The sequence below is a fragment of the Numida meleagris genome, chromosome Z (assembly GCF_002078875.1).
Source record: "Numida meleagris isolate 19003 breed g44 Domestic line chromosome Z, NumMel1.0, whole genome shotgun sequence".
NCBI lineage: Eukaryota > Metazoa > Chordata > Aves > Galliformes > Numididae > Numida > Numida meleagris.
In genome coordinates, this window is record NC_034438.1 from 37,124,406 (window position 1) to 37,233,893 (window position 109,488).

The following is a 109,488-nucleotide window of genomic DNA, read 5'->3' on the forward strand; positions in this document are numbered from 1 at the left end:
ACCATTCTGTCAGAATGTCCCTCTGCTGCCATCTGTCACACAGCAACAAAATATAATAGAATATTGTTAGGAATCTTCAATCTCTACTGCCATATCACCAACATCCACCTCTGACTTCATGGGCCAACAGGAGGCATTTCTTTTGGAGCAGCCCTCAAATTGAGTTTAGCTGAAATGAGCCACCACTATCACTACCATGGCTGTGTAAGGCCCCCAGGATCCATGTTTGTTTTTAAAAGATCTTCTGTGGTCATTTGTGGCCAAACCTGTATATCTGGTGGTCACTACATGCACTCATTTACAGCTCAGAGATCAATAAAGATCAATTGCTGCCCAAATTCACTGTGGAAGCTCCTCTTGATGTTAACGCTACTCAAGAAATGCGTAGGGACTAAACAAGGACAACTGTTGCCTTATTTACACATGTAGACATGCTGTTAAACACACTTGCCCTAACTTGAGGTAGATATAATTTAACAGTTATTGCAGACTACTGGTCAAGAATAGTACATTTGTCTAGCTACTTCCTGTGTTGTTCAGGAACTACCAAGGTAATCTTCTAAACTACTGAGGCACAATTTGGCAGTGGAGGCAGAAGACAACAAAGTGAAAAGTTTAATAAATAAAGACATACTCAGGTCAAACACCACCTCAGCTTTCTTCTTGAGGAGATTGTCGGAGATCAAACACTCACATATTCCCTAAACTGAAGTAACAGTTCTCCACAAAACTACTACTAAAGGATATTACTGTGAGATGTGCCACATCAATTTTTGTCAGTCAGAGGATCTGTATGTTTAAGTGCTGCCATATTTTGCTGATCAGATGTCATCTAAAGTCAACTAGCGTCTTTAGTTTGATGCACTGTGCTCTTTTGCAGAAAACAACAACAACCAAACAAAAAACTCTCTCTCTGTTTGCCACTTCGGTTATTAAGTCAGATATAGGTCTAGTTTTCCTGGGGTCCAGAGATCCCAGGCTCAGCTATGTGGACTTCACTTGTAGTACTGAGGAAATACATAAGTTCTGATCAAGAGTTTTCCAGGAGTCATCCAATTAGTAGGCCCAATGGTCACACGATTCAAGTAGACATGAGATTCAAGTATCTACCTGGGATCATTTTAGAGTCAACTTGAGAGTGCACAAAACTGAGCAGGATCACTGGAGATCACCACAGTCATTACTTCCTACTCAGGGGTCATCTGAGGTCAGTTTGTGGGCTAAATAATCACCATTACATCATCTGAGGCCAACCTAAGGGCAAAGTAAATTGTCCAGAGGAGTAACCTGACGACATCGTGAAACAAGATGTATGTAATGCATTGTTTGAGGTCAACTACGTTATTTATTGAAATCCAGGATCATCTGAGGCCAACTTGACATTCGATTATACGTACAGTGGTCACTTAAGATCAACACTGTTCTCATGTGGAGGAGGGAACAACCATTTAATGTCAGCTGGAGATCCAATTAGGCTGCCATGGTTCATAGGGGGTCAACCAGAGAGTCTGAGATGTTAGGGTTTATCTGAGGCCAGTGCAACATATTTTCATATTGAGAGGTCACTTAAACTAAAACTGAGATTTAATTAATTGCTTGGGTTGTAATTTGAGGCACTCATTTGGTGTTCAGAGGTCATTTGAAGTCAATCACAGTGCTTGTTTCCCGATTAGATTCATCTGAGGTCAACTTCCTATTCAAATCTCATTGCAGAGTCATCTGAGCTTGAAGCAAGAGGTCAGTTCAGGTAAAATATGAGCCCTAATTAGTAGAAAAGGTCACGTGAGGTCAAACTGGCACTTGTTTTATCCTCTAGGCTCATCAGAGGTCAACATGCCAGCAAATTAGCTAAAAGAGGTCATATGAGGACAAGAGATCCATTCAAGGTCAGCTTTATACCCAATGGTCAACCTTGTCCTTGCTTTTATTTCACAAGTTGTTTGAAGTCAAACTCAGAGCCAACTAACCTGCATAAGAATCAGGACGATCTTAATTCCAGCTAGTCTTCTCAAGTGGTCATCTGAGTTTGGCTTTGCCTTGTGTAATGCTATAATGAGATGGAAAGCACCATGATGATAGCTGGGTGGCAAAGTCTTTTGGCTACAGCAAATGAGAAGGAGCCCAAATACAGCAGCCACACAAATGAAGGAAAAGAGCTGCTTACCTTCAGAAGGCCTCAGGTAGAATCATAGAATTGCTCAGGTTGGAAAGGACCTTCAAGATCATCAAGTCCAACCACAACCTAACCATACTGCTCTAACAACCCACCGCTAAATCATGTCCCTGTGCACCACATCCAAACGGTTTTTAAGCACATTCAGGGATGGTGACTCAACCACTTCCCTGGGGAGCCTGTTCCAGTACTTAACAACCCTTTCTGTAAAGTTTTTCCTGATATCTAACCTAAACCTCTCCTGGCACAACTTGAGGCCATTTCCCCTTGTCCCATCACCACTGAGAAGAGACCAGCTCTGCTCTCACTGCAATCACCTTTCAGTTATTTGAAGAGAGCAATGAAGTCTCCCCTCAGTCTCCTCTTCCCCAGACTAAACAGCCCCAGTTCCTTTAGTCGCTCCTTGTAGGGCATATTCTCCAAGCCCTTCACCAGCTTTGTTGCCCTTCTTTGGACCTGCTCCAGCACCTCAATGTCCTTTCTGTACTGGGGCGCCCAAAACTGAACACAGTAGTCAAGGTGAGGCCTCACCAATGCCAAGTACAGGGGCAGGATGACTTCCTACTCCTGCTCACCACACCATTCCTGATCCAAGCCAGGATGCCATTGGCCTTCTTGGCCACCTGGGCACACTGCTGGCTCATATTCAGCCGACTGTCCATCAGCACACCAAGGTCCTTTCCGTCAGGCAGCTTTCCAGCCACTCCTCCCCGAGCCTGTAGGGTTGTCGCAATGAAAGTGCAGGACCCAACACTTGGCCCTGTTGAAACTCATATAGTTTACCTCGGCCCATTGATGCAGTCTATCCAGGTCCCTCTGTAGTGCCTTTCTACTCTCTGGCAAATCAACACTCCCTCTCAACTTGGTGTCATCTGCAAACTTACTGAGGGTGTACTCAATCCGCTCATCAAGATCATCGATAAAGATGCTGAATAGAAGAGGCCCCAGCACTGAGCCCCGGGGAACACCGCTCATGACTGGCTGCCGACTAGATTTAACTCCATCGACCGCAACTCTCTGAGCCCAGTCATCCAACCAGCATTTCACCCAGCAGAGCATAAAGCAGAGGTAGGCAAGGATCTCCAGCAAAAGATACCCTCACCTTCACTGCCAACTCTTAAATGAGGTCTGGGAAGGGGTGGATTCTGGCTTCACTCCTTCTGGTCACTCAGGTGCATTGCTTGCACCTGAGCTCCCGTGGGTTGGCGCTGCCTTCCCACCAGGTGCTCAATCACTGTTTCAAGCCAATTCTTCTACACCTTGTTTGTGTCCCAGGAGTCATGTGAAGTTCATCCAGTTCTCCAGGTCATCTGAGACCAATTTTAAATTCCATTAACAGCACAGGTACAGATGTCAACGGTTTACGGGCGTTTGGCCCAGTTCCGTGATGAATGGGATGGGGGACCCACGGGCCTACGCCCAGGGAAAAGGGAAAAAGGGTAAGGAGATGGCCCTGAGAGCAAAGAAAAGCAGCAACAACCTGAGGAGAAACAAACTAATTTACTAAATAAGATATCAGAATGCAAAACAACTCACTATAATACAATATAATTACAATTTAAGCTGATAAATCCAATACAGAGAGAGAGAATGTCCCAAAATCAAGGTAGGCCTTACTCTACTACCAATGATAAGACAGCTGGAGAGCAAGGTGCTGCCAGGACGAGAGACGGGCGGAAAAAGGGACAAGGTCTCATGATCTGCAAGTTTTTATCTTTTTCCTCTGGCCAGAAATGGTAACAGAGGACCAAAGTACCTTGGGGAATGTAGTAGTCCTTCTCTTCTGAGAACCAGGTACGTTCACTACATGATGTTATGATGTGGAATACCAACAACCGAAGATCATAAAACCATGACAACAGATAAAGGTCTCTTTTGCTGTTATGGGATCTTTGAAGAATGTCCGGCATCTCCTTCACTCTCCTTGGTTAGTTGCTTTCAGTAGAGTCCTCGAAGTCTAGCTCCTTCTCTCACAAATTAATGCATAATAGATATTTGAGATCTGATTTAGGCCTCATTATTTTGTGGCCATGTTCTACCTCTTCACTCTAAGTGTTCTTCAAGGTTAACCCCAGCCCTTCCATGCTTCTTAGAGATTGAGAGTGGTGACAGTTTTTCTCCTGTGCATGATGGCTACTTAACCTCAGTCGCAGGCCTAATTTTTAGCTGTTGCCACAAGAAAAAATCATTCTCCAGGTGGGTGCAGCCTGAGATTCCCTGGGGTCAAATTTTATCTTCTCTTTGTCCAGCAGTCAGCAGAGTTCAGGCAGATCCAATGCTTTCACTTTCCTGAGTTCAGTTGAGGTCAGCTCCTCAAACATTTTGGGAACAACCTATACAATCTGAGTATAATTCCAGCCTTTCTATTCTGTGCACAAGTTATCTCAGCTGAAATTCATCTTCTGTATTGTGGAAGATGGTTATGCAACAATAGCTACAAATCAAGGCAGCTACTCACAATTTATCTGAGATTGAATATTCTTATCTTTTTCTATTCTGGTTATGATCTGAAATCTGCCACGAGTTTCATTCTCCAGTATGCTGTGGGGTTAAGTTCAAAATTGATTTCATGGAATAGTAGGACTCATTTGTGTGATGCAGCAGTTTGTTGCTCAGCTGTTTTCAGAAGTCTAGTAATACTTCACATTTCATAGTAGGATTCATCTGAGGAGAATTCTGTCTCTTTTTTTCATGATCAGGTGAGACACTTTCCTGTAGATTCTGAGCCACCTGGGATGCATGCTGCATGTAAGAAGTCTGTGTTTTAGTAGAGCCTGACTCACAACCACATCACAGAAACAGATCATAGAAAAAACTGTCATTGGCAGTATCTCTGTGGCATTAAGAGTTCAGTCAGGAAATACAGCAGTGGAAAAGTTCAGAAGTCAGACTCCTCTTCACATTTCAGCCTTTTCCCTTCCTCCTCCTTCTCCTCCTCCTTTACCTCTTCCATTCTGCCAGCTGTGGGAATGTCAGCCTGTGCAGTGTCAAGACCCAAATCATGTTCCTACAACAGTTTGAGAAATGGCAGGTTTTTGCCTTCTGCCTAGATCCCTGACACAATGAACATGGCTCATCTTTTTTTAGGCAACAAAGTCATTGATTTTTTTACATGACTTTGTTCTGATTTCTCTTTAATCTGCAGCATTTCATCACAACTGCACATCAAAATCTAAATGGGTCTTCATTATTTTAAAGCACTACTTTATTTACTCCACCTCTGCAAATACAACTAATGCCATACAGGAAAAGGAGGAGAGCACTGCAGTGGCTCACACATTCTTCAATATCAAATAGAAAAATATCTTTTGTTTGATTTTAGTTTGAGGGTGCTTTTTTTTCAGTAATAGCTACCTAAGGCAGGGGATCCAATTCTCTTCTGAGATCATTAAGATATAACAAAAACATCAAGAGAAGCTGAAAAACAATAGCTGGTCTCACAAAAGGTATAGCAACAAGGTAAGGGCTGACAACTCCAGTGAGCTCACAGCTGATGTCAAGGCCAGTGCGACTACAGACAGCCTTTTCTTTTTTTCTGGCATGATTATTTAAATCTATTTAAATGAAAAGGCAATTGACATCAGCATCTTAAGAAAGGAGATATAAAAAGTAGCTGATATGAAAGAACACATTTGACAACTAAGTCAATGGACCACCATTGATTTATATTTGGTCCTTGTTTATATCAGTGGCTGCAGTAGTTTTTCACATCACAGCTCCAACTCCATCTGCAGCAAAAAATAAGATTCCCCTGCCAATTATATGTTTTTCCTTAAACCTGCAAGTGATTTTGTTTACTAATTAACAAGTTTTCCAAGAATCAAACATGCATCTCAACTCAAAAAAAATCCAAAGGTTATTAAGCATCTAAGAAATTATGGTCTAATAAATAAGCAAAACATCTAATAAAGTATCTAATTCTTACTTTTGTAAAAAAAAAAAAAAATTACTTATGGGATGGGAATATAAATATTTTTGCTGCAAGCATATAGAAACTAATGCTACTCAACAATCAAAACAAAAGGAGAGGTGGAAACCACATGGTAGATAAAGAATTAATATATGTTTATTACACTGAAATTAAAAATAAAAATAACCAAGCCATTTTCTGCATGCAACTTCCACCTGTTTTCCCTGCTTCTCAGAAACTATTTCATCATTTCATTGTACACCCATCAAGAACAGAAATATTCTGAAAATTTGTTTTGTATTCTTTTGAAACAGTATGAAATAAATTGACAAAACTACAACAAGTACAACTAAATTAATAGGAAAGATAGATGTAATATCCCTTCTGACTTTATTCTTAGCAATAGTGAAAGAATCACAAATACACTATAACTGTGAATAAAATAAATTAAAAAAAAGCTTCCTGAGAATGAGCTTTGCAATTTCTGAATATTTTTCATAAGTTGAAGCTGTGTTGCCAATGCAGCAGCTGCCAAATACACATCTGGGTTTGATTCAATTGAATTCCTAAGTAAGTTTCCTTTAAGATCTTCCTACTGGAACACGTTCAGAGGAGGCCATAAAGAAGATCAGAGGGCTGGAGCACCTTTCCTGTGAAGACAGGCTGAGGGAGCTGGGCTTGTTCAGCCTGGAGAAGAGAAGGGTCCAGGGAGACCTCACTGTGGCCTTCCAGTACTTGAGGAGAGCTTATAGACAGGAGAGAGACCAACTTTTTACATGATCTGTTAGTGATAGGGCAGGTGGGAATGGCTTTAAAATAAAAGAGGTGAGATTTAGGCAGAAATTCTTAACTCAGAGGGTGGTGAGGCACTGGCACAGGCTGCCCAGAGAAGCTGTGGATGCCCCATCCCTGGAGGCGCTCAAGGCCAGGTTGGATGGGACCCTGGGCAACCCCACTAGGAGTGTTAAAAAAAATCCTAAATGTGCTTTTGGCAAAAATAAATATTGAAACTGATAATCAGAAAAGTTTAACATGCAAGATTTCCTCATCTATGCTAGCTATCAAGCAAGAAGAGAAAGAAGCCTATCCTGAAAATCTTTCATTCCACATACACATTTTTAGTATGTAGCTTACTGCTCTTCCCACTAAAGGTTTCTGGCTCTTTCTCATGTTTTCAGGAGGTCTGGCCTTCAACCTAAGCCCAGTGTTTAGACATCAAAGAAGACTTTAAAGAACGTACAGAAATAGTAGTATGAATAACACCAAGGACTCAAATAAATTATTATTATTTCATTATAATTACTGAACTATGACTAAGTTGGGGTGAAGAGAGGTCTTTACTTGGATTACCCAAATTTATACTTTAGTGAAATGGGAATCAGCCTTCCCCCAGAAAAGTGCAAAAAGAATAGTGAGGCAAAATTAATTAACCTCAGAATCAATGGAATTTTTAGGTTTAGTGTTTACATGCCTGGAATAATCAATGTTCTGATAGAAGTATGTAAAGGAATACTTTGAAATGCATCCTTTTCTTGTTTCATCACATTAGTACTTTACACAGAAAAAACTGGTATCAAATACATTTGTATCAATTGTATTTTAACAGATGAGTATCTTGCAAAGATCCTTGATTTGAGGGGAAGTTAGTACAGAGATGGATGGATAAATAATAAAAAGGAATAAAATGAATCTACACGAATATGTGCTGTGCCCAGTCTCACAAGTATTGCTCTGAATGCAGAAGTAACTCTCTTTAAAAGGCAACAGAGAAGTTGTCAAGAAAGGAAAATCTCAAGTACGAATTCAGGGAATATCTCCAAAACTTAAAAAGAAACTAAAAGTACTCAGGCCCAGCCAAGTGCATGGAGGTTATTTTTTATGTCTAATACAAAAGTGTTCATAATTTTTGCATCCCTGGATATAAGAATTTATGGCAACAATTGAGGAAAACAGCTCTTGAACTGCTCTTCAGGGCAGTATTTAACATAGTCTTTGGCTCTAAAGATGTATTAAGCGTCACTTAACTTGGCCAAATGTATGTAAAGGCATACTAACAGTTAGAGATGCCTTAGAAGAAGTTCAGTCTTTAAAGAATCTGTGTATGTATGTAAGCATATACATCCCTACAGCCCTACTTTAAGATAATAGCCACTTGAAGCAGAACTACTACCATACTAGTAATGGGATGAAAATCCATTATCATTCTGTAAAGACAAAATTATCAACCTCACTAGTAAGCTGAAAAATGTCACCCGTGAAAGAAAGGTAACCTCTTTTGTAGAACTGAAAATGTGTAAATTTTCTGATATATTGAATGGATTACAAAAACAAAACAAAACAAACAAAAAAAAGCATGGATAGTAAAATCTAATAGGAAGAAAGGTGGTAGTTTTTACACAAAAAGATAAAAAGCAAGAAGAAACACTTCAGGGTGGCCACAGGATCTGAAGACAGCTGTCTCACCTGAATTTACTCTTGGTGGTTATGTCAATGTCATTATCAATATCATAATCAATACAGAAATTGGGAACATATAACTGGGAACATATAACTTCTGCAGAAGGCCATCCACATCCTAGTTTGCATCAAAAGCAGTATGACCAGCAGGTTGAGGGAAGTGATTCTCCCCCTCTACTCTACTCTTGTAAGACACCACCTGGTGTACCGCATTCAGCTCTGGAAACCTCAGCATAAGAAAGACACAAACCTGTTAAAGTGGGTCCACAGGAGGGCCTCAAGGATGAGGAGAGGGTTGGAGCACCTCTATAGTATTAGAAAGGCTGAGTACACTGGAATTATTTAGCCTAGAGCCTCTGGAGAGTCTCTACAACAACCTCTCAGTACTTACAGGGGGCCTGAAAGAAAGGTAGGGAATCACTCTTTATGGGGGAGTGTAGCAATTAAGACATAGGCTTTGAACTAAAAGAGAGTAGATTTAGATTAAATATTAGGAAGAAATTCTTTACTCAAAGGGTGGTGAAGTGTTGGAACAGAGAAGCTGTGGATACCCCATCCCTGGAAGCGTTCAAGGCCAGGATGGATGAGGCTTTGAGCAACCTAATCTAGAAGGAGGTGTACCTGCACAACCTCTTCTACTGGTTGGCAATCCTGCCCATAGCAGGGAGCTGGATGATCTTTAAGGTCCCTTCCAACTCAAACCATTATGTGATTCCATGTTTTTAATTCCTATGCATACATAAACATTTTCTAAATATACCAAATTAATGGTAAGCATAACAAATAGATCCTTTAAACATTAAAATTTACTACTATACATTGTGGTAGACGTATGATTTTGTTTCTTATTTGAGTATTAAGTTTTCTGTTGATTTACATATCTGCTTTAAGTATTTATACTCAATACAAAATCACATAGATGTTTTAAGTGATCTTTAATACAACGTAGGTTGTACTAGATATTTGTGCTGAGCAGTTCATTTCAATTCTTATTCTACAAAAATCATATTGCACATAACTGATTTTCATTTTTTATGAACTTCTACTGAATCAACAGAAACACACATGAATACATCGTAAAAGCATACATATACCACACCACTGATAGAAAATAATCCTTTGTACAGCCTGGCACTGACAATAAAAAGCTAAATACCAAATGGAACACATTACTTTTTATGACTTTTAAATTCTGTTTTGCTATTAACCACCTAATGACTTAACAACACTGTGAAGATAACCTAAAGAAAAGTAGATCTTGTTAAAATTTAAATGACATTCAAGGTTATTCTTTATGTTTGTACTAAAGATCACGGATCTATCAAATTTATCAACACAGAATAAGAAAGGTAAATGATGCCTATGGGCCCAGTAAACTAACTCTTCATTGTTTCATTTGGTTTTGGTATATTAAAAGGATTGAAGCTCCCATAACGTTCCGTATTACACTTGTTATATCAGTGACTACTGTCTAAACCACTAATGTATTACTTGTGTCTTCTAGGTCTGTCTCTGCATCAAAGTCGACAAATGAGACAAAACAGTATTTCTGCAACACCTTGGAAAGTCTCCTATGCACAGGGCAAAAGTGGGGAGGTGTGTGAGTGGCTTCCACATCTGAAAATGAGTGATTTACATGTGTATACAGTTATTTACTGAAGAGCAGAGAGATAAATCACATCAAATCACTTCCCCCTGTAAATATTTTGCCACAGTCATTTTCCTATGCAAGCACATTTTGGAACCATTGTCCACATTTCCAGAAAAAGGCACTGATGAAACAGTTCATCTAGCTAAGGAATGACCTGCTCCTGTCAATTTAACAAGCAGTAAAAATGGACCATCAGAAGGCCATCAGAAGGGAGTAAATAAAGAGAGTTTTTCTCTTGTTCCTTGCCTATAGCATCTGTTAAGTAAGCAGACTGATGTTGCACTCAGACATCTGTGTTTTGTTCTTTTGGACTGGCCCATGGCAATGAAAAGGGATAGATTTTCAAGCTTCCAAGTGTGCACTCTGTTCACAGCCATTGCTTCACAGCCGTGTGTCATACTCCACAGTCTCGTTTGTGTCATCAGTTTCTCTGGCACTTGTCTCTATTTCTTTTTTGAAGGCTGGACAGAGTCTTTCCATTGTGCAGTCATTTCTTCTCAAATCTATGGCAAGAAAATGAACTCAGTGATTCAACCAAGTATATGTTTGAAAAACATATACACACTGGGTAGAGTGTCCAGCCCTGCAACTGATGGCCAGCAGTCTGCTACCAGCTTCCAAGATGAAGAAAATCTGGAGCAGGGCAAACCAGAGAAGGGGAAAGAGAGCCTTGGAGTAGCCAATAATTGTGTGAGCTGGTATGAATAATAAGCCTCCCTTATTGTGTCTATTCAGCTGACTTTCCCCTTTAATATCTCTGACTGCCACAGGCACAAATAATCCAAAACAGTAACACTGCAGTTCTCATTTCCAAATCAAACAACAATTATTACTCCATGTAGGCACTGAAAGTAAGAGGCTTTCTCTGGAAAAAAAATATACAGGTGGATATTCATCCAAACTAGCAATCTATTTTGGCTTTGAGATTCTTAAATCTGCATCACAATGAAGAGAAGACAATTCTATCACACCTAACATGAACAACTGGCAACCCAGCTAAGCAGGAATTAAGAGCTGCAATACCAATTGAAAGGTCTGGAAAGATCCAGTGATTTTCTTCTGGCTAATACTTCATTAATTTTTAGATTGTTTTTCTTTCTAAAATTTATTATTGATGTTATATGTAGAGATCACCCTGGAAAAATGATCAATTTGCATAGCAAAGGAAACAATTCAATGGGTAGAAGCTTTCATGCTGAATGTTAAAGTAGCTGCTGGGCAAAACAGCGAGGTAAAAGATCAATGTTCTCTTATTTGCCTTTGCCCAGAGAGACTACACCAGCTATAAACTCTCAGCTCTGTAGAATTTCTAAAACTTGATTTTGCAGCACACCTAGGCCTATACTACCATGCTAGACATAGATTAAAAATTAATCTTTATTTTGAATACCAGGAAGTTTCAGCCTCTTGCAGCAAGAGTTACAATGATGCTTTGCGATGAAGTTTCTTATTGCATCTTCTCCTAGGTTTGCTGGTCCAAATACCATCTTTCCAGATCTAAAAGTAATAACATTAAAAAAATCAACAAACTCAAAATAATGCAATTGAAGAGAAAGGTTGATAATTTCCATTTATTGAATCAGAGGAAAGTTAACCATTTAAAAAAAAAAAAAAAAAAAAAACAACCAAAACCTAGTGTATATCTCCAGTTTCTTATCTCTGAGACAATTCTGGGAAAGAAATAGCCTATATATAATCCACATCTACTTTTCTTTCCTGCAGCAATGCAGAGATGGAGTGTGGCTGTGACCCGCCCTGCAGGGAGACAGGACACACCTAGCAGCTCCTACTAAAATGCTCAAACAGAAAATTTGCGCACAATGACATTAAGACATTGTATGCCAGAACCTAACCTGAGTCACTCTGTTAACAGTCACTCTCATCAAGTTCATTCTCATCAAGCAAATGGTTTGGGTTTTGTTCCAATGCTAGGCACCTGGGAACAAACCAGAACTAGTAAAGACTTACTTCTACCTTATTTAAGAACGGAAAACTGAAAGTCCCAGTCATATCAATATGCAACACAGAATAGGGACTTAGTATACTGCTGGCAGGCAAGGCTTTAAAATCTACTGGCTTCTTTCTATGCTCATTTCCATGTGTCTGCACTCTGGCCAATTCAGCAACATTACTAAGGGATTCATTTGTGGAAGTGTATTGCATATTCTGAATGAAGCTGACACAATTACACAAATAGAAGCAAGCTATATGCACACACATATTAGAGGTACGTGTACACAATTACATCAGATCTTCAATGTAGTCTGAAAGATCAGCGTTCATTAATTTTAACATTGCTCCACTATTATTCTCAAGAATTTAACTGACATTCCAGACATCACAGAGCACAGCACACAAGAAACACTTCTAAAGAAATTTTATGAACGCAAGTGTCTTATTTTAATGATATGCAGAGTAGAAACAATAAATTTTAAAATTTGCAATCAATTACAGCTCTGAGAAGCTACAGAAAAAGATTTTAACTCCCTCAAATCTATCTGTAATTCACATTAATGTTGCATATTCTAAGGAAAGCAGTTTTCAAATATGACATTCCCCTTCCATAATGGAGAAGAGCAATGAATAGTCAAAACTAGCATCTGTCTAATTTCTGTCAGATAATGATGATTATCTGTCTTCTGGATCATTTGAAGGACTGGTCTATTCAGTTTTCACTGCAAATTAGTACAAGAAACCATGTAGGAAGTAGAAACTATGTAAGTGTCATATATACTCTTTAGATGATATGGTGCTACATTATCATTTCTATTTAGTGGATAAATAATTGGTTGGAAGGTTGCAAACAGAGAATTGTGGTAAATACCAGTATTTCCAGGTAGAGGCCACTAATGAGTGGTGTCCCTCAGTAGTCCATCTTGGGACCAGTACTCTTTAACATCTTTACCAGTGACATAGATGTTGGGATTGAGTGCACTCCCAGCAAGTCTGCAGATAACACCATGCTGAGTGGTGATGTCAATATGACAGAAGGAAGGGATGCCATCTAGGGAGACCTTGACAAACTCAAAAGGCAAGGCCATGTAAACCTAATGAGGTTCAACAATGCCAAGTGCAAGGGGCTGCCCTTGAATCGACGTAAAACTTCACATGAGCCAGCAGACTGCACTTGCAGTCCAGAAGGCCAACAGTATTCTGGACTGCATCAGAAGAGAGGTGGCCAGCAGGACAAGGGAAGTGATCATCCCCCTCTGCTCTGCCCTTGCGAGGCCTTATCTGGAGTACTGCATCCAGGTCTGGGGCCCCCAACTGAGGAAAGATGTGGACCTTTTAGTGGGAGTCCAGAGGAGGGCCATGAGGATGACCAGAGGGCCAATGCAACTCTCCTATGAAGACAGACCGAGGAAGCTGGGATTGTTCAATCTGAAGAAGAGAAAGCTTCTGGAAGACTTCACTGTGGCCTTCCAGTATTTAAAGGGAGATTATTAACATGATGGAAAAAAAAATTTTATATGGGTAGATAGTGATAGAACAAGGAGGAATGGTTTTAAACTAAAGGAGGGGAGATTTAGATTAGATGTCAGGAGAAAGTTTTTCACAGAATGCATGTTGAGGAACTGGCACAGGACGCCTTATAGGTTGTGGATGCCCTGTTACTGGAAGTGTTCAAGGCCAGGCTAAACAGGGCCCCAGGCAGCCTGATCTAGTGCTTGATCTAGCAGTTGGCAACCCTGCCCATGCCAGGCAGTTGGAAGTAGATGTTCTGTGAGGTGTCTTCCAACTCAAGCCATTCTATGATTCTTTGAATCTATAATAGTAAACTGCTGAAAACAGATGTTCTGGAAAGTTGGCTGTACAACACCTTATAGATCTGACACAGGAGTTATTTGGTGAAGAATGGCCAGTAGAACTCTTCTTTCATCTTTGCAGCTCTCCTCTGGACTGCTCCAAAAGCTCCACATCTTCAAGGTCCACATCTAGACCCACTCAAAAAGCTCTACATCTTCCTTGTGCTGGGGGCCCTCTCAAGGCCACTCTCCTTGTTATTCACAGTCTATTTGTGAGAAAAATACCAAACCCAGCTTTCCTCTATATCAAAAAAGTGTATAAATATGAGCCAATGGACTTTTAAAAAAAAGTTCCTCCTTTTGTGAAGAAACTTACTTCATAGATGTGCTCCATAAATATCTACCAGACCATACTAGAGTGGTTTTGCCTGCCAGACAGGTAACATAGTGCGTGTTGATACAAACAGTGCTTCTCATATTCATCTAGGAGCTACAGATGCACAAAGCAGACCATAACACATCTACTGACCTTATCTGATGGAATGTAATGAGAGGCTTCATGGCAAGCAGATCCCTTCCAGGGAAGCACACACTTCAGCTTACAAGCACGTTTGCAAAATAAGCTTTGCATTCACCTGTTTCACTTGTGCAGATGTCTACAGCAGAGGTTCACTCCAAGTAAATATTTTATCTATTGCCAGCAATTCAACTGTGAATTGTATGGCTGAAACTTCAAAGCTTGGTAAAGATTCATTAAGTCTGTTCTCCAAAATGCATGCTAATGAGTAACTTCAGATAACACAATCTACAATCATACTACAGCCTCCAGCCCATCACTATATGCTTCAGTTTTCAAAAGGGGGAACAAGAGATCTAGAACCTGTTACTCCTCCTTTTCATATGTTTGTAATGAGACTTTCAGCCACCAGAGCCTTTCTCCTCACCTCCTTCAACAGGCCAAATGCATCAGTTCTTTTCAATCTGAAACTCAGTCAACCATTTTCTTCATCTCTGAATCTGCTCTTCACTCTGCACCCAGTGTCTGTGAAAGCTTTACCAGGCCAAACCTTATTATAGACTCGGTAAGCAGTGCACTCTGAAAAGAGCATCCAGAGTACTACCTGTAATGCTATTCTTCCCAATGTTTGGGTGGTACAGGAGCCTATAGGGATAGCACTGTGTCACAACCCTGCTGTTGTACCTGGAATACTTCCGTTTTTAAAGGAAATCTTTTCATTAACATTATACCAGCATAATTTTAACACCTCATACATCCCAGGCAGCACACGTGGCCAGATCTTCAATTGATGTTAAATATCCATGAAGTTACAACTGTGTACATGAGTTCAGGATCTGCCAGAGATTTCATAGAATCAAACACACTTCCAAACTGATCTATTATTTTTTATCTTAGTATTGTATATAAATCAAAGATATAGCACACTATCACACTGCCAGAGATCACATTTTGCCATTAAAAAGTCCATTTCAAGTCAGCATGCAGGATGCATGAAAGACTTATTGCAAGATATTGGTATGAGCCACTAAACCAACAGAATTAAAGAAACAATAATAAATAATGTAATTACAAGTAGTGCTAAAATTTGTAACAGCCCTACCAGTCAGATGCCAACTATATTCTCTCAGACATCTATACGAATGTGAGCTCAAAGCGATGTAAAACACTACCTAAAAGGTAGTGCACAGATTTTGATTAAGTATCTTATTTACAAGTGAAAATTTAGATCTTGATAGAGACAGAAATGTTTTCCCTGTGAGCAAAGGTTAAACCAACAACAGTGCTTTTACATTACTGTTTTAGAAAGTGTTTCTTAGAATTGAGTATCTGCCAGCTGCTTACTGAATATATCTATGATTTCACAGCCTTATTTCTTTAGTTCCCCAATCAAAACAATACAGCTTCACAACATGCTGTACTGAAGATTTCCCAGAACATGAGAAAATTAAGATGGTTTTGATTAATTAATCAACACTTGCTCTTTAACTAGGACTTGACTGTTTTGTAAATGATTGAAAAAAAAAAAAGCTCTGAAAATAAAATCTGTGTGATCAAATTTTAGTAACCATGGCAAATAATTTAAAAACAAACAAAAAAAACCACAGAAGGATGCTAACAAACATACGCTCCAAGATAACGCAGGTAGATATTATTCCTATTTTAAAGAGGATAAGCTGAGATGCCACGTGAAGAATTGTGGTCTAATGACCAGTTGCAGCCTCCAGAAATAACTATCACAGTTTATTTAAGCTCTACATTTGCTTCCACTGATACAAAAAAATCCACTTGAGAAGTAGCAAACCATATCTTTATAAATCTGTAGCAATACTTTCAAAATGTTTGCTCAAATCTGTGTATTGAACAGCTATATAAACAACCTCTCTGCTAAGCTATCCTTGTATTACTGTCATGATCCCATGACCTACACACAGCAAAAATGTCTTTGTTGGTGACATGGACAGTGGGATTAAGAACATCCTCTGCAAGGTGGATGACACTAAGCTGAGTAGTTCAATCGACACACTGAAGGGAAGGGATGCCATCCAGAGGGATCGTGTCAGACTTGATGGGTGTATCTTATGGCAATTTTTCAGTGCTTAAAGGCGGTCTGCAGGACTCTTTACCAGGTATTGTAGTGATAAGACAGGGGGTAATGGTTTTAAACTAAATGAGGGTAGGCTTATATGCATCAGGGTGGTGAGGCATTGGAACAGAGAAACTGGGTGTCCTGTCCCTGGAGGCATTCAAGGCCAGGCTGCATGGGGCACTGGGAAGCCTGATCTAGTGGGTGGCAACCCTGCCAATGGCAGAGGGGCTGGAAATGGGTGATTGTTAAGATCCATTTCAACCCAGACCATTCTACAGTTCCATGAACATTTTGTCACTGCGGTGTTCAGCTCATTTTTGATGGTTCCTTCAAAATAAATATTATATAGACAGCACACCTGCATACAATATTTAGCATTCAAACATTAATACAATCATTTACAACTAATTCTATTAATTAAATCTAAATAATAGTTATAGAACTAGGAGCTTGCTTCCAAAATCACCCTATTCTCATTTCTAGGCTACTGAGCTTATATTTCTATAGTTATTCTCCCTTTACATTTAACCAGACTATTAAGATACCTTTCCAAAAATGAGATATCCTTTCAGTCAGATGATATGAGCTGAGTAAGAGAAGCCAAGCTAAGCACTAGGCAGGGGAGAGGCAAGAATGCCAGAGCACAGCTGGAGAGATGAGTGAGCTTAGGAAGACTCCCCAGAAAACATGACTTTGCAGGTTAGCAACCACTGGCACCACTGCTTCTCCTCTGCTTCACTACAGCACATACATTCAAGGAGCAAGGTCACAGGATGAGAGAATAGCCATTGCACAACACGACAGAAAAGGTGCAGGGGTGTGTACCCAGGAGTCAGTTGTGTTTGTTTGATACTACTCAGTGAAGATGGTTGAGATTATTTTACTTATTACATTGGAAATTATGATGTCTGCCTAGGTTTCTGCAACGTGATGCATAAAGGCAGACTACTGTACTAAATTTTTCGTAACCTCCAACACAAGATCTATGAACTCAGCATCACAACTATGGATTTGTAAAGTACAGGATGCTTAAATACACCACAAGGACCTGCTGGAAAGATCAGACATCCAGAGTCTCTCTGCTTGAGCCATGTGGCCCTATATAGCCGAAGAAACAGTGCCTCACTAGGCAGGGAAAGCCACATTACAACATTTAAGTTATTGATAAGCTTGCTAAAAAACTCACATGGTCTTCAGGCTCCAGTTCTCATTCTCCCTGCAAAAGCTCCTGTGCAGACTCCCCCCACTTTTCATACACTGCTCAGCATGTGTAGGAAACTGGAATACATACAGACTCCCAAATCCAGAGTCTACCAAGGCACAGCAGAAGGCACAGCCTTGCCATCACCATCACAGCTTCATTTACCCAATCACCATTCAGTAAATAATTAAATCACACAAATAACATAAGAATGTCCTAAATATACACAGACTGTCAGTAGAATGTTTGAATTGAATGATAATTTCATCATAGAGAAACCTACTTTTTGTCTTCAGGTTTAATCACAGATGGGTCTGTAAGGTTTTCTCCAACACCTGCAATAAAATCAACAGTGTGTTACAACAGAAGATGGTCATGATTTCATAACCTGACACTTAAGAAAAAGGTAATTACTAGTTTTCATTTTAGATCATAAAGTGTCACAATTATAAGGATCATGAGCTGAAAAGAGAATGCCATGATTATAAAAATCTGTTAAGTATTGGCAAACATACAGTTTTGCAGTTTATTTATAGGTAGACAGAAGGCTTATGCAAATACTTCTAACCTCTAAACACTGTGCTAAAGGTGAAATAACTAAGCAAAATGTGACCAGCAGTAACACTTTTATTTAAGTCAGAGTACTAAACTAACGTCTTACTGATATCAATAGATCTAATCCCACATACAGACTCTCTTCAAGGCAGCAAACACAACAAGCCACAACTCATTATTCAATTATATGATGTGCAAAAGTTTGGGTCTGTTATTCCTTTTCCTTCTGTGTAGCCACAGAAGTGCATTAAGTAATTTCACTATAATAACTAACTGCTGGTATCTATGTTGTAGTTTTCCCAAAATCATGTAATAATATCATTTTACCAAAAACCTCTTTCCTCACATCTCAGGAAATAGTTGTACTTTTACATTAAAGAAGAGATTCTATAAGAATATGCAAAATTTTTTATTTCAATAGGCCATTGATGAGTTTATATTCTGCAACTAGCACCAGTAAAGACTACAGAAAGACTGTTTTGTAACTGAAATACCATCAAATTGCAATACTATTCAATGAAAGTTATTTGAATTGACATAAATTAGACAAAAATGCAGTGTATATGTGTGCGGAGGTGGCCCCAGAATTATATAACCTGTGACAGAATTAAAACTTTTCAGAACACCAAGGGGAGCAACCCTTGTACTCTTCCTAAACACCAGATAAGAGAAGTACAAAATAAACATGAGACCAAAACTAGAGCAGATTTTAGTCCATTTCCTCACTTGAGATGCAAACTGAAGCTCCTCCAGTCTTGATGAGATTTACATAGTTGTTTAAATTCTCCACATTTGAGCCAACACAGTTGGACTGGAACTGTCAAGAGCTGTATAATAAACTCAAGCAAACCTAAGACAAATTCTTAGTAGGCTATGGTTGAAGACACGCTTTCTGTATTTTTTTCATGTGATGCTAAAACCAAATGAAGGCAAGGATGGAATTATAGGCTTACTTTGCATACTATGCATATCTTTTTGTAATTCACAGCTTCTAGATGCTGTAGAATGTAAATATGTTAAGTCTCTGTCTACCCATACACATTCCCCTTGACAGAAATGACAAACAATTGTGTTTATACCATTTGATGGGTGCTGTTCATCTTGTGAACATTGTCAACTGTTTTATCTCTTTAGAATATGCCATGTTCCTACTTATACATGTACAGTAAAGTGATCACATGCTCTTTGAAGGAGCCAACAGACTTTGTGAATACCACTCAGGTTTACAGCTTATGTAAACTGCTTACAGATTTATTAAAAAGAAAAATGAAAATATACAGACAGCAGTTCAAACTCTCCAGACAGATATACACACATTAAGTATGTATATATACATGGGTACACTTGAATGTCCCTATTATTTATATTTCTCAATAAAAATAAAAATATCTGAACTGTGGAGAGTTTTTCTAGAACTGGCTGAAATGTTCCGTACACTTTAACTACCTGCTGTTTGCCCACTCATCCTAGATGTACTTGAAGCCAAATTATTGTCCTGTAACACCTACATTAGTCCAGAGTATTTCTGTTGATGCTCAATCAACAGGACCTCACAATAGATATCCAGGGGTTACATGAGCTTTTCCAGTTTGCAGAAAAGAAGAGAATTCAGCCTGTTTTTCAGTATTAAATTCTCTTTTGAGAGAATTGCTTTTCACTTGGTTTAAAGCTAGTAATCCACCATGCTAGCAGTCACCTTGCAAATCCAGGACAAGGAGCTCCCCACGAGTATACACATAGGTCCAGTGAGAGAAGGCCAGCATCAGCTCTTCAAGCAAGCTGCTGGGTGTAATCTCATCTCCATTGTTGTTGTTGTATTTCCGAAATTCACCAGTCATGTACTTCTCAATGGTCAGCCACTGGTTTGCAGAATGGCAGTAGATGAGGAAAACTTCCAGGAACCTGTGGATATAACAGACTCTATAAGGGCAACAAACATCTTCACAGCATAATGCCAAGCAAATATACCAAAAAGAAGGACATGTCTTTACTAGCTGGATTATTTTCAACAGCAAGAGGTACCAAACATTAGACAGAACAATGGCTTTCTCAGTTTGGTAGATAACAAAACAATATATTTCATCAGAAGATATAGTTCGTGGACAAACAACATTATCTGGTGTCCTAGTTTTGGCTGAGACAGTTAAATTTTCTTCCTACTAGCAGGTATGGTGCTGTTTGTGTTCTGGATTCAGGATGAGAATGTTTTAGTTGTTGCAGAGTAATGCTGTGCAGAATCAAGGATTTTCCTGCTTATCATGCTGCCCTGCCAACAAGAAGCTGGGGATGCACAAGAAGCTGGGAGGAGAAAAAACCCGCACAGATTACCCAAACTAGCAAAGGGGATATCTTGTACCATACAGCATCATGCTGAACAATAAAAATAGGGGAGCTGACAATGGGGGCTGCCTGGGCATTGGTCAGCAGGTGGTGAACAACTGCACTGTGCAACACACAACCTTCTGTTTATCTTTTATCATTGTTATTTTCCCTTCCTTTTCTGTTCTATTAAACTGCCTTTATCTCAACCAATGAGTTTAACCTTTTTTCTGATTCTCTTCTCCATCTCATTAAGGGGTACTGCGCAAACAGCTATGTGGTGCTCAGCTGCCTGCCGAGTTGAACCACAACATCTGATTTAACTCCAGACAACTGTAATAAGCTTTATCAGTTTTTCTTACGTTAATTGCATTAAAGGTAATTCTTGTCTAAGGAGCTGCATCATGAAGAAGCTTATTTTGCTATCACATCTAACTATAAAGGTAAAGTGCAATAATACTATCTTACCTTTTAAACAGTTTCAGAGGTGGGGTGGGTTTTTTTTTGGCAAATGAGTTTACTTTTATAGAGAAATTATTCAATAGAGATGACAATTTACTCAAACCATTACATATAGTGGAGATTATGCTACACTCAGTGGAATAACCAGAATGGTAATGTCAAAGAGCAGCAGGGACTTTCTCATTTGTCTCCAGTTTCCCATCTTCTGTAGACAGAAATAATCAAACTTCAGCACATAGTGCTGTAATAGGAAACTCTACCTTGCTCCTGCTTTGGAAGTTTTAGATTCCACTCAAGAGTGAGGAGAGGAGGAATAAAAGGCTTCTTGGACACAAGTCACTCAAAATCACTCATTAAAACTCATCTCATTTTACCCACTGAAGTAACTTCTACGCCGAAGACAAAAAGGAAGAAAAAGACCACAGAAGTAGCATCTCCAAATGACAGATTAATGAGCAATAGAACTAAGGTTTGTTGTGCTACACTCACTATTTTCCCTCCCCATCTCACCTTCTGTGAGATTCTCACTAGGCATCATGTGCTGCACATTAAGCATAGACCATTTGACTATCCACTATTACTCAGATGTTCACTGCCCAAAGAACTGCTACCAAAGCAAATCCAAAACAACTCAGTTCTGCTTGCTTATTTTCCCTGTACTAGCTTTAAATAGGGCATCTCTTTCTCTGCTAATTTGCTGGCAAATCTGTACCCACCAAGATAAGGGAAAGTCGGTTTTAATATGGGGCTGTGTCATTTCAGAAGTGCAGATTTAAAAAGAAGCAACTCTAGAGACAATCAATGGAAGTGCGGAAAAAAAGGTAACTGGAAGGTAAAAACTTCAGTACAGGTTAGAAATAGTGTCTCTTAGCACTTTCTAGGTCAGACCTGCCCATCTATCCTAAAAATATGACAAAGCTCTTCTGGGGAAAGTTCCTTTGCTTTGCTGAACTTCTACGAGCTGAAGGCCTGATGTTTCTTGGTATGCTCATAAAGTTCCATGTAAAAGAAACAGTCAAATTTTATTCTAAGTACTCCCAAATTATGATCTGTTTTACCAAATGAATATAGATGTACACAGACTCTCTCAACACACTGTGGTATAAGGGATCCTTAAAAAACAGACTGTGCAGAGCAACGGCTTCTTTCTCAAAAACTATGCATTTCAACCCATTACTAATAAAAATTTTTAATACTATTCAAATAATATCAAATATATGGATGTATCTCTCACAATAATATGTGAATGCATATGACTGAAATGCACATAAAAGGCTTGCTGCATTGGTTAATAACACTATCCCTCTAAAACATTCAGTTCTCCCACCTACTACCTCATATAACATCCTTTTGGCCACATACTCAAATACTGTCCATGTGACAATTTGTGTTGTAAAAAATAATAATAATAATAAAAAGAACCAAAAACAGATTTCAAGAAACAGTCAACAAATCCAATTTTTTTCAAGACTCTTGTGGAAAATTCCTTTCAGCAACACCCCCTTCTTTAGCTGACTATTACCCTTATTATCTCCTAACCTCATTTATTTTTACATATCAAAGTACTTATGTCTTTTATTTAAGTATTTAAGACATAAATACTGTTTAAATCAGCACATATTTCAATCCACTATGGAAGAAGAGTCTACATTAGACCTAGGACATAGCTGAGAAAAGAAACCTTTGACACCTAATACTTAAAGACAGTGATTTTACCTTGGAGTATAGGGAATAGTATGAGGCTTTACTTGATTGAAGGTATAGATTAACTTTTGGGCAGCCCTTTGCTGTTGGATCTCCTGAAGAAAAGCACATTGTTAAGCATCGCTTTTAATTTGGGATCATGAAAAAAGGCTGCATTAATTGAAAAACAAACAAACAAACAAACAAAAACCAGCTGATTGTGTATTGTTTAAAAGTGGGAGATACATCTTCCTCAAAACCATTTTCCTTTCCAGAAGGTAACATCAAAGCACACATCAACCATACTGAAGACATTCACATATAAGCAGTATAACATTTAGGACATGTCAGACCATACCAGTCAGTGCCCCTTCAGGTCTGTACTCACCCTCAGGCAGAGATGTAACACTGTACCATCATGAAACATCTTTTGCCAAGTCTGAACCACCTCTGGTAAAAAAGACTTCACAATAAATACTTGTCCCAACTTTAACACATCATTCTCAGACCAAGTACAAATGACCTTCATGGCCCTCCGCAGACCCCCATCCATCTCCTCCCGTGACAAGACTTGGATCATTGCAGCCATACCATGCTGGGACCAAGAAGACATGCTTTTACCAAGGTTCATAGGTGAACTCTCTTCTAGTCGATAGACAGTCACTTCCTCTCCAGCTTCAATGAAAGAAAATTTTGTCAGTAGAAGTCTCATATTGCAGAAACAAGAGAGAACTGCATTTTCATTCAGTATCCTAAAATAACACACTACTTTACATACCTTTGCAAGCCATTTGTGTGAAAACTTGCCCTATCTAAGCTTATACTACCTATTACTATAGATCTATTGTGATTCATAAGTGGCCCAAATGTGTCAAACCTCCAGTCAGAGATGAATTTAAGATTTCATGCATTCTTTCACAGAAACAAAGCTCAGTGATAGCCTGGTCTATATAAAACAATCTCTTTTGCCACAATTTTTAAGCACTTAAACATAGTTGAACTTTAAAAATGCATATTTTTGAACAGTTATTGTCTTCAGCACAAACTTTAATCTAAGCATGGCTCCCTCTGTTTATGCACCATGTGGAAACAGGATTTTTAGTAAGACTTGTTTTAAGCTAATCAAGACCCAGGCTACACTCATAATATTTTCCTTTAAACTGTGCTTAACAAAACAAACATTAGACAAGACAAACAGACAAACACAGCTTGTCACAGTCATTGACTTCAAAAATAAAGGGCTAGAGATTGTTACGTTTTGAGGAAGAGAACTGACTTGCTTAGAAGTAATGAATAGTGAACTGGCTATGAAAAACCAGGAAAAGTAGATTGAAAAGGGAATGGTCCTTCCTCAGAGAAAGAAATCTGAGAACAACAACCAAAAGCAAGTAGAAAGGAAGTCTACAATTCTGGCATTTAAATTAAGATTTATCTTTCTCCTAGAAGTTCCCATGTTTTTTTGTACTGCATTAAATTTCAGAAGTTCTGCTCTTGCTAATAACATAATTTCTGAAAACAGAATAAATCTGGTGAGTTTTAATTCTGTCATGCAGTTTCCCTGTACGCATATGTTACACCAAAAGTAATGTCTCCTGTTTATTTTCAAGGAAACTACAGCAGATACAAAGAGCACAATAACACTATTTCATAGAGAAAATTCTCAGCTGCAAAACACTATTTTTCAACATAGTCACCACTACTAGCTATGCATTTTTGCTAGTAATGAACAAGAGCCTGCATGGCACCCTCGTAAAAATCTGCACCAGTGAAGGTGACCCACTGTTTCACAGGTACTATGGCAATGTTGTTGCTAGGAAAAATTGTCCATTAAACATGTTATCCATCTTTAATTGGCCAGGACAAAGGGAAGTCAGAATGCTCAGATCCAGACTATATAGGGGGTGTGGTAGGACAGTCCAGACAAGATTGGCCATGCGCTCCACAGTCTTCAAACTGGTACGGGGCTTAGTGTTAGAGCACTGTAGGAGAGAGGCTGACTTCTTCTCTGAACTGATTCTGTATGTTTGAGTCTTCAGCTTAAACAGCATCTCAGTGTAGTAGTCAGAGAGGACATTTGTCTGAGTTCTAGGAAAGTAGAAGTATTCCCTCTTTCCTATCCCAAAAGACAGTGCACATCACTTTACCTGCTGAAGACCGTATCTTGAAGTTTTATTTCCATGGGGAATTCACATGTCACCACTCCACGGACTCCGGTTTGTAGTGGTGACATCATGTCTGGTCACCAATAATTATGTGATCCAGGATACTGCCAACTTCAGCCTCATATCAGTTCTGGCAAACTTGCATACAGTGTTCTGTTCCTGTGTGAGCACCTGGTGAAAACTTTGCAGTATTCCAACATTGCCACCATCGCTTGCAATGCATTGAAGCCAATACTCAGCTCCGTTCACAGTTTCCAGGTCGTAATCGACCATATTGCATGGTTGAGCTGATGGAGATTCTCTTCATTTCATGGCGTGACAGCTGTGCATCACTGTCTGGAACATGGCTTGCCTTTCACATCACTGGTGGTACTGCTGAAATGCACTGCACACTGCCTCGCTGTGCTCACAACCACTGTTTGGCCTCCATAAATGTTCAGCAAGCACCAATGATCATCAGTTATTGCTATTTTTTCTGCATGGAGGAATTCAGTGACACATCTTTGTTTCACATTCACTTCCATGTCAGATGCTGTTTTGTCAGACTGCCCCTCTGCTGTTATCTGTCACATGGCAACAACATGTAATGGAATATTGGTGGGAAGGTTCTACCTCTTCTGCCATACCACCAACATCCACCTCTGACACTGTGGGCCAGTGTAATAAAATAGGAGACATTACTTTTGGAGCAGCTCTCTTAGTTGTTAGAGCATTCTTCTCTTATGGTGCAAGCAAGACACATTTCTGTTTCTATCATTTGTAAACTAACACAGAAGTGGACTCAACTCACAGTATTTGCGAAGTGAATTAATTAGGAACATATCTTAACTGGTAAGTGGGATGAAGTAACTGCATCTGCCAATGGCAAACCATGACATAACACAGGCCAAACTGAATTCAGAGAGAAATATTTCATTCCTGCCACTGAGCATATCTTCATCAGTTAGCATTGATGCAGATGCTACTGAATGTCACAGTGCAAATGTTTTTATTCAAAATAAAGCAATGGAAGAGTCAGTGTATTACACATTAGAAAGACACTTGAATAAGGGTACTATAACTATGCACATTTCTTTCTTAATCTTATATTAATTTTTCATTCTATTATCTTTTGACAATTTAATACCTAAAAAGATGTCTCCTGGGAGCCTTGGAGATTAGAATGTTCAATATGCTCATAGCTGTATTAATTATCTGCAGCAATCTGGTCCCAAGAAATCCTATGATGCTGCAAGTATCAACAATTAGTTGCTGCGAGACAAAATATTCTATTTCACTGAAGAAAATGCACCTAGATCTCACATGTCCAGAGGCAGAGCTTCTGCTGCCATAAACCAGTGTACGCTGGCAGCCCGGAGGACCAACTATGTTCTGGGCTGCATTAAAAGAGAAGTGGTCAGCAGGGAGAGGGAGGTGGTGGTCCCCCTCTACTCGGCTCTTGTGAGGCCCCATCTGGAGTACTGTGTCCAGGCCTAGGGCCCCCAGCACAAGAAGGACGTGGAGCTCTTGGAACGAGTGCAGAGGAGGGCGACCAAGATGATCAGAGGGCTGGAGCACCTCTCCTATGAGAAAAGGTTGAGGCAACTGGGCTTGTTTAGTTTGGAGAAGAGAAGGCTCTGGGGAGACCTCATTGTGGCCTTCCAATACTTGAAGGGAGTGTATAAACAGGAGGGGGATCGATTGTTTGTGAGGGTGGATAGTGATAGGACAAGGGGGAATGGTTTTAAGCTGAGACAGGGGAGATTTAGGTTAGATATTAGGAGGAAGTTTTTCACTCAGAGGGTGGTGGCGCACTGGAACAGGTTGACCAGGGAGGTTGTGGATGCCCCGTCCCTGGAGGCATTCAAGGCCAGACTGGATGTGGCTCTGGGCAGCCTGGTCTAGTGGTTGGCGACCCTGCACTTGGCAGGGGGGTTGAGACTCGATGATCTTCGAGGTCCTTTTCAACCCAAGCCATTCTATGATTCTATGATTCTATGAAACCGATACAGCACATTAACTTCAAAACTCTTTCAAATGATCTTACGTATCCATCTCTTCTACTCTTTAGTTACATGACAGTTCCTTTTTTTCCTTGGTACACTACAAGACTTCTGTACTAGGTACAGAAGTGGTGTCCTTTCAACAAATGCCTGTTTTTCTTGTCTTTTTGACAAGATATCCTGACATTTATAGAGTCAGGGTGATGTAGTGGTGAAAATGCATTTATAAACATTAGGGGAATCTCACTGCTATCTTCATCTACCTAATGAGAAGTTATAGAGAAAATGAAGTTAGACTGCTCTATGAGGTTCATAGTAAACACATGAATGCCAACAGACACAAGCTGCAGCAAGAGAAACTCCAAGAAATAATTTTAAAAAAGGTTTACAGTGAAGCAGTAAAATACTGAAACAAGTTGCCCAGAGAGGCTGGAAGCTCTGTTCATATTCGAACTGGATAGGCCCTCAGCAAGCTGATCTGAATTGGTCACGCAGGGGGTTGGACCAGATGACCATGAGAAGTCTGTAAATTACTGCATGAATGCAATTCTATCTTAGTTCATTTATTTTAGAAAAGAAGATATACTGAAATTAAATCAAGGTAATGTCTCAAATTCTGTCCTTTAAAAATAATGCATGTAACATTCATATAGTAAAAAAATACAACCAGAACACTGGTACTCACCAAAGAGCTGGACTGGTGTAAATGGTATGGTCTGAGCAAGTCTCATTAAGTTGTTTCTTTCAACAGCTGCAAAGAAGACAAATTTCACTGCCATACTGAATAAATAACAAGCCAACTTTCTTTGAAAAACATCTGGCAACTCTTTAGTGAACAAAGCCAAGCAGGCTGCAGTGTGGTCCCTAGTCAGATCTTCTGACTGCCATTTGTGAGGTTCTATCCAGCCACCAACTTCCCTTTGCATGCTGTCATATATCACAAGCATCAATCTCCATTCTTTTCACTGCTCATTGCTTCCCTTCTTACAACAAAACAGTCTGTGGGAGAAGTGTAGCACCCTGGCTAGTAGGACTGCTTCTGCTTTTCATCCTTCTTCTTCCAATAGCTGCTGCTACTTTCTCCTCCTGCCAGCTCCAGTGCAGTGCACTATGCCAATAAGATGTGTTGGCCTCAGCTGCCCTCACGTACGGTTTCTGTGAGGCTCACAGGTGCCTAGGGTTTTAGCAAGGCAATACAGAGAAATAAAAGCCTGCCCTGCACAGAGCATAGCATCATCATCTGGGCTCCACACCAAACAAAATAATTAACTTTATTATACCTCCTTAATTGGTTTTTTTTTTCCTCAGCCAAACACCTTCAAAATTCAGAGTGTCAACTAAATATATACGGACTTGTTCTCACAATGACTCAGTTATTGGGAAGTGGAAGAGAGGTGCAGAGTAAGCCTCAAAGAGGTTAAGACTAGAAGAAGGAGGCAAACCACATACCTTAGCTGTGTTTCTCTGAACAGTACCCAGAGAGTCCTTAAGGATGACTTCTGGAGCCTAGACACTCAGAGTCCTTGTTTTTATCCTCCTCTTAATTAATTAGAGATTAATTAGCCCCAATGGAGAGAGCAAAGGAGATCCACGACATGCCAATGCATTAATTTATGGTTCCTACATCAGAAGATCTGTGTTTCAGACTTTACTTCAAGGCTTGCCTACAAATTCCAAGTCCAGCAGGCACTGGATAATGTAGTTTTTGAAGAACAGTCTGAAAGTCAAGGTTCTGCCTTAATGTACCACTAGAAACATACTCTGGTCACTAAACTACTGCTTACCAGGAAAAAGGATGTTAACAAGGTAGATGCCACACCTGTGCTGTCTGTCAGACCCTGTCATTGCTCACTCCAGAGCCATGAGAAGCATTGTGAAGTCACTTTGCACCAGATGCTTAACCTGGAGCAAAACTCAAGCTCTTTTGACTGTGCAGAGGCAAAACTGTATTTGACTGTAAAACATGATAGAAAAATAAACTGTAAGCAGTATAGGGTGCAAGATTTTAGAATCACACAATCATAGAATCCTTAGAGTTGGAAGGGACCATCTCCCCTGCAATGAACAGGGACATGCACAGCTCAGTCTGGCTGCCTGCAGCGTGATCCAGCCTCACCCTTGAAGTCCCCAGGGACAGGGCATCCTCCATTTCTCAGTTTGGGCTTTTTTGACTAATTTCTAGCCCAATCTTCCTGATAAAAGAACATCTATACACCTTTTCTGGAAACATCTCAAGATCTTTGTCAGCTTGTAATATAAACAAGATTGTCATCTGTTGCTACAAAGTCTTATTCAATGTCAAATAGCATGCATGATGAGAACCAAATTAATCATTGTAACAATGCCACGATGACAGAGAAATTACTCCTGTACACTAATTACAAACCAGGAATTGTTACTCCCAGTGAAAACCACATCATTTTTTGAACTTCAGAAGGCTGCTAACGCTTTCGGTTTACCCTATGCCCCCCTCCAAAGAAGCTAAAGCCATGCAGGCAACAGAGACATCTACTGGCAACCTCTGCGCAGTTCTCCTCTGGGGAATAAAACAAAATCCAAGCCTTGTGGAAAAATCTCTGCATATTCAGTTCAGGAAAAGACAGGACCGTGGGCAATTAGCATCCAAATGATTTATTTCCTGCCAGCTTTCTATGAGTTCATAGGTATATAAACACGGACTAGGTAGTGCAAGACCAATTAACTGAAGAAACAAATTCCAGAAAGTACAAAGGAGGATGTGGGAGTTGTAAGGGGATATGATAGCTAGAAACAAATGAATGTCTCTTCTGGCCTCCCCGGGAATCAGAGGTCTATTCATTGTTTCCACTGATACTTTGAAAGCAATTATCTGCATTCTGCACTGGATTTGTCACAAATAGCTGGAATGGAGCAATTAGTGGCAGGAAAATAATTCATAACTTCCTTTCTGCTGTATTAGGCATGAATTAATGCAGAACCTTAGCAGTGGTCAATTGTGCAACCCTTCCAAATAAAAATCACAGAGAATGACAAGGGATGAACTAATGTTCTTTTTAATTTGATAAATTACTCAGGTATCATTCTGGTGCCTCCTGCTTACCTGAGTAATGACAGTGCAGATCCTGAGATGTTTTCAAGCAGCCAAACATTTCTGAAATAATGTTTAAAGGATCATTATGTTAGTTACTATAGCAGAGATAAATGTATGATTTTTGAATTTCTTCCATCCCAGAGTTTCTCATGAGACAGATTAATCAGAATTACTGTCTTAGCATTCTAAAGAGGAGAATTACGAATAGGTTTAAACTATGTTATAATGTACAGAATATTGGCAGATTTCAGTCGTCAGTGTAAGATAGCCAGACAACTTATTTATTCAGGGAAATGGTGGGAAACTAGTGATATTAACCTCAAGGACATGTAGCTTCTCTGCGCCAATTACACCTCTGGGATATTAAAAGCATTTTGCTGTCCATCATGCTTCACAGTCTCCCAAAGGAGACTCCAATCCAACTCCATCCTCAGTCATTAAACATTCCATTAACTATACTATTACAACAAAGTTATAACAATACTGGCTCATTAATCCATGATCTCAAATGCACTAAAGGTAAAAACATACAACAGTTTCTGCGGTAACATACATAATAGGCACAGCCACATTAGATTTAGTCCAAAAACCTTTGTTTTAGAAAGCATCTTTTTAATAAAAACAAGATTAATAAGCACATTTCCATTAATTAGATGAAATTACTTCATTCTATTGGAAAATAATCCTTTAAAATGCCAGGTTTAAAAAAAAAAACAACACAACATTTATGCTGTAATGCTTTCAATTCTGAAAAATAAGTTAATCAGAAGTGAACCTTCAACAAACTGTGCGAAGATTACCCTCTTCTTATTGGTATACTTTATTTAGTTAGCTTCCCATCCCTAGCAGAAGAGATTTTAAACGAAGGACATAAACAAATTCCAGGGTGAGAGTCAACGTTTCCAATGAGTCCCTTGGCCCCTTTTGATCTCATCCCTGATAGACCCAACTAGCTTTGTTGTAGTTCATACAGTGTCAAACAGCAAGCATGAAAAGGGGAGTGGAGGCCAATTAATCCCTTTCGAGGGCGGGAAAGCTGGATTTTAATCAAAGCAATGGTGTGTTCTGGAGAACCACCCTAAAACATACCACACTCGCAGCAGTATGCTTTACCACAGCCTCATTCTATGCACAGACTGACCCAGAAAGATCATATACAGAGAGTAAATAAGTCAAATTGTATCTAATTTCTGCATCACAGCTACCTTCAATGAGATACAAGTCCAGATGCACAACCTATCATGGCTAAGTGGCATGTCAGGAAAACTGGAAGACAGACTAAAAGGCAACAGATACAAGTGGGGTTAACTACCACGCTACTGCTGTGGAACAAAGTCAGTCCTCACTATGATCCTGAATTTCATCATTGGCCATTCCATACTAAGTTCAGTGTTTCAACATCTTCCTAACTTCAGTGAAGCCACACAAACAGGAATTACATCAAACAACAATTTGAAAAATCAAGCATACATTAGAAATTATACATCATAATCTATTCTCAGATGTAGACACAGTTTTAACTAAGGAATTCCCTCAGATTGCCAAGGATTAAATTTTTAAAGAGATTATTTCCCCTGGAAAGGACAGCATTATGGAATTTCCCCTGGAAAGGACATATTATATTTAAATAATATATTATTATTTAAATAAAAGTTAAGTTTTTTCTTTCAAGAATTTGCCACAACCTTATATAAAAACTTGCACTTTAGAATAAGAATTAGGAAATAGCATATGAAACAATAGTTGAACATTTCCTATCACTATCCAAATAGAGTAAATTTTCTTTTGGATTATGTACTTCACAACTGTCAAAGTGGGATTTGCAGAGAGGAATTGAAACAAATGGCAAGTAACCAAAAACTTACTGTCAGTTCCTTCTGAAGCTCTCAACCTGTTCAAAAGCAAACATTTAATATTTTACTTCAAAATTCCTGTCCTTAAGCTAATACTGCTACATACAAAGAGAGATGATCTATATGAAGACAAAACTCAAAAAGTTTTGATCAGCAAACATAAAACAAAATAACCCCCTGGATTTTTGTATATTTGAACAACTAGCAAATAATCTTCAGCTACTAAAGAATAGCCAAATTTTTCTGCATGTTACTTTCTCTGCTTTATGTCGAGCTGCTCTTAAGATTCTGCACTGCTGTTCATGTCATTTACAATGCAGCATCAGCTAAACACCTTCAATCACATATACAATCGTTCATTTTTCAAACCATTTGAATCAGTGCTGAGATGTACTCAAAGCTATGTATGTCATTGCCGTTGCTTGCATAAAAACAGACTTTTTAAACTGATGGTCCTTTGGATTAGCAAGGCTGCAAGAGACTACAGCATCAACATTAACATTAAAGCACTCTTTGTTACAGAACACAGTGAATATGATTAATGTAACACACCAATGAAGAAACAGACAAAGTGACAGAACCAGGTTATTCAAAAGTCTGTGAATCTTGCTGGTTAGTATATAGGTTGGCTACTGCCCATGAATGACTAGGTTAGAAAAAAAAATAATAATAACAAAAATCAAAGACATAGGATCTATCAAACTAAAAATAATTCCTAAAAACATTCAAAATACTTATGAAAACAGTATAATTTAAATAAACATAATTGAAGCTTATTAACTATTGAAAACTCATTATAAAATCAAGCTAAATATTTTGAAAATATGCAGACTCAGTAAAAAAGAGATTAATCATGAAATGAGAGTGGGTTTCAGGAGCTGCTAGGATTTAAATTGTTAATAAAGAAAACATGCAATTTTCACAGCAATATGACACAATTTTTCATGCTTACTAGATTGGCTAATTAAAGACACTACAGTAATCTTAGAGATTGAATGAGAAAATTTGTTATTGTTAGAATACAAAGGTGTGTCCAGTCCACGTAGAACTATAGACTTTCTTTGAATAGCTTTCCTTTACCATCATTAACAAGCCTTCACTTAAAGAAACTAAAACAGATTGAATTGCCTTAACTCTTCATTTCACATCAATTTCTCATCTAAAGTGTATTACAAGACTGAAGTGGAAACTGGCCATAAGTACAGAATTCTCCTTCTAAACACATGTGATAAATATCTTAATACTCTGGTAATACATACGAGGAGTTCCTGCTCACATTATTTCTCTGGATGCTTCCAGACATGCTATTACTCAAATCCTATAAAGAAGAAAGATACTTTTACTGGTAAAAATCTGTACATCACTGTCACATATTCACTGAGCAATTCTAAAAGGTAAACTCTTGAAAACATTTATTGATAAGCTCGCTATTAAAATGAATTAACCCTCTGGCAGGAGAATCACAGCATTGTCACACCTGCAGTAAAAAGGAATATTAGTTTGCTCAGACTGCAGTTCTCCATTGTTGTCTCTATATAATTGAACAAAATACTCAGGTTCAGAGCTATTATCTCAGTGCACTGGTGAAGGCAACACACTGAGCAGCTGTCCAGTGACTTAGATAAAATACTTTGCAAGTCTTATGGTCAAAGAAGTACGCAAATCATCATTTAGTCTTCTAGCTCTATGATGGAAAATTGAGTCAGCCCACCATTTTCAAGGTCCTTCTAAAGTGCTGGTCAGAGATGGGACTATTCTTCTGAAAAGAGAAGTTAAGTAGATTATAAAATCCTCAAAAAAAGCAGAGCCCAAATCAAAAGTTTGAAGACGACAAAGCCTAAAGATAAACTAATTAAAATTCTGCTTTGAACATTTTCTGAATCTTAACTCTCTTTTTTTTTAATTTCAGAGTTCACTCATGTTTTCACCTTGTAGATTGTTTGCAGATGAAAAAATCTTCAACGAAACAAAAAAAATCACACGCACACCCCTGCTTTGCTCCCTGCTACCCATCAGGAGGGATTTCTGAACCACTATTGTTCAATGAGTAAAGCTGAGAAAAGTCATTTTAGGGAAAATTTCATTAGTTTAAAATATATCTTAACCCAAAATGAAGAGATAGATGCAGCAATATCATGACATCTCAGCGACGTATGTATACACTCACATAACCCAGACAGTACTTAAGAGGAGGCATAGAGATGAAGTAGTATGGGAGACTATGTCTTAAATGAATAAATAATTTGAAATTAGTGTTCTTGAAGTGATTAGTTTCAGCTTATCCCACAGTAATCAATGGAATTTTTTCTGAGGGCTTTAAAAATCCCACCCTTGAGTTTTACCCAAGAAAGCTTAATACAAGTTTCGAAGCATTAGATTTCTAGGTCCCTTCACAGTTTCCCTGACTGTACCTTTATTTTGCTTGTCTGAACTTCTGTTTCACATTCTAAAGACTTATTGATTTAGTCTCCAAACTCAGGCTTTACAGAATACACAATCAGCAAATTTATTTCTACTTTTCTCCCTAACTCTCACACAAAAAACTGCTGTTTTTTTTTTTAAATTATGATTCAAGCTCTCTTCCCAAGTATTTGGGATTCAAATTTTATACCAATCAGAATATCAGACCTGAAACTATTCTCATTCCCTTTTTAAAAAAGTAACTCATACTACTTACCGTGAAAAATAAGCTAAACTGTTAGATATCATTGTTTTAATAACAGAATGCTGTAAGTAAAACAGGAAAGAATGGATGCTGTTCAAAAGGAATAGGAAAGGACTATTTCACAGATCCTTTTCTCAATTTATTCCTTGTTAACTTCTTTTCATACCTTTGAGATACCCCTGCGCAACACAGCGAAAGATAAATTTTGTTCCATTAGCCACACCATTTAAAAACAGATATAAATTTCTATAATCCAGCTTCCTGACAACAGTCTTCAGGACATGTAAATTGGTTTAGCTCGACTAAAGTCAGTGGAAATTTGTTGATTTACATAGGCAGAGCTTTGTTACATTACAGAGCTGCAAATTAATTCCGATAAAATATGAGATATGGTATTTATAAGCCACAGGTTGAGAAATACAACCTTTGCAATTATTATGATTATTTTACTCACAGTTTGTGAGAAATAACTATCTCTGTATGATAGATTAAGAGCTATGCAGCTAGTTTTCCAAAAAATGTTTCGCTGTGCTGACCAGTTCTGCTCACAGGTTCAAGACCAAGTTCTGTACTCGCTTACTGCCTAGTGAGACACCAACACACGCTTCATTTCTGACCACTTTCTTCATACTCAAACCACACTGTGATTCAATAATTTAATATCCTACTTCAATAATATTCACAGACTGTTAGCAGCTCTTAAATTATTTATTTACTTGCACATATGCACTGTGCCAATATACAAGAAATTTTCTCATGTCTCAAGAGGCATTTTGTGACAAAGAACCTACAGCAGCAAGCCCATGGAGGTGAGCAGAGTTACCCTAGGCACTTAACAGAAAAAAACTATGGACTAGGATGTATAATCTTAGGTCTTACCTCTCGAGAATGCCTCAGGTAATCACAGAATGGTATGGTATGCCTATGGATGTCTTGATTTTTCATTTTCTGGTGCATGAAACTGAGGTATTCCAAACCTAGCCAAAAGAGAAGGTATCAGCTATTTCCAAAGTGTGTATGAACAGCTCTAAAGCTACAAACCCATGCAGTGCTATGAAATAAACACCCAAATACCATTCTTCCCCAGCACATGTGTTATAGGCTATAAACTCAATAGTAGAATTTCATAGGGTTAAAAGTGCTTCCACTCTCTGTTAGCAGACTTTAGAGGAGCGCAGCCCTTCTCAGGCCATGCTGTGCTGAGTCACAGCGTTCCTTTGTGTCTCTCCCAGCAGCCTATGGAATAAAGCTAGTGAGCTGCATATTGCCAAGCTTAAAGATAAAATAGTCTATGCAAGGATTTTTTAGAATGAAAGAGCTGGAGAACTGTTAAAAGAAGAAGAATGTCATTCCCTTTTCATTTCAGCAGAAATGATGAAGAATTCATTTATTCACTTTAGAGGATGCATTTCAGAGCAATGAGTAATGCATAATGCATCCAGAGAATCTGCCAACACATACAGTATCACAGTACTGCCTGTGAGTGTATATGCCCCGAAAAATTCACTAGAGTTTATTTTCGCAATAAGCCAGAATGCCACTTTAGAAGACACTACAGGAGAGGTGACAAGGATATCACCTCCCTGCTTCCCACTTATTCCTGGGAATTACATTAGTACTCTACTATTCCCCACACAGGAAAGGTAACATTCCGAGAAAGACACAGCTGACCTTTCATGCTTTTTTTCTCTGACATAACATAATAAATAACAAGGCATGCATGCCTGCAATTTATTTCTAATTCTGTAAAAACTATGCCAGGAGATGAAGGCGGAGGATGACACTTGGAGTTTGTGAATTTTTATTTACTGCTTCTTTTTCAAAGCTGCACTGAATTTTACTGTCTGCAAATATCACATACTTAGCTGACTGAAATTAGACACAGTGAGCCAGTTCTTGCCATGTTTTTCTTCCCCATCCCAGATACCAATCTCTGTAGGCTCTGAGCTCACTTGGGTGTTCTGGGGACAACCATCCACTCTAATCACCTGGTAAGACACAGACAAAACAAAATTCAATTTATAGAATGACTAGCACCTCCGCATTTCTTCTGACAGCTGTGCTATGACATGGCCTTTCAGAGCATTACTGAAATGCCAGTGACTGAACCGGCTCCCAGCTGACAAGAATGTTCCCACATTTGTTAGAAGCTGCAGAAGTCACATTGCTTTTGTCTAGTAAATACTACTGAAAGATCTGGTATTGCAGGTTTTTAAAACAAACTTCGAAGTCCCTCAGAACACCTTCAGAGACAATTAGGTCTCAAAGTTCAAGTCCCAGGTCTGTTGCTGGTTTGAGCATCTTATGTAAACAAATCAGTCTACACCTTTTATTTCATTAAATAGGAATAACTCTTTCCAGATGACAAAGATGCTAGGAATCTCCTTATAAATATTTTATAATATATGTATGTACACATACAGTAATGAAAGTTGCCCCACAACTATGACACAGCCAATATGCAATCTACAATGTGCTATATGGTTGATGGATTCAGAGAAAACACTGTAGGACCCTTGTGTGCAAGTGAGAACAATAGGAGGCCAGTAGCATACCAACACTGTTTCTTCAGTCTATCCTAGATCATGGGAATCCTCCCCAAGTGATTCTGTCAGCTAGAGTGCAAAGGATAATTCCTCTCTGTGAAAAACTCTTGATCCACTTGCAAAATCTACAAGTTTAATCACTTTTAAAACTGAAATCCCACACATTCAAACAAAAGCGAGATTAAACCAACACCAGACAAAAGAAAAAAGAAAAAAAGGATTTCCCAATTTATGTGCAGCATTTTCACAATACATTACACCAAAACATTTTCAGTTAACCTATATTTAGTCCTACATTGCAGAATTGCTCTTACTGAATGAAAAAGACAGCTATGAGAAGCTATATGCTTCTCTTCCATCTACACATACCGGCACCTGAAGGGGTTTTTGATCCTTCTTTTCTCTCCCAGACTTCCTGTCTCTGTGTTGTTGTTTTGCTTTTGTTTCCTCACTGTCATGTAGCTCACATGATGGTAAAGACTCTGTGGGAAAGAATCAGAAAAACATAATTAAGCTACAGAGCTTTTGTTTACATAGAGACGATGTGATAATACTGAGAGCTGGCAGATCTCCAAAGCAAGCTGAGAAAGACTTGTGACACCTGAAGATAATATTCAAGAAATGTATGCAGTTCGGTGCAAAGATGGTCACCATCATAAGACAGAAAACAGCAAATGTTATCTATAATCTCATACCATTTATACTTAAAAGTGAAATCTACTACATTTAAGCTGTTGGTAAGAAAACTTGGTTGTGGACAGGGAGGATTTTAAGCCTGCTATAAAAGTGTAAATGTATTCATTCTCAGCAAAACCATCTGACTTACAATAATGTCAACATATCTCTTAGGGATTCTGTAATCTTTTTGTTTCTGTAATTCTTAGATTGCTTCACCAAGGCAGGAAACTACCCCAGAACCAGTACAGTTCGTCTGACACCACAGCTGTGTAGCCAAAGCTGTGAGATGTGGAGAATCAGGGTGGGACTGCTACTGTGGCTGACACCATGATGCCACCCAGCTCAGATACCAAGCACACTTTAGAACTCCCCTATAGCAATGATTCCCAGCACAAAGAAACTGAGTGAGTAGCTCTCTGCTTACTACCCTCAGCTACAGCTGAGGTGCCAAAGAGACACTTTTTAATAATGTCTTGAGTTTCTCAACAAAAGATACTGTAGAGGTACAGCGTTTTATTATTACCACCTATGGCCTTGCAGGTTTTCCCTCTTCTTTCTTTTTCAGGGGATGGTAAGCTGTTGCTCCTGCAGAAACTCCACTGCCTCCAGAGTGGGCTGATACAGAAAGAGGTGCTGTGTTTCAGTTTATTCTCAGAAACGATGATACTGTGCTGGGAGCTGTCAGAGCAATAGGAGAAGGACATGGATTCTTTTATCTGCATGTGCCTGCGAGGTCTACCTATACAACTACAGTCACAGTTAAAGGTGGAATGTATACACAGGTCCTTCTTCTGTTTCTTCATTGAGTTGAAAACCCCTTTTTCATCATCTTCAGAGAATCCCCAGTTCACATAACCACCTCCAGTTTCTTCCCTGTCATCATAGCAGGATGCTGCATTTTCTCTGACATCAAGTGATGGCTGGAGACTGAGAGAATGATCAGCATCTGCGGCATTAGTCTTTTTTGATGGCAGGTGAATAATAAGGTCTCTCTGGCTCCACTGATAATCTTCTGGCTCTTTTTCAACAAGGCTGATGCTCTGCAAGTTTTGCTGCACAGCAATCCTGCTTTGCAGTCTATCACTGAATATGTCTTCCCTGTACTTCGTAGGAGTGCTGGAAAAGGATAAGTTGAAGGTGATGTCATCAGAGAAAGGCACTCGCTGGTGATCAGGAGGAACTAGCAAAAATTGTCCATATCTGGGGGATGATTTAGCCTCAGAGGACACGCCTGAAGTAAGTGTGTCATCACTTTCTATTTCTATCTTCTGAGAACTGTCTTCTACCAACTTGTTACTCTCAGTCCTCAGCATCTGGTCTTTAAATTCTGATGGCCACTGACTCCTTACCAAGCTCCGTAAGAGTGAAGGTGGCATGCTGTAGTAGTGATACTTCTTGTCATACAAACATTCTAGACTGCTCAGGGTCTTGGAATAAAGTACATTGCTCCAACTGTGGGGCAGCTTTCGACAGGATTGATGTTTTTTGTCAGCCAGTAAGGCTTCTTCCACCTGCAAGGTGTCTACAGCTGAAAGTACTTTCAGGATATCCACTGTCAAAGCAGACAGGTCTTGCAAACGTCCTAGCTGGCTGTCCAAGGACAGTAAAGATTCCTTGATATAAAATACCTTCTCATACACTTCTTTTAACTGTAGAAACATCTCCTCCACTCTAGATGGAAAAAGAAAACATAATTAAAATATCTTAACTTCAGCTTACCAGATGATTAACGCATTAACACATTCTAAAAAGTCAGTATTTAAAATAGTCTTTTGTATTTTTTAGGGTGACTTACATTCCCATGAAAATGTATATTTGGCAACCCATGGAGGCTTGAAACATGTCATTCAGTTTACTGAGCCAAAAGTCAGTGACTTTTAAGGAAGCAGGTCTTCTGCTCAGGGAGTATCTATTAAAGACTACCGCACTTCTACTAATCCCCATTTCATGATATAGAGCTACTAAGGCATGGATAAGAGAACACAGCTTTAGAAATGCTCCATTGCAAGTGTAAATGCTGTAAAAATAAATATAAAATCATTTCTACACTTTCTGTGCAAACATGAGAAGGATGAAGACTCACGCTACAGATACTCTACAGATACTATTCAATTTCTCAAATACTGCAAACTGCTAGGAAAATGGTCTTCTCAACAACTTGTACAGCCTTTTGCAATGTGTTTTGTACATTTGATGATACCAGTTATCTTAAGGAAAAATTCAGCTACAAAAGAAGCAAAGCCTTTTAAATGGTTTTCAAATTTCCAGTGAACAGCACAACAACTTCTTGGCCTGGAACAGTATCTTTTTATCCAATTCATTATCTTTACATTTGTTAAAGGTACTCTCCCTGGTACTCTGTCATTAAGATAATGATGAACCAGTTCCAGGCAATGTGCAGAAGGAGTTTTTCATTGTCGCTGAATAACTAGGAGATGCAGTATTCAACCAACAGCTGGATAAAAGCTATTAGCAAAGTTCCAAACTGTTTTACTAGCTTAAATGAATTTCTTGTGTTAATGTTATGCAACGCTACGAAGTATACTTTAACCTGGCACTTAAAAAAAATCTCTTTCTAAATATATAATTATCCACTGAAAGAAATCTTGCTGTAATGGATTCTGCAGCTTTTGAATAAAACTGTTTTATTTCTTTTACAGGGGACATTCAGTTTTTGTACATGCTTTATCTTGGTATGCAAAAAATAAAATCTTGAACAGGTAAACATTAAGGAGCTATCTTTTTCTAGACAAAATAAATTTCCTACGTCAGATCTGTACTGGCATTCAGTAAGACTTTTGATAGAGTCAGTTTGTTTAATTCTTCCCATTAAACTTAATGGATGCTTTGCCATTGATTTCAATAGAAAGCTAAATTAAGCCAATACTGGGAGTTCTAAAATCCTATTGATAGCTGCATATTGATATCTTGCAAACCAAGACAGTAAATTGCTGATAATGCTACAGTGATTTTATCGTTAGTTCTGTAAACAGCAGTTATATTTAATTGAAAGCGATACTCTCACAGCATTCTTATACTGTTAATCCTTTAAATAAAAATATGTACTGCAAACCATATTCTGCTACAACCTCTTCACGCCACACAGCCTGCAAAAGTGGAAATGCACAACACCATACTGCACCCCTGCTTACACAGCCAGGTTTTGGTAGCAGAGGGGCTGCAGTGATGGCCTCTCTCACAGCCTGCTCTGGGACAGCAGATTGAAGAAAGGGAAAAACTGCTGGGTCACAGTGGCTGGGAGTGAGAAATGTGAGAGAAACAGCCCTGCAGGTGCCAAGGTCAGTGCAGGAGGGCAGGAGATGCTCCAGACCCTGGAGCAGAAGCTCCCTGCAGCCCAGAAGGGGACATGGAGGAGCAGGCTTTCCCTCTGCAACCCATGGGCACCATGTGGAGTAGATCTCCACATGCAGCCATGGAGGAGCCCACATGGAGAAGCAGATGAGGCTTGAAGGAGGTATAGCCCATGGACAGCAGTTCCAGGCAGAGCAGCAGCCCATGTGGAGCACCCCGCAGCGGGGCAGGAGGGCTGGGGAACCAGCTGCCTCCTGTTCTGGAGCAGTCTGCTCCTAAAGGATAGGCCTCATGATATAGAGCCATGTTGGAGCTGCAGCCTGTGGGAAGCCCATGCGGGATCAATTCAGGAAGGACAGCATCCAGAGGGAGAGACCCCACATGGAGCAGGGGAAGGGAGTGACTATGAGGGAGTGGTAGATGAAGAACTGCTATGGAATCACCACAGCCCCTATTCTCCTTCTCTGTCTGGAGAGGGAGGAGGTAGAAGATGGTGGATGTGGGAGAAGGTGTTTTTAGAATACTTTTAGTTTCTCACTGGTCTAGTCTGTTAGTAATAGGCAATACATTATATTAACCTCCCTATGCTGAGTTTGTTTCACCCATAATGGTAAGTGGTGGGCAATCTCCCTGTCCTTATTTCATCACTTGAGCCCTTTTTCATTGTGCTTTCTCCCCTCGCTCTTTTGAGGAGGGGAAGCGATGAGACAGGTGTAGAGGAGTTTTGCTGCCTATCAATATGAAACCACCCAAATCCATTAACCACCGGCACGGTCTACAGACATGCAGGGATACAATTCTGCCAGCAAGGCTTCCCAGCCAGGCCTACCATTCAGTACAAACAGAAGAGTTATACTTCCATCAAATTAGCAGGGCCTACATGTGCCTCTCATTTCCATAATGGCCATAACCTGCTAAAAAATCATTAGAAGTTTTTTTATAGAACAAATATATAAAGAACACAAATGTGTAGCAAAACATACCTTTCTGTCGTCACACGGATTCTTTCACTGTCACTGGAACTCAAGCTTTCATTCTTCTCATGAAAATATTTTTCCACACATTGTTCCTCAAAGTCATGGAGTTTCTTCAACTCGTCATCACTCAGGTACAACTCTGAATAAAGAAGCAGAAGTTGGTAAGAAATATGCTGACAAATGCAACTGTCTCTAAGTGTCCATGAAAAAAGAAAACTGTCAAAACTGGTTTCCTTCCCCTTCTTTGACAACAGTGAAACAGACCTAATTCCATGCAATATGGGATTATGTAAAAAAGTTCAAACATGCCAAATACATAGAAATGTGGTTTTTATCTTCTCTCAGGCAGGGAACAAAATCCCACTGACAAGAATTCCATTGTACTGACTATTCACAAACACTTATTTTTTCCCAGACTCACAAAACCTGTATAGAGGTATGTAAGACTTATAAAGATTTTACTGCAGTTTGGTCCAGGCTAGTCACCCTTAGCAAGGTACTTTTCACGTATTTAAAGCTATGAAGGCTTTTTTCACTTAATTGCTTTACATGTCCATAGGCCTAAAATATTAAGCAAGATCACTGGGAGAAAAAGACACATTCAAAAGTTTAAAACTCCACAGCTTAGTCTGCTCACAATGCTATTCTTCTAGCACACCACGTAAGACTTCTGAGAGAATGGATTGATTATAAGTCAGTATGAAGAAATACACATGGAGGAAAGCTATTTCTCTGATCCAAATTCCACATCTTCCAACCCTCTTTTTCCTTTTCTTTTTAAACACTAGAGTTCCCACTGTGCTTGCAAGAAGTTATCTACGCCAAGCAACACAGTTGTGCTTGTAACAGGTGTACACAGCTGTAACACACAGCATCCCAGGGGAGCACCACACATGTTCTGAGTGACACTGGATCACCTGCTAAGCTCCTTTTGCCTCAGATCTCTCTGTAACCTTGCTTCAAAGATTTCACTTTCACTACGTGGAATTTTCATTGATTTTCCACAGGGTGGCACTGGATCCTCATTGCTAAAAGGAACTGTTTAATCACACCAAAAATTTAAGTACAGGAAGCTTGTCAAGCAACATACAGACATATAGAAAAGGAATACAAGAGCATATAAATTTGAAAAAAAACTTGCTTTCTGAGAAAAGTGTAGGCAAGGTATGAGCTCTCTTCTATCCAAGGACTTCTGAATGTGCTAAGCAGTCTTAGAGTTTTCCTGATGCCTAATGTACCTTGCAAACAAGAAACTCACCATGCTCTGTCAGTAACTTACACTACGCATGCATATAAAAAGAGCAGTGATACTTCAAAGGCAGGCTGATTCATTCATCCATGAAGAAGGAGCTGAGCCTAGGAGCAGCAGTAAAGCTCCTTCAGCATTGATTAGTTAAGCTCACTTTTGAAACCTGTGAATCTGTAAATTTTGAAATCTGAGAGTATGGCAGATATCTTCAGTTTCACGTTAAGCAGAGAAAATCTTGGATGAATTGTAACCCAAGAAGGGTCTGACCAGATCAGTTATTAGGTATCAAGAATGCCCTCTGCTACATAAAGGATAAAGCTGTGTATATGCACAAACGTTTCCCATTTTTTTAGATAAGGTTACAGCTACCATCTTCCCACCTTCTCATTCCCTTGCTTGTCCCTCCATTCACCAAGCCCCACTGCTGAGCACTTGTCCCCCATCTTGACACTCAGTAATCCCCTCCCCTCAATGACTATGTCTGTTCCTGGCAGAGCTGCTACACACAGTAGGACAAGGAGCTGACTTTGCCATGAGGAGGCATTAGGAAGGACCTGGTTACAGAGAACTCCAGGTTGGGAAAGGTGAAGGAGACAGGATTAAGGTGCAGTGGTGAGCCAATGCACAAAGAGACTGGAGGGCAGTGAGGAGATCGAAGGACTCTGTGCTCTCTCCCAGCATCCCTCACTGAATCTCCTCTGTCCTCAGGCTCTGCAGCTTTATCAGATTCTGTACTGACGCTCCATTTCCTAGCATAGGAGGCAACAACAGTGAAGTACTGCATGGGTACTTGTTCTGGACATTATTCTTCATGTTGCTGTCCACTGCTATAAACTAATGTTGGCACCTGGACTAACAACCAGGCTGAAACATAACATAATTATAACATAACATAATTATAACATAGCATAATTATATTGTGCATGATCAAAGATCTAGCAAGCTGAAGTTTCCTTCTATTAACCCTGTTTACCCAAAGGCTCAGATGATCTAGAAGGATTTTTCCCTTATAGGTCCTTTACATCTACAAACTGGTTTTGTTACATGATGCAGAAATATGTCCTAAAATGCCAGGTATCACACCCCCAGCTGCTGCCATGGAAGTCAAGAAGGGGGTAAATGTATGCACTGCATGGCATAAGAAGTCAAGGACACGAGTCACTTGCTGAAGCATCTTTTATGAGCTGCTAGCAGCTCTCATTTCAAAATACCTTGAACTAACTTAAATACATGATTCTTATTACAAAAGGAACTGAAAGCAGGAGTCTCATCCCACTCAGCGGCTTTTCACTTAAACTTTACTTTATGAACCACAGACCCCAACTACCTAAGCGTAAAAAAATAAATTGTGAAAACTTAATGGTATGAGGATACATAGGGAAAAATTCATTGAGTGGTATCAGAAGAATAAATACAGGGTTATCAAAACCATTTGTAACTTTGGGCAGTTAAAAAGGATTTGATGGTCTTTTTAGGATAAATATGCAAAAATGCAGGCTTCCAGTACTGTTTCTTAAAAATGGGGTTATTCTATAATACAGCAAAAGTCAGCATCATGTTATTCCACCTCCGAGTTGTGATATACCTATGTCGTTCCAGCAGGATAGGCCTACGGCATCTTCTTGCCAGTTATAGGCCAGATACAATGAAAATAGCTACGACTGAGCACAATGTAAGTTAAAACTGAGAGTCAGAGCCTGACTAAATTCTTCACTGTTACTATCTATATTACATCTTAACTGATGTACAATAATTGAGCAAAGCAGAAGTCAAATAAAAAGCGACATATTCCCCTAGTCACTCACAGAAACTAAATTCTGGTTTGCAAATGAAAACAGCCGCCAGCCTGGAAAATCTCTTTCTTGAAAAATTGAGCTACAAAGTGATGTGAGGCTGGCAAAATATTCTTCATAAGGTATTTCTGCTGGTCCTTAGATTAGCTCTGCTTACTCAGTCCAACGTCACCTTCCTCTTGATCAGACTCATTTGAGGGTCGATGGCGGAAGATGCGGCTGATCAGAAGTCCAGTATGGCTCAGTAGAATGAAAGGTGGAGGCAACCATGGCTTCTCATGATAGGTCATAATGTAGCGGTACCGGTTGTACTTCCAGAGCTTGTTCGATATGGATTTCAAATCATAATAAACATTACTGAGAAGACATAAAGGGGTAAGGAAGGTAAAACACTCCTGTGAGGAATCTTCTGAATTCAGCAAAAGATGCCTGTCTAAAGATCTGATGTGACTCAAAAGAAAAGTCTCATTCCTCTACTGAAGTAAATCAGCTTAGCAACTTTCATTTAACAAAGCAGCAGCGTGTGCCTGCAGCTACGGCACAGAGAATGAAATCTTCAAAGCTGCCTAACAAATTGGGAGATCCAATTCCCATTCACATTAATGGGAACTGGGCAAAGAAATATCCCTGAAGTGTCTTTGAAATCTCAACCAGATTATTTAAACTGTAATACACAGCCTATATGGGAATTCAACATTGTCTGCCTCTTTGGACTGGATTAAGTACATGAGCGAAGCTAAGGGAAAAGTGTTAACAACATTTCTGCTGCCTTTTCAGTGCGCTCCCCCTACAACAAAATATGTGCTTTTTGAGGCAGCAACGTAAGCAATTCTTCTGTGGGGTACTCTTTGGAGTAGTGATATTACTAAATATGGCTCTGCTGTTGCACAGAGCACTCTCTGCACTATCATTGATCCAAGTACAGGAAAGCAACTTTGTGGCCTCTGGCACTTCAATTTCAGTCGTACTGTCAAACTAAACACTCAACATATCTTCGCAAAAACATCAGCTTTGCTTTTGGGAACGTAATTAAATATATCGCTCATACTCATTTTTGGTCCCACTTCTGGAACAATCAAATCACTAAGCAGAAGGTTTAACATATCATCACTGCTAAAGGTTTAAATCTAGAAATAATTCAAATTACAATTCCACATCTGTGTATTAAAGAAAAAAAATTAATGTCTTGCCACAATTTTCAGAAAGTGATTTCTAATTTGAAGTGGGAATTGAATGAGTTTTGATCATTCAGTTTTCTTGAATATTAATCACTACATTTCCAGTTTTGAAATTTTTTGAACATACAGCTGAATTTTTCTTCCCCAGAAATGCTACAACTGTAGAAAAGAAAAAATCAACTGCTTGGGTTACACTATTCTTTACTAACACTGACACAGAACTTGATACACTTCAATAGTTTCCTTGCTAAAACTCAGAAGGTTAGAATCACTATAAAGACACTGATAAAAGCCTCCTACTCTGACAGCAGATATTAATATTAGATATTATGCCAAGTAGAGTTGTCCACCATCAGATTCTGTACAAACCATAAAACAGTCAACACAGAAGCGTCGGCAGAACGTCTATTATTTGTCTTTCGGTGGTTTGTTTTTTTTTTGTTTTTTTTTTGTTGTTTGTTTTTTTGGGTTTTTTTTGGCAGTAATATAACATGGTACTTACTTAAAGAAAGCAATGAGTAAGTTGACCATGATGATGTACTGCACAAAGAGGTAGACAGCTTGGAGGAACGGTGTGAGGAAGGACCCAGGAGGACAGTCTTGATTGGTTTCGCAGACTGAAAGGGAAGGGCATGCACCATTAGCAAGGAAATCAAAGCAGAGAACAGCAAAGGCATATGCTGCTCATTTGCCACAGCAAAAAACTGCCTGTCCTTGGTAATTTCCACAAATACACATTGTTAAAAGTCTACCTCCACGTAAAAAAGATAGAAGACTTCTTTATGATCCTACTGCTTCATAGTTCCTGTTTTAATTTAGAAGCTCTAGACAACATTTCATACATATCAGTTATTATACCAGACACCGTGACTTTTTTAATAAGGGGAAAAGTAGTGTAACTGCAATATATTTGAGAGATGACATAAACTGAAACTGATCCTTAAAGCAACTGAACCTTAAAGCAAGTGGCAAAGCTTTCACTGACTCCACTGTAGAAAGAATACATCTGTAAGACTGTTTTATCATTACTGGAGCATTAATCCTTCATAGCTTCAGTAAGACCAAACTAATTCATGTGCAAATGTACATGTGGCTATGGACATTTTTAATATTTTACAGAAACTAAGAGATCCCTCTTTTTTTTTTTTTGAACTGTCAAAATAAAAGCTTTCCGATGTTTATAATTTTTTAATCAAATTAACCTTTGAAGAGTTTAAAAACACATTTATAACACAGCAGCCCTAAACTCAGGAGACAGCATACAGGTTCACTAGAGAAATCACCTCTGAAGGTTCAAGCTTCTGAAAGCTTAGCATTGCTAAGTGATTAAATAAATTAAACAGTGAAAATAAATGGTGCGCTTTTATTAAAAGTATTTTGATTTATATATCTGTCATGTAACTGTTTCAGCAATGATAACAGATGTTACATCCTTAATTATTTAAAAGAAGTAGGCCTCAGCTGGACTACATATCTTAAGTATCTGCATCTATCTGTATACTTTCTTTTCTATTTCAAAGACTATTTTACTTGCACCCATCACTTAGTAGTAACATCAGAGTGCTTTCTATCTATTATAATGAAAAATCTACTGGAGTGACTGGGTCTTCTGCCTTATTGAATCAAGGTCACAGTCATAACCAAGAAGGTAACATCTCTCCTATTCAGTTAATCTATTTATTTTTATGCTCAATTGGTTTATCTGTTTAAGAAGGATGCCAGGTAACTCTTACCATGGTGAAAAAACATTTTTTGTTATTCTCTTTCCTTTTTTCTTTCCCCTTTATTCTATCTTCCCTTAAGGCAACTTTGCAATCCCCTCTCCAAAAGATCAGCAGCTTTAGATTATCCTAATCACAAACTCATTTAACTGTCAAATACCCTCACCAAGAATTAGCTTATTATTAATCCTTAAGTGCTTTGCTCTGGGCCTTGTAACATGCTTCATTTCAAAAGATAAATTTGAAAGTTTTAACGTTTAATCTTCATTTTATACAAAAAAACCCCCACAAATATTCTCATCTTTAATCATGCAATAGAACAAATTAAGGCTATATGTATCTTGGAAACAAAACAGTTTGAAAAAGGATGGATCCAATAAGCAGTCAAAACTATCAGCCCAAAGTGAATCAGTTTAAGTACATATTAAATTCAAACTACCTACCATCTATTTCTCCAGCATAGACCTCACCAAACATCATCCAGTAGGGCTGAAATACAATATCTCGTGCCAGAGTCCAAGAAGGAGGTTCTTCTGGTGAAAGGATTGCTTTTCGTGAGACGCCAAAACTCAACAGAACTATGGCCATCATGACCACAATATAGAACATGTTTGCTGTCTAGGCATTGAAGAATTATCTGTGTTAATTATATGTAAATTTTTATACACATAAATGCAAATACATTTTAAGGAAGATAATCAGTTACTGCTTTTACAAATAGGAATACAAAAACAAGGTCAACGATCTAATACACTGGAGGAAATAAAAACATTTTCTAGAGGTTAAAATCATTCTGGATCAAAAAGGCCACAGGTCCTACTTGCTGCTCAAACGTTTCTTAAGACCTTAAGCAAGATTTGAAAAATGCAGAGGCCTTGCGATGTTGCTTTTCATCTGTGGTATCTTTTTCCAAATTGAGAGTAAGGAATACCAGCTAAAACGATTTTGCCTTCTAACACTGAATCAGAATTACTATGCAAGACAGAATGTAAAAGTATTAATAAGATAGTTCCCAATATCCGAGGGAAATTACAGTGGGAATCTGCATATGTCCCTCAAGACTAGTCAGCAGTTCAGCAGCAGTTCAGATACCAAAAGAGAAAAAAAATTAACTTTGATCTCAGACAAATTTTGTGAGCTAAAAATGGAATATAATTATTTGAATCAAAATGTAAAATAATAATGAGGCAGTTTCCAAGAGCTAGGGGAATTATCTATAGTAGTGAGCCCATCTGCAAGACTTGGTGATTTTTCTTCCTCCTATTATCAAGCTGGATCAGAAACTCAACTCAAGCACAACCCTTCTCTAAGGAACTAAGTGAAAAAGACTTTTGTGAATAAACTGAAATCTGATTATTGTCAAGTCACAAACAGAAAGAATCATGGTAGTTTCAGGTAATACTTTCATTGTGAGTTATTAGGTAACATCTCCTTTGACCACTGTTCTTTTCTGTCACTCCCGACCTTTACAGGTATCTCAGCAGATGTCATGTGTACAAGAAAATTGTTCCATAGTCTAATACTTACCATTTTCCCAATCATTGTCAGATATGGGCCAGAATGCTGGTTCACAGCAAAAAGATCAAGGAGCCGGGCATACCAAAATATTATATCCAAGCAGTAAAGTAGCCGCCCTGCTGTTTGAACAGGGGGCTCAGACCAGCGCAAGCCAAAACCAATCATAAACAGGATGATAGCTATAGAATCAGTAAAATTCCAGTATTCATAAATCCACACCTTCACTTTCTGGCGGAATTTTCCAGGTTCTGAGATAAACACCTGAATAGAATGTGGGGGAAAAAAAAATCCATTAAAATCACATTCTTTAACTTTCTCTGTCTGAACTGTTTTATGATGTCTGGAAATCTAGCTTTTTTTTTCCTTTTTTTTTCTATTTTTTGCAGGCACACATACTACATAATGCAACTCAATCTTTATTGAAGTTTAGATTTAATCTGTAATATCATATCACTCAAATATGACAAGACAAATAAGATAGCTATTACTAAGGAAAAGCAAATTTTAAGTCTGTACCCAGACACTGAAGAGCATGTTCCTCAGTAGAAAACAGCAAGCAGTAGAGAACCATTATGCATATTTATCATTATAAATTAATTAGTATTTTCTAGAGGAATGGCTACAACCTGCAACAGTCCTTCCAAAAGCCCACAGTCATGGAAAGTATCAACCTAACCTCGCTGATGGGAAAACAGTTAATTCCTCTTTTTTCAGACCAAAAATACAAAGTAAGATCCCTGCATTACACCAAGGACACACTAAAAAAAGAGTGCTGGCAACTAGCAAGTTAAAGCATGAAATGTTTGCTCCTTGAACTGTGAGGTGCCCCAAAGGGATTTTAAGCTTCACTGAGCAAATGTGTGAAGTGGAATCTTTGGGAGGCTGTAAATAAAATCTTTGCACATTGCATGAGTGAGACCAATAATGCAGTGCTATGTAAGATCATACTGATAAGTACCAAGGGAAGGAAAGATTTTTAAACATTATGCCCTGATCCTGCAATAATTTATGTATATAAACATATTCATGTAAGCAAGTAATCCTATTCAGTTCAACTGGAGTAACTCACATGAGGAACTAGTTGAAGGATCAGGGTTTAAGGATTTAACCGTTATTTGATACAATCTAGAGAAATGGAGGCTTGTAGTTATACGTAATCAGATCCTCAGCAGTTAATTAGATGGATATGCAAGACACATTGTCCTACAAAGTCTTTGAAAGCTGACCAGAGCTAGTACATGGACAAAGGAAATCAGGGAGATATGGATTTCAAAGTCTCCAATGAAAGTTAATTCAAGAAAGAAGAGCTGGTGTTTCCGCTGTCCCACTATCAGCGCAGTGCAACAACACAACAGTGATCTTCAAAGTTCTTGACATTTCGTATTCTCTTTTTTTCCCAGTTATACAATCCTAGTACGGACTTTTTCAATTTTATCTCATGCAGCCATAAAAATTCTATGCTCTCTCCACACTTCAATATATTCATAGCATTCCTGCTTAGCCTTAAAATTCTTCACATCTTTCACACTGATGTCACAATTTTCTGAGTTATCTGTTCTAACAGAATCTTTCATTCAGAACAGTGAACACTTTGTTTCAGTTTTTTCCTTCCAAACGTAAAGTGTTCCAAAAGCCATACAAAGGACACCTCATAGCACTGTTGATTATGCCCAAGTCAATTTCACACTGAAGGTATGTCTGAGCAGATACAAAAAACTGGAGAAATATATAGCTGCATTTGTCCATTGGTCTGAGGTACAAGGTACATTCAGAAACTCAGACACAGACCACTGAAATTAACGACTAATTTTGACTGCGCTATTATTTTTTTTATGTCCAATTAATCCAGCATTAAAATTTGCTGGTTCTTTCAGTTTTGTTTCTAGATGGTCATAAAATCACAGAAGCATAGGGGCTGGAGACCTCTGGAGATCATCTAATACAACCCACCTGCTAATGCAGGTTCCCTAGGACCTGCACAGGAAAGTGTACAGGGAGGTCTTGAACATCCCCAGAGAAGGAGACTCCACAACCACTCTTGGCAACTAGTTTCAGTGCTCTGTCATCCGCAAAGTAAAGAAGGTCTTTCTCATGTTCAGATGGAACTTCCTGTGTTCCAGTCTGTGCCCATTGACTCTTGTCCTGTTGTCCTAGGCACCATCAAAAAGGGCATGGCTCCATCCTCTTGTTAAGATTCCCTTTCAGTCTCTACTCCAGGCTAAATAGTCTCACGTCCCTTATCCTTTCCTCACACAGGAGGTGCTCCAGGCCCCTAAACATCTTTGCACTGCTCCACTGGACTCTCTCCGATAGTTTCCTGTCTTTCCTCAACTGGGGAGCCTGGACACAGCGCCCCAGATGTGGCCTCACAGGGCAGAGTATAAAGGGTGGATAACCTCCCTCAGCCTGCTTGCCACACTCTTCATAATGCACCCCAGAATACTATCGGTCTTCTGCCTCCTGGCCAATCTGTTGTCCACCAGGACACCCAGATCCTTCTCCACATTGCTCCTTTCCAGCAGATCAGCCCCTAAGCTATACTGATGCACGCAATTCAGTTGGACTTGATGGAAAGCCTTAGATTATTCTACATATTACATTTGATAACAAGGTCCACATTCAAAGTGATATCTTAATGCAAATTTCATATTCATTATGGGAAATCTAACAGTCTAGTTCTCTACACCAGGGCTCAAAATCCCAATTTAGCACAATTATTTTCAAACAAACTGTATAATACCAGTGGCTTACCCAGAAAAAAAGAGATGTAAGGACAAGCTTTAAGATCTATTTTGAAAGCCCAAGTACTGGTCTTCATATTAAAAAAAAAAAAAATCACAGAAAGAAAATGCCCTATGCAATTATTTCTCCCACTAAAATCTCTCCAATGGAGAATTCAAGGTTTGGCACTCTCTACTCAGTTTTATTTTGTTATTCATAATATATTCTTTATATAAGAGAAGTGTGAATGGAAAAGCTTACCTCTCTGACTTTTTCAATGGCAGTGCTGAAAATATAAATAATAACAAGCCACTCTTGCACGCTTGGTCTTGGTTCCATCTTCACCAACACAGTGTACGTAAAGAGCATGAGAAAGGCCATGTATGCCATCTACAAAACAGACAGTATATAATCCAGATGCATGAAAACCTCCGACAAATTTCTGCAAACACACTAACAAATGATTACCCTGAGTTTAACCGAAGGTACTTTGAATATAATATATTCAAACAATTGGGGCCCTTTAAGATTTTTGAACCCAGCTCTTCAGAGTATTTTTATGGGAAAACCCTTAAACATCAGCAAACTTGTGCTTTGGTGCTCAGAAGATGGAAGCAGAAGATGAACTACTGCAGTGCATGTTCACTTAGGCCCCAATCGCACAATATGAAATAGACTATTATCTATCTTTCTAACAATGTATCTATCTTTCTGTCAAGATACTATCTGCACACTGTTACTTGAATGTAAAGGCAGTGCTACATAATTATCCTGACCTTATGTAGGAGCAAGCAACCATTCTCAAAGCCAAGTGAATCACAATTGGTTTACAAGTGCCTTCCAAAACACAAAAAGAACAAAATAAATGGCAAACATATTTTAAAGTTATCGAAACATGCTATAAATATATCTGAGATTAAAAACATATAAAGTAGTTGACTGTTAAAGGAGTAACAGTTCACATAAACAGCAGTCTGACCCTAGAGGCAGCTTGATCTTAAATATCCTAAGTTCTCCTGATACGGGGTTAGTTACTCAAATTGATTTAATAAACATATGTAGCATGAAACAAAAATGTATTCAATAAATATTCTGTAGAAATTATTGTTTCTAGATAAATTTTCACTGCTTCAAGAAAGAATTCATAAATACAGAGATATAAATATATGAGATAGTCTATGCATTTAAATCCAATTTCAAATTTATCTCCATTTTGGCAATTAAACACTGTAGAAAAGCTCTGCTTAAGTTTTTCTTTAGCTCCTCACAACTGTTTTGTAGGGTTTTTGCTGTTTTTTTTTGTTTGTTTTGTTCTTCTTTTTTAATGAGTGAGCTGTTTCCTTGCTTTTTTATAGCAGCTATATGATTTTAGCTGAAAAGATTTTCATGCAATTGCTAAATAAATATTCACGTCTTTTCTCACTCCTCCCCCATCACTTAGTGATTGTAGATCCATGCTGGGCAAAGAACAAGAAGAACAAGTGGCATCAAGCAGTATTTGAGGAATCAGAGGAAAATTTTAACAATCTAAGTTCTTGTGTGATGACCAACCGTGTGAAACCAGAACTTGACAATCGGTGCATTGTAGAACTCATAGATTTTTCTAGTGCCAGACAGGTTTCCTTGTCCATCGTTTACTTGGCTTTCATCAGATGCCCGAGCTACCTTCTCCACATCACAATCTTTCTTTAAAAGGAAAGAGCATTTTAAAAGTAAGAAACCATAATCTGTGACCGCAAAGGTTGTGTTATGTTAGCAGAACACACAGATGTTTAGGCTTTGCTCAAAATCTGTAAAAAATTACTGTGTCTTGATTTTATCTTGTTACAACCATCTCATTAGCATCACCACTTTTCCATTACAGATATCTTTTAGTGTTTGCCCTTATGATTACAGGCAGTGGACAGGCAGAAATCAGCAGACCTAAACTTGCTCCTGTCTCTGACACACATTTATCTTTCAGCAAGACACTTATCCCCCTCTAACTGTAAAATACAGACAAATAGCAACTTCCAATTTGACTTAAGTGTGTTGGCTAGAAATCTGCTCACATCTGTGGGGCATTATGAAATAAAGGAATAAGTACCCCAGTTCAGCCCATTGTATGCAATCAGAATTTAGTTGCACAAAAAAATGTCAGGACAATGAAGTAATAAATACAAAATCCAGCTGCTATTTTTGATGTCTTATATGCCCATTAGATGACGAGGATGAAATAAATATTATCTCTCAAAATCTGCTTAGAAAAAAATATCGGTCATTTCTTCCTCAGCAAAATTTAAAAAAAAAGGAAAAAGTAAATGATTCTACATTCACAGTTTCACACTTGTATGAGAACTCCCCTCATGACACAAGTGTCTGAGTTGCTGCAGACCCACAGCAGTAGACAGCCGAAAAAAACTCCAAAAAAACCAAAATAGAAGATGTTGAAAGGAGTTTCAAGAGATGAAGTGGAGTACCCTTAGGAAACTATAGACAGATAATAGCTGGGCAGGCCTGAAGAAACCAAACTATGTCATTTGATTTTGTTTCATTGTTAGCGAACTGTCTTGGCTAATATTAATGCTAAGACTTAATGTTAGCAGACATTTGCAGTATGGCATTTTCAGGACATAGAGATTTGTGTCCATTACACAACTCCTCCTTGAATTATGGGCAGAAAGCTGAATTTTTTTCCAGCATCTTTGCTTCAGAAAAGTAATAAAACAGAGAAACTGATACGCTGAATCATCCTGACATACTAACACCAGAACCTCTGAGATAAGAGAATTTGTCCTACAAAAGACTTCAAAATCCAGCAGCAGCAAGGAAATGGAATTTACAACTACGTGTAAAAAAAGTTCCATGTGGGACACGTACACTGTTGAAATGTTCAATACTTTTTCCTCCTATATTTCGTATTAGAGTATTTAAGAAAACTAGGTCAGACTTTTGTTTTAAACAACTGTCTGTATTAGATTAGAAGTTAAGCCTATTGCTAGCTTAGAAGGGAAGCAGATTTTGTGGGGCATCAGAAGAGTCCTGCATTGCCTTTTACCAGACTGCAGGGGGTCCCTAGAGCAAGTAATTACAACTCACCTTTCCTCTGTATCATAGCTGCTACCTAACCCCATAGAAAGCACTTTTTGAACTGATAGGCACTGCAGGGGGTAAGAGCTTCAAGCATTTTTCTGCATCAGAGATAGAAAACACAGGCGTGGCACTGACAGGTCTGTCTTTCTGCGGCAAAAGCCCTAGACAATAATCCACTCTTTTATTTTGCACAAATTGAAAGTTAACTAAGAAGGCCCAAGGCAACCTAGACCACATCTGCTGTAGGCAAAGCAAGTAAGACTGCCTGACACATTTCACTTGACAATCATGCTTTCACTGGTCAATGCCTCATAAACATTTACCCTTCAGGACGAAGTTCTCTATGTCTGATGTCTGACTTATGCTGAAAACTTCAAGATAATTTTAGTTCAAGGAATGCCTTGAGAAGAATAAGGAAAAGGAAGGACACACAACACTACTTAGCAGAAGTCTGGTGGAATTCAGATCTTAACAGGAAAAGTCTTCACCTATGCTAGAGACTCTCTACACTCAAATCTAAGAACTCTTGTGTGAAGACAAGACCCCACAGAATGCTTCAGTACTCAGTTCACTTGAGTAAACCAAAAGCACAGTGCTTCTCTTGTGCTTTAAATGATATCTCTACTAGACTCAAGAGACTCAGAAGATACCCTTGAATAAGAAGAGTAGAGAGTTTATGCCCTAAAATCGACTGACACTTATAACCTCTGTATTCCTGTGAACTTGGGAATGATTTTCTCAATATGATCAGTGCAGGACAAGATTAAGTGACTTGCCAAAGGTCCATTCAGGTTCTGCCCAAACCAGGAATCAAAACCCTACTTCTTGAGAATCTGGTCCCAGTGTTTCCAGCTGATCACCCCCCCTCACTCAACAAACAGATACAAAAGACTGCTCATCACAGACTAACCAGAGACAAGACATCTTTAGGGCTGGCTGGGCTCTGATCACCATGGTACCATGTGAACTGGTGGAAGTCTTGAGACTGAGGCACATGAGACATTTCTGCCTTGCTTTTAAACTCCAGCATCAAGATAGTGGGAGGTAGGAGAATACTTATAATGACCTAAAAGAGGAAAACAAGATTCAGGAAGTTAATTCAGCAGTGGTAACATAGTCCTCAGGTCAAAGTCAGCCATGCACAGTGATAGCACAAATGCAGAGCTACTCCACAGCCTGTGAAGGAGCTACCGCGGCAGGAATCTTCACATCACACTCCTACTGTCAGTGAAGAACTATGTTGCTGGAGGTTCTCTGTCAGATAACCAGCAGTTCAGCAGAGCAGTGAGAGGAGGTGGGGAGCGATTAGAGGGTGCTGAGGAAATGGGAACAAAGAAAACTCAGAATATGCATTCACCTACTACCCCCAACTTGCTTTCGCAAAGAAGTAAAACCAAAGCAAATACTGTCCTCCCTACCTCTGTCTTTCTTTTCTTTCCCAGATGTGCACGTTTCAATCCATGCTCAAGCACATCTGTCTGAAGCTACATTAGACTAGTTCATAACCACACAGACATGTATAAAGCATCTGAACAGCATCTAAATGCTCAGGAAGCTGAAGTGAGTGATGTTACCTTAAACCAGGAGTTCTTCCGCATCTTCAGACGTCCCATCCACATATCGGTCAGCAGCATCTGTGTACAAGTATGAGACACAAAAGGCCGAAGGCCCACAGACACTGCTAGTTTTAAGCACGTTGAGTTGCTCCAGTTTTTCAGTTCATAGGTCAGCAACTTCATGGCCATTTGTTCGTCTTGTTTGAATGCTTTCTCCAATATATCTAAAGCAAGCTGCCCAAATTCCCTAGAACAGAAAAGAATTAACAGTCACTATAACAGGGACCTGTCAAAACTCAGAATCACTACTGCAAAGAGTTGGACTGTAAGCTCCATTAACTAAAGTTCAGTGAAAAACCACAGTATGTCTTCTCCCATTGTTCACATTGCTTTATCAATATATATAGTAAAAAATAATTTGGGGATTAAATGTAGTTATTCAGTCTTAATCATAGGGTCTTGTGTCATTTTGGTTTTTATTTTTTTATTATTTGTTTTGTTCCTAACTTCATTCAGTGATCAAAATAGATCCTACAAAATACTGTGTATTTCCTTCAGCAACTCATTACTGTGAGGAAGCACTGCAGGTAGTTGAAAAAACCTCTTCTATTACACTGGCTCCTACACATTTCTGTTGAAGAGACTCCTCCAGAAGATATGTCTTCCTTTCAATTAAACTTCAGACATACATGAGTAACAAGCCAGAACAATTTACTGTATTCTGAATTTGAGGAATTCTGGTTACAAAACCACAGTGACAATATATCATAACAACAACAACAACAAAAACCACCAGGAAACCCTAAAATGAAATAACAAACTTGAAGAAAATTCTTGGTCTACTTCACTTTTCATTTACTCAGATATTTCAGCAAAATACTTTTCTTTAGGTCTTACACAAAGCAGGACTTAAAGACTGCTTTTACTTTGCTCATTACCAACTATTATTGCTGGTGTGAAAAGTTTAATACAGTTGTATCGTAATGGCTTTTTGACAAGTAAAGCTGATAAGGGAAGATACAAAGGAAATTTCTAACTTTTCACTTAACCACTTAGCAGATGGTGAGATATGCATTACTCACCTATACTTTCATTTTCAGCTGTGCAACCAGATTATATGCTAGTAGATTTCCCTTAACACTTGAGTAGACTGAGCACTAATACAGAGCTCCATTGTATGTTACAAAAAATGCGCAGCTGAAGTTATTTTACACTCCACAGTCTGCAGCACCACTAATCTTACACACTCCTAGTGGATTAAGAAAAAGGGAGAACCCATACTTTGAGTACTTCTTAAGTTCTTCGGAAGTGTCATCCACCATGTTGCTCTGTTTAGCTTCATGTGCCATTGCCCTGTAGAGTTTACAAGCCACTACTGCTTTGACCATGGCTTCCTCTCCATGCTGCCAGAAGAACATTGCCATCTTCTGCCTTCTCATTAATACTGCCCAAACCAGGAGGTCATTATAGGGGTAGATAAAACCAGATGACTCATAGCTCTCTGCACATTTTATATTCTCTTTGGATTTCTTCTTAGACTTGTGGAAACCAGTTGATTTTTCCGATAAATTTGTTTTAAAAAAAAACACAACACAAAATCTCTATGAGTGGTTGAGGTTCATGTAAAGAAAACTGCAAGCAAACCCAAACTGTAAATATCATAGTGTTTAATTTTTACATATATCTAAGTCATAAACTACAGCTAATATTACAATCAGATTACCAATGCTAAGAAGGGATAACATCTGCGGAGGAAAAACACTTCTTGCTCTGTACCCTTGCCATTTATTGCCATCCCTTGTCTCTAGTCCCTGCAATACCAAGATACTACTTTCACTCCCTTCTTGTAATTGCACCGTGGCAAGAGAAAAAGCAAGAGAAGAATCAAATATTCACAAAAGCCTTAAATAGTTAAAGGTACTTTTTACTGTCTGCCACACATTTAGTGTAGATTTTCTACACGTTCCTACCTGGGTATTTCTCTGCTAAAGGCAAAGAAAAAGTCTTGCTAAAGCAGGTTCATTTTGGCTCAGACAAATGCTAATAAAGCCAACTAAACTCATTCAACTTTACATTTACAGATCAGATATATAATACATATGTGGTGATCTTTGCTCTTTTAACATTCTTTCCTTGAGAGAAAACACTGCTGCCATTTTTGAGATACCAGAAATGTATCTCTTCTTAGGATAACTACTTTTTTACAAGCAATCCTGAGAAAACATGAGGAAAATCAGAAAATTCCTACTGCTACTTCCAAGTATGAAGACTTTCAGCCACAATTGATGTTCACAGATTTTATTTACTTTAGTGAGTAGAAGTCCTTATCAACAAGTGGATTAAGGTCACAAAATATTATGGGAGGAGTCCACTACTTTGTGAACAATGGGCAATAAAACCTTATGTGAAAATAACAGCCTGCAAGTATATGTCTCAAACAAATCTTTCAGAAAGCTGATCAGCAGACTAGTAAGTTCTAAGAACAGTTTAGAACAAGAAATTACATTACCTTGCATTTGTAAGGCTGCGCTGTTCTGAAGAACTGAGAATGTAAGGTATTTTCAGGAGATCCCATTCTGCTACCCATGTGACTACTCTGACGAAGGGAATGAGATAGGTTCTGTGAAAAGCTGGAGAGCGCTCTCTAGATGCAAAGGCAGACCATAAAACACATAAAACACACAAAAAAAGAAATGCAAATTCGGGATGAAGTTTACCTGTATTTTGATGGTGCCTCTGAGTTAGTTATTCAGAGACTACTTGAGTCAGCCATCATTGTAACTACAGCTGGAGCTTATACCATCAAGGAAAAAATGGCCTGTTTGTGTGGGAAACTACCTATGTGACAATGGGCATGTTTACTTGGACGTGCTGGACTCTTGAGTTGTCCTTGATGCCTTGGAACAAGTAACTTGCAAGAACAGCAAGAAGCAAAGCGCTGGGAAAAGCAGAAACTTTGAAACAGCAAAAGCATACAGAGACTTGCCTAAGCCAACCAATCAAATAACGCCATGTTGCAGCACGCCTTTCACAAATGCATAAAAGTCTGATTGTTCTATCAATAAACAAATCACTTGCCTAACCATATTGGTATTGTCTCGTGATCTCCAGCGTGCGTGCTGCGACATGTTTGATGTTTAATTTAAAATTTGTAATTATACATATATCTCTAATTCTCTGAAAGACAAAGTACGTATTTCCTCAATAGCACACACTCATTTACACAGAGCTTTCACTACAATTGCATCTCCCAAACTGGATACTCTTCCAAGTGCCTGTCCTTACAAAAGGTACCACAAGCTCTTTAAAAGACAAAAAAAGTTCTCTGAACTTTTTGCTGACCATTTCATCCAAACAACAGCATATTTAGCATTTTATCTAGACATCAGGTGCTTTTGTCTGCTTTATCTGCAACCTCTCAACAGCTGACAAATTCATAAACCAGGCAAGCAGAGAATACACTTAATTTATGGTCTTCAAACAAACCACAATGACATCTTGAGCTATTTTCAGGTGTCATGCTTTGGCTTTTCTTGGCCCCCCATGGTAAGCATTTCACGGAAGTTACCTTGTGCTTTCTGTGGAGATTATTGTACAGAACTCGGAAATGTTTCCTTGTGTAGCTGCTCCGATAAGCTTCACCAAGGAGATACTCTATCACGAGCCCAATATCAATCAAGGATATCTTATAATCTGAGGGAAGTGTGCTCTGAAACACCAAATGTCACAAGAATTTCAGGATGTTATTATATGCAACATTCAACACCTGTTACTATGAGCGAATTCTGGCAGAAGGTGCAACTGACAGCTCTGGCATCTGTCAGGAAGAGTACACATTCTTTAGGCATATGGAATTTCTCTAGGAAGGAGAAAACAGGCACACTGATGTTCTTAGCCTAAGAAGTATGACACCTGCTGTACACTGCATACATGTCACACAGGGACATACACTGTAGTGTTCACAAGACCAGCTGCATTCAACGGTGAGAGTAATTGTACTTCAGAATAATCAATGACAGCCAGACAGGCTGATAAAAGTCTTTTTCTGATAACAAGAGACAATGGGCATGGTACAATTTTCTCATTAAATCAACTCGTTAATTAAAAATGAAGAAGTGGATGAAGAATATCTTTAATGTTGTGTAGTAATTCCAGGAGATTGGAGTGTCTTATAGAGGCTCAAGACTACCATGACAATTAAGAAAACTGCTGTACTTCTACATTATCTGTATCTTCCAAGTCCATCATCACTTGTGTTAAAAACACCATTGATTCCCTGCTTATGTTAAATGTACTTCTAAGACACAAAGTCTGTGACAAATTATCTGAAGAACAGATTATCTGCCATGTAGATTACAAAGATTATCAGCAAAATCTTAAAACGTAATGCTTGGATGTGAAAAATGGGCCTGCCTGTACAGGATCAGAGGTTCTATGTATTCTCAGCAGTCTACACCTTTCTGACTGTGATAAGCCATTTTCTTCATTAGGCTGAGCTTTTTTTCGATAGACTTTGGAGGCAAACCATGGGATAACCAGCTAATGCTATCCATTCCTGGCAAAAAAGAGCACCAATAAACATACTGAGCACTCTGGGGCATGTCTCACAGGATAGGGCTTAGTTTGCCAGCTCTGGCATTAAGGGACAGGCCAGTATTTCTGACTATTTGTATTTGTAGATACTTCTTTGCATGAAAAACATATATTTTATGCTTGTAGGGCAGGCTGCAATGTATTTATATTCAAACACCAACAACAAAGCTGGTCACACTAATGGAGAAAGTATCTCCATTCTCAGAGTGGAAAAGTAGAATACATTTTCAAGACTGTGACTCTTGCTCCACCACATAAATTAGACCTCAAATATTTCCATGAGCATAGGAAAGCACAGAAAATAGCTTGCCATAAAAATCAGAACATGCTGCACAATGGCATTAACATGAAGGTCATCAACAAAAATGAACTTGTCTCAGAAATCCTGATACATGAGACCAGAGAATTCTGCAAGTAGTCATCATTCTTTTTTTTTTTTCTTTCTTATCTTAGTATTCATAACCTAGAAAGAATTAGCCAATTAATCTAGTTTTGTTTCTAGGCATCTCCTGTAGTGCAGACTAGATGCAGAAAGAAAAGCTCATCCTTCCCTGACTAAGCAAAGCAGTCAGGTGCAATAGATAATGGTAATATGAAATAAATTATATGTAGCTAAATAATAACGCTCCCACTAAACTAATTCAGCCATAGCTCTGTGCAGTAGTCGTCCACTGCCACCTTCTGTTCTTCTTGACACTGCAGCACATTAAAAGATACATTGTCACAGCATCTTTCTGTTACTGCTTAACAAAGAAATCTTTTTTTTTTAGCTTTAGGGGGAAAAACTTTAAAGCAGTAAGTATAATTGTTGCACTAATTCACTAAATCTTTTGTGCAACCACTTCATAATGTCACTTTAGTAACTGGAGATACAGACGGTCTGATCTATATGAACTGCCTACCTTTGAAATTAAGGTACAGGACCCCTGGGAACATTCAGTAGTAGGTTAGTTAATTGCTTGGGGGTATTAGTGGGATGAGGATAAAACTATTTAGTAGATAAAGGAATTCAGTAATGAACCCATCACTTCTATTATTTTGTATTCCCCAGTATTGTCTAATAGCAGTGTACCACTGGACACCAAAACTTTTAAGTTACTATTTTAGCTCCTCAGCTTCTCCTATATCCATTACCTGTTTCACATCTCGAATAAGGTGCTGCAAAAGTAGATTGGATGGTCCTTGTTTCTGTTATGTAAAAAGAAAAAAAAAAGTAAACCAACATGTCTCTACATTTGAAAAGCAAAGAAGCTTGATGATCTTCAGATTACGCCACTGTGATTCATTTTCCCCACAAACATATTCAAAATAATTCATCGTCAATCTGCAGCACTTCTACAATCTTCAATCTTGACATATGCTAAAAGAAGTAAATATAACTGTGATTAAACAGCATACCATTTCCAGCAAGATAAGCATACATCAAATAGCAGATTAAAATCAGAGTATAGTTCTCATCAGCTTCAAGCAAATACTCAGTCTGGTTCAAGTCAATGAATGTGAAAAATAAAAAGATGGGACACATTCTTCATTAAAATAAAAAAATGATTGTAAAACATTAATTTCCAAATTTTTTCAAAAGCCTTTTGTAAAAAATGTGGGCTAATCTCTTAAGCAGAGCAGCAATTTTTCTACATAATTTTACCCAAAGTTATGTATGCCTTTTGTAAGGCACTACAGTACTCACCGTATTGTAGAGCTCTTCCAGACGAGATATGGTAAGAAAACGGTGCATGTTCACGCCGTGCTCTATTAACAGCTTTACAAAATCCACACGGTCCATTACTAAAGCATCCAGCATTGCTTGTTCCAGTGCACCAACCTTCAGAAGGACAGAGACAGAAGGAAAGTCTGGAAAGCCATCTTATTTTGAAGATTAAAAAAAATATTTCTGAACCGTTGAGGAACTCCTTATAACAATGATTTATCTTTACATGTACTTACAGCACACAGTATGAAAGAAAAATATCCTGGAGGAAGCATCTCCATAAAAAAAATCCAGTATTGAGGAGGAATAGAACAGAGTCTCCATAAACCTACTGTCTGTAAGACTTTTACATAAGATTATACAACCAAACTTGAATAATACTGTAGTCTACAGTAGGATAACACTCTCCTACTCTAATTCACTTTAGAAGCTAATGTATGATAATGCTCCATGCAGAAGGAAAGCCCTTCTTTTTTGACAAGACAAATGCCACTTCAAGATACTATATTTCAAGACCTCTCTGTAGAATTTGAAGTTCTTCAAAGCAGACTTCACATATGTGAGAGAATCTGCACTAGGATAAAGTCTCTGAAAGATGCTGCAAAGCAAAGCTCTACCTACAACACTGTTCAAATTGTGAAACACTATAGTCATAGTACTTGCAGAGTTTAACAGGATTTCTACATGCAAAATAGTAAAGGAGCTGGATATATGAGAAACTCATAAAAAGATTTCTGCAGAACTCAAGTGCAAAGAAAATGCAGTGGGGTGAGCAGAATGAGAACAATGGCACCCAAATAGGGCAGGTGCAAGTGCTCACCTGGAATGCAAAGCTACACTTTTCATAGAATCACAGAATCATAGAATGGCCTGGGTTGAAAAGAACCTCAAAGATCGAGTTTCAACACCTCTTGCTGTGTGCAGGGTTGGCAGCCACTAGACCAGGCTGTCCAGAGCCACATCCAGCCTGGCCTTGAATGCCTCCAGGGATGGGGCACCCACAATGTCCTTGGGCAACCTGTTCCAGTGCGTCACCACCCTCTGTGTGAAAAACTTCCTCCTAATACCTAACCTAAATCTCCCTGTCTCAGTTTAAAACCATTCCCCCTTGTCCTATCACTATCAACCCATGTAAACAGTCATTACCCCTCCTGTGTACACACTCCCTTCACGTACTGGAAGGCCACAACGAGATCTCCCTGGAGCCTTCTCTTTTCCGTGCGTGTACTCAGTTTCATGGATGTGATATTAAAAGATGACCAGCAAACGTTACAAAAGTGTCACATGAAAAGAAATAACTTGTGCAATGTTCCGGAATTATTGGTATTTCTTTCAGAAACATCTCAAAGACTTTTCTTGTATCAAACTTCCTGGAGCAGTTACTCCCTGCACTGGCAGCGTGACTGCAGAGATTTTCAGCAGTCCAGTAACTACCAGAACGACACTCTTTGTTGTCAAGTCCATTAGAGACTGAGATGACTTTTAATCAGAAACATAGTTACAGCTGGTATCCTTATTTCTCAACTTTTAAGACCAGAGTGCTAAAAAGAAATGTTCACTATTTGTGCAGTCACACGTGTTTCCATAAAGTACTTAAATACACAGAAAAAATTCTATGTCTACATGGATGATCACTTGCTTAAACAGATGATTAAAACTCTGCTTCAGAATTTCAACATCCAGCTGCAATAATTACGCACAAACTGTATACCCTTATAATTGCACCAGTTGAGTGGGCATCTAGGTCACAAAAAGAACTTAAAAATTGCACTTCTACCTTTTTTTCTTCTTTACAATTTATGAAGAAAATATTGTTATTTAAGATTGTTTGCTCATTAATTGGAAGAATCAAGAATATGTTTCTTTCCAATTTCTTGCTGGAGAAGCAGAGACGTAAGAGTTGTTTATTGCAAGTTCTTTACATCTTACTTGAAGCATTCATTATTTGACAATGAGTTTTCATCCAAAATGGTGCTGAACAATTGTGCTGAAACTGATAGGAACAGACAGACAGATCTTTTTTCAAACACATCTGAAGCAGAGGAGGGGAGCAGGGGAATTGCCAGCAAATCCATATGACCATAAGATGATCAAGGTGTAAAAGAAACATGAAAAGAGACATGGTTATTGCAGAAATGGTAAATTAATTCATTGCCTCACTCCACACTACAGAACATATTAGGAAAGTTCCTACAACAAAGTTTTCTTTAGGGCAGATAAATCTGAGGAACTGTGTCAAATTAAACTGACAGTAGAAAAGATTTTAGAAGTCATCAGTAAAATGGTAGTAAATTGTCAGTACCAGGTGGTATTCCCCTAAAAGTTCACAGGAAGCAGAGACATAGATGAAATCAGCCCTTCTAACAACATAACAGAAGATGGTAGAAAAATATGCTAATTTTTTTTAAAAAGTCAAAATTATTAATCTATGTATATTAATACAATCAGAACTTTCTAAGGACAAATGTAATTAAAATATATTACAGAAAAACAATAATACAACAGAGTTAAAAAAAAAAAAGCAAGAATTTTTTTGTAGAATGAAATTGTATCTCTACTAGAATTTTTACATGGATGATGAGGATACGGCTTTCTGATTATCACGGTATATTTGTATCCCCATAAACTATTTTAGCAATGGCTTTCTTTAAGGAGTTCTAAAGGAATTACACTGTCTCAAGACAAAAGGTCTTCTAATTGACTAACAGCTAACCAAGTGGTAGGAAAAAAAGGACATCAAGAAAATCCCACATATTGAACAATGCTTTGACAAAAATTCTCGTAGTAACTAAACGGATTGTGAAGAAGCACAGAAAAATCTCACAATATGGGCCAATGAAACAAACAAACAAAAAAAAGATGGAATTTAATACTGGCAAACACGAAATACTGTGCACTTGGGCAAAAAACAGAAATAACCTATTTGCATAGTATCAGCCTTCAAAGTACCTCAGAAAAACTGCCAGTGCACAAATACTAGTCAATTCATTTACACTTACATTAATGCAGAATCATATAAAAATATTTCTATTTCACCAAATACCTCAACAAAGAACTCTGTCTAGAATAGTGGGTGCGCTACTGGTCAGTTTACTGGTAAGTAGGGACTAGGAAACTGTTACTCATTATTCCCCACACCTCAAAGAACAGATGGCATCAAATGAAATTATCAAGCAGCAAACAGTCATTGACATTTTACATTCTCAGTTTAAAAACTCAGCTTTCCCTCTTTATTTTTTATATCAGTGTTATTAATTCACAGCTCAAAGCACGTTTAACCTGCCACATATATTGATATGAATGAATGATGCAGACTCACAGGCCTTGGAAGAATACGTCTTCAGTGATGAAAATGGTAAAAGCTTAATACATCTGCTACTACAATAGTATAGACTTTAAAACAGTAAGAACAGTTGTGGGCTGCTCTTCCTTAATATCTTACACAGATAGTGTAAATAAAGCTCACAGTAAGACTGAAGCATCGCCAGAGGCAATTAACTAAATAAATACAAACAAAGAAAAAAACATGTTATAAAACAGACAGTGAATGAAGATATTGGGAAAAATCAATTCCCTTTATATGGTCCAAATATAATAGCGTATTTGAAAAAAAAATCATTAAGGCAAAAATATGTGCACATACTTGTCTATACACACTTTTTCATCTCTTTCTTTTCATATCTCGTAAAAACAAAAGTCTATGTTACAGAAATACTATTAAGGTTATGCGGTCAATCATTCAAAAGTTATCAAATAATTAATCACCGTGATTAATGGTACAATTACTCATTGCACAATCATACACTATGTTTCCCCACAGGGCTCAGGCTCATTTAGTTCACACAGTGAATGATGCTCACTTAGCAGGCAGCTATTCAACATTTTGATTTAGCCTTATTGTTCCAGGCTTGGAACACCCTATATCATCTGCACACCATTCAAATCCCCAAAAAATAAGTGGGAAAACTCCTCCTTTATTTTTCAGCGAGCACTCAACACCAACTGTTTTTACCATTCTTTTTTTCAAGATTATGTTGTGATCACCAGCACTTCATGGACAGTGAACCAAGCCCAAAGAAGTAACAAATTTAATTCACAGATGCCCAAATATCTCAAGCCTAATATTCACATATTCAGTTCCATACACCACAGGAGTTGTATAAAGAGTGATATAAAGTGTATTGAAAGTGTATAAAGACTAGTGACCTATAAATTCAAGTCTTTTTTTGTGTTAAACAATCAAGTAGGTCAATTAGCACAATATATGTATTCACTGTCCATTACACAAAATTTAGTCTGTAAAGACAAAAAAGTTCTTGGGATGGCACAATTAACATTGTAATTCCTGGAGGGCAAAAGTTGCTTAAAATGTACTTTTGGGAGCTTCAGATGTCACTTCTCTCAGAAAATATTTACTCTTGCAATCAGTGGGAAGTCCCTGCATTCTCAGCATTTCCTAATAGGAGAGGTGTTCCTTAATCATCTTTGTGGCCCCGTGTTGTACTCCCTCCAGTATGTGCATATCTCCTTTGCACTTGGGGGCTCAGAAATGGACACAGCCTAAGTGCAGCCTCAACACTCCTGAGAAGAGTGGAGAGATCACCTTTCTGGATCTGCTAGCAACACTGCCTAACAGAGCTAAAAATACTGTTAGGCCTTAGCTTTCTAAAAGGCAAGGGCTGCTGACTCAAGTTCACCTTAGTGTCTGCTGGGTCTTTTTCTGCAAAGCTGAGCCATGATGCCATGTTAACAACAGTTTTTTCTACCTATCAATACCAGAAAGTATTCCATACTGGTCTTGGGAGACCTCATTTTCTAGATCTAGGAAAATAGAAACAACATTCCTTTGTACCTTATTCTTTCAGAAAAAAAATGTATTTTGGATTACAAAGAAATGTCCATGATCATCAGAGACTGTCAACACAGGCTTGAAAAATACAAATCCAGAAGGACCAGTGAAGCTGTTTGGAAAGGCTAGCAGTGAAAACTATAGGAATTTTAGACGGAATCTCTTTTCTAGGTAAACACTGCATTTGATTCTTCATATGATGCCCCCTGTGGCTGGACACTTTGAAGTTTTAAGGATAATGACTCTCCAAAATCAGAAATGATTACTCCAGAAGACTGACTCCAAGCACCATACTACTCCCCAGCTAAAGCCTGACAAATGCAAAGTATGGAAAATCAATCATCACAACAAAGTGTAAAGACACTGTGAAAAAATAAAACATAAAAGTACCTTCCAGTGTTGCCCATAAACCAATATATGTTTCTTAGCAATATCTAGCTGGTTCCAAGCCAATGCCAAACCCAGTTGATCTGATGCAGACATACTTGTACCTAGGAAACAAGTAAAAAAAACCATCAGTTTGCACAATCAATATTACTCCTTTGCTTTGAAAAGGTAAGCCGACAAGACTGCATGACAGACGAAAACTGTATTTTCAAATAGGTACCTTTCAGGAGTGCAGTTAGAATTGACAAATCAATGTCTTGCTGTTCTTCAGACTCCACATCAAGTATAGTTATCTGTTAGAATTGCAGAAGTACACTATTTGAGGTGTGATTATTTCTTCTTGGCTGCGGTAGATTAAATCAAACACACTTCAACATAAACACTGGCAAAGCCCAGACTAATTTTCCTTTGTTTCAGAAAGGAAATGTACCATTTTGCTTGTAATGCAATAGCATCCAAGACCAACTGCCATCAACCTGCTGCATAATAACACTAGTCTATCTCCTTTCAATTAGCTTTAAAGCTGTGAAATATAAAGATGCAATATGATAAATAAATACTCGGCTTTCAACTAGAGAACAGACACTTCAACAAAGTAAAACAAATAATAACAAAAACAGATTGGATAGTTTCCATTTTAGTAATCACTGTCATTATTCCCAAAACAAATATTTGGCAGCCCTAAATGAGCTCATGAGTCACAAAACATGCCAGCACATTTTGAAAATCCAGATACTCCATGACAAATTCTAGCACAATGCTGTTATGAGTAGAAGAATGGATAGAAACATTTGCAAATTATTAAGAAAACACTACTAAATAATTTTAAAAGTAAGAACTACTTGATCTTTCCTGTGAAAATAGACTCCTAGCCTCAACTAAAATCAGAAAGGCTGTCATTTCATAAACAGCCACTAAGACTTCCAAAGTTAACTAAGCAGCCTCTGTTGGGCTGCCTAAGATACAAATTAGCACAGACTCTTTTGTGTTACTTTTATTTTAGGGATAACATTATTACTTTACAACTGTGGTGTCAGTCCAACAGGGAAAGGGCAAAAAATATAACAGCAGGTGAATGTATTGTAAAGTCAGAGCATGAATTCCACTCACAGACTCTCTGTGCTCCATGCATTCCATCAAAATGTGAAATAGATGACTGGACTGTTTCTGTCCCAGACTAAACATGTTTTGAATCATTATTAAAACCTCCTCCTTCACTTGAGGGTGCAGCTCCCTGAAAGAGATAGACAAGCTGAAATATTTTCAGCTACTTCTCCCCAGCACAAACAACACCTAAGGAAGAGGAGGAAACTGTACTAAGCAGAGATACTTCTCTGCTGTCCTACTCCTTCCTTTGTCCAATAAAAGAAGGCAAAGGTATCCTATAACATCAGTTATTATTCACATAGACATTTGCTCTGATCATATATATTGGAAATAAAAAAGACAGCTAAATTTCAAAGGACTGTCTGTGAATATAGAGCAATCAATCACTGAAATTTTACCAATCATCTCCTTTCTTTCAATAACAATTTATAAATAAATTCAATTCCTTGTTATTTGTTCGTTAATATATCTCTTTTTTTTCCCACAACCATTTTCCCCTTATTTCTCTCTGCTAACTCTTCTGTACATATTCTTCTCTCCTGTTCAAATGACCAGAATTTTTTTTTTAAAGATCAAGAAATATGGAGGGAAAAGAAAGTGAAAAAGTTCTCATTACAACATGTTGGGGAAAAATAGCATACTCAGAAGAGGATATTGAGATAATAAATAAATTATTAGGGCATATATACAATGAACAACTGAAGTTTACTAAGCTGTCATTTTTAATTGGAACAAATCCAGTTCAGTTCTTCAAAAATTAACTTTTATGTAAAAGCCCTTTTGACTTTGAAAAACTTTCACAAAAAATTAATTTGCTACACAAGTTCATATATTTATTTATTTTCATTTTGGATACAAAATTGGCATCAAAGTAGGTTTAATGTAGAGTCTGCAGCCAAGGCTGCACTGGAGGTGACAAAACCATCACAGCAAGAATTACAAATATGGGTTAACACTGGGTTAATCAGGGCCAAACCCAAGGCACATAACTCCTCCTCCTACCTCAGTCTTAGCTGCCTACAGCCACTAACCCCACTCTAGTGGCATTAGAAGCATTAGAAATTATCTCTGTGGTTTGGATATTTTTAGGTCCCTCCCAACATAGCAGATCATGCACTACTCACCCTGTATCACCTGTGTGTTTGTGGGTAAAAGACAGGATATCTGCAGCTCTGCCAGTGCCCTCATAGACCACCACGGGGACAGGTGGGCTGGTCCTTACATACTCCCACACCATTAGAATCACACTGGCATCTCCTTCCACCACCAACCCGACTACAGGTACACCTTGGCCCATTCCTGTTTCAAAACACACCTACCCAGTTACAAATAGGTCTCAGTTGAACGCACAAAAAAAAAAAAAAAAACACATCATCAGGATATAAGATCAGTACTGGGTGGATTATGCGTGGTGGAGTCTCATAGCAAGTATGTAGCTCAACAGAGAGGAAATCATGTCTCCAACAACCCTAGTTTGACTTAATTTTTCTAAGATTGACTTTCACAGTACACAGTGACAGTGTTTTAAAGGTGATCCATACCCTTTTTGTTACCTGAACATACAGAAAAGTAGTTAGGTACTTTTTTTTAAGGATTTTCTCAAGCTGTAGACCAGTAGGGTATTCTTAATAATCTAAAACAAATTTCAAGTAAGATGCAATAGAAATAATTTTTTTTTAAAAATAGAAATTCTGACTTATAATTTCTCTTAATGTGAAAAAATGTCAGAAACTGACATAGAAGCTCTAAATACAAAAACATTAAAAACTGAGTTAGACTCTAAATACTATATTGCAAGCAGATAAAGAAAACAAGGATTCAATATCATAATTCAGCTAACGTTTTTAACATACTTCAAGATTTAAATCACTGCGTAAGAATGAATATCCACAAATGACTTATACAATATAGCACATAAAAAGAAATACTTATCTATGTAATAAATATTTCCTTGATTATTTCTATACTACAATTCAATTACTGCATAGGCAAACAATGGAATTTATACAATGTGAGAAACAGAAACACTGGATATAAGTATTCCTTTTGCAACCAGTCTTTGCCTCTGAACATGGAGAGGTCACAGTGATAGACAACTGATGAGGATAAAAGTAACAAATGAATGCGTTCTATCCATCTGGCAAAACTCCCTCGTGCGTATATAGAGACTATGCAAAACTGGGCATGGTGAGCAAATACTCAATACATACTGTGAACAAATGATGTGTTAATTTCAATGCATAATGATTCATGAGAACGCTGTTCTTTTCATTTTTTCTGATATTCAGAATTTGAGAAACTTGCACTGGGCAGCTGTCAACCTCAGTGAAATCCATCAGAAATGAATTATAGAATTGTTTACATTGGAGAAGACCTTTATGATCAGTTTAACACGAATGGTTGCACCATTAAACCATGTTCCTAAGCATCACACCCAAGAGAAGATGATAGGAAATGTCAAGTACCACCATGACTTTTTAGACAGGGTTTTCTGTGAGAAAGCTGACCACGACAATACTTACTTGTGTGTATTTTTTGAAGGGATAAATACTTCTCCAAATTCCTCCTCAGCATCATTTCATTCCCATACTTGCCCACTGTCCCATCATCTGCCATTAGAAAATGAGAATGCATGCTGTTGAGGGTACTTAGTTTGCTGAGAGGATTACCAATAGTCTGGTACAGGCAAACTACCTATAAAAACCAAAATAAAAAGTTATTCACAGAAACCAGCAAAATATCACAAGGCATGTTGCCTCATTTGTATGTATTTCTTCATCAAATCATAGTCTAAAGAAAGTCTCTATCACGCTTTTTGTTGCTCAAGTGTCAAGTCAAGACCATTTAATATGATCTTAACAGCAACATTATTTATAGTCAGAAATCACTTCTGATTAGGCAGGCTTGCAGTCCTTATGAAGAGCTACTGACAACCTTTCTTTGCAATAGTTGAAACACAATGGCACTTTCTTCCTGAGTGTATTTCCAATAAAAACATGTAAGCTACCATTTATAAGGAATGATTTTGCCTTACTTGTCAAATGTCTTTAAACAGTAATATAGACTGCGTCCTCACACTGGCAATTACTTAAAATTCTGATTTATGAATAAAAATCGCACACGTTAATAGCCTGTTTGTATATACAATTAACCCTACAGCTTATCCTAAATCACAGGAATATAGAAATACATAATTTGCATCCACAAGACAAATACCTAATTAATTGCAATTTTTTTGAAAGGAATGGCAATTTCCTATAAGAAATTCCTATAAGAACTTCCTATAAGAAATTTCCTATTCCTCAACATGCCACAGAATTCTGCTCCTGAGAAAAACCTAAATCTCTGCAGCTAAGAAAAAATATCAAACTAGTGAAATGAAGCAAACACAAAATGAAGTACGCAAGAAAGCTAAAGCATTGCTCAAACATGAAGGCTTTTATTATTAAAATGCATCAAACTCACATCTTTCCCAATGAGATCCCTCTGGTTCTCAATGATACCCCATGGGGGGATCCCAACAGCACAGATTTTTCTCAGGTATGGTGAGGCACGGCCTTTCAGTGCATCCCCCACATGTCTCGACACTCCTAAACAGATAATTAACCATAATTTTAATTCTGTATTTGCGACTTGCTACAGGACAATAACTGAAGGAGTTCCCACTCTGTAGGAGAGCTGCTCTGAAAGTAATGCCTCCTATTTTGTTATGTTGGCCCACAATGTCAGAGGTGGATGTTAGTGGTATAGCAGTAGAGATTGAACCTTCCCACCAATATTCTTTACAGTCTTGTTGCCATGAGACAGATGGCAGCAGAGGGTCAGTCTTACCAAATGGCATTCGACATCACTGAACTCCTCCATACAAAGCACTGAATTCCTCCATGCAAAAAAAAAATGGCACCCACTGACATTCAACAATGCTTACTGAAAGCTCTCCTTACTGGAGACCAACCAGTGAATGTCAGCACAGTGAGGTGGTGAGTGGTGCATTTTAACAGTGCCAACAGCAACATGAAAGACAAGTCATGTTATGGATGGCCATGCACAGCGGTCATACCACAAAATGAAGAGCATCCTGATCAGCTCATCCATACAAATCAGTGGATTACAACCAGGAAACTGTGTACAGAACTGAATATTGGCTTCAATGCATGGGAAACAATGGTGGCAATGTTGGAATATGGCAAGGTTTGCACCAGGTGCTCACAGAGGAATAGAAAGAACACCATACACAAGTTTGTCAGGACCTACCGAACCAATACTGTGCTGAAGGTAACCATTTGCTGGATCACATCATTACCAGTGATGAGACGTCATGTCACCACTATGAGCTTGAGTCCAAACAGCAGTCCATGAAGTGGCAACATGTGAATTCACCATCAAAGTAAAAGTTCAAGACACAGCCCTCAACAGATAAAGTGATGTGTACTGTCTTTTGGGATTAGAAAGGGTGATAAACCCTGGAACTCAGATAAACCATCCACTCTGACTGCTGTCATCACAATGTTGTGTAATCTGAAGGCTCAGCTTCATTCAGACCCAGGCCAGAAAAGAAGACAATCTTTCTCTTGCAACATGATAATACCAGGCTCCATACCAGTTTGTAGACTGTGGAGCATATTGCCAATCTTGGCTGGACTGTCCTACCACACCCTCCCTTATAGCCCGGATTTGGCACTTTCTGACTTCCATCTATTCAGGCCAATGAAAGACAGACTGCACAGGCAACACTTTCCTAGCAATGACATTGCCATAGCAGCTGTGAAACAGTAGCTGACATTAATTGATGCAGATTGTTATGAGTGCGGCATGCAGGCTCTTGTTCATCACTGGCAAAAATGCATAGCTGATGGTGATAACTATGTTGAAAAACAGTGTTCTGTAGCTGAGAATTTCCTCTATCAAACAGTGTTATTCTGCTCTTTGTATCCGCTGTAGTTTCCATGGAAATAAATAGGAAGAATTACTTTCAGAGCAAACTACATATTATATTCTGTGGTTATATTTTAACCAGAAATAAACCATCCTCCCTGTTTATATACTTGATGTGCACTGCAATAATTGCAAGGCTCAAATGTAATGACTCAATGCTTCAAACTCAAATTTTTAGTTAATAATACCCATCTACATGCTAACGGCACTTCCTACCTAATCATAAAAATTTCATTACTTACATACAGGGTGGTTCCCCTGTAAAGGTCACTGGACTGAATAAAAGATACAGAAGTAAAATTATTTCAGTTCTGTGGCTGACCAACCGTCTCAGTTTTTGAGAGGATAATAGGCTAATAAATTCTTTGTAAGGATTATCGTAAATCAAAACTTTCCCAGAGAAAAAAACAGAAGTTAAATATAGATTTGAAATGTTTCAAAAATACTGCTCACAGTTGTCAGAAACTAAATATTTTAATGAAGCAGGTAAAACTGACTGCAAGCAAGTTCTTGTTATCTACTGTCAGTTGGCACTGTGTTTCTGCTACTTGTAGAATACACTGCTGCTTAATAATAAATAAATAATTAAAAAATCAGAACACCTGTCAACAGCAAAGGCATACATTGTTAGTCTTTGAAATATGCAATGTTTCTAAAACAAAAATGTTTTACTCTGTAAAAAAAAATACCACAAATTATAAAACTAACAATTTCATTATATTTGCCCCAAACATACACATTTATACACTTATACACACAGAAAGAACACCAGAGGAAGACTGAAACAAATAAGAAGAATTACACTACCTCTGTTGATGCCTTCAGTAATTATCCATGCTCCTGTAGTCTCAGCAGCCTTCACCAGTCCTTTGTTGAAAACCTGCTTGACCTTTGAGGGAAGTCTGAAATTTTCAGTGCCTCCATGAACAGAGATGACTAGCTTTGGCAACTCCATCTGCCATTCATTAACCATCAGGTGCAACAGCTGATCCAAACTGCTATCGTAAGAGAGTCTAATATACTGGAAGAAATAATCATAGATAAAATAAACATGGATCCTCCCGCTCTCTTAAAACAAACTAGCCTATTGTCACCCACTTTTTGCCCTTCTTCCACAAGAATTATAAAAAGAAGGCAGACAAACAAACCCAGCAATCAATAGGAATCAAATTACACACAAACCTTGGCATGGTAAGTGTGATCTCCATCTTGAAAATTTATTGTACCAAATGCATCTGTTGGACTTGTCCTTGTGTGTTTTTGCACAGACCATTCTTCATCTCTCTGCAGGGCAGTCTGATAGACAGGCCAGCTACAGTCTGCTCCTGAGTGATCTCCAATCAGCCTTCCACAGCAACATCTCACATTAAAAATAAAATAATAAAACAATTATATATTATATACACTTGTGCACAGATCTACAGTCTTCACCAGAGTAGCCCAAACACTCTTCTGCAAAGAAGGATATTGTAGTATTCTGACACTGAGTAAAATAAAAGTGAACTCAGCTAAAATATCTCAGTGATGGTAAAATGACACAGAATTAAATAATAAAAATGTTTTGCTGGATACATTATTTGTTCTCCTCCGGAAGAACACTGACAACAGTTTACCCACAAGTTAATTCTGATCCAAGCAATGCAGCTCAGATTTACTGGTGTCTTATGTAAGATTTCAGAGGAATGTCTTAGAACATTGAAATTCGCTGTAGTTATTACAACAGGTTATTCTAGGTGCTAAAGAAAGATCTAGGAGCTACAGTCATGAATGCAAATGAGAGCAGCAACTCTCCATCTAAAGAGACCTCTAGACTAACTCCTGGACACCAGCAAAGTGAATATTGAAAATTCAATGTTAAGGGAACTATAACAGAAGCTCAGTTAGCATTTAAGATTTGCAACAGGATGAATAACTCAGACTCTAAATTCAATCAGTAATACTGTCATATAGACTTCAACAGGCTCCAACCTGTTCTAAAGGATTAAATTTGATATATTTATAGTGACATATGACACTCCAATTTTCTTTTAGACATTTCAGACGTTAACATACTGCTAGTAGCAGAGAAAAAGAGAAAAAAGCAAACAAACAGGGAATAGAACAGGAGGCACAGGAACTGCTGAAACAAACTAATCATCTATAAACCTTATTCTGATGAGCCTGAAAGCAAAATTCATGGTAATTTTGTTTCCTCATAGAAAGTCCAGGTCAAGGCTCATGACCTATACAAAAGTATCCAGCTGGAGCTTGACAAATAAGCCAAGTCTCCCACAGGTATGCAATCAAATAGCTATTATAGGAAACTGAGGGTTCAACACAAATGAAAGAGCATTACTGACATTTTAAGTGCTGTCAAATAGCACGTGGACTCAGACTTCACTCAGAGTTGCTATACAGGCACACATGTTTTAAAAGCATTTCAGAGCAACGTAGCTACAAAGGGAAGCAGCTTTGGACAACATTTGCCTATAAAGAACATGAAGCCAGTGAGCATTTGCTCACAGCCCTCTGCATGTAATTTAAAGGAAGGACAAGAAAAAGAGGTATTTTTGATTATATTATTGGTCTTTAGAGGATAAATTTCCTTACAGCTGAGGTATTAGCCTCCCTGCTCCAATTTTTTTTTTTTTTTTTTTCTGGGAACTCCAGGGTAACAGCAAAATATCCATAAGAAATATCCTTTAGAGAAAAGGTGAGTAAGTCTGTGGATACCCTATCATCTTTTGGTCCTGAAAATATCTTGCAGCCACCATACTGCTCCTACAGTGGTCTCACTAAAACAAATTCTTTTATCCAGGATTCTTTCTGGAAGACAGTAAAACAAAAGCAGACTCAACTAAATAGTGCATTAACTTCCATTATTTACTTATACACCATATTACACAATCTGACTCAGCAAATGCCAGTGCTTGGAAGAACAGCACTGAAAAGTATTCAGACTTATTAGCAGTGGATTACATTTTCTAAAGTCTGAATTAGTTTCAGACCACAGAGTAAATCACCATAAAATAAGAAAACAGGATGACTGTCCCACATGTTACTGTTCCATACAGGGAGCAATCATGTCAGTGGCCCTTAGAGCAGCAAAAGCAAGAGCAACCTTACTTTTTAAATCAGAAATCCTATGGAAAGCAACCAGCTGACATAACAAATAACTACATTAACCTTGAAATTGACAGTCCCAATGAACATTGAGCAATTTTCATCATTAGCAGTATTTTCATTGCATATTTAACATTTAAATGCAAATACGTCCACAGGTGAGCTGCACTCAGAACAGTTCAAATACACTGTGCAGACAGCGAAGGAACTGCACGTGGACCTAACACATGCACTAATGGGTATGTGCACCTGTTTTTATCTTGGAGATAGTCACAACAAGAGGTATGAACTAAAAAGAACTGGTATTTCCCAAACAGCTCATGCTCCACCCCAAGTTGGCATGCTCAGTCTCTGGAGCCAAATAGGAGGAATGGACAAAGTGCTAAGGCCTCCCTGATATGGGAGGTGAAAAGCCATGATCAAGAGACTATAAAGGGTGAGGAAACTAAAACACATTACACACACCCGTTTGGCTTTGTTTTGCTTTTCCATAAACTTCTGTGCTCTGTGCCTGGTAAGGGGGCTTGAGGAGGAGAGGAGCTAAAAGCCAAGGATGGTGGTCGAGCCAGGTATTGCTTTGGAGCACTGGAGCCACACGTCTCTAGGACCTGCTGCGCTGCACCCCAGGGTGCTGATGGAGCTGGCTGATGCCTTTGTACATTTCTTAATGCCTAGATCAGTTTTCCCAAAGTTCCATCCATCCCAGCTTTGAACACTGCCAGGAATGGAGCATCCACAGCTTCCCCGTGCAAGCTGTTCCAGGGCTTAATTACCCTCACAGTGAAGAATTTTTTCCTACTGTCTAATCTAAATCTGTCCTCTATCACTTTAAAACCATTACTGCTCAGTTCTATCACTACACTCCCTGATAAAGAATCTTTTCATTTCTCCTGTAGGATCCCTAGTACTTAATGCCAGTAATGACATCTCTCTGGAGCCTTCTCTTCTCCAGACTAAACAATCCCAGCCCCATCAGCCTCTCTTTGTAGAAGAGGTGCCTCAGTCATCTGATCATCCCTGTGGCCCTTCTCACATCTCACTCCAGCAGGTCCATGCTGGGATCCCAGATCTGAGTGAAGTACTCTAAGTGGGGTCTCACAAGCAAGTACAGTGGGATAATCACTTCCCTCAACTTGCTGGTCATGCTTCTTTTGATGCAGCCCACAATATGACTAGGCATAAATGTGCCTAAAAGGTCAGATAGAGACAACTTGTGAAAGCATCTCAAATGTGCAAGGATCTAGAAGTACCACATTCCTGAATACTCACAGTGAGACTGGTCTAGGTGCTGTCTGGCATGTGTTTTTGAACACTTACAGAACAGTGAATAGAGGTAATTTCAACACACCAGAGAAGCAAAAAGTTTCTCAAATTTCATTAGGAACTACTTAACAGAGTTATTCTACTTAGTATTAGCAAATACTTGCATAATCCCATCATAAACAGTTTGCAAACCTTGGAAGTTCTCTGCAAATAAGAAACCACTAAAAGATTTCAATTGCCTATGATACTGTGATATTGGGTCAAATTAGATTAGGTAACAAGTTCATTCACGTCAATTTTGGACTATGTGGAAAATTACAGATCTCATGCTGACTTCACAGCAGATCTAATGAATACAATATAAGCAATTATAATGCTCAGGTAAAATGATTTCTCCTTGTTAGGATAAGGAAAATTCATCTACAATAGAGCTCTGAGTGTGATTTAAGATACAGAAGTAGAAAAGAACGTTTAACATTTGAGGAATTGTACTTGCAAATAATAGCTGGCTGAAATAAACATCAGACAACTCTACATATTCTGCAGATACAGAAAGAAGGACATACATGATTCACAGGAAAATGCTCACCAAATAGTAAAAGAAACAAATAAAAGATGAAAAAAAAAAAAAAAGAAAAATCCAAAGGTACAAGATTTCATTACAGAGAAGCCTGAAAGAGAAAAATTAACACACTTTATGGGGTGCACACTTTCAGCTTCTCTTCCTTCTTTTCCTGATGTAGTACTGGCATTCATGCAACTGAACAGTGTTTCACTAGAAGACTGATCTGATGGAAAGTTTTTCTTTTTTTTTCTTTTTTTCCCCCAGGTTAGTTATCATACCAATGAGCTTCTTATATCAGCTAACAACATGGTCACAATGAGAGGGGAGATGGCACAGAACTGCAGAACTGCAGAGGTATTAACTTAAATCAGATTAAACCATGAAACTATAACCTAAGTACTCTTTTACTTAGCTGACCTAGCTGTAAAGGAATAAGCACAACTTAACTTCAGTTTGAAGCACAAGTTAACTTCAGCTTGCATACACACCAAAGTATCAGCAAATTAGCAGGAAGCAATAAAATCTTTACAGCATTTCTGGTTCTAGAACATTTGCAAAAATCTTAGGATCTCTTTTTTTCTGCTCTCAAGCAACCATTCTTTTTGCACAGACTATTCGCTTTAGTTTTAAAACCAATGCTGTTCTGCATATTAATCATTTTCAGCAATGTGATTCACAGAAGTAATTTATTTTCTTTTTAGAAAGTGTAATTCTTGTTTCACATAAGTCTTAGAAGTGAAACAAACACTGGAATAGAGTAGAATAGAGTACTTTAGTTCCATTAGAAAGGACCTTCAAAGATAATCTAGTCCAGCTGCAAAATGTTAAATGTAACATAAAAAAGCAAATTTTCTTGCTTATGCAGATGACAGGACCAATTTTCACCAGTTTGCTAGTCCTCAGTTACTGGACACTCATTGTTTTCTGGTGCTTCAGCTTTCAAAAGCCCTTAATATAAAATAAATGCAAAGAAAAGTTAAATTTTTATCCTAGTAACTTTTCTTTATTATCACAAACATACAATATCAAAAGGTGTTTGGGGACAGCAGCTGAACAAATAATCTTGAATGGAAATCAACTACTTAATATAAGCTACAAATACTAGCTGCTTGAAAAATATACACATCAGCTAAAAGCACCAGAATAAGGTAATTTTTGTTACTTGTTGAAAGCGCGGATGCCCAGTGCAGAATAGATGAAAAAAGCCTTCAGAAAATCCATCACTGGGGATGTTGCCATTGCCCTCTTCTCTTTTTATTTCGTTTCTCCGCTTTTCCTGATTCTTACTGTTTCCAATTGCCTTCTTCTCTCTCTCCTTGTATAACCCAGGATACAGACTGAACCCCAAGATAAATTCATTTACAGAAGTTATTTGCATAAAATTCTCTACTGCAAGTAAGTTAAAGTTTATCATACAATTTATGTTATGTGGGTTTATGGTAAACTTTCCCCCCAGACCCTTAGAAATGGTGTTTTGACACTGTAAGAGGAAGGATTTTTTTGTTGTTGCTTCTTCCTAGAGCAGGAATGTCCATTGCTAGCTTTAAGTCATTACAAAAATCATATATAAACTATTTTTGCACTTTTACCTGATTAAATTCTGGCACACCTGGCATCCTGCAGGACATCTGTGATAAAGATAAATAATTAATATATGCATGTACAAAAGAAAACATCTGTAATAGCACTCATAAAATATCAATCTGTGACATAATTCTTACCAGCAGAATTAAAGGCTGTCTTCTTCTGCATTAACCACCAGAAGAACTACTAGATAATTTCAGTGATTTGGTTTGCAAGTTACATCTCAAAATATATATTCAACCTGCATTTCAAAGATGAGTTCTCCATTGTCTATGCAATTCATGTGTTCAACACAACATAATACAAATTACAAGTTCACATCCTCAAAATATGACTTTTCTGAGTATATTTAGGCAACACCTTCCATTAGATACAGTCTGGAGTGTCAAATCATGTTTTCCTCTCAGTTCCTGAAAAATAGCTTAAGAGTTTGATCTTTGCCTTACTCTTTTCACACTCTATGTTCAATATCAGAAGCATGCCGCTTTTTTCACTTTCATTTGGATAACATAACACAGTTTTGGTTATTGGACTGATAGCAGGATGTCCAGGAAGGCATGGAAGGTTAATTGTTTATTATTTCTAATTCAAATGAGCAGCAACATTAAAAATGCACTGGTGAGAGAACCTATGAAAGTCACCAACTGTAGCATTGTAAAGATGAAAAGAATTGCATCCAAACTTCACAAAACAACCATAAAAGTACACTTTGATTCTTTCTAAACGTAACTGAAAGAAAACGAAAGTCACTGTTTTACCTGTGAGGATCTTTTAAATAGGGAATAATGTTTGCACATTCTCTTTTACTGAACACTTCCTCTATCCAAGATCTGGGGGTCTGGAAAGACATTTCAAACATAATTATACTCCGTAACTTTAGAATACAAACCAAAAAATTGCATTACAAAGTTTAGGCTGCTGTACATGACCAGTTCTGAATGATTCCCATCACAATGCTAGATGAAACCAGATGCTATTAGCTGAAACTACAGCTCTGAATTGTCCTAGCCCTTCACTGCCAAGCTTTTTTTCATGGAAATAGGAATTCTAAAATATATCCCAATTCCTCAGTAATAAACATGAAAATGATTTAGAGGATCACATACATGTTAATGAAAGTATTGCACATTCCTTCTGATAGAAGACTACCAAATAACAATATTACTAAACCCGATGATGTGCAAAAAGGCATTATTTCATTTTTACCTGACACTGTTTACTCCTTCTTGTTTTATTATTGTAAGAGATTTCAGAATTGATGCACCCTGGTTACATGTTTACTGAACTATACCGAAGTACAAAAGACAAGGAACAAAGACTGGGCCTAGCATTTACAGTGATGTCAGGGGGAGTATCCCCACTGGGATACTGCCCCAGTGAAGGCTGTTGTAGCTGAATGAACTGAACACTCACTGTTATACATAGATTTTTTTTCAAAGAACCTCTTTCTATTCTAGCCAAGACCACAAGAAACAAAGGATCGCCTACATTCTCACCAGGCAGGAGGGACCTATTAGACAGAGGTGAATGGAATCAGGTTTCTGCTTGGGGCAGCAGAAAAACTTCCGATCTGCGTACCTCACCCTCCAAGGTACCCTCATATAACAGATATGAAGCTCTGGAACTTGATGGACTGACATATGGTGATGTGGATGAAGGTCCATCCAGGTTGGAGGGGTCACCAAGCGTAAGTCAACCTAACACCCATATCACAATCACCTCTGCCAAGGAAAAAAGAAGGGTTTCTGTCATAGGTGAGTTCCTTGTGAGGGGAACAGAGGGCCTAATATGCCAACTAGACCAGACCTATGGAGAAGCCTGCTGCCTCCCTGGGGCCCAAGTAAGAGATGTTACTAGAAAACTCACTAACCTGCTACAGCCCTCTGATTATTAACCATTATTGATTTTTCATGTCAGCAACAATGAGGTATCAAAAAAGTCCAAGGTCAATTAAATGGGACTTCAAGGCTTTGGGGTGATAAAGGATAAAGGAGCAAGAGAACAGTTAGTTTTCTCTTCTATCCTTCCAGCAGCAGGTACTAATAGTAAAAGAAACTGGCAGACCCAGCTGGCCAAAATGTAGCTCCAAGGCTGGTGTAACCAGCAGAATTTGGAGTTTCTTGATCATGGGATAATCTACACAATACCAGGACTGTTGGTGCCTGGTGGAATGTACCCTTCTCAAATGGGGAAAAGGATTTCTGCTATAGGCCAGACCCAGCCTGGGTGACAACATCTATGAATTATTCTTTAAGGAACTCAGAGGTATCTCTAGATTGGCTGCCCTTGTCCTTACGGGTGACTTTAACTTGCCAGACACTAACTAGGAATATCATACAGCTGATACAAACTGATCCAGGAGATTCCTAAAACATCTTGATGATAACTTTTTGGCACAGGTACAAAGAGATCCAACTAGGAAAGGTTCACTCCTGGATTTTTTTGTCCCTAAGCAGACAAGGTCTTGTCAGTGAAGTGGTAATTGGTGATCTGAAGTATTTAAGTTTAAAATTCTTGGTGATAAGAGGAAAAATGCCATCAGAACTTCAGCTCCGGATATGGGGAGAGCAGACTTCATGCTACTCATTTTCTGATTAGGCATGGAAGGCAAATAGTAACCAAACAATAAACAGTGACTCCTTATTCATTCTCTATGTTGAAAATTGATTATTCCCATGCAATATGTCTACCTTGCAAAAATACTTATGGTAAGTACTTGTCTTGATACTTGTTTATAAAATGTCTCCTTCAGACAACGAATTAGAAGAGAATTCAATTCAGGAGAATGCCCGTGACAACTGATTAAGGGCAGTGCTCGGAGCTTTTTTATGGTTGGAGATCAGCAATAATTATTACAAAAGGGAATACTTCTCTTTTATCTCCTGAAAAGAATTATGATCCTTAATAAAAAAGGTTTGTTTGAGGTTTTTTACTTCAGCTTCATACCCCTAAATACTCCTGCATAAACTCACAGCTAATCACCTAGTTATGGAATACCAAGAGGTACACAGGCAAAATATCAACTTGTCTGCAGGTTCACATCCAGCACCCATCAGAACTAACAGCAGTCTTTCCTTTGATTTTAATGTAGTCTGACTCAGTCCCCCATTGACAAAGATGAAAGAGTTTATTAAAAAGCAGTTTGCAGGTATTGATATGCATGTATATTCTTCCAAGAGTAATTAATTTGTGTCTGGTTGAGCTTAGAATAAAGAAGCATGAGCGTGGAATATCCTTGGGGCTGGACAGAGCATGGGCATACAGGAAAATTAATTATGTCAGAAAGACACCTACTGAAAACAAGAGACAAAAATTAAATCCAAGGAAAAACCTGAGAAGAAGTGAATCAAATTTCATTGTTTGAGGGCAGGCACACAATACTTTCAAAAACCTTTCAATAGTAGTCTTGTTAGTAACCGTTATTGTTTCACACTTCCCAAATCACTTTATCCTAGCTGTCTGAGCTATCAAGCAAAACAGAGAAATGTTTCTGCAATTACAATACCCTGGGACTCTGATTTTCTGAAATCCCTTAATATTTCTGGTAACGCTTTTCAATTGGAACTAAGGAACAAAAAATCTCTTTATTTATGGGATGCCTTGGATAAGAATGAACTTCACTAAACTTTTCATTAACAGGAAAGAGAGTAATGGAATTGCCAAGAGGTTGACAAGCCTCACAGAACTTGCTAGGGAAACATGCTCAGCCTTGTGAGAGAAGAACATTCACACTGCTGTCATCTTGATTAGTAGCAACACTAGTAGTTCAAATACTTGTGAACAAGCTGTTGGCATTATTCAGTTTTCCCCCCAGCTATATTATCTCCATCATCATGTATTCTCGAAACCAAGTGTTTTTGGGGTATCTTTCCAGGTGTGAACGTCAGCACTGGAGAATATAAAGTACATACACCCAGTATAACACGGTGTGTTGCATAAGCCTATACAGCAACAGCAAAACATCCTGTCAAACGAGGAACACACAAGTGCTCAGAAGTGTGACTACATTTGAAAAAGAGTGTCAAATAAGTTTTTTTTTCTCCAAAATTCAATGTTCCTCAGCAAAAAGCTACATTATACAAGTTACAACAACAATGAGTAATTTTAAAGTGGGTAGAGGTCATGTGGAATACTACCTCTTTTTAGTGTATTTAAAACCAAAATATAATTTACAGTCTTCAGGGATGGCAATAAAGTTAGCTGAAGTGACAGCATATAATATGGGAGATAAAAAGCCTTCTTTACTATTAGCTTTTTGAACACCTAGGCTTTTTCCTAGAATAACATACCTTGTTCTAAACATTTTTTTTTCAGATTCTGGAGAGGGGTTAGGGAGTTAAGACGAAAGTAACAATGCTTAAAATTCTGGATGCTTTGTGCAACATTTTACAGTTTGGTCCACAACCACTTGTTTTCTTATGCAGCTGAGGCAGTAACTAACATATGATACAGTAGATCAGGCCACTCTAATCCCAATGAGTTGTACTCAATGTGTAACAAATCCAGTGGAAAAATCCTTCTGATTCCAATGAGCTTTGGATGACATACCATGAATCCAATCCCAAACCACTGATAAAATTCCCATTTAATTTGAATGAACAAGGTCATGATTCAATTAATTTGGCCCTTGAATCTTGATGCACCAAAGATACACCTCACATAGTTTCTCTGAAATACCCCTAGCCTCACACTCATCTCACTTAGCTTCACTTAAAGATTCTTTAATAGTCATTTTCATAACCAATGAGAAGCAAGTAAACATAGCAAAAATAATAGTTTGCAAATTCTCTATCATTTTGTCTTAGTGAAATTCCAGACAGTTTTATTTAAAATAAATAAATAAATTGAAATTCTAATCAGCCATAGGAAAATATAAAATACAAGTCTGTATCAATTTATTTATCTTGTGATGAACAAGTTTCAAAACACTGTGAGATGCAACACATTTACCATTATTATATAAAATTCAGATTAAATCTTTGCTTAATATGTAAAATATATACCATAAAAATAATACCTCAGTCTAAGGCTTTAATTAGGTGTCCAAATTAATAAATGGGAGAAGAGTTTTAAACCTTCATGCTCTTTACAGCAATTTGTGACTTCAGAACTAGACAAGTACGAATGAAAAGAGGAGACTTGTCATTGTCTGCTCTTGGTTCCTAGCTTTCTATAAAACCTCTGTAATGCGTGTATTTATCTCTTAAAACATTTCAGAAGTGCTATCATTCAATTAAACTTCAACAAAAGATTAAAACTTCTTCCTTCACTACAACTGAGGTATATATATCTCAGTCAGTATCAACAAGCATCCTTTCTACCTCAAAAATAGATCTATTTTTTTCTGATTTACACATATATTTTCTGATATACTGAAGACCAAAAGCAATGTTTATATTGCAATTTTCCACCTAGAAAATCTTGAGACCTTTACTTGGGAGATTTGCCTTCTCATTTCTTACCAGTCTGAGGATTAGGATTGCTGCTCATGCTTCCTTGCCACAGAAGGGGCTTTGGAGATTTCTAGCCTGATTTAGTCAATGGAGTGGGAAGAGTTTGGCGCTGAAATTTAAGGCACATGAGTAGTTTTTAGAAAACCGCTTTTAATCACTTCTCCAGTATATTTAGTGTATGAGATTCTTACATAATATGGTATTAAAGGGACGCTCTCAGGTCAAATTTGGTTACACAGAAGTAAGGTTTCCAGTAGTAAAGAAAGAGATCAAGAGAGTAAAACTCAGAGAACGGCTGCAATGCTTACTTCTTTCAAACTCCTGTTGGGCGGGAGTGCAAGAAGACAAAACCTAAGCGCCCAGACCAGCAGGAAAGCAAGCAGTCCTCCAAAGCCCAGCAGTAACACCTGTGACATGCTGCCACAACTTGGACTTCAAGGTGGGGGGTTCAGCAATTCCTCATGCCTGGCGGTCAGGCAGCACGAGCAGGAGAATTACCCAGGCTGTCTCAGAGAAACACTGTGGTCCCTGTTCCTGCTGTCTTTTGCCCATGCTCGTCCTGGTCCTTCCTACATGGCTTGTCAGAGTCAAACTTCTTAGATGCATTGCACCAGTTACATGCTAACAAGCAGTGGCAAATGTGCAATTGTCCTGCTTTGGACTAAGCTTTCCTAAACCAAGGTCTGCAATAAACATTCAGCCACTTCAAGGCCAGACAACATGCACTATTCATTGGTTAAGTACTAAACTCAGGAAAAATAAGTTACACTGCAAATACTAAACAACAATTGTTTAGGACTATGAGGTGCAATAATGTCCTCTTAGGGGTGAAAGGCACAGACATGCACATCTTCTAAAGACACCATGTACTACCCCGGACATTGTCAAATCCCCTGGAAAAGGTAACTGAAAGGCACATACACCTCTGTTTCAGGATTCCATCCGTTATTGAAATATAACCACTTCCTCCACAAAACAGCAGCATCTGCCTTTAATTGCATATTATAGATTTAGACAAGGGAAGATAATGTAAATTATATGATGACTAGACAGCTTAAGTAATAATAGGCTAAGTCATTTAAGCAAAATCCATTCATGCTGAAAACCAGTCATAACAATCAAGTTTGTAATCACTTACTTACTACTCTGCAACAAATTTGTACTGACATCACCAACAGCAATGATCTATATGTCATGTCCTAGCCAAAACACTATTTCAAGAACTGAAAAGTGCTGCCAAACACTGCACCTCTGCTCTGCAAAGAATCCATTATACACAACCACTTTTCTTATTCATATCTCAGTGGCTCATACACTCAATGGGTATCCCTAAAGATCTTAACTCTAAATTCTAAAATCAACATTTTTAAAAAGCTGAGCAGATACAGCAGAATCTCTGCAAAACAAGATATAGCTGCACTGTTTCCAGTTAAAAAAATGTTTTGTTATCATTAAAATGATGAGATGAAAGCAAATACTCATTTAGAAGCAATGAATAATTACATGGCTGATACATTTGCCCCAGCACTCCAGAGTAGCCACACGGTACCTGTAAAGAACTGTTATTAGTGATGTCAAGAAATAGACCCAAAAGACCTAAAAGTGACTCCTGGTGCCTAGAAAGGAGGGAGCTACCATCATCAGGTGAAAGCTGTGGGAAATCAATCTAAGGGAGTATGTGACCAACCTTTTTCAAACATAAAGTGAGGGGAGAGAAAGAGGAACTTCTCAGCATAGCCACTACAGGAATACAGTCTCCGCATTCAGCACAGTATCCTAAAACATTTTACACCCTTTTAAAAATTAACTAAACATGGAGCAAGTCACTTGCAAGAACATGAGGTACCTGAAATGCAGCCAGACTCTTGTAAGTTAACGCTCAAAACTGTTTCACAAGAGCTCAGCCTGCCAGCCAGTTTATGTCTTTTTTAACCCTTAGTCCTGGAATGCTTCTTAAGCTATAAAAGCTAAAGTGGTCTTGCAGGTATTGTAATTTCATGCATAACAATTCTTACATGAAACACAGGACTTCAGCAATATTTCTACTCCCTGCGGTCACTGCTAAATTACTGCCAGCATGAAAGATTTCAGACTTCAACATGCTGTCTTGGGGTAGGAACTCTCCTCTTAAGTTTCCATTACATGCACTCTTATGGTATGAAGCAATATAGCAACTGATCATAACAAAGAACACCACTTTAGATTCATGTAGGGCAGAAGTGTATTGCAGAACACCAGAGTGTGCAATATGAGCTCAGTGTGAGGTTTCCAACAAACTCTCAGGTATTCGAAAATTCCCTTGTGTGCAGGCTACAGTGTTGGAGGACAGCAGCCAGGCTTTACAACACAGAAATGCCATGGTTCCCCCCAAAATTCACCACTGCAGTACACCAGTCCATCTGTTACTAACAATTCCCTCTCTCTTTTACAACTTTTCTTACCCGTTCCTTTGCTCAGGTGTTCAGAACTCCGTACATCTGCAAAAATACCACATTATAAGTAATTGAATTTGTAAGAAAACTGTCATCACTACATCTTGAGAAGACACACAGAAGTACAGTGCAGAACACTCCATTAGAATGCTTCACTGTTCAACAGTGAAATACCCAATTATAAAAGACAACTGCCAGTCACTCCCAAGCCTCTTTTGCAGGAATTCCATAGCTACAGATATTTTTTTTCCTTTTTGAAAGTAAAGAATAATTTCAGCAGAAGCTCTGTGATTTTTTAACCATATCAGCTGTTAATTCTCAATTTTTTGTTGATACTTACAGCAAAATAAGAGTCACCTGTGCTAGCAGGGTAAACGCAGACCCAGGTTAGAGAAGGACAAAAGAACTTGCTAAGAATCTTCAGTCATAAAGAAAAGAGACTTCAGATGATTTTTCTAGCACAAAAGGAGTCCATCAGTTTCTCAAGAATACATAAATTCAGCCTTCAACCAATGTCATACTGTGTCATTTACTTTCACACTTAGTCAACTGCCCATAAAAGTAAAGTATGCATGCCTGAGTGCCCTTCTGGATTGCAGTCTTAAATTGAAGGCTCATGTTTCCAAAAGTGCAATCCGAAATTCAGTCAATGAAAGAAAACCCCTTTGACTGTAAGGAGCTTTCCAACACATTGCTTCTAATCCCAGAGTAGACCACATAAGACAATCAGAAGAACATTTCTGAATGCAAACAACAATTGTGCCATGGCAACAAAACACAGGAAATACTAAACAGAAAATGATCTCCTTGTTGCTGTTGAAGAAGCTCCAGTTTGACCCCTGGAACATAGAACTAGCAAGCTGACAAAACACTTACCCCATAGAATGAAGGACTAGGCCTCTGACACTGATAATTAAGTTTTACTATTTTAAGCTTATCAGTTAATCAGGTAAGCCCTTCTTCTATCGTCAAAGACATAACGTTTTGGAAAAATACATAAAACAACACTGCTCTACAAGTGCTTCCAGCTCAGTCTAGTTGCACTGGGAGGCTCTAAGAAGGTCTTCCTCTGCCTGCCTGCATGGCCCGTGGCATTCAGCTACACAGGAGGAAGGCCAAGGAAGCCCCCATGATAACATTTCTGCTGATAGTCCGGGCATTTGCAAATGAGTCAAATGCAGGAAATCTACAACCATAATTCATCTTCCTCAGCACTATCCTTGAAGCTGGCCAAAAGCATTATACATTCATAATTTTTATCAAAAACAGGTTTTCTGGTCTTCTACCCCAGTCAGAAATGACAAAAAGTCTCTGTGACATAGAACATAATTTAGCCTTCTGCCTGAAATAGGCTAATCCAAAACACACAACCCCAGCATAGTGGCATTTCTGAGAAAGTCTGGATGTGGCTGTGCTTCAGTGTAATCCATACAGACAACAAAGAATCTGTGCTTAAAGCTGATGGCAGCTGACTTTCTATACACTGACTTCTGTCTCACATTGCTAGCATTGGAACACAGTATAATACTATATATATCACCTCCTCTTACAAAGCCAGTTCAATAAGCAGCCTAAAGCACAGATTATTAAACCAACTAGTCATACATAAAGATATATAAGGATATCTTCTACTGACTTTAATTGATGGAAAACAGTCCAAAATTGCAGAGTAAATTATGAAAGACAAAAAACTTTTGATAGACAAGAGCAGGCACAAATAATAGAGTATTTTCAAATAATTATAAACCCTAAAATTTAAAAATGACCTTGCTTTTCCACATTTCTTTTAGAAGACTCCTTAATGAATAGCCCTTCCTGTCTCACTGGCAATCTTTCTCAACTGAGTGGTACTGGCAACACAGAGAAAATAAAGCAGTTAGTTTTCTTGTATTCACTAATGCAGCATCATCAGAAAATCCCACAAATTCAAGCAAGTTACACACTCACTTTGAAATTATTTTGTGGCAAGTCATTTTAAAGTAGCAAAAATCCAAGCAATCATAAGAAAATGGTGCTTCCAGATTATTATTCAGAGGGTCAATACACTACCTCAGGCCTTACTCAGATTTCCACCTTGGGATCAACAGAAGCCAATGCTTTTTCTTTGTTTACACTTCATACTAGCAAAATCAACCTGCGGTATCTGAAACTGCATCTCTCCTTCCTGGCAGTGAGGGATCACAATGCTCAATCACCTACATCCATCAAAAATTCCAAACTAGACAAAGTTCTTCCTTTCTTAAACCAACTGTAGCATCATTTGCAGTACACTATATCACTTGTGGCCCACACTGTACTTGATGAAATTATAAAGCATCTCCTATATACTCAGAGCAGTGAAAACAGCTTTGTGGTAAATATTGTGAGCCACTGAACAACAGACAAAAAATTTCCTCTTGAAAACCATCAAACTTTATTCGTGTTTCTTGAAGAATTTTTTTTTCCAGGAAAGTTCAAGGCACATTTTGCATTCAGTTAAAATTGCTCCTCTGTTCCAAAAACATTCCACATCTACCTACAAGTTTAGTCTCTGCGCATATAAAGTCACACTGAAACGTATTTTATGCCTACATTTAAACAGAATATTCCTCCTTTTTCATTTCTCTTGTCTTTTGGACTAATGTTAGCAGTTTTTCTTCACCAAGAGGATGCTCAAGAGGAAGAGAAAGAAGTTACATTTGACAGCTGCAGGTAAATTTCAGGGCTTTCTTTCATTTATTTTTTATTTTCAGAACAGAAGAATATTAGATAGAAAGGTGACCCTCCAAAGACAGGATATATCTAAAGTATTTGACATTACTGATGAAAGGAAAACATATACAGTTTGCAGAACTCACCTGCAAGAAGAATGAAAGGTGCCAATATGTGAGCTTGACAGCAGACTGCATTAAAACACAATACTACAAAGTTTACAGGACATGAACTACCTAGACTACTGGCCTGAGAAGCCACTTGGCCATTTGCTGTCACTCCTGACAGCACTGTTCATTTTGTTCCTCTGCTCATCTCATACTCTAATAAAACTTTATGGCTGGACTTGTACACAGCAAATTTCACACACACTGTGAGAGAGCCTTACTTTTCACAATGCCAAAATCTCGTTTTACAAAGAGAGGGAGCATAGCTCTGATGATCTCCAGGAAGGTCAAGAAGGCTGAAAGTATGGTCCTACATTTTCCAGCCTGGTACCTGCTGCTCTCCTCAGTTAAGCTCACCCTAGCAGCTCTCTCAAAAACACCCACAAAAAAAACAAACAAACAAACAAAAAACCTCTTTCCTTTGTGGTCCTTGTGGTCCTTTTTTGCCTTTAAATATAAATCTCACTGAATTTTAAATCCTAGTATGATGAAGCTAGCCATGGCTGGGCAGCAGCTGCATGCGTGAGGCCATGGGGACAGGAGCATCATCCTCTCCCTTTGGCACAGAGGCCACTTGAGCACACCCTCTGGCTTTTCACGGGTCTGCCAAAACCAACCTCTCAGCCTCAAGTGCCAAGATAACCACTGTAACTCCAGCACTGCCAGCTGTTCTGCGCCAGAGGCTGGCAGAGCAGCCAAAGGGCTTTGGCTTCCCTAGGTTTGGAGAGTAACAAGTGGCTGATGCAGCAGCAACCAGCTCTTGTCCAAGCTGCTGCCCAAGAAGCAGCAGGAGCCCTGGCTGGGCTCCCGTGCAATCCAGGTGCTCTCAGATGCCTGCCCCCCTGTCCTCCAGTTGCACATCCTGCACCCTCTGCTCAGCTGAATCCACGGGTTTGGTTCTGGCACCTAGTCTTTCTGGTGAGTGCTGGTGACACAGTGGGCAGATATATCTTGTAAGTATTTGGTATGTGCTGGTACAAGCTCCTCTATCCCTCTTTGGGTGTTAAATTTTGCCAGTAAAGCATAAGCAAGAACAGCATTTTATAGTGGACTGGTAAAAGATTTATATCCACTATCAAACCTTAGAAACACAGCTTAATCAAACTGATGTTAAAGTCACAGTTGGTGACAAACTCTTTATGGAAGTGACCAAGTCACCTCTGCATACTCCCCAGTGCCAACAGCTAGGAACCCACTTTTGTAATGAAATGTGTCATTTTTTGACCCCGCAGAGTTGGCACCAAGGCACAGCCTGGCTGTTTGCAGAGTTCCAGACCATTACACCGGGAGCCACCACCTGCGGCAATGCACAAGAGGGCTGAATTCTATTCCCATCACTGGTAGTTACTAATTAGGGAAAAACAGAAGAACTCATTTCAGTAGCAACTTGATGGCATTTGATTTGAAACATTGAGATGTCACAACGCCAATGCATGTTAAAAACCCTTTTGTCTGGATTGCGTCTACCAGTATGTCTTTCTTCCATCTCAAGACAAGAGCAGCAAGAAACCTCAGAAAGTATTTTCAGATGCCTCCTTCTGTGTCTGCACGATGAACAGAGGAAACTAGACAACTCAGAACAGCATGTACCAGAAACAGCACTGTGGGAGAAGCAAAGCAATTACAGAATCGTACCACAGAATCACATCACGGAATGTTGCATATCATATCATATCATAGAATATCACAGAATCTATCATTGTGATGACAAAAGTTTAATAAATCCTGCCCTTCTTGGTGTGTAAGCACTTTCCTTAGAGCTGTGACCCTCTCACGGGGTCTCTTTCAGTACTAACCAAAGAATCAGCTTCTCAATAACTGATTAGCTCTCAACAACCAAGTTAAAAAGCAGAGATAGAAACACAAAGAAAAAGAACTGTATTTCAAAGCACAGAGTGAATCACGAGAGTTTATCTAGTACACCTGTTACACAGAAACATGTTCATTTATCACCTTGCAATAAATCAGGGGAGATTTACACAGCAGTTAAAGGAGGTCTTCTTGAAAAACAACACTGAGAGAAAAAAATTTTCAGCACAGCCACGGCAGCTTCCCACTATACTGAGAGCTGCCTGAAGTCTCCAAACTCAATTCTCCACAGATTGATTACCCAACTGACACATGCCACCTTCCTGGAGAGAACCAAAAGCCTGGGGTCCAGCTTGTTGGAGTCACGTGGGGACTGACTTTCTCAGCAGACACGGCGCTGCGAAGACAGAAAGTTAAGGCTGAGCCATGAAAAGGCAGGGTGGAAGGTGGGATCATTTAGGAAAAGACAGGGAGCCCTTCTCTGAGTGTTCCACTCCTGGTTCTTTGTACAACACACCAGAAGACCCTGTTAATTAGACAAACCCTTTGGGGATATATGCTGAAGTGTGAGCCAGACACAGAACCACCCTGTCAAGACCAACACTAGGAAAGATTTTAGGTGCCAGTATCTGTATTCAAATTTAGCTTAAAGAGACTAGCTCATCTAGCTCCTGCTGTAATTGCAGACTTTTCTTCCTCACATCATATGCTCATCTGATACAATTCACCTCCAGGACAAATGAATTAATCTGTTGCTTGGAAATAGTTGCCTGATATAAAATACTCGTGATTTACGTGTAACTGTTTATACTATTGCAAGAAAATAAAAGTAATAAACATATTTTGAAGATTTAACATTCGTTTGCCTCTTCTTGTGTTGTTACAGAACTGACCACTTGCAGAAACACCACCAAATCACCTTCCTGGTTCTCATCAAAATGATCTCAGTTCAAGTCTCAAAACTGCTCAGTCAGAAAGAAATATTAACAGTCAGACTCCTACTGAAAATTTCTTTGGGAATAGAGTATACAGAGTAGTGAAAGCTAAGGGGAGTTGAAGTACTTTGTAACAGATTATCCCTGTACTTATCCCAGTATTTCTACTTCATAACTGACATGTCTGGCTAAAGCGGACAAATAATTGTCAGTTTCTTCATGCATTCCTCAAAAAAATGTTAAAAATGAAAGAACAGATTACACAGTTCACTCTTTTCTATTGCTTGTCAGATGCTGCTGGTTCTTCATCTCTCTGCAGTAGTATTGAAAAGATATAGGAACAGTATTGCACATAGGTTCTTCTCCCCCCCTGCTTAAGGTTTTCCTCCTGGGAAGTTTTCATGCAGGTACGGCAGATGTCACCAAGACCAGACACACACTGATGGATGCTGCAGATAGGATACAGCAGTACTCCATGATCTTTGCCATCCCTTTGGTAACAGCAGCCATGTTCAAGGTGGTGCTGATAACAAGTTGAAAGTACCAACCTTCTCTTCTGCATCTGCAACCTTCCCCTGACAAGCTACTGTGTACCAAAACCCCACTTTAAAGACAGTACTTTAAAACAAGGATGATTCTGGTCCCATGATGCCTGCAACTTGTATTCAGTTATCCCTGAGCATCTGCCACAATGGTTACACACAGGCAAAGAAGAACTCTTTCTGGCAAAGGAGTGGCGTGCAATGGCTGCCCAACCATGTGGATCACCAGGAAGAGGCTACAGTGTACCCAAAGTTCAACTGATTCCAATGGAACCTATGGTCCTACAGAAAACTGCTGAAAACTGGGACTTAGTACATAAACCGCCTGAATGTTTTTGAAGAAGTTACCTGCAGCCCTGCAATGAGCTCTGCACAGTTACATGCAAGCAGATGCTTACTCAGACCTCATTTTCTTCCGTGAGTTGCAAAAATTTTAAAGTCCGCTCTTTTAAATCTACTACATGACTTCTAGATTCCACTTTGGTGATCGCAAGTGAGAAGGAAAAAAAAAAAGGTAGCAAATATCTTCCTTATCCTGTCCTTGTCCCTGCAACATTACAAAAAAAAAAAAAAAAGTTATAGTCATTGCCTTTTCTGTTCACATCTGAGAAGTTTACATCTATAACACCCTGAAGTGATACATAGCTAAGGACACAAGTAATATATCTCCCACTGGATCTTATTTGATATCCGAGTTCCCCCCCCCCCCACCCTTTTTTCTTTATTCTTTATTTTTTTTCGTTGAGTTCAGATAAATGTTTAGCTTGAGAATCGCAGCCTTGCTTCCTGATCTGAGAAATGTCTTCCTGTAGCACAATTCTGCGGTTCTTATGATTTCTCCCTGATGTTGGTTACTTCTAGGAAAGCATACTTCAGCACATTCACTATTGGGTAACTTCTTTGCCTCTGACCTTGTAACAGCTGAGAAAGCTTCATCCTTTGTCCCTTGTCAAGCCTAAAGATGATTAAAGAAACTTAAGTTCAAACATAATTGAATCTACTTGCTGCTTATCATGTTTTTAATAGCACTGCCATGACTTTATGTGAGGCTGTTACAGCATCACATACACTTATGAAGGAAGAGCTTGTAAAGTGATTTCACAATGGCAGAACATTTTCTTGTTTAAACTAAAAAAAAAAAAAAAAAGATGCTTCTTTAAACTCATTTTAGCCTTACACAAGTATGAACATATTCCTGCATGTATCACTGCCGTTCCCCTTGGTCTGGCTACCCATGGTGTCCAACATGCAGTAAATTTCTGAAACTGGTCACTCCATTTTGATACCAAGAAACGAGCTTGTGATTTAATATCAGGTGCTCACACCTTAAAACCTTACTGCACTGTTTTCTCAGCACGCAGGCAGAGTGTATTTTGGAAATTATATCCATAAACTGGAATACTCACAAACAAAACTCCACTGCAGACGCACTTCTTCTATCATCAAAATATTAGAAATGGATACTTGAGGTTACAGCACAGCCTGCATAAAACTCTGTCCCATCTGACAACTTCACCTATAGCTGCAGAGCTGCCTTCCCAAAACCCCAGCATCGGAACCGTTCCACCTCCCAGTCCCACACAACGCCGTCAGCTGGCTGTACACCAACCGGCAGCTCTGGCAGAGGCACAGGCAGCTCTCCCACACCTCACACCTCACCGCGCAGCCCCACTGCGGGGAACCTGCCTGCGGGGATCCTCCTGCGGCCGCAAGAGGACGGGCGGCAGCCGGGCACGGCAGCGGGCTAGCCCGCGCCCAGCTGCCGGGGAACTAGCCCGGGCTCCGCTCCTAACGGGCTGTCGAACAAACCCGCTCGGCCCCGGGGAAGACACCCTAACCCCCCGCGCGGCCGCCCGCCCGTCACCTCATGCGGCGCGGAGACCGTGGGTTCGCGGCTGCCCTCGTCCCGGCCGCGGCGGCGCGGATGCCGCCAGCCTCCCCTCGGCCAGTCCCTGCCCCCGCGGCAGACGGGGCCGAGCTGGGAGAATAGCAGGTCCCGCCACGCCGCCATGCTCGCGCGGCACCGCCGATCCTCGTCCCGCGGCAGCGGGGCAGGCGGGCGGCGCCTCTGCGGGGCGCGGCGGCTCCCGGGGCGCCGGCCTTCACCTCCGGCAAGGCCGGCACGGAGCTGTCGTTCCGCCCGGCGAGGTCCCGCAGCGCACAGCCCCTGCCCGGCTGCCTCTGCGTGAGGCCGAGGCATCGTGTCGAGCGACCCACCCAGGATGCGTGTGGCTTCAGCTCGTCCCATCCTCAGTTCTCCCCCTGAAGCTGGAGGTGCTTTTTGTGTGTTTATTTATTACGGTGATGTGAAAATAAGTTTGTGATAGAAAATAAGGTTATGGCACTCAGCACAAACCTAATGAAAGTCGAAGTGGAAACTTGTTATTCTATCTTGGATTATGATGACTTAAATCATACGTAATCAGCACGTTCAGAAGCAAAAGGTGAAAAAGTGCCTGGATTACAGCTCATGACTGTGGAAAACTCAGCCACTGTACAAGAAAGGTGATAAACAGCATATTCATTCTTTTTCTTGCTACATCTTTTCAATTTCTTTCAGTTTTTTGCAAACATATCATCCTGAGTCAGCACAGAAACTTCCAGCTCCCTCTGCTAGTTTCACCAGTGTTTATAAACGGAATAAAAAATGTTCTTTTAATAGACATATTAGATGAACATATCAGCCAGTATTACCAGGTCCCATCTTTGTATGAATCTGAACCTTGTAAGAAAACTGAGATATGTGTATGCCAGCACCTGCAAATGCCGTGGACTTCAACTGGAACGCGGTACGGTGTTCAAATTCCTCTGAATTCCAGCATTTTCTTAATCACAGATTTCTGCTTTTTAATTCTAAGCTGTGAGTATTCTTTCAGGCATGGAAATTCTGTCTTCTCTGGAGTCAAGACTCATCATTTGTAAACTAATGTAAAGACCTAGAAATCTGTTCTACAAAGGCATACAAACCAGTTCTCATGCTGCAAACTCTCATACCCAGTTCTGTAGCACTTCATAGATACGAAAACATGTGATGTATTTTATAACAGACACTGTAAGATTTCAAAGTCCACAGAACTAACATGTACTCTTTCTACTGTTATCTCTAGAAATAAGAATTGCTGGTATGCTTTCTCCAGCAGTCCTACTGTAGACATCCAGTCCTATTTATATAGCCTTACCTAAAGATCAGTGACATCTTGCCTGCCTATACTTTATGCTTCTTTCTTCATGAATTCTATATTCCCAGTGTATAAGCTGTTACTACAACAGCAACGAGGCCAGCCCAGTTCTGGATGCCCATTAGGAACAACAATTCTCACCTCCCACTTTTCATGCCCTAAGCAAGTGAAATGCTTGCATGTCAAAGTATGCATGCATTAATTCATGCAGAACTTTCCATTTTATTCAAAGTCCAAGAATCTTCTACCAAAAACAGATCTTGAAGGAGGATAATGTACTTAATACAAACTCTCACTAAAACAGGAATGGCCTTGTTTCTTTTGTTTTCCTGAGGTGCCTGGAATAAAGGGATTAGCCCCCAGATGCCCATTCTGTTCACTGTGTTCTGTTAGATTATACTTTCTATCCATCAAGAATATGAAAAAGGTTTTCTATCAACCATATTTAATCAGGCAGGATCTACTGAAGAAGTGTCAAGATTTTGGAAGTAAGAAGCCAGAAAATATCTACATCTTATGAACCAATCTACTTAAGAGGGAGCTCGCAGTTTCATTGTTTTAGCATCTCCAAACATGCATGGAAAACATCAAATTTTATATGACTGCCTAAATTTTTTCAATTTTTTACGTTTTCCTAGCATCCTAGTAGATCTTCAAGAACCCATGAAGCAGTGAAGAGAAGAGCACAGTATGAAACTGGTAAAGTCTGTTTAACTAGAGTTCTTACCCTGTGCTCTCATTTCCTCATCAAGAAATCAGCCTTCCACTAGGCTCATTTCTTTTATTTTCTGATATAAGTAAAGAAGACTCATAAGACAGTCCAGCACTGTGGTTGGTAGCAGATAGAGTGAGCACACATTTATCAGATGATGATTGAGCTTCTGCTTTATCATGCTGTGCAGCAGCACTGCAGCAGAAACAAGACTATTTTTCTATATAGCACAGAATTTATCATGCAGATTCTGGATTACAAAAGAACAAAATAACCTGTCTTGGTCTTACCCTTCAATTTCCAGGATGCAGAGGCAATGTATTGGGATGAGTTCAAGTCACGACTTATTGCTTATTTCAGAGTATGTAAACATGCAGTGATGATTCCAGGTCTGATTGTAGTAAAACTGCTCTCATACTGCCCCTGTATCTCCATGTTAGAATCATAGACTTAGAATGATTTGGGTTGGAAGGGTCATTAAGGACCATGTAGTTCCAAACCCCCTGCTGTGGGCAGGGCTGCCATGCAGTAGATCAGGTTGCCCAGTGCTCCATCCAACCTGGCCTTAAACCAATCCAGTGATGGGGCATGCACAGCTTCTCTGGGCAACCTGTGCCAGTGCCTTGTCACACTCACAGTGAAGGTTTTCTTCTTAACATCTAAACTGCAGCCCAGGATACAGTTGGCTATCTGGGTTGGCAGTGTGCACTGCTGGCTCATGCCCAATTTTTCATCCACTGGTACCCCTAGGTCCTTAACCGTGGGGCTGTTCTCCATCCAGCCTCTGCCCAGCCTGTATTAGTGTTTAAGATTGCCCAGACCCAGGTGCAACACCTTGCACGTGGTCTTGTTTAGCTTCATGATGTTCACGTGTGCTCACCTATCAAGCTTGTCCACATCCTTCTGGACAGCATCCCTTCCTTCTGTCATATCAACTGCACCACTCAGCTTGGTGCCATCCACAAACTTGCTGAGGGTGTACTTGATCCCACTGTCTATCTCATTAATAAAGATATTAAACAATACCAGTCTCCTGAGGAACATTACTGATCACTGATCTCTATCCGGAGAAACTGATCTGCCAAGAAAAGCTTTTCCAGGAAGGAGAACATGGTTTCCCTCATGAAGAATAAAATGCTTTGTCACACATTAAATTAAGGACGATAAAACTAAAGCAGGTGTATAAATGTTCATTAGGTATCAGTTCACATGATACTCGTGCTTCTGTAAGAGTTAAGAAAGACAATGATCTTGAATATTGAATCATACATAGCCAGTATGTCATATGTTGGTGGAGTTTATGGTTGCAACAAGTGGTTGCAACAAGTTGGTTGCAACTCAGTGGTTGCAACAAGTAGTTACTGGCATCTAAGCATGCCTCAAACTCTTTTATGATAGTTCAGACATCACTGTATTTGAATGAAAAATCATTCAAAGTAAGTAGGACTGTCTGAAGAATATATAGAATAGAATCATAGAATCATAGAATCAGCAAGGTTGGAAAAGACCTACAAGATCATCCAGTCCAACCATCCACCTACCACCAATATAACCCCACTAAACCATGTCTCTCAACACAACATCTAAACGTTTCTTGAACACCTGCAGGGACGGTGATTCCACCACCTCCCCGGGCAGCCCATTCCAGCACCTGACCACGCTTTCAGAAAAGTAGTATTTCTTAACGTCCAGCCTGAATCTCCCCTGGTGCAAATTGAGGCCATTCCCCCTCATCCTGTCACTAGTTACAGGAGAGAAGAGGCCAACCCCCAGCTCAGCTCACTACAACCTCCCTTCAGGTAGTTACAGAGAGCGATAAGGTCACCTCTGAGCCTCCTCCAGACTGATCAACCCTAGCTCCCTCAGCCGCTCCTCATAAGGGCTGTGCTCCAGAGCTCCATGTATTCTATGTGGGGGAAAAAAAAGTTCTTACTAAGATCTGCAAGTAGACAGGAATGTAGTGGGGTATGTTTTGTCAGTTTGATGGTCACACACATAAATTATCCAACCACAAGTTCTCCCCAGACAAATTCTGTAAATACCTTTGAAGTCAGTGTAAACCTAAGGAAGAACAAAATGTGACAGCATGATTTAGTCTCTCATTCTAATAATAAATAAGTTTCTGGGCTTCTACTGATAACCCCATGGAAAGCAGCACACTGCTTCCTAAGGCACGATGTCACTGTCTGGAATTGAGAAATAACATTTCAGATGGTGTCATTGGTCTCATTTGCTCAATTATCCTAAGATGTCTATGAGGTCTCAGTGTAGGAGTACATTCTGCAGCTTAAGGAGGCAGTAGTTTCCATCTCTTGAGAAGTATCCTGCTTTCACAGTGACCTCTCCACAATCATGTAGACAAGCGTGACAATATCAAAGGATAACCACTTCAGTCTCTGTTCATAGCTCATCCTGAGATAATTCCTAAGATTTTTTTTTTTTTAACTCAACAGTAACCCCTTAAAATTAAAATATCTGAGGAGCCTGTCTTGGTCCTTAACACAATCTCTGCTTCTAACAATAAGAAGTTCCACCTTTTCTGTAGAGTAGTCATAGGTCTAGGACACTTCCACTCTTCAGTTTGCTCTGTCATTCCCTCAGCTTCCGTCAGCTTAGTTAACAGATTTGTCAAACATCTCACCTTCCCAAGAACTCCTAGAAAATGTGGATTCTGACTTGTCAGCTCCCTTGCCTGTGTCAAACACAGACATAGGGATTCTTCTGAGAGATCTTCTTCAGCTATGACTCAAGGACTTTCATATCTTCCTCTTTAAACAATTTTCAAAATCTCATTTTCCATCTTTTTCATACCAAGTATAATAAATTTACCTCTCAGGGCTTGTAAAGAAGGTAGCTGACAAGATGGAGGTTAGTGTTGGCACTCGGTGATGTACAAATATTTCAAGCTTTAGAGAAAAGAGGACAAAAAAATTCCTGCTTCAGCTGGAAAAAAAAAAAGAATCCAGTCTACACAATCTCTGTATTTTAAAGTAATCTAAAACTATTTACTTAAAAATCAAGGGTTAAACAGCAATGAGAGTACAGGGTGCATCAGATAACCACTTCAAAGAAAGAACTCTGTCCTTTAGTGACTCATGGCTGGAGGCTAGAGGGAAACGTGGTGCACTCTGAGTGCATCTGAGTGCACTCACTGTTTAAGTGGTATAATCTGTGCAGAAGTTAAAGCCATGGACTGATTTGCAGAGAGTAGTATTGCCCCAGGCAAGTCTCAATTACTGGAGGCTAGATGCCAGCTGATGACACCTCCACAGTGCATGTGACACTGTGCTTTCAAGACACAAGTGCTGACTGCTCTGCAGGTAATTCCAACTTCGCTGCTGGCTTTCACAGGCAGCTGTATTTATTCTCAGAGGCAGTGTTTTAGGAACTGTATTTACTAGGCAGCCTCTCCCCATCAGTCACAGCATGATGGCAAGGCCATGGCACAAGGGGCCAACAACCGCATGGAAGAGGTGAAGCTGGTCCTGGTCTGCAGGTCATTGCTTGGACCACTCCACTGGCAGAAGTCCCACTTAAAAATACTAACATACTAGGCAGGGCTCTGTTATGATTATTACTGCTTTCATGCTGCTTTGAGAAGCTAGTAAGTGCTACGTAACAGAAAAAAGCGCGTATCACCAACGTTCAACCTGACTAGCTGGCCTGCTGCTGACTGCTCGTCAGTTTCACCTTCAGGTACCTACATTTCTAGGAGGAAAGCAGAGTAAATATAAGCTCACTTTTATTCAGCAGGTTATCAAGATTTGGGGGGATTTCTTCTCTGGCTCAGTCACCCCTTTTTGAAACAATTAGCGTTTACGTTATTTTTCTACCAAAGTGTTGGCTAACTGTTGTATTCTGCTTTTAAATAGTAGTTTTAAAAGTCATAGAAATCACTCTCTTAAGCGCTTACCTCATATGAAAGTATCTTATGTATTTCTATATTTAAAGATAAAAAGTTAAAAAAAAAAAAAGAAAGAAATTCAAATTTCTTTGGAAAAGCTGAGCAGCCTAGGAGGTATGGTCTTATGATTTGTTTTTGACCTACGTATGTGCTGTAATCAGAGAAGATCTGATATTCTTTCTTCAGAAGCAACATTAAAAATACTGTTGTTTCCGTGACTGCTTGAAACTTTAAAAAAAAAAAAAGGACCTGCTTTTGTAAATACTGACAGATTTATTGCCTGCTCCTGTGAGCTGTCCTGAAATCACATGCATTTACAGCACTGCTATGCTGCCTTTGCAGAACTTTGTTAGAATAATACAGCTCAAAAATCAATTCCACTGCTCTAACCTGTTGCACCACTGAAATACTGCGACTTTCAAAGCTGTCTTTAAAAGTGTTTCTAGTTTTCCTTACTAAAATGGAGAACCTAATAATGCACTTTTATCATTCAAGTTGTATTGTAGACAATAGTGATCAGCATGCAGTGTGATCTAAGAAACTGGAAAAAGGATTTTGATTGCTGAATTCATCACTAAAAATCAGTCTATAAATGAGCAATTCTGGCCTCAGAATAATTCAAGACCAAATAACCAAGGATAAAACAGAAAGTGGGAAAAGGTTTGAGAGTGGAGTAGTGAGGACTGACAGATCCGGGATATGCACAAATAGTCTGCACAATAGGAAAGAGGGAGAAAGAAATGTACTGAAATGCAGGGATGAGAACCCATCTCACAGCTCAGAACAGTGAAGAGTGGTGGGGAGCCCATTCTGCCTTTTATGCTATGTGATGGCACAAAACCAATTCAAAACAGGCACTCTCAGTACCTGTTTGTTTGATGCAAAGGAATGCTGCAGACCAAATTTTCTTTAAAACACTCTAGGCATACACACACTGTATGTATGGACTTATAAGAAAAAAAAAATGCATATTTTGGGCATTGAAACCATCTTAATTCCACCCTGGAGACTTCCCATGTCATAGAAATTAAGGGAGTTTTATATTTACTGATATTACTTTCAATGTCCAAAGTATAAATATTCTTGCTTGTTAGCCATTTCCTTCCATCTCATATCTTCCTATGGTTCAGAATCCCATCAGAATTATTTTGTGGCTTCCATTTCATCAGTGAGAAGCTGTAATATTTTTCCCTCCTCTATCATTTGCATCTCTGAATTTGCACAGTACATATAAGAAATACAGAAGTATGTCCGAAGTGTACTTTTCTGGTTTTGGACAGGTTTTTCTAATTATTAAAAGACAAAAGCAGAAAAACAGTAACTATTAAGGAGCATACATGCAACATTTTTGTAATTATTTGATCAAAAAACATTGAAGTTTACAACTGACAACCATGAACCTGTAGGATTTTGGTAGCTTACTGCCACAGTAATTCTCACATAAGCTTATTCCACTGGATGCTTTTTATGCAATAAGAAGCAAAATTAATTTGTTTAAAATGGAGCTTAGATTACATAAACTGTGTTAGGGCGGCTGTCAGAATGCAGAATCTAAAAGAAAGTAAAAACAATATACTTCATGCTCTACAAATTGAAGCACTGAAAAGAAATATGCACTTTTTTATGGCATCAGGTTGCAGGCAGAACACATTTGATACTTAAGAGTAGATTCTATTAAATTAATTATGTTCCTATTTAATTAGAGCACGGTGAATTACTCAAATGAAGTACGTTACAAAATTCACCTCTGCAAGAAAACAGAGCAGAAGTTGCTCATATCTATTCATATTTTAGCACAAAAAAAAATTATCTGAAGTTATTGAAGATAGTACAATACTATATTTCTTTACTTGTTTCTCCATCTGGTATATGGTAAGCCACCTTTTTCATCGTATTCCAACTGAACATAAACCCCTCATATTCATATAAGAAAGCAGAAGAGTATTTTTATAGCCAGACTCTATCCTGTCACAATCATTCTTAAAAAGGAAAATAGAGTAACAAACAAAAAAAGACTTTTCCTCCATCCTCCTTTCATAACTTTTATCCTGAGAATCATAGTACATCAGGAACAAAGAAACGAGTTTTCTTTCCCTAAAATCATACATTTTTCACTACTGTATGTCTTTAAGAGAAAAAGAATAATAATTTTTAAGTCCTTAGAAGTCACTACCAGAAAGTCATGACTGGTCCAGAAAGGTGCTGTAATTTTTGACAAGAGCATTTAAAACATGCTAATGAGTTTGCTTACAAATGAAATACCAATAATTAAAATACACTGTTTGCTGCATCAAAATCAGAATCTCTGTAAAGTTTAAAATAAAATAAGGATTTTAAACAAGCTACCTTCCAATATGACTGCTAGAAAAACTCTCTGATATTTCCTTATGCATTTCCAACATGCTGTTACCTATATGGCAACATTTTAAATACTACTCACTGAGTTTCTTCGGAGTTAGCGTACTTACCTCCTTCTTCCTTGTGTTTAATGAACACATTTCAAGCAGTCTTCAGCCCAGTGAGCCGACACACAATCTGAAAAAGCTTACTTTCCAGTTACAACCAATGGAAACAGTGCTAAGAAGCAATGACAGCAAATTCCCATGTGTTTAAATTGGTAGGGGTTTTTTTGGTGGGGTGGAGAAGATGGAAGCTATAAACAAGAGATGAACCAAAAACTCTTGCCAAAATGTTTTTACTCCAATTATTCTGAAGACTTTGTGTCACCTTATAATCAGGAACTTGTGGCTTGATGTGCTTTATTTATGTATCATGGTCAGGAAATGATTAGCATTCGTGATGTCACTGCTTGAATTCTTAGCAGTAGTTCAGAACAAAGGCACACCCAAAACATTTTCCAGATCACTGTTGGCTGTGTATGTGTATTGCCACCTAGAGTCAAGGTTGTAGCTATAGGTAGGCAGGGAAATAACTAAGCAAACCATACAAGCAATTTTGAAATGCTTCTTTGAACTCAAGTTTTGCTATAACAATTAGCTTATGCAGACTAACATCTCTTCTCCAACTATCATCAGATACTTTCAGAAAAATGCAAGTGAATTCCCCTCAGAGAATCTGCCATGAACAGAAATAGCCACCAAAAACTAGCACTGTCTTTCATGCCACTTGGAAATATACATTTGCACTCTTACATTCTGCACAAAGGTTTTTCAACTATCCATGTACATGTGTATACTCTTTAAAGTCCATTAAATTTCTAGTCATGCCAACAAGAAAACACATGAAGCAATTAACTGCCAAAACAATGAGAAAATGAATAAATTTACTGTCGATCACCATGTTCAAATTATTGTAAGCGTTGTTTGTTCTGAAAGAAGGAGCCACTGCTGAAAATACTGCTTCATGTCATTGCTCTGCTGACCAACTGCCTGCTCTTACTCTACTCTTCATAGCAGTTCCGCACTCACCTAATTTGGACTGACCTTCAGCCTTCTCCTGGAGACTTATCTATCTTTGGAGCCATGAAAACCTCAGCACATACTGTAACACAAGTCAGGCCTCTTAAAAGAGGCCTTAAGTTTAGAATGAGACACAGAACTTACATAGGTGGACATGCTGGTGATATGACCTTGCTGGAGTGAAAAATACTTCAGCAGAGGTTTAAACAGCAATGTACCTGTACCTGGTTCTCATTAGCATTCCCATATCCTAATTGTTTTGTTCCACTTGCAACACTTACCCAGCTTATCACAGACATTTCTGTATGATCTCTGTAATTACATCATACATTTTCTTGCTCTTTTGAAAGTGGTTCCTTTCACTTTAGAGAGGAAAATTTTAGAGGAAACTCCCAAGTACTCTGAGAGAATATAAACAATTTTCTTCTGAATGTTTGTGAACAAATCGAGCAAAGATTTTCAACTGGTAGATGTTATATTTCTCATGAGTTGTCTTAGGATTTCTTTGTGCTTGTTAATTAGACAAACACTTTTTTCTCACCGGATTTGAACGTCCAGGCAGATTAAAAGATTGTAAGCTTCCTTATAGTTCATGGACAGCACTTGAACTACAGCTGTCTTGAAGAACACAGCCAGAATTCAAGACCAGTGTTGTGGTAGCCCACAGTGACACGTGCTATCTGAAGACACTTAGATGTTTGGTAAAGATGCTTCTTGATTGTGTCTTCTGACAGCTCTAATGCAAAGTTTATGTAATTTGACCACATTCTCACCTTGCCCAGCCTTTTATTTAACCTACAATCTCGAACTCATTTCAAAACCTTTTCCAATGCTACTTGGAAACAGATGAATGGAAAAAATGAATCAGCAACTGCTCTGAAAGTAGCTGTAACATTCCACCCCATAACCCAGAGCCTGGAATGGAATAAAATGAGAGGAAAGTGCTTGCCTACAGCATAATTGCAAATTAAGGAAACAGGTGGACAACAACATAATGCAAGCTCAATTTTTTTAAAGGACTTAATTTTGTTTTCAAGAGCTGAAATATATACATTAAAAGCAATCATAAAATCTGTTCTTTAAATATAGGGCAAATGAGAGACAGGTTTTAACATTAACATGCAGTCTACTACTGGGATGCATCTACTGTATATGAAGTTTCAGTGGGTTATAAACTAAATGACTATAGTAAGAGGGCTGCTCCAAAAGTAATGCCTCCCATTTTATTATGTTGGCCCACTACTCCAGAGGTAGATGTTAGTGGTATGGCAGTACAGATTGAACCTTCCCGCCAATATCCTGTTACATTTTGTTGTCATGGGACAGATGGCAGCAGAGCGGCACTCTGACAAAATGGCATCGGACCCAGTACAGTAATTTCAGTTACCACGATATGTCTGGTGAAGATAACTGATAATTCAGCTTTGAAATAATCATCCTTCCTGTTCTACTGATCAATCTGAGGAGCCCTGTTTACTTTAAGTAAAAACTGAGATGTGATCAACCTAGCAGAAGCATTTAGATTTCAAGCTTGCCATCATCTTTCTCTGTAATGTTTTTTGGACTCTAGATTCCGAAGTGTTACTTCAGTTGTTAACAAAACATATTCTTTTCAATCTGGTGAAAAAAGGCATGCAGGAAAAGAATAAATCCCTAAGGATATGCTTGAAAAGTGAACAAGTGTTATTTGCTTTATTTGTTAGCAGCAAATTTTCAATCCTGAAAAAAGGACAGATACAATTCACACAGTTTTGAAAGCATAAGGTGGAAGTGTCAAGAAAACAGCTTGTGAATACTCATTGTGAAACTACAGTAAACCCTTTGTAGAGAAATATGACAATTGAAACTTTCAGCGTGTTTGAATACAGAAAGATAAGCTTTGGGTTAGTTGTCATTAGCTCATATGGGAAGATTTCTCTTACCTTTTGGATTCACCTTGAGTAGGATTTTGAAATCTAATACTCGTTTACTAGCTCAGATCTGAGCTGTCTCATCTAAAAGTAGCCAGGAGTTTTTATCTTCACACTAACTGGTCTGAAGTCTGAAGAGAAAGTGACATCACAGCTCAGTTGGCTAAAATTAAGCTAAATTAATTAACTTCATTATTTGTGGCTTGGAGCTGGCAGTATGAGAGGAAATGAGCCTGATGACTGATTATTAGAACATGAGATCCATCTTTTGTTTATTGGGGCCCACCCTTGTTCTATTAGCACAGTTCTGACTGCTGGTTTCTGATCACAGAAATAAACTTGTGATTCTATGGCCTACCTCAGGATCAGAAGGAGAAACCAGCGTAGGAAGAGACACCAGTCCTAACTGCCTTGTCAATAACAGAGACTTTTTTTTTTTTCCTCTTAGAAGCAGACTGAGAGGCAGATGTTCTCCTCCCAGCTCCTTGAGCCCTCTTGCAGGTGCAGGCAAGTTCTGGGTGCTGCAGCGGGCCTTCCTCGTGGAGGGGCAGTGAGGTCACCAAACAACTGGTCTCTGCCAAGGTTAAGGGGTCCGCTGCCGCCACCTGCCCCAGCTCTTCCTGCAGCTCCTCCTCTGAGGACACAGTGGTGATGGTGGTGTGCCTTGGATGCCCAGGAAGGATGCTAAGGAGCCCCTCAGTGCTGGGGCCTGCAGGGCTGGCAGAGTGGCCTGGGCCAGAAGCAGGAGGCCTGAGATGGAAGACGGAGGGGCCAGGGGTGGCTGTGGAGCTGTCCTCCTGCCCTCCTCAGCACGGGCATCCCGGCATTCCTGCTGACTGCGGATCTCTGGGACATACATGGTTATACAGAGGTGATGAGCCTCCTCAAAAAGGGCACCAAGAGGTCTTAGATGAATGGCGGCAGTGCCCACAAGGCCATCTGGTCGAGCCTCAACATATACAGGAAGCCCACGACAGTGCACTGTTCTGCAAGTACCTCCCACAACTTGTTCCTGCAGATCGTCCCAGTCTCTTGTTGGAGCCACTCGAGCAGGAGTCCAAGGTCTTCTGGATGCTGCTGTAAAGAGGCAGCCCAGACCTCGGGTTGGAAGCTGTGCTCAGGAGCAACGAGCACCAGCTCTGCAGACCCCTGCTCATCCTGCAGGCCATAACCTGAGTGTGCTGCATGCTGCAGGACAGGACACTGAAGGTAATCATTGTGCGACCTCACCGAGTATCGGATGGTCCTTATCATCTGGTGCCCACATACAGCACAACTCAGCTTCTTCAGGAGGCAGAACGATTGTTCACAAGTGTGGACAACGACAGGACAAGGGGGAATGGTTTTAAACTGAGACAGGGGAGGTTTAGGTTAGATATTAGGAGGAAGTTTTTCACTGAAAGCGCAGTGACGCACTGGAACAGGT

The 109,488-nt window shown here is 38.9% G+C and overlaps 1 protein-coding gene across 3 annotated transcripts; it reads right to left on the bottom strand.

The window, feature by feature from the left end:
* Positions 9,560 to 81,768, bottom strand: TRPM6 (transient receptor potential cation channel subfamily M member 6). Of its 3 annotated transcripts, none has more exons than XM_021381199.1 (38): positions 81,668 to 81,768; positions 80,915 to 80,953; positions 75,578 to 75,755; positions 75,203 to 75,416; positions 72,926 to 73,050; positions 71,983 to 72,154; positions 70,585 to 70,759; positions 69,464 to 69,587; positions 68,574 to 68,646; positions 68,357 to 68,457; positions 63,097 to 63,231; positions 62,544 to 62,597; positions 60,385 to 60,525; positions 59,326 to 59,460; positions 58,098 to 58,354; positions 56,835 to 57,063; positions 56,171 to 56,326; positions 53,740 to 53,874; positions 52,450 to 52,578; positions 49,477 to 49,728; positions 48,393 to 48,567; positions 46,731 to 46,845; positions 45,208 to 45,407; positions 42,015 to 42,147; positions 38,246 to 39,390; positions 37,411 to 37,523; positions 36,357 to 36,483; positions 35,375 to 35,472; positions 33,090 to 33,148; positions 31,843 to 31,868; positions 29,987 to 30,037; positions 27,593 to 27,658; positions 23,152 to 23,438; positions 22,797 to 22,879; positions 19,996 to 20,201; positions 18,028 to 18,079; positions 11,582 to 11,688; positions 9,560 to 10,694 (listed from the first exon to the last, which is right to left on the bottom strand). In XM_021381199.1, exons 1-38 carry the CDS (start codon positions 81,766 to 81,768, stop codon positions 10,573 to 10,575), a joined length of 6,090 nt encoding a protein of 2,029 aa, XP_021236874.1. In that variant the 3' UTR covers positions 9,560 to 10,572. The 3 variants fall into 3 exon arrangements, 2 of the variants coding, with proteins under 2 accessions (XP_021236874.1, XP_021236873.1); XM_021381198.1 differs by having other exon boundaries at positions 38,243 to 39,390; XR_002433501.1 differs by lacking the exons at positions 9,560 to 10,694; positions 11,582 to 11,688; positions 18,028 to 18,079; ... (1 more) ...; positions 22,797 to 22,879; positions 23,152 to 23,438 and adding an exon at positions 28,692 to 28,861 and having other exon boundaries at positions 38,243 to 39,390.

Excerpts from the sequence above, each read along its gene's own strand:
- TRPM6 (XM_021381198.1), bottom strand. The coding sequence starts at position 81,768 with ATGTTTGAAATGTCTTTCCAGACCCCCAGATCTTGGATAGAGGAAGTG. Across the intron at positions 53,875-56,170 it reads CTAAAGATGTCTTGTCTCTG|AAAGATTGTGATGTGGAGAA; the intron begins GTTAGTCTGTGA and ends TTCCTTTTAAAG. Across the intron at positions 18,080-19,995 it reads CCTTGTCCTGGATTTGCAAG|GTGTTGGAGAAAACCTTACA; the intron begins GTGACTGCTAGC and ends ATTTTATTGCAG.